General features: G+C 35.1%; 9 protein-coding genes, 2 long non-coding RNA genes and 1 pseudogene across 16 annotated transcripts; 6 read left to right on the top strand and 6 right to left on the bottom strand.

The window, feature by feature from the left end:
- The first annotated feature begins 24304 nt into the window (after window positions 1-24304).
- LOC126699835 (small heat shock protein, chloroplastic-like) lies at window positions 24305-30161 on the top strand (annotated as a pseudogene).
- Window positions 30162-36318: 6157 nt separating this feature from the next.
- Window positions 36319-37125, bottom strand: LOC126699865 (uncharacterized). Its single transcript, XM_050397835.1, has one exon. It carries the CDS (start codon window positions 36970-36972, stop codon window positions 36490-36492), a length of 483 nt encoding a protein of 160 aa, XP_050253792.1. The 5' UTR covers window positions 36973-37125; the 3' UTR covers window positions 36319-36489.
- A 10057-nt stretch (window positions 37126-47182) lies between these two features.
- On the top strand, window positions 47183-49886 carry LOC126699495 (uncharacterized). The gene is made up of 6 exons (XM_050397349.1): window positions 47183-47930; window positions 48076-48208; window positions 48450-48564; window positions 48838-48871; window positions 49176-49419; window positions 49503-49886. Exons 1-6 carry the CDS (start codon window positions 47724-47726, stop codon window positions 49574-49576), a joined length of 807 nt encoding a protein of 268 aa, XP_050253306.1. The 5' UTR covers window positions 47183-47723; the 3' UTR covers window positions 49577-49886.
- Window positions 49887-52734: 2848 nt separating this feature from the next.
- LOC126699494 (polyadenylate-binding protein-interacting protein 12-like) lies at window positions 52735-63077 on the bottom strand. 2 transcript variants are annotated; one of them, XM_050397347.1, is made up of 11 exons: window positions 62727-63077; window positions 62027-62631; window positions 61533-61643; window positions 61365-61412; window positions 61201-61273; window positions 61005-61117; window positions 60805-60864; window positions 60647-60694; window positions 60486-60554; window positions 53232-53293; window positions 52735-53126 (listed from the first exon to the last, which is right to left on the bottom strand). In XM_050397347.1, exons 2-11 carry the CDS (start codon window positions 62552-62554, stop codon window positions 53069-53071), a joined length of 1170 nt encoding a protein of 389 aa, XP_050253304.1. In that variant the 5' UTR covers window positions 62555-62631; window positions 62727-63077; the 3' UTR covers window positions 52735-53068. The 2 variants fall into 2 exon arrangements, with proteins under 2 accessions (XP_050253304.1, XP_050253305.1); XM_050397348.1 differs by having other exon boundaries at window positions 61368-61412.
- Window positions 63078-77968: 14891 nt separating this feature from the next.
- Window positions 77969-88546, bottom strand: LOC126699406 (uncharacterized). 4 transcript variants are annotated; one of them, XM_050397178.1, is made up of 16 exons: window positions 88186-88546; window positions 87641-87725; window positions 87195-87297; window positions 86965-87049; window positions 86091-86177; window positions 85895-85965; window positions 85522-85633; window positions 84896-85350; window positions 83056-83137; window positions 82791-82967; window positions 82656-82709; window positions 81648-81740; window positions 81504-81569; window positions 79759-79805; window positions 78721-79431; window positions 77969-78547 (listed from the first exon to the last, which is right to left on the bottom strand). In XM_050397178.1, the coding sequence occupies exons 1-16, from the start codon at window positions 88300-88302 to the stop codon at window positions 78169-78171; spliced, it is 2724 nt and encodes a 907-aa protein (XP_050253135.1). In that variant the 5' UTR covers window positions 88303-88546; the 3' UTR covers window positions 77969-78168. The 4 variants fall into 4 exon arrangements, with proteins under 4 accessions (XP_050253135.1, XP_050253136.1, XP_050253137.1 ...); XM_050397179.1 differs by lacking the exon at window positions 88186-88546 and having other exon boundaries at window positions 86965-87063; window positions 87641-87660; XM_050397180.1 differs by lacking the exons at window positions 85895-85965; window positions 88186-88546 and having other exon boundaries at window positions 86965-87063; window positions 87641-87660.
- Window positions 88547-89764: 1218 nt separating this feature from the next.
- LOC126698285 (serine/arginine-rich splicing factor SR34A) lies at window positions 89765-97378 on the top strand. 2 transcript variants are annotated; one of them, XM_050395409.1, is made up of 14 exons: window positions 89765-90014; window positions 91904-92177; window positions 92335-92458; window positions 93072-93137; window positions 93230-93304; window positions 93385-93541; window positions 93707-93753; window positions 93848-93905; window positions 94621-94670; window positions 94751-94807; window positions 95279-95430; window positions 95524-95595; window positions 95694-95730; window positions 97094-97378. In XM_050395409.1, the coding sequence occupies exons 3-14, from the start codon at window positions 92372-92374 to the stop codon at window positions 97112-97114; spliced, it is 879 nt and encodes a 292-aa protein (XP_050251366.1). In that variant the 5' UTR covers window positions 89765-90014; window positions 91904-92177; window positions 92335-92371; the 3' UTR covers window positions 97115-97378. The 2 variants fall into 2 exon arrangements, with proteins under 2 accessions (XP_050251366.1, XP_050251365.1); XM_050395408.1 differs by lacking the exon at window positions 91904-92177 and having other exon boundaries at window positions 89768-90014.
- A 9931-nt stretch (window positions 97379-107309) lies between these two features.
- Window positions 107310-108865, bottom strand: LOC126699820 (uncharacterized). Its single transcript, XR_007646882.1, has 3 exons — window positions 108794-108865; window positions 108448-108502; window positions 107310-107595 (listed from the first exon to the last, which is right to left on the bottom strand). It is a non-coding gene; the product is annotated as an uncharacterized LOC126699820 (long non-coding RNA).
- Window positions 108866-117183: 8318 nt separating this feature from the next.
- On the bottom strand, window positions 117184-118295 carry LOC126700077 (uncharacterized). Its single transcript, XR_007646990.1, has 2 exons — window positions 118178-118295; window positions 117184-117771 (listed from the first exon to the last, which is right to left on the bottom strand). It is a non-coding gene; the product is annotated as an uncharacterized LOC126700077 (long non-coding RNA).
- A 1113-nt stretch (window positions 118296-119408) lies between these two features.
- On the top strand, window positions 119409-122092 carry LOC126699323 (probable ribosomal protein S11, mitochondrial). Its single transcript, XM_050397070.1, has 2 exons — window positions 119409-119671; window positions 121089-122092. The coding sequence occupies exons 1-2, from the start codon at window positions 119539-119541 to the stop codon at window positions 121745-121747; spliced, it is 792 nt and encodes a 263-aa protein (XP_050253027.1). The 5' UTR covers window positions 119409-119538; the 3' UTR covers window positions 121748-122092.
- A 2484-nt stretch (window positions 122093-124576) lies between these two features.
- LOC126699665 (60S acidic ribosomal protein P1) lies at window positions 124577-126194 on the top strand. The gene is made up of 4 exons (XM_050397618.1): window positions 124577-124708; window positions 124813-124910; window positions 125525-125740; window positions 125961-126194. The coding sequence occupies exons 2-4, from the start codon at window positions 124842-124844 to the stop codon at window positions 126015-126017; spliced, it is 342 nt and encodes a 113-aa protein (XP_050253575.1). The 5' UTR covers window positions 124577-124708; window positions 124813-124841; the 3' UTR covers window positions 126018-126194.
- A 10637-nt stretch (window positions 126195-136831) lies between these two features.
- On the top strand, window positions 136832-137621 carry LOC126699982 (uncharacterized). The gene is made up of 2 exons (XM_050397964.1): window positions 136832-137124; window positions 137225-137621. The coding sequence occupies exons 1-2, from the start codon at window positions 137035-137037 to the stop codon at window positions 137366-137368; spliced, it is 234 nt and encodes a 77-aa protein (XP_050253921.1). The 5' UTR covers window positions 136832-137034; the 3' UTR covers window positions 137369-137621.
- Window positions 137622-138761: 1140 nt separating this feature from the next.
- LOC126698716 (uncharacterized) lies at window positions 138762-143682 on the bottom strand. Its single transcript, XM_050396113.1, has 6 exons — window positions 142767-143682; window positions 142023-142185; window positions 140728-140904; window positions 140540-140623; window positions 139840-139921; window positions 138762-139614 (listed from the first exon to the last, which is right to left on the bottom strand). The coding sequence occupies exons 1-6, from the start codon at window positions 143051-143053 to the stop codon at window positions 139172-139174; spliced, it is 1236 nt and encodes a 411-aa protein (XP_050252070.1). The 5' UTR covers window positions 143054-143682; the 3' UTR covers window positions 138762-139171.
- Window positions 143683-144179: the final 497 nt, after the last annotated feature.

Genomic DNA, 144179 nt, shown 5'->3' with positions numbered 1-144179 from the left:
TTTCCCGCGCTAAGATTGTGCCAACCGATTTTCCATCCATGTCTTCCTTCTTTGTTATTGTTTCTACAAAGGGTTCAGCGATTTCTGCAACTAGGTCCACGAGGACTTGACCTTGAAAGAGGACCTAGGCATGTATTTAATGTTGAAGGCCCCCAAAAGTGCACTCCACATGGCGATTCTCCCTGTGTAATCGGCGCTTCGGAGCATCGATCGAAGGGGAAGTTGGGTTAGAACAATAACCGTGTGTGCCTGAAAGTAATGGGGGAGTTTTCGCGTGGCATGCACTACTGCCAGAATTGCTTTCTATAATGGTAAGTAGCGCACTTCAGCCTCATGTAATGATTTACTTACGTAATACACCGGTCGCTGTATTCCATTATCATCCCGTTTCAGTACCAGGCTTACAGCATGAGGGGCTAGACATGATGGGCTAAACATGATGGGCTAAACATGATGGGCGATCGCGACAAGTATTCTTTGAGTTGCTGGAAAGCCAGGACACAATCCTCCGACCACTCAAACCGTTTCCACTTATTTATCAAGAGGTAGAAAGGTCGACATCGGTCTGCAAATCGTGATATGAACCGATTCAACGCTACGATCATGCCAGTGAGCTTTTGCACTTCTTTTGGATTCCGAGGAGCCTGTAGGCTATTAATTGCTTTGATTTGATCTGGGCTTACCTCTATTCCTCTGTGAGTTACCATATAGCCTAGGAATTTCCCAGATCCGACCCCAAATGAACACTTGGAAGTATTGAGCCGCAACTTGTGCTCCCTTAAGATGCCAAAGATGATCTCCAGATCTTTTACGTGCTCGGACACCATTTTTCTTTTTACCACCATATCGTCTATGTAGACTTCAATAACTTTGCCTAGCTGTGGTTCGAATATTCTAGTCATCATCCTTTGGTAGGTTGACCCTACATTCTTTAGTCCGAAAGGCATTACCTTATAGTGGTAGTTTCCGACGGGTGTCATGAACGTCGTTTTCTCCTGATCCTCTAGTGCCAGTGGTATCTAATGATAGCCCTGGAAGACGTCCAAGAAACTCATTCGAGAGTGGCCTACAGTCGCATCCACCAATCGGTCAATTCGAGGTAACGGGAATGGGTCTTTCGAGCATGCCTTGTTCAAGTCTGTGAAGTCCATGCAAACTCGCCACTTCCCCGTTTTCTTTCTTACCACCACCGTATTTGCCAGCCATTCAGGGTAAAAAACTTCTTTGATAGCTCCTGTCTTTTTCAGCTTCGTCACTTCATCTCTAATGGCACTGGCATGTTCCTTCGAAGGGCATCGGGGTGGCTGCTTCTTTGGAATAGAAGATGGATTAACATTCAAGTAGTGACAAATGAGACTAGGGTCAACCCCCCGGGCATCGTAAGCGTCCCGTGCAAATATGTCAACATTTTTCCTCAGAAATCCGACCAATTCCTCTTTTTCTTGAGGAGGTAATTCTGAGCCGACCTGAAAAAATCTCTCTGGATCATTTTCAACGGTAAACTTTTCCAAACTTTCACACCTTATCTCCTTGGCTAGCCCACTGATTTGCCCTGCCGAGGTGGTTGATTGCTATAAGTTTTCAGAAGCTGAGGACTCTACATTTGACTGACGTGAGATGGTGGCCACCATACATTGCCTAGCCATGGCTTGATCTCCACGAATCTCTTCCACTCGGCCTCCGGATGGGTATTTTACCTTTTGATGAAGTGTAGAAAATACAGCCTTCAGGGCATGGATCCATGGCCTGGCTACTATCGCTGTGTAGGGCGAGTAAGCATCGACCACGATAAAGTCCACTTCCACTACCTCTGATCCGGTTTGTATGGGTAATCTGATCTGCCCTTTTGGTACCACAGTTTTCCCTTCGAAGCTGATAAGGGGGGAGTCATAAGCCATCAAATCCTCCGGCCTTAAGTTCAGCCCCTTGTATAGATCAGGGTAAATTACCTCTACTGCATTGCCCGAGTCTACCAGTACCCTCCTCACATCGAAGCCTCCGATTCTCAACGTAACCACTAAGGTATCGTCGTGAGGTTGGATAGTTCCCCTCTTATCTTCGTCCGAGAATCCTAATATCAAAGAGCTTCCCTTTTTAGACCTTTTAGATTCTTTTTCCCTGTTCTCGGCGAAGAGCTGAGCCACGGACAGCACCCTGGAAGGAAATGAGCCGGTTCTTCCTAGAGCAACGAGGATGACGTGTATCGTTCCCGTGGGAGATCTTAATGATACATCTTTTCGAGGCTCTTGCAATGCCTGGCCCAGATGACCGCTTGAGGGGTGTAAAAGGTGACGTAACTTTCCTTTTCGGACCAGCTGATTTAGGTGATTCCATAAGTTCCGGCAATCCTCAGTGGTATGCCCATGGTCCTGATGATAGTGACAATATAGATTCTGGTTGCGTCTCGAAGGGTCCCCTACCATTTTTCCTGGCCATCTGAAGAAAGGTTCGTTCTTGACTTTCTCCAGAATTTGCTGTACTGGCTCCCTGAACACGACATTAACAGTTTGCATGCTATTTTGTCCAGCCTGTCTCGGAAAATCTCTCCTCGGCTGGTTATGGTTATATCGTTCCAACCTGTAATCATTCCCTTTGGAGGGAATGATCTTCTCCTTTCCTTTTCCCTGTAGCTGATCTTCCTTCACCCTTTTGTACTTATCAATCCTATCCATCAACTGATGAACATTGGCAATGGGTTTACCGGTTAAAGATTTCCTTAAGCTGTGCTCGGTGGGGAGACCACTTTTGAATGTGCTGATGGCAACATCATCGTGGTTCTCATCCAACTCGTTATACATCTCCCAATATCTATCCGAATACGCCTTTAGGGTCTCCTCTTCGCACATGCACAGGGACAATAACAAACTTAGGGGTTTAGGGACTCTGCTATTTGTAATAAAGCGAGAATAAAAAGCCTGAGTAAGCTGCTTATAGGAGCCTATGGAATTTGTTTTCAGACTGTTGAACCATCTCATCGCCATTGGCCCCAAGCTGGATGGGAAGACTTTGCACATTAGGGCCTCATTTTGGGAGTAAATGGTCATTCTTTGGTTAAACTGGCTCACGTGCTCCACCAGGTCTGCTCAGCCGTTGTAGATGGCAAACGTAGGTTGGTTGAAACGTCAAGATAATTTAGTCCCTTCTATCCTGTGCACGAAGGGTGATCTAGAGATCTGGTCTAATGCCCTGTTCATAGCGTCATTTCCCAAACCTTTGCTGGATGGGCTCTCATACTTTAGCACAGGGTACGACTCCTTCTCTTAAGAAAATGTTTCACTTGGGGGTGTTCTCGACCTCCGTCGATAACTCACGTCCTCCTCGTTAGAGGATACATCTGAGCTGGAGGGAGATCGCTTTCGCTGCGCACGTCGCAACTTTCTTTTCAGGTCATCTATCTCTCACTGCATAGCCTGATAGTTGTTTCGCCTTTGAGATACGTGACTACCTATTTGGGTATGACTTTGGCTCGTCTGGGTAGTATGTACGCTTTCCTCATGATTCCTTCTGTTGCTTGGGTTGGAAGGATTATTTTGCCGCTGAGACTCAATAGGTTCTGTCTGTTGAGGGTTAGCTTGGTAGGGATTCTCCTGGTGTGGACCTAGTCCTGCCGTGTTTAACCGTTATGCTTACTGATACTTAAGTTCTTCCCACAAACGGCGCCAATTGTAAGAGAACAATTTAGTGGCCCAATCCCTGTCGGTCAAGTCTTGGCCCAAAAAGTCTTACACAATGAATTTTTTGTAGAGTATGGGCTAAAGAACTTGGTTTCAGTTAGTTTACACGGTTTGTTGCATGGGTTAAGGGAATACTGAAACAAGAACGAAAATGCAACCTTGAAGAGAGGTCCCTCTCAAATGACAAAAAACTTGATTAATAGACACAAATCAATGCAGTAAGACTTCTCTACAGTATTCTCTCATCTTTTTTCTCCGTCCCCCTCTCTTGGGGGACTTTTACATATTATATAGGCTCTTTCCAATCATCTGGGCTTTACACTTGTTAATCATCCAAACCCCTACTTGAGCACCTGTCCCATCAGACACCCCTATCAATTCTTTGTGAGTTGCAGTAGCCAAGGTAGCACTATTCAAGGGTCTTCTCTTCATTAATGCGACCAGGAGAGTAGTTGTAATGCATTTAATGTGGTGGTGGCAGCCTTTACTGAGATATTTCGGGTTTCCTTCCTTTTTACGTATTTGGAAGATGGACTATAGTGACTTAGATGCACCTTTGATCCAGATTTTGCAGTATCCAAGAAGAAATTACTCCTCGAACATGTTCTCTTTGTCCCATTGAGCCTGAATAAAGATTGCTTGGGCCACGATGTCTCCTCGGACGGGCTGTGTCCTCGGACGGGCCTAGGGCCTAACCAGCCTATTATTTTGGACCGGTCACCACAATGCATATCCTAAAAGTACTCGTTTTGTTTGTCGAACTCAAAAATTAATATATCAATTAGGCATATATGTACACGTATTGTGTGAAACAGTGAAAGTGTGTAGAGAACTGCGGCATTGTAGGAGGACCAGTCAAATATGGCTTTATTGCTAAGCAATGCCAACTGTGTATAGAGATAGGTGGATAGATAGGACTACCAGTCTACCACTACCGGATGCTCCATCAGGACTCTGTATAGTGTGATTTAGATTGGTAATTAGCTCATCTTTTATTCTTATTGAGAAGGACGTAAAAGATGATTTAAATTAAAAGTTTTTATTTTTATTCTTTCTTCTTCAATGAAAATAGGGAGGAAACTTCCTCGTAGATAATAGAAAATCTCTCGTGCGCGGTATGTTCCAACCACGGCTGACTGAAAAAAAAGGAAATTTAAACCGACATAGGCTCATAGCTGGATACTACGAAAATGTTGTCTCTGTACTACTATTCCCTCTTTTATCGATTTAAAAAATAATAATAAAAATAAAAAAGCAATAAAGTGAAGGACTAAGAAAGCAGTGTAATACTTTAGTCAATGACTTTTGTGCCACGCTATAAAAAAAAACTTTTTTTTTTAAAAGTAATGTAAAAGGCTTTGATACTAACAGACTCTCTCTAAAAGAAAAATCTTTAAACTGATTGTATATTTTTTTTAGGTGTAAATTTTAAAAATCTAACGATAGAATTTTATGTTTTTTATATTATTAATATACATATTAAATTTGGTATAAATTGGAAATTATTTACTTTTTAATTAATAATTTTTTTTTACACATAATTTTAGATCACAAAAAATTAAAATTTTAACATTTGTCTAATGATATAATAATTAATCTTTGATTTTTTTAAAATTTTACAAACATAATTAATATAATAAAAATATATAATTCAATAGTTAAAATTTTAAAATTCATAGTCAATATAAAAATATGTAAGAAATTTGAAGGGGTTCTTGTTCCTATGAGACTGCCCAGAAAGAGAAGTTGACTTGACTTGAAACAGGAGATATTGAAGTTGTGGACGCAAACTCATGGACTAGAAGAAATAAATAACAGAATCCATTCCTTTATTAAACAGGCAATAGATATCTAATACCAATTGGATCCGGCTTTGTTTCAACTGGGTTTCGACAATCAATCACTACTACTCTACTCTAATTTCATTTTCTTGCCATTCTTTGTTCTTTCAAGTAAAATTGTTTTAAATTTGTAGTCTCTTTGGCAATTCTAATCAAACATATGGTGGGCAATCCATTAACTAATAATTAATTAATTGCACTTGTCTTCTTGTCTCCTAGCCATGTGACAGTTTTGTCTTGCGAACTGGTACAATAATCTTCCATTATGGGAGCAACCAGCACAAATAAGTAACACAAATCACTGAACCAAAATGACCCTAGTCACTGTTTATTTTATACAAATCACAAGTTTTTAAATTTTTTTTTTTTTTTTGGGGGATTAAATGAGTAGCTTAAGAAAGAGAGATGATTCTCAAATAATTAAAACATTGAACATGATTTTTTTTTTTTTTTTTTTTGGATGTAATATAGTCTAGGTGAAGACTGTATTGGCAATTTTTTGATCTAACTCAAATTGTTTTTTTACGTTGTCAGTAACTATTTTTACACAGTTTATCATATCTAAAGATTTTTTAACCCTACTGGACATGTATCACTATTAACCTGCCAACATCAGAGGCTCTGTAGTTCAAGCTGCGTTATGGCCTTTAATATTTCTTTGGCAGGACCCCTAAACTTAGAAAAGATTATTCATTCCCTCACTAAGAGAGATGGGATCCTTATTCGAGTTTTGTTATTATTTCATTAATATACTATTTCCATACATTAATTATGGGATGCATATATATCATTAAGGCCTTGTACTTCAATCTGCATTGTGGCCTCTAGAAAGTTGGGGCTTGGGGGTGGGAAGTGCATGACTAAACTAAACAAGTAAAAGTGTGGTTGACTTGACTGAAAGATAGATGTAAAATTGAGAAAATACACACGAATAGGAAAAATAAATTCCAATTGAGCATGGAATATGATAGAAAGTACACCATTTAATTTAAAAACCTAAGTTTACAAGTTTGGATCAAATTATATTATTATAATCATTCACTATTTCATTATCATTTAATGTGAAATTTCCATGAGATGATCATCTTTGACCCTTTGGGCGATCTTTTTGTCCATGGATGCTTGTAGAAAAATCACTTGAAAAGATAGTTTACATACAAAACTTTTGTAACATCAAAATTAAGTTTTAAGAATTTTTTTTTTTTTAAATGATGATAAAAAAATTCACTTTCCTGAAAATGTTAGAACTCTAATCAATTACACTGCTTCTTATGAATAGGATAAAGTCTTCCTCCAATCGGTGTTAAAGGATTCTCTTCTAAAAACATTATAGTAAAATAATTTTTAAACATGTAAATAGTACCGTGGAACTCATTTTTAATAAAAAAGTTGCTAAAAAGTGGAGTTTGTGCACTGTTCACGGGACTAACTGATGTGCTTTGTACACTTAAGAAAAGTCAAAAACTATAGCTAAAAAAAAAAAAAAAAAGAGAAAACGCACAAATTGAAAACACAAACGTAAATAAGCTGAATCCAAACCAGGCTTAAATAACATAATTCATTAAATATTTATTTATTTAAACAATCTCCCGATTACCTAAGTATTTGTGTAATTATATCATTCAACACTTTTTTCTTTTAAATTAGGAAGATAAAAAAATGTAGACCTAAAGGGATTATTTTCCTTCTTATTTTTTATCTCTCTTATCTTCTTTCTTGATCTAAACAATAAAAAATGTTATTTTCCACCATACTCTCCTATTCTTATTTTTCACCGTACTGTTTTCACGGCAACCAAACACACCCTCAGGAAAAGAACCACACATCATTAAAAATAGTTGAGATAAGCTTACATACCACGTCACTTCAACACAGCTACACTTCCGTTACCTGCAACGTTAACCCACCGTGCAAATTCAAATTTTAATTTGGAAATTGGCTTTTCATTTTCAATCTTCATCATTTTTGGAACTCTCTCTGTCTGTTCATCATCTCCACCGTTTGGCTGCCACTTCCTTTCATCGCAACGTTGGCAGCATCTTTGCACTTGCAAGGTACCAATTTTGTTCCAACTTTTAGTGGCACAGAAAGTGCTTGTTGAAATGCTTCATAGAGATTCTTTTTTTCCAAACTTCTTGTGGCTTTGTGTTCTGATTATTAGGGGTTTTGGGTTCATGATAGTGTGGTTTTGGGTAAAAAAGAGGTTGGTTTCAAAGATAATATGTTACCTTTTTACTGGTATATAAAAAATTGGTCAAGTTAAAATTGGTTTCAAAGCTATCTATTTTTAGAATAATTTTCTCAAAAATTGAAAAAATTGTCAATACTTTTTCAATTCTCGAGAAAATTTTTTGCAAAAATGAAAATTATTGTATGACTTTAAGACACACATCGGTAAAATCCATAAAAAATATCTTGGCTATAGACCACCACTTTTTAGTTTAGTTTTCTTATGTTTGTACTTTCATCATCCTTAATGTTTTGGTGGTGTCCAAGAAGCATAACTGCAATTTGTTTAGGTTCCTTTCTGTGATGAAAGGGTATAGAAAAATATGATAAGCTTAAAGTGGGGCTTAATCCACTGAGACTATTGTGCATGACCCTCCATGTTTTAACTCTTTCCACCAAGTCTAATTTGCTTCCTACTGCATATTTATATCATTGGATGCACTGAAAGAAAGCTGATTGATTTGTGCTGACTGATATAAGTTTTTGCGTTTGATTTGTTATAGTAGTGAGGTGCAGTTGACACAACATAGTTTAGGCCTCCTTATGATTATAGAATATGGTTTAGGTTTTTAATATCGGCTTATTGGTTGAGCGGTGCCTCTAGTAAATAGTTAGATGAGAAGTTAGCATATCTTCTATATAGAACATAATGTACACTTAATGATCAAGAATCGAACATCGAATTAATGATCAAGAATTATCTCAGCCAAAGCCTTGAATTTCAACTGATATCTCTCCCCTCTCCTCTCTTGGAACTATCAAATTATGAAACAATTATCCCATGCATCCAATGTATAATGTATGGGTAAACCAAGATATTTTTTATATTCCAGTAAACTAATTCAAATTGGCACCAACAATCTTATAGAAACGAATATTAAAGCAGTCATTACCAGGTATCCTCTGAAGGCAGTCTGAACGGAATGGCAGCATAGTGAGACGAACAACCTCTACAGCTGCCGGTGCTGTTGCTGCTGCTGCTCAGCCATGGCTACTGCAATGGCATGTCTTTTCTCATCATCTGCAGCCTCAGAAACAGGATTGGTTGCTATAGTCACAGCACCAGCACTAGTGGTTGGAGTGATAGTAGCTGTGGTGGTGGTTACTGTCCTTGCTTGGCAGTGTTCTGAAAATCCATCTTTGTTTCCCTCTCTTCTGCGCAAAACACAAACAAAATTTTCATCTTTGGTCATCAACATATTTTTACATGCACATGCCACAATTCAAAAAAAGAAAACAAATCTCTTTCACAATGGTTGTTTCAAGTGGAAATGCGTTATGGGGGTACATCTTTTGAAGTAAAATTTCAAACTTTAAATGCAATATGTTTCTCTATGACCAATTTATGTGATAATGAACAAAGCATTGGAAATTGAAATTTTGTACCTTTTCTTCTTCTTCTTGTTCATTTTCTTCTCTCCTTCTACTGCTTCTCTTCCCATTCTCCTTATTAGGAGACCTAAAAGCCCTTTTAACAACAGTCAGCCACAAGCTTCCTCCAATTTTCCCCATGAAAAATATCCAGTACAGTAAACTCTTGCTGCATCTAAGGCAAACCCATCTTCAAACAAAAACGTGGTGCTTTTCTTTGCTTGATAGGAACTTCACTAGTTGAGTAGTTGGTAACTATAAATGCAGGCACAGGGATGTGAATGAGAGGGAAAAAAACAAACTATGTAGTCTCCAGGTTGGTGTTGCTACGAACCCATGCATGTGGGAACAAATCCCTGCATCATATAATAATGTAAGCATGTAACGTTAATATTTGCAGTACACTAATATATCTACTTTGTGTAGTTTTATCACTTTTATGTCAGGCAGTTGTAAACAACATGGAAGAGTGAGTAGCCTCGAGACTGATGAAAACTGAGAAAAGGGCTAGAGGGAAGGGTGAAGCTTTTGCCTTTTTTCATGTTTCTGTAAAAAAGAAAAAAAAAGCATGTAATTATCATAGATTCACGCTTAGAGTTAGAGAGGGTTACAACTATTACATTAGATAATGGTGTTCTTTTGAGATTTGGATTTTTGGGAAATAGATAGGGATAATGCTAGTTTTTTTGGGATCTACCTATGGTAAAGGAACATGTAACTGTGTAAGAGCTCTCAGGGTTATTTTATTAGTATCCAATGCAATTTGAGAGGTGTTCTTGAGAGGTGACATGTTCGTATTGGACTGTCAAACTTGAAAGGAATTTGAACTTGAGAAAGACTTGCACCAACTTATGATTCTAGGGGTGGGTTTGGATTCAGCGTTTGCTGAATCCTGCATCAACATTTTTCCCTTCTTCTTCTTCTTTTTTTTTTTTTTTTTTTTTTTTTTTCACTTTCACGCTTTTAAGGAGAGACAGATTTTACTGTTCAGAGAAATTTTCACTGTTCATGCACTGTTTTGTCACTGTTTATGTACTGTAGTAGTACTATTCACGCATTTAAAAATATTAAAAATGGGTCCTACGGTACTTTTCACACATTTAAAAATTATTTTGCTACACTGTTTTCAGTTTTCAGTTTCAGCAACAATAAGTTCAATCCAAACAAATCCCAGATAGCATCTTATTAATTTGTTGAAAGATACAGCTTGTTGATTTGGTAGACCAGTCAAAACTAGTGTTGGATAGGTCTGGGATAATTGGTTTGAGAATCCAGTGAACATTTCAATCATTAACAATGATATCTTAGATGTTGCTATGAGATTTGTGGCTGAAGGAACAACCCAAGATCTTGAAAATTTCTTTCTGACTACTTGGTCCATCTGGTATAATAGAAACCAGAAAGTTTTTGAAGACAACTGAAACCCTCCCACCCAAGTATGGAACCTTGCTAGAAGGCTCTCTCGCGACTTCAAGGAGGCTTCTAATACTTTTTTTGATAAGCAATCTTCTTTGAAAGAGGGATGGAGCCCCCCACCCTTGGGTATGTATAAAGTTAATGTGGATGGCGCTATCTCAAATGATGGTCGACCCTCTAGCATTGGAGTGATCATCAGAAACAGCAAAGGAGAAACCGTTGCTGCCCTTTGTATGCCCCTCCCTGGTGAGTACTCTATCTTGGAGACCGAAGCCATTGCAGTTGAGAAAGGTGCTCTTTTAGCCAAGGAAATGGAGCTGCAGCAAGTCATCTTTGAATCCGATGCCCTATCAGTTGTTAATAGTGTAAATGCTGGTGACAAAAGTGGCTGCAATGGCCATTTGTTCCAAGGTATTAGGAGCATTCTTAACTCCTTCAATTCCTAGCAGTTCAAGCATCAGAAAAGGGCCTACAACAAGGCTGCCCATGAGTTAGCTCAACATGCTAAATGTTATGGCACCAATCAAGTTTCGAAAGGTGTTTCACCACCTATGGTGCAACACATTGTCCAATCTGATTGTAGTTAGCTTGATTTCTTTTGTACTCATGAACTAGTTGTATGCCAATCTCAGTTGAATGAAGCCTTTTTTCTCATAAAAAAAAAAAACTAGTGCTGGATTCTCTTACTCTTTTTTTTTTTTGTCTTTCTTTTTTGGGCTTTTGTGAATAAGTGCTTGATTAGATAGATGCATTTAGTATCTAGTAAATTATGTTTTTAAAAAAAATAAAATCAAACTATTTCAAAAACACACACATACACATCAATTTGGGCATCTAACCCATTGCAGTTGCAGCTAACAGGGCCATTCTTCTGTTATGAAGGGTAAAGAATAAAGAGGTTTTTAAATTAAATGAGTTTTTAAAATTGTTGTACGTTTGCTTAAGTGGTCCTATAGTCTTCAAAACAACTTTAATTGTAATAACTCATTCTTTTTCTTTTTCTTTTTGAGAAGGAGCAATAACTCATTATTGATACTCAATAAAGACATCTTATGCATTTCAGACTGTAAGCTTGTAATCTAGCGAACCAAGTATTAAATGATAAAACTAAAAGATTAACATGGTTTTCAAGCCTGGTCCGAGCTTGTCTTGAGCTCACTTATGAAAAAATAGATTATTGCAAAGCCACCAACTCACTGCCCCAAAGCGAACTCATGTAGTACACATGCACTATGAGACAACACAGCCCATTGCTACCTTCTTGCACTGTCCATAGCATGCCTCCTATCTAGTTGAAAATAGCTTATTTTTGCAAGCCAAAAAAAAAAAAAAAAAAAAAATCCTTGATACCTAAACAAAATGGACAAAATTTAACTTCAAAATTAATTGTAACTTTAGACTATAAACTTACTTAATATCTTTTTATTGAAAGTAAATTTTAACAAATCCACTATTGAATTACATATTTTTCTTATATCCTTCATACTTGCAAAATTTCTGGAAAATTAAAAATATTGGCTATGTCATCAATAAATTGTTTAAATTGCAAGTTTTTGTAGTTTAAAATTATCTATAAAATGTAAGCTTATAGATCGTATAGTAAATAATACCTGATTGAAACAAAATTTGACATGTGTATTAAAAGCATAAAGAACATGCAATTCAACGATTAGATTTTCAAAATATGTAATTATGGGGTCAAAGAATTTGACAACCTTGGCCCACCTCATACTAAGCCCAAGGCCCACGCCGAAGAAGAAGAAATGGTCGAGGACGAATAAAGAAGGCCCAAGTGGTCCAGAAACATCGCCGAGGACAGGATTGTCCTCGGCCAACCTAGATCCCAGCAGGGAAGAATGGCCCACCATCAACGGCAACCTCCCAGAGCGTCCCAACAAAAAGGACAAGTACTGTAGGACAGCCACGGGAGCATAGTGTAGAAACAGTTCAAGGAGAAACTGCCACCTCCGCATTAAATGCCCATAACTAACATTCTGGCCGCATTAATGAGGAAATGATCCCTGAACAGTGCAGTCTTAGTTGCTGCAACTCACTGGAGGTGTGGGAAGGTGACTGATGGGACAAGCACTTAAGTAGTGACCTGCATGATCAACAGATGAAGGGCCAAAATCGACTGGAGGGGGATATATAATGTGAGAAATCCTCCAGGAAAGGGGGTGGAGAAAAAATGAGAATACAGGAACAATTCATAGGATCTTGTAGACCTTTGTAACCTAGCACTGAAGAAAGAAGAAGAACACTAAGTCCCTCGGATAAAATGCCTGAGGACAGACTTTCATACTTTAATCCATGTCCTTGCTGTTCAATCCATTCATAATCATGTCTAGTTGTTGTAATCCTCACTAAAACCTAGTTTTTAAACACGTTCTCTATAAATTTATTATATTGGGCTAGTTGGGCTTAAGTCCACTCATCTAATAGAAGAAGTGCTGATCCGCGAAGGAAAGTTGAAACACAATCTGCATCATCTCCGTAGTCACCAAGGCCAAACCCATCAGGAACCCCAGAGAGATATTGCCCTAAGGCTATTCGTAGGGACAATCAATATAATCTTGGCCGCGCCAAGAAGAACAGGCACACGCCCTTCATGAGTGTTATCTATGGATTGGCGGCCCGCCGAGGAGTCCCAACCAGAGCCGAAGAGGGCCAGAATGAATTTTCATCCAATCTTGAGTTTTTCAGAAGAGGACAAGATCAGAACCATCCAACCCCACAACGATGCGCTGTTAATCACTCTCAGAATCGGGGACTACGATGTGAAAAGAGTGATGGTGGATGGTGGCAGTGGGGTTGAAGTTATGTACCTCGACCTCTACAAGGGGCTGGGGTTAAAACCGGAAGATTTGATACCCTATAACTCTCCTCTGATGAGCTTCGACGGGAAGCTTGTCATTCCAAAGGGTATGATTAGGCTGCCTATCCAGACCGACCTAGAGATAGTAGAGGTGAACTTTATCCAGGTGGACACCTACTCTCCCGACACAGCCATCGTCGCTAGGTCCTAACTTCATACCTTAGGGGCTATTGCTCCCTCATTGCATCATAAGGTGAAATTCCTGTCAAGGGACCAAGTTCTCGAAATCCGTGGTTGCCAATCCACGGCAAGGCAGTGTGTGGTGGCTGCCATCTCACATTGGCTCGATGTAGAGTCCTTGGCCTCTGCTGAAAAGAATTTATAGCAATCAAGGGCCCCGGTTTCGCCTCCTGATACAGTTGCCAAGGAGGCGAAATGCGAAGATCTGAAGGAGATGGCTATTGGTGGTGATCCGAAGAAGTTCTTTCGCGTAGAGGCTTAACTGCCTCTTCAGGAGAAAGAGGAGTCGATTGAGTTTCTCAAAAGAAATATTGATGTATTTGCATGGGATGCCTGCGATGCTCTCGGGATTGATCCAGCCTTCATCTGTCACCATCTCAATGTCAACCTGTCCATCACTCCCAAGAAGCAGCCACCCCGTCGCCCATCAAGAGAGCACGCCGATGTGATTAGGGATGAAGTGGCAAAGCTTAAGCGTGCAGGGGCTATCAAAGAGGTTTTTTACTCCAAATGGTTGGCCAACACCGTGGTGGTCAAGAATAAAAGTGGGAAGTGGCGGGTTTGTGTAGACTTCATGGACCTAGAAAAAGCTTGCCCAAAATACCCGTTCCCCATGCCTCGGATAGACCAGCTGGTGGATGCAATGGCAGGCCATCCTCTGATGAGCTTCTTAGATGTCTTTCAAGGCTATCATCAAATACCATTAGCCCTGGAGGATCAGGAGAAGACAACCTTCGTGACACCTACTGGGAACTATCACTACAAAGTAATGTCGTTCAGTCTGAAGAACACAGGGTCCACTTATCAAAGGATGATGACAAGAATGTTTGAACAACAGTTGGGCGAAAGCATCGAAATCTATGTTGATGATATGGTTGTGAAGAGTAAAGTGATGTTCAAGCATTTAGGGGACCTCAGCAGGACCTTTGATGTTTTAAGGAAGCACAAGCTACGCCTAAATGCTTCCAAATGCTCATTTGGCGTGGGATCAGGCAAATTTTTAGGCTACATGGTTACTCATAGGGGAATTGAGGTTAACCCTGACCAGATTAAAGCTATTAATAATTTAAAACCACCGCGAAATGCCAAGGAGGTTCAAAAGCTTACTGGAATGATCGCAGCCCTGAATCGATTCATTTCTAGGCCGGCAGATAGATGCAGACCGTTCTATCTTTTGATCAATAAGTGGAAAGGATTTGAGTGGTCCGAGGACTGTATTGTGGCCTTCCAGCAACTCAAGAAATACCTATCACAACCACCTATCATGTCCAGTTCTGAGGCCGATGAAGTGATGAAGTCCTGTACGCATATATTGCTGTGGCCCTTCATGTTGTGAGCTTGGTGCTAATACGGGATGACAATGGCCTTCAAAAGCCAGTCTATTACGTGAGCAAGTCGTTGCATGAAACTGAGATCAGATACTTACCCCTGGAGAAAGCCATACTGGCTGTGGTCCATGCTACTCGAAAGCTTCCCCATTATTTCCAAGCCCACACAGTGGTTGTTCTAACCCAAGTACCCTTGAAGTCCGTACTTCGGACCGCTGATTACACTGGAAGGATTGCCATATGGAGCACAATCCTGGGAGCTTTTGACTTCAAGTACATGCCTCGAACCTTCATAAAGGGCCAGGTCCTAACTGACTTGGTGGTCGAATTTGCTGAACCACCAGTAGAAACAGCAACAGAGGAGTACAACATGGATGAAAAATCGGTTGGCGTAATCTCTATGCCAAGACCCCTATGTTGGAAGGTGTACGTTGATGGCGCAGCAAATCAAAGGGAGTTCGGAGTAGGGCTAGTCCTGATATCTCCTGAAAAGACTACCATAGAGAAATTCCTGAGACTGGGGTTCTCGGCCACGAATAACGAAGCCGAATATGAGGCCTTGTTACAAAGAATAACCATGGTGCAGAAAATGGGAGGAAAAACAATAGAGATGTTCTCGGACTCTAGACTAGTAGTGGGCCAGGTAAAGTGAGAATTGGAGGCCAGAGATGCGAGGATGCAAGAGTACTTAAGCCAGGTCAAACACTTGCAGCACTTCGATCTTTTCAGCCTGTCACACGTCCCCAGAAGTGAAAACACTCATGCAGATTCATTGGCCATGCTTGCTACCTCTTCGGCAGGGGATCTGCCTCGAATTATTCTTGTCAAGCATCTGGATAAAGCAAATGAGGTTACAAAATGCATGGTCCATATCCATGAAGTTAAAGTGGGTTCTAGCTGGATGGACCTTATAGTGAAGTTCCTCAAGGATGATGTCCTACCCGAGGAGAAGTCAGAGGCTGAAAGAATACGAAGAAACGCACCCCGGTTCTGGTTGTCCATATAAGCGCTCCTATTTTGGGCCATACTTACTATGCGTTCACCCTGAAGCATCAAAATTACTGCTTGAAGTGCTGCACGAAGGAATCTATAGGAGTCACACAGGAGGAAGATCTCTGTCACACCGAGCCATTACCCAGGGATATTGGTGGTCGGGGATGCAGAAGGAAACCATAGAATATGCCAAGAAATGTGACCAGTGCCAAAGGTTTGCCCCAAATATTCATCAGCCAGGAGGGGTCCTCAACCCTTTATCCAGTCCATGGCCATTCGCACAATGGGGCCTAGATATTGTAGGCTCTTTCCCCAAGGCAGTAGGAAATGAGAGATATATGTTGGTCGGCACAGATTACTTCACTAAATAGGTCGAAACTGAGCCATTAGCAAACATCAAAGATGTGGATGCTAAGAAATTCATCTAGAGAAACATTGTTACACGATTCGAGGTCCTTCATACCCTCATTTTAGATAATGGACTCCAATTTGACAGCAAGGCCTTCAGAAGATATTGCTGCGAGTTGGGGATCACTAACAGGTACTCAACTCCAACTTACCCCCAAGGAAATGGGCAAGCCGAGGCTGTCAATAAGGTCATAGTCAATGGGCTTAAGAAGAGACTGGATGACGCCAAGGGAAGATGGGTAGAAAAGCTGCCGCACGTCTTATGGACTTACCAGACTACACCACGATGGTCAACTTAGGAGACACCTTTTGCCATGACCTATGGGGCTGAGGCTATTATCCCTCTAGAGGCCAACTTCCCAACGCTGAGGACAAGCTCCTTCACTCCAACCAGTAATGACGAGCTACTAAGGGAGAGCCTAGATCTGATCGATGAATGGAGAAAAAAGGCAGTGATCCAGTTGGCCTATTACCACCAAAAACTCAAGCAGGGATATGATGTCAATGTGAAGCTGAGACCACTAGCACCAGGGAACCTAGTGTTGAGGAAAGTTGTGGGTGCTGCCAAGAACCCATCTTGAGGAAAGTTAGGACCCAATTGGAAAGAACCATACCGAATTATTTCAGTAGCAGGAATAGGTGCATACTACTTAGAAGACTTAGATGAAAAAGCTATACCTCGTCCATGAAATGTAAATAACCTCAGAAGGTATTATTATTAACAAAATCATTTCTCTAGTTCAAATTTTAAGTCTATCATGATTGTATGTCTTGCATTTTGGCAACCGTCTTAGTGCTAGACAGAACCAAGGTCTTGCATGGTCTTCGGACTCAAACCTATGGGGAAACTAGCTACTTCAAGAAAAATCTAAGTACTAGACAAAACTAAGGCCTTGCATGGTCCTCGGACTCAAACCTATGGAGAAACTAGCTATTTCAAGAAAAATCTAAGTACTAGACAGAACCAAGGTCTTGCATGGTCTTCAGACTCAAACCTATAGAGAAACTAGCTACTTCAAGAAAAATCTAAGTACTAAACAAAACCAAGGTCTTGCATGGTCCTCGAACTAAAACCTATGGGGAAACTAACTACTTCAAGAAAAATCTAAGTACTAGACAGAACCAAGGTCTTGCATGGTCCTCGGACTCAAACCTATAGGGAAACTAGCTATTTCAAGAAAAATCTAAGTACTAGACAGAACCAAGGTCTTGCATGGTCCTCGGACTCAAACCTATGGGGAAACTAACTACTTCAAGATTCGTAAAATTGCGAATATGGCCTAAGTACACGCTCGGTACCTCAGATCATCTACTTGGCCCCCATCCCCTAAAGGTGTAAGCAAATGCAAACTAAGCGTCCCCTTAGTGCTAGCGAGGTAGAATTTAAAGGTCTAATTTCAAATATAACATAGCCATTTTTACCTATTAGGATAACCAATTCATGAGACACAAGGTTCATAGTAATAACAATAGCATAATAATAACAACCACATAATGTAAAAAAAAGGGAGAAGGAATTTCATACATTTAATCTAAAAGTTTAATTACAATGATTCCAATACATTTAGCCGGGTTGCCTATTTCTTCAACTTTATTTTGACCCCTTCCTTGGGGAGCTGAGTAGGAATGACCTCAGGACCCTTGGAGCCCTCACTCAGGGGAACAGTTTGAAGGGGCTGAATTGAGAGAGCTGGCTCTTCGGCATGAGGGGCCTGAGCATCAGCCGTAGACTCTGCGATCTTCTGGAGTGCTTCAGGGTTCAGGTTTTCGTGTGCTTTTGTCGCCCCAAAAAGCTCAGCTGGCTCATTATGAGCGGTTATGGCTAGAGCAGCTTCAGACCGAACAGCCTCAGCCTCCTCAGGAGCAACCTTAGCCTCGGAGCTGGCAAGGGCAGTTTCGCGGATGGCTGGAGGGTAGTACACATTCTCCACCTTCCACAGATTGAATGAAGCCTCAACCCCAGCTTGTTTAAGGGCTTCATTCCAAACCTGAGAATAGTAGAGCTTGCATACTCTAGGTACTTGAGCCTTGAAAGTGGTCTGGGTCTCAGCCACTCCCAAGTCATAAGCCTCCTCCTTGGCTTTCTCCTTGGAGCTCTCAGCCTCCATCCTGGCAAACTCTGCCTCTGCCTTAGCCCTCAAAGCTTCATCCCTGGCCCATTCTGTAACGTTCTTGGCTCCCTCAACCTCAACCAGCTTCTTCTTTAGATCAATGATTTGCTTCTTGGCAATTTTCAGCTAATCTTCAGTTTCAAGTAGGTGCTTCGTCTGGCTTTCAGCCTGTCTCTAAGTGCTGGCTAGGCCTAACTCGGCGCTGTCCCTGGCCCTAGTCATCTCCTTCAGCTCCTCCCTTGCCTTGGAGAGATCAGCCTCGGAGTTTTTGAGGGTTCTCTTAGCATCCAAGCGCTTGTCACGCTCGAGCTCCAAGGACCTGCTCTGCTCCTTAGCATCCTCTTCTAGCCTATAAGTGGCCTGGACGGCCTGCCAATTGGAACAAACACATGGTAAGTTAAAAACCAACGAACAAAAATCACTTGAGTCACAAGTGTTGGAAATCTTAACATACCCAAGTATCTCTTAATGTTGAGGAAGACCTCCTACCTCCTCAAATTCCCCAACTCAGCCATATCAGTAGGGAGCAACTGGGATCTCTCTAACGCGTCGGCCACATAAGTGCCTTCACCCCCTTGAAAGTCCCTAAGGGAGGCGTTGTCCATCAATGGCTTCCCGTGGAGCATTGGGGCAGGAAGCCAAGCCTAGGGCGTGGATTGAGTGTCAACCTCTTTTTCTTGGCCATGGTGCCCAATCTTTAATTACTTTGAAGCTCGTGGGGCTTCATCTTCCTCCCAATAGGAGCGAGATTTCCCCTGATTGGATCGATGGGCTCGGGCCGAAGAGGTAGAGTCAATTGGGGGGGAGGAGGAAGTCTGGATCGAGGAGATGATGGCTGCGATTGTGTGGAAGATGACCTGGTTTAAGCAGGCTGAGGCTGGGGTGGAGGAGGAGGAAGCTTGGATTGTGACTTCCCCAGCGCGTCCTTCCCCGGTTGGCCCTCAATTAGGTCGAACAAGCTAGTTGGGGGTTTTCTCTTAAAACCCATTTCAACCTGAGAAGATGTCTCTACTAATAGAAGCTCCGCTTCTGTCAAATGGGGGTCGCCCAAGTCACCAGAGGGATCCTTGGATTGATCAACCTAGTTGAATGCACTAAATTCGTCCTCGGATGGACCCAAATCACCCTCAGCATCCGCTACTTGATAAGATGAAGAGGGGCCTACCAACGGGATGCCTTCTGGAATAGGAGATCCTTCAGGGAGCAAAAATCCATGCTCTACTACAGTGATCTTCTGAAACCAAGGATCGTTAGTTCTGACCACACATTTCGGGACGGGAAATGATTTCTGGATGGGATCGTATCCTAAGATCTTGTGAGCGGCCTTGACTTGGTTGTCGACTTCGTTTACAAAAACCTTCACCTTGAGAATAGTTTCTAAATCACCCTGGTTGACCAGGTGAAAGTGTCGTTCAAAGGCGTGTGGATCTACAAGAAAAGGGCATACTCACGTTAGCAACCAAACAATGCAAGTTACAATAGAACAAAAGATTAACCCTCTCCTACTCTCAATACCCACCTGGTTCCCCCTCCTCTGTTAGGCAATGAAGGTCGTCGTGCCATTCCCCAGACACAATAAGAAAGTCCTTATTTAACCATTTGCTGGTCTTGGGGAGGCATTGAATAAGCTGAACCTTATCGTCCCTCGTCTTCATGTAGTAGGATTTACCCCTCAAGTGTTGTAGGTTGTAGCACCAATTACATCATGATGGGTTAACCTCTACCCCATTTTCTCGTTTAAAGCATCCACACAACCCAGAATCCTAAACACGTTGGTAGCGCACTGGGTGGGACCTAATCGGAAATGCCTAAAGTAGTCTATCATCGCTGGCCCCATAGGGATTCTCATACCACCTTCTATGAAGGTGATTACGGGAATCACTACTTCACCTTCTTGCCTCCTAAAATGTCACTATCCTTCTTCACAATACCTCAAGCCTATATTAGGGGGTATCCTATAATCGGTGATAAATTTTTCCATCACCTCTTCAGACTCAACCAACTTTTTTAATTTACCCATCCCTGGAAACGGCTAAAAAGACTCAGGGAAGGATGAAAGAAGGAGAGGAGTAAGAGGAAAAGAAACTTAGAAGAGAGAAAACGTGAGTTAGAGAGAGAAGAAAACTTACAGAAATAAGGAAAAGCTCCTCGGACAGGCTTTTTATGCTGGAAAGAGACGTGAGTTTGGCTGGAGATTTGACTAAACTCAGGATATGTACGCAAGAACTCTTAAGTGCAAAAGTAAATAGACAAATCGATTCAAATAGGTATTTATACCTCCAATTAAAAATAACCATGCGGGTTTTCCTGCCCATAAAGTTAAAGAAATCCCCATTGCCAAATTACCATCACACCATTGAACGTGGGGAGCACAGAGCTGCCAGAATTTAATGAGGGCGCACTCTGTATACCAAAGCACCAGGAATAAGCCTTGGAGAAGCGAAAAGACTCTAACATTGACGGAGGACAAGACTTGACAAGCCATGATAAAGGCCCGATGACACCAAAATCCCCCTCTCTGTCCGAGGAGCTGGACAGCAGGATTTTGAGGGGCTATTATGGGGTCAAAGAATTTGACAACCCCGGCCCACCTCATACTAAGCCTAAGGCCCACGCCGAGAAGGAAGAAATGGTCGAGGACGAATAAAGAAGGCCCAAGTGGCCCAGAAACATCACCGAAGACAATCTTGTCCTCGACCAACCCAAATCCCAGCAAGAAAGAACGGCCCGCCATCAACGACAGCCTCCTAGAGCGTCCCAAGAAAAAGAACAAGTACTGTAGAACAGCCACGGGAGCATGGTGTAGGAACAGTTCAAGGAGAAACTGTCACCTCTGCATTAAATACACATAACTAATATTCTGGCCGCATTAATAAGGAAATGACCCCTGAACAGTGCGGTCTTAGTTGCTGCACTCACTAGAGGTGTGGGAAAGTGGCTGATGGGACAAACACTCGAGTAGTGACCTACATGATCAAGAGATGGAGGGCCTAAATCGACTGGAGGGGGATATATAATGTGAGAAATCCTTTAGAAAAGGGGGCGGAGAAAAAAGGAGAATACGGGAACAATTCGTAGGATCTTGTAGACCTTTGTAACCTAGCACTAAAGAAAGAAGAAGAACACTAAGTCCCTCAGATGAAATGCCCGAGGACAAACTTTCATACTTTAATCATGTCCTTGTTGTTCAATCCATTCATAATCGTGTTTAGTTGTTGTAATTCTCACTAAAACCTAGTTCTTAAACATATTCTCTATAAATTTATTGTATTGAGCTAGTTGGGCTTGAGTCCACTCATCCAATAGAAGAAGTGCTCGAATCCAGTCCCTACAGTAATAATGTTTATTTTATTGAGTAGAGTTCTATAACAAATTTTGTAGTTAAATTTTGTCCAAATAAAATACAATTAATTAATATAATATTGTTATATGAATTTTCTTATATTAAAATAGTACTAGCTTGTAACCACATGCATATGCATTGATACACTTAAAGATATACAATAAGATGCATAATATAATTCATATATATATAATTTAAATACTATTGATAATCATTTTTATATTTTGTTAGCTCTTTAAAAAAATTTATAAGAATATTATTGGTATAAAATATAAATTGTACTACCTTCGTCCCATTTTTTTGTCCTCTATTCCATTCTGGGATGTCCCAAAATATTGTCTTGTTTCTAAAAATGAAGATTATTATTTTACTAATGTTTCTATTATACCCTTGCTTTATTTTCAAAACTATTTGAAAAGAAAACTAACTAATATTTTAAAAAAAATCAATTTAATTGGGGCACGTTTTTAGTTGCCTCATTAAGAATAACTCTTTTTTAAAAACCGATAAATTTATTTAAGGGTAATTTTGTAAATTTATACATTTTTATAAAACAAACAAAACAATAAATGATATTTCCTTAAAAAGTTTGACTTTTCAAACAGGACAAACAAATTAGGACAAAGAGAATACATGTTTTATTATTATTATTATTGTGAAGCACCTTTTTTTTTTTTTTTAACGATTCATTCATTCTAGACTTTTTAGTTTTTGTACTTAATAACTCACTTGGATAAATATTTATGATGCGGTCCTACATTTGATTCTAAAATTAAGAAATAAAATTCTTTAAGAATAAATAATTTAAGATACAGCGCAAAATTGAAACTCTAATTTAAAATTTTAATTTGAGTTTCTCTCAGATTCACCGATGATTATATATATATATATATATATAATATACACGTGAACCACACCACTAACAAAAAGGGACAAATTGATGATATTGAAATAGTCTCAAATATGGACAATAATTTATTTTTTTTTAAGTTGAATACCAAAATAAAAATAGCTAAATTTAGAATGTGCAATTGTATTTTAATAATTTAGTTTTTGTTATAAAAGGCGTAGAGATATACATGAAAATTCTAAAATGTGGGTTCATTTGTTTGGATTACTTTGGTAAATACGTACTAAAAGGTAGATTTTTTTTTTTTTTTTTTGGAGAAACAAAGGTAGAGATGAATCATCTATGATTCTTTTTTTTTTTTCTTTTTTGGTAGATAATATTCATTATTTTGCAGCCAAACGGAAAAACATGTCGGTATTTTTTGTTGGTTTCAAAAAATTTATGGTTTATTAACAAAAAAAAGCATAATTTCTATTAAGGTTTATTAATAATTGTCCTAAGAGCATTCGTTAACATAACCTTCTCATTATGAGAAATTTAACCGTTGGTTTAGGAACCATTTTTAGAAACATTTTATTGAGAGAAATGATAAAACAATAAATGTTGTTGACAACCTTTTATATTTCCCATAAAAATAATACCAAAACTTTCCTATTATAATTTATTAACAACTATTCTAAAGGCATTTCTTAACATGACAATTTTTTTAAAAGAATACTAATATTATATTGATATCATTGAAATACTCAATACAATAAAAACTTTATATTTGAAGAATAATAGACCAATGTTAATACAACCCAAAAAAAGTGTGTAAAGTATAATTCATATCACTGGATCCAAATTAAGTCCATTTATAATAGGGGAAATGGTCAAAATATGCACACACAAAAAGTGATTTAAAGTCATGGGTTTTAGCGTATTTGGGCTGCTTTATATAACCTTTATAATACTCCCTCCGTCTCAATTTGTTTGTTCTGTTTGAAAAGTCAAACTTTTTAAAGGAACATCATTTATTATCTTGTCTACCTTATAAAAATGTATAAATTTACAAAACTACTCTTAAATAAATTTATTAGCTTTTTTTTAAAGAGTTATTCTTAATGAGGCAACTAAAAAGGTGCTCCAATTAGATTGATTTTTTAAATATATGTTAGTTTATTTTTAAAAATAGGACAATATTTTAGAACATCTTAAAATGGAATAGAAAACAAACAAACTGAGACAGAGGGAGTATCATAGTAGATCCGAAGTTTGTAACTTAACAACTCAGTTGGGTTAACGTACACAATCAACACAGCAAAGATTAAAAATCTGTTTCGTTCCATATTATCATGGACCTTTCCCGAGAGACTTTGTCCACCTATAACATGCATACCATATTAGTAATTTTACAACCATAGATCTTTCCAGAAAGATCGAGAGATTCTTCATTTACAGAAAAACGTCAATGTAATGTAAATTGACCTTTTTGGGTGGTGACAATAATGCAACTATTTCACATTCTCAAACATTCAAGACCCCTCTACAAACTTATCCCCTAGTTTTTGTTTTGCCTATATTATTTCAAATCCCATCTGTTTCCTAAGCAAAAACGAATATACCTCTTCCCAAAGCAAGAACTTAAATTGTATACTTTGCATTTCTTCTTGTACACAGTCTCTCTTTAGAGAAAGAAACACACTATGGCTTCAACACTATCTTGGTCATGTTCACCTATGCTACCATCATCACACAAAGCCATGCCTTCAATTAAAGCCAACAGTACTGTGCCTTGATGCCATGTTGCCTTTCCAATACCAAAGAATTTTGGTAGCAAAAGGGGGTCAAGGTTGTCAATGGTGAGAGCTCAGGCTGCGGCTGGTGAAGAAAATAAGGACATGTCTCAGTCTGTGGATGTTCATGTCAGTGAGGGAAACCGAGGGACCTCAATGGAGAGGAGGCCTAGACGCGCGGGTGGTGGATATTTCAAACCTTGGTGAGCCTTTCTTTTTTACTACACTTGTTTTTAGTTTTGTAAATTGACACATTTATTTTGCTTGTTTTATGTTGGGTCCATCTCTTTCCAACTCAGAAACTGGTGAATTCTAGTGGGTTCTGATAGATACAGACACTGTGTCACAATTTGATCAAGCTGCCTTACAAGGAAAAGGAGGAAAAACTAAATAAACTTGATAAAAGTAAAAGTAATTGGAATTTTTCTGATGATATGTAAATCTTAGTCAATCTGTTATGTTCTCAACATGAGTGACTATGATCCTTGATTAAACCTTTCAAGTATAACAATTAGTTTGCTGATCAATATATAACACAGAAGCACCGATTGTAAATGACATGTATTCTACCCCCCTAGCACCTTGCCGGTTTAACAACAACAATCTATATATATATATATATATATATATAGGGATAAAGGCCAAGAATAATATGTTGGGACTTGGGCTTTTGTCCGAGGACGCTGAATGGTCCGAGGAGGGGCAAATAGTCATTTAGGGTCCCAATTTAAACTCTCAGGAGTTAGGGTCCCAATATATAACACAGAAGCACCGATTGTAAATGACATGTATTCTACCCCGCTAGCACCTTGCCGGTTTAACAACAACAATATATATATATATATATATATATACATGTATGTAGGGATAAAGGCCAAGAATAATATGTTGGAACTTGGGCTTTTGTCCGAGAACGCTGAATGGTTCGAGGAGGGGCAAATAGTCATTTAGGGTCCCAATTTAAAGTCTCAGGAGTAAGGAATGAATGGAAAGTAGTCCGAGGAGAAATTACTCCTCGGATGTGGCGTGTGCAACTCAAATATGTATTCCAGCAATTAGAAATGACCCTCCAAGAAGCTATAATAATAGGGACATGCCTCATGAATATACAAAAAAGAAGAAAGCCCAAAAATATTTAGGGAAAAGTTGATACCACCGCATTAAATGCATTGTAACTACTTTTCTGGCCGCATTTATGTGGAGAAGACCTCTGAACAATTTTACCTTGGCTACCACAACTCACAAAAAGCCAGAGAGGGTGTCTGATGGGATAGGTACTCAAGTGGAGGCTCAGATGATCAACAAGTGTAGAATCAAGATGTTGCAAAGGGAGCTATATAATGTGAGAGACCCTCCATGAGAAAATGATCGGAAAAATAGAGAAACAAGACTGTAGCAATCTAAATTGTTTTTGTATTCAATTGTGATCAATATATACAAGTGTGACTTCCTCGGACTGAAAGTCTATTGATATCAGAATCTCTTATTTTGTATTTAATTGTCATTCAATTCAATACTAGCCGTTGTTTAACTCATTAGGGCCTAATTCTTCGACCCACTCTCTACAAAGTTATTGTATTGAGCTCATTAGGCCAATATCTCATACGTTTTAGGTTTGGACTGTAAATTGAGACCCTACAATATATATAATTAAAGTGAATTAGAATTTAAATTAGATTTCAATTGGAATCCAATTTTGTGTTACGTGTCCCAATTTGTTTGTCCTATTTGAAAAGTCAAACTTTTTAAGGGAACATTATTTATTGTCTTGTCTACTTTTATAAAAATGTATAAATTTACAAAACTACCTTTAAATAAATTTATTAGTTTTTTTTTTAAAAAAGAGTTATTCTTAATGAGGTAACTAAAAAGACACCTCAATTAGATTGATTTTTTAAATATTTGTTAGTTTTCTTTTTAAATAGTTTTGAAAATAAAGTAGGGATATAATAGGAATATTAGTAAATTAATAAATTAATAAATTTTATTTTTAAAAATAGGACAATATTTTGGGACATCTCAAATTGGAATAGAGGACAAATAAACTAGGACAGAGGGAGTATTTTTTAAAATTTTGTGTAAAATGTTATTAAGTATAAAAATCGAAGAGTTTAAATTTAATTAAATTCTAAATTAGATTTCAATTGAAATTTAATTTTACACCACATCTCTCATTTAATTTTTTAATTTTTGTGAAAAGTAAATTATTTAACGCAAAAACAAAAGAGTCCAAATTCAATTATATTCTAATTTATATATATATATATATATATATATATATATATATTTATTTATATATATAAACAAGAAACCATTACACATTTTTAAAATCTATGACTTAAAAAATGTCTAAGTTGTAACTCTTATATTATGTATAATTTGAACTTATATGTATGTGTAATTATGATTGTTTTTAATTATTATCATGTATATGCACGTGGTTATACATGAGTAATAATAATTAATGATGATGATTATGATAATAACACAACTGTAAGGACTAAAATTGGATTGGTCCCAAAACAAGATTGGGTTCAAACCCAAGCGGCCCAAACAATAAATTTGTAAAGCATGGATGGAAGAACTAGATCCATTCCAGGAGAAAAGTGATTAAATTTGATAGTTTAAGACTATTAGACACAAGTAAGATCAGAAAATTTTTCCTCGGAATAGCTCAAGGAGTTTGTATTATGTTATCTTGTTGAACAATAAAATTATACAAGAGTCACAGTCCTGTTCTTAGATAATCCCTTTATTTTTTCTTCGCCCCCCCCCCCCCCCTTTTAGTACATCTTTCCATGTTATATATTTCAGTCTTGGTGTCGCCTCTACCACACACATGTAGGTTAGATTTGGGGAACTCCTTCCTGTCCCATCCAGCACTTCCTAGAACCATCAACTAGTAGCTGTAAGGCTACTTGATCACTGTTCAGGCATCACTTCCACATTAATGCGGCCAGAGAGTTGGTTGGGAGTCATTTGATGTGGAGATAGCAGCTTTTTAAAGATATTTGTTGCCCTTCTCCTTTCTTATCCCTTGTCCGACATCTAACTCTTAGTGATGATGTAACTCCGAAGTAAGTCTATGACAATATGGCACTCGAACTGACCTCAAACACATGTTGCCGAGATGGCTTTTATCCTCGAATGCTTGTTGGACTTATCTCATATTGTTTCTACTCCTCTCTTCACTCCATTCTCTTTATAATCTTATTTGGACCTCCTCGGATGGTCTAACATCCTCGAATTGGGCCATAGGCCCAGTTAATACTGCCTTAATAGTACTTCCTAATTAACTGGCCCCTACAACAACCATTGCTAAGTAAAGTAACAATATGGTTTATTTCAGTTGTGCAAAATAAGTATTCAAATTAGCTCTTTTTTTCCTTTTGTTTTAGTTTTTAAGCTTATTTGTTTTGTATAATAATTTTTTCCTTACATTTTGTCGTGCAATTATATTTTTGTCAACTTAAAACATATTATCGTACCTTTGGGAACACCTAGGAGGTGAAAAAAATTCAATATATTTGAAGGGTATATGTCGTAAACCCTGAAGAATCCAAGTTCTATCCACCACAATTGATTCACAGGAGTTTTGGGATGTTTCATAGGTAAAGAATGGAATGGTTAGAACTCAGATTTATTTCAATGTAAAATGTTTTTTAGTTGAAAATGTTTTATTTTCTTGTTTTTAGTTGCATTCTTGAAAATACTCCAAAAATGTATTTTTAAAAGTTTGCACATATTTTTATGTGTTTGTTACGATGTAAAATGAAAATATCTTCTTATCTTACAAATCAATTCCAATACCCCCACACAACCCACTAGATTGGTGCGACCAGTTCCACCTACAAAACAACATAGTTTGCTCAAAGCTAACTGCATCCACCCACAAAACAACACAATTGGTGCACAAAACCACCATTCGCCCAACCACAGTCATGAATTGTCAAAACCTTGTCGCAAATTGCCACCTCTCAACGCTGATGATCATTGCTTGCATAGCATTGTTGATTCTTGTGTGTGAGAAAGAAAGAACGAGGGTTTGGGGGGGGGGGGGGGGGGGGGGGGTGTCATGCGAGCCCAAGCTGGGAGAGGGGTTTGTGTAAGTCGGAAAATGATTTAACTAATATTTTTTGGTCAAGCATTTTACTAGTTTTACACTTTTTTTCATGAAAAAAAAAATATTTTTAGGTTTTATAAAGATTTTACAACAAAACAATGACTGAAAAATGTTGAAAATATTTTTCCCGAAAAAATATTTTTCAACAAAACAAACGGAATATTAAGCAAAAAGTTAATTCAAACACATACTTGTTTGGTATTCACAAAAGCATCACTTAGGAACATGAAATGACTTAGGTCATAATTAAAGACTGAATAGAGAGACATCTCCATGAAATTTGCTTCTTTTTTCCTGTTCATTCTTTTCAGTTAAGAACTTGGGAACTTTTGTTTTTACTTGGTTGAATAAAGAATATGCCAAGAGCATGGAAATTTACACTTTGCTTAAGTCGTTTTCTTTGTTCCAGGTTAATTAGTTATGAGAACCAAAAATACAGGTAAATTAGTTATAGATAGGAAGAGTTCTGCTTCTTCAGATTACATGAACTAGAAAGAATCACATAAAACAGATTAGGATAGGATCTGAATCTGAGGAGAAAAGAATCAAAAGATAAAGCAAAAAACAAAATCACGGGAAACAAATTAAAGGCTCGTTTGATGATTGTGACATACCAATTATATTATTCCATTGGAAACTAAAGACACAGCATCAGGTTGTACTTTATAATTTAATTTTAGTGGGTGGGCTACTTTTTCAGATTTTGTGTCTCCTATGTCTTAAAAAAGTGATATACTATCATTGTGTAGGGTAGCTGGTCAGTATCAAGAAATGTAAAGAGGGAAATTATACAAGGGATTGTAAAGAAAACTTAATACTCAAGTATGTTCTTTAGTATGTTCCCAAGCTCAAGTAGCAAATTTTGTAACATCTCTCTCATCCAATTATTTGGATGGCTAACTTTAAAATTTAAATTCAGATGTTCTAAAATATATGATCCAAAGAATTAAACATGTTGTATGCAATTATTACACAGGTCTCTGGGATCCATTCTCCCCAATTAGGGCATTGCGGCCAATGCTAGACACAATGGACCGTCTCTTTGATCAGACCACGACATTCCCTGGAGCACACCGGTCAGCATGGGATTGGCAAGCCCGTGCCAATTGGGACGTGGTAGAGGAGGAGAACGAGTTTAAGATGAGGTTTGACATGCCTGGACTTGATAAGGAGGATGTTAAGGTGTCAGTTGAGGACGATGTGCTTGTTATAAAAGGAGAGCACAAGAAGAAAGGTAAAGATAATGACTCTTGGTCTTGGAGAAGCTTCAATTCTTATGACACACGTATGCAGCTTCCTGATAACTCGGAGAAGGATAAGATCAAGGCTGAGCTGAAGAATGGTGTTCTTTACATTTCCATTCCTAAGACCAAGGCAGAACGCAAGGTCATTGACGTGCAAATTCAGTGAAAGCAGAACATATATGAGATTATAGTACTAGTATAAAATAAAGAAGATTTCGTGGGGTTTTTTTTTTTTGGTTTTGTTGTTAGTCATAATTGTTGTGAATAGAGTAATCTTAAATCCTACTTCTTTTTTTTAAATCATAAGCTTCTTATTCTATTTCAGGTAATAATTGTATTCCCCCCTGAAATGTTCAGACAATTATTAATTAGTACATAACATGAGTGTATATTTGATACATATCTTGGGGTGCCCCCGTAAAGTCGTTATGACTTGGTTAGAATAAGAATGAGATATATGAGATATTTTGATACCGATTAAAAATAAGTTATTATGAGTTGGTTAGAATAAGAATGAAATATTTTGATACTGATTAAAAATTGGAGTAATATTTCAGGTTTGGTCTCCATTAAAATATTGGAGTTGGTGTCCAATAGCCAAGCTGAGAAAGCCTTAGGCAATGTTGTGGGCATGGTGGTCCTGGAAGAATTTTCTTCAAGGTTTGGTGTTTTCTTTAATAATCAAATGATAGTTTCCTCTTGAGACTTTGAAGAGAGAAATTTTGGACAGACTGAATGAAAGGCAATGTGGGCTGGTGTGTGTATAAACTATAAACTAATATTGGTTTGGAGTTTGGACCATTTGGTTTTGTTTGTTTCGTGGCTAGCTAGGATTAAGATGATGCGTTGGTTTTAGTTGTGATTGGTAAAGTGTAATAAGCGAACATTAAACTTTGCATTGTTGCAAGCCCAGAGGAAAGGGAAGCCTCCTTTGTTTCAAGAAAATATCAAACTTGAAGATTTGGCTTGAACATCTATGCCCAAGGCGTCTTCGAAGGGTTTTTCAGACTATGTGGTACATTATCATTTGAAAGTGTAAATGAAATCTTGGCCTTTTACACCAGGTCCTTATTGAATTTAATCTCAATATGAATGTGTAATCTACATCAAGTATTAACACTATGGTACTCCACGTCCTGACCCCTCTTTTCTAGCCAGGTCTGTTGCAGCTCATACTATAGAATATTTGGAAGCTAATTATGGAAGTTTGTCTTGAGTTTGTAAGATAGTATTGTTTTCTTTGGCTTTTCTTGTTGTAATCTTACATTTAGCTGCTGTCTTTGTTACGTGTAGGGAAAGCTCTGTAGCTAGTTCAGGTTTCTTTGGCTCTCCCTGTTGCTGCCTTGTTATTGTACAATTTTATTCTTTCTTTGAATAAATTTCTGCCGTTTATTCTCCAAAAAAAAAAAAAAAAAAAAAAAAAAAAAAAAAAAAAAAAAACACATTGAAAGTCGTTGTCTTGGGTCACTTCCTTGATTTAGCCCTTCCTTCGCAGTCGGCAACACAAGTTAAGAGGAAAAACCTAAATCAAGACTAAAACCACCCAACCAGTGACTTAGAAGTGGCTTGGAATCTTGGTCACAGATAAGACCCCCTACCCCAAAAGGTTGTTTTCGGAGCAATCATCAAAGTTACTTTTTAACAATCAATTGTGACTTTAGTGGAGAAGCCTAGATCAAGACTAAAACCACCTAACCATCAACTCGATTGTCCATGTTATGAGGATAAGACAAGGGCAGTGCTACCTTATAGCCAGGGTGGTTATACATAATAATTTAAAATTTTATATTTATCTACCTTTAAAAAAAAAAATTGGGAACACCTTGAATTTTTTTTATGCTAATAAAATTAAATTTTGGTCCATAATTTGAGCAACTTAACAATATATTAGGGTCTTTCAAGAAAAAATAACCACATGCTTTTATATTCTTTTAAGTTTATACTACGGTTTTATTTTTAGTTTTTGCTTTACCTGACACACTGTCATTGTACGACTACTTTTCCTCAAAAACATGTGAGGAAAGCGTCACTAAATATTATGTTTTTACATTTTGCTATCATATTATTAGTAATAAACTTATTATATTTTTATTTATACAATTTAAAATTTTATTAATTATATTATTTATGACGTCACCGGTTCAACCATCAGTCAGATCTCGGTTCGCCCAAAAAACCAGTAACCAATCCCTTTTTTGGTTCTTTCACTATACTGGTTTATAAAACCATGAAAAAAAAAAAAAAAAACACTTGAACGAAAATCTGGAAAAAAAAATTATAATAAAACCACTAACAAAACCTAAACCAAATGCCAATAGAAAAGCCCAGTACAAGATCAATCTCATCTCATACTTAGACTATCACTACTCCAACACCAACACGATTACGTTTTTAATTCAACAATTATTAAAAAAAAAAAATCCTCAATGCCTCGCGGATTCACAAGTCATTAAACAATTTAAACTAAAACTAAATCAAACCTAAAGGCTAAAAGGAAATAAGAAACTCACTTACTCTCCCCAGCCATCGTTGTTCATCCCTGTTCAGCAACACTAATAACAACTACAACTGAACTCCACAAGCTTTATGTTGTAAAACTTTATGTATTTGCATGGTTTTTTTATTGTTGTTGTTGTTGTCAATATATAAAAATTTCTTTTTATTAGATTGTGTAATTTATGCTTGTTGAGGAACACTCTAGAAAAAATTCCCGGAGCCGCCACTGGGATAAGATGTGATAACTTGTGTGGATAAGAAGGGATGGTGAGAGGTCTAAGTTGATTAAAAATATACTTGTTGCCAATAACATCAAAATGACATTCTTTGTTCTCATTCATAAGGATAACTAGGACTCGACTCCCTCCTCCCTCATCTATATATTTCTAAAAACTGAAGCATAGCATTTATTGTTGCTACACTTCAGTTGAGCCACATCAGCGTCCACGTCATTATCTCTTTCTTTTTTCTTTTTCTGTTTCCAATTTTCCTATAATTGTATTATTTACACTTCTCCAACCTTTCTCCCTCCCTTACCTTTTCATTTCCCACTATTTCTCCAACCTTTCTTCCTTCCTTACCTTTTCATCTCCCCACTACCCTTTAAATTAATATCATTCTTCCTCTTTCCCTTCCTCTTCCTTTATTTTTATCTTTTCTTATCCAAACCACCCTTTTACTATAAATTTGTCGCTATCTCTTCCATTCTATGCATAGTTTCCCTCACAACAAAAAGGTTGTTTCTCTCTCTCTCTCTCAAATTTTTGGTGGATTTTTTTTTTCTTGCATATCTGCTTTAGGTTGATAATTTTTTATATTCTTTAAAAATCTACTTTGGGTTAATGCGATTTAGTTTTGTTTTTAAATTTTTTTTTTGTTCTCTTTAATTGTTAAATGTTATCTTATTGCGTTATAAAAAATTAAATATAGCATATAAAAATATAATATTATTCTATTATATAGCATGATTTGGATAATTTAGTATTTATTGTTGTAAAGACTTGCTTTGAGTTCCTTGCCCAGAAGATGGGTGGACTTAGGCCCAAAAAGCTCAAAACAATGAATTTATAGAGAGTGAGTTGGAAAAACTGGGTTTTAATGAATCAAACAAGTGCTAAAGTGGATTCAGATCACAAGGGAATAAAAATAGACAAGTTTATACTAAAGAAAAATTGTCATTGGCACAGTCCGAGGAGATCAATTCTTATATATTCCTTTTAGGTTTGATTACAAAGTTAATTCTTAATGCTACAATGTTTTTCTCCCAGTTTTTCGATCCCATCTTCATTAAGGGTCTCTTCGATTATATAGCTCTCTTTAGTCAATCTTAACCCTCCACTTGTTGACCATCCAAGCTTCTACTTAAGTGTTTGTCCCATCGAACACCCTCTCAGGCCCTCTGTGCATTGGGGTAGCCAATGTAGCACTGTTCAGGGGTCTTTTCCATATTAATGAAGCCAAAAAATTAGCTGCAGAGCATTCAATGCGGTGGTAACAGCTTTCTTCTTAGATATTTATGGATTCCTCTCTATCCTGCGTTCTTGTAATTCATATCTGTATCAACAGAACTTTCCTGGAGTGCTCTCCTAATGCCAGACCAACTCTTCTAACTTCAGCTTTGATTAGCCGATGAGGTATTCATCCTCAGCCTACCCTCCCAGGCCTTTATGACCAAAACTGACTTCTTCAATTACTAACACGGACTCCCCTGACCACGTCTACTCCTCCTCAGTCAATGTTACGTCCTCGAATTGGGCCCCATGCCTAGTGTATACATAGATAGTGAGCTCCTGGGCCCAATATCCCTACAATTGTAAATTGATATTTCTTCTATTACATAGCATGATTTTTTATAGTGCTCAATTTAAATGTTAAACTATGAGACTTTACTAATTTTTGTTTATTCTTTAATTCTTTGTGGTGGCAAAGTACTCTTAATAGTTGTATTAGAAGTACACTATAATGTATTTTATTTAGAGAAAAACAAAGGTTAACCAAATGAAAATAATTGGATGGGTGAAAAATTTTAGGTTTTTCAATTTTATTTATTTTTAATTATTATTATTATTTTATAACAATGCATATATAAAAATTTAATTCTTAGATTTTGCTAATAATTTTTTATTTCATAATATGTTTTGGGTGGATGAAATTACAACAAATTGTTTTCCTAATTGGTCCAATTAATCATTGTTAAGTTTTATTAATTTTCTTAGTTACATTTTTTGGTGTTTTGGATTGTGGCAGAAAAAATAAGGTTTGAGAAAGGTTTTTTAAACCTAAAAGAATAATTTCCAAATTTTATATTCTTTTTAATGATTCACAAAATATTATAAATAACTTTTATTAAAAAATGAATATTTTCATTAACTTGCCTTTTGAATTTCTGAGAAAAATTGTATTGTTTTCATTTTGGTACAACAAAATTTATATTTATGATTTATGATTATTCCTATATTACATTTATGATTGTTCTTATAATAAATAAAAATATAATTACGAAATACATTACCCTTTATTAAATTAGTTTACATTGTAAAAAAAAATTAATAAAACCACCATAAAATAATTATCACGCACAATACACGGATTCGTGATTAGTTATTATAATTATTGAATTATCAAAGAAAAAAAACGTGGATAATGAACACGTACTAGGGTAGATTAATTGCGAAAGGGAAAGTTATAGCACAATGCAAAAGGATTGTGTGCATTTCCACATGAAAAGCAATAATTTTTTAGGGGCTTTAAGGTGCCATAACCAATTCCAAACTTTGAGTGATGCGGCAGGTTACCTAAATTTATTCTTCTTATATCAAAAGGAATAAAATGTTTATAAACAATGAAATCATGAGGTTATAGGGATAGCTGATAAGTGATAACTCAACAGACCTTGTTAAATAGGAAAGTTTCCCCATAGAAAATTTATAATTTATAAATTAATGGGTTAATCTGGGTGTGCATTGCAAATTAAGAGGGAGTATATGTTAATTTTGATATTTTAATGCATTCTATCATCCAATCAATCTATTAACTTTTTAACTTTAATATTAGTTTTGGGTGCTAGGGTAGCTAGCATAGATTAATTTAGAATTTAGGTGTTGTTAAAAGGTGTTAATTACAAAACCTTATGCTTTGAAGTAAGTGGAATAACCCCAAAATTTAAAGTGATGGCTGCAATTAATTAACCCTGAAGGTTGTGTGTGTGTGGAGAATCAACCAGAAGGTTTTTTTTTTTTTTTTAGATAGTTACAATATATTGTTAACCCTATAATTCAAACCCTTTTTCCTAATTCAAACCCTTTCTCCCCTAGACTCCCGAGCATTTTGTGCAAGCTAAATTGCTAACCTCTAATCAATATTGTTTGCTGTGAGTGTGAGAGTATTCAGACCTATGCCTAACAATGTTTCAGCAGAGTATTCTGTTTCTCAATTATGGTATAATTTAATCCATTTAGTGCATTTGAGGGGTAAACTATATAGATGTTGATTTTTTCTTTTTTTATAAATAAATAAAAGATTACACAGGTTTCCAAAGCCAACACAGCTGTTTCAGTATGATTGGCATGGATTACTTCTAAATCTTACAAAAGGCCTTGCCATTCATCTTCTTCATATGCCCTAACATTTTCTTTTGAAACATACAAGTTTGTAGTCCATTATATAAATTGTGCCACATCATTCTCATTATTTTATGTAAATGGTCTGATTGCTATAGAAAATTTGGGTTTTAAATTCCAGATGATATCATTCTCTATAGCTAGTCTAGCCTGAGCAACTTGTTTCTATATCCTCTTATCTATAGTGTATTTAAACATTTCTTTCGGCCATATCCATTATAAATTACAAGATTTGTGACATGAGAGGGCCCAATTGACCTGAAGTTGATGCCCTTCATGAGCATTCTTCAATAACCATATATACCTTCCTTTACCATATAAAATGAAAAGTTATGTTAATGACAACACTTTCAGGATGAAGCTGTAATTTGATTCTTTTTTTTACTACCTAAATGTTTTCATATAAGTGAAGTAATAAGTGCATGGCAACAACTTGTATAGTAGGAGAAGTTGTTAATTATCAACTCGTCCCTTGCTGATTACTAAACATGAACCTAACACAACAACTTCAGAGATATCAATACAACTATGCCTATTTTTTATACAAGAGTTTCAACATAAAAAAACATATTCAACCAAAATTACTAGGATCATCTAATCACTACAGCAAAATTACTCGCTTCCCTCGGAGATGGATTCAAGCTTTGGCTTCCAACTCGTCCTAGAATCAAAAGCATTATTACACGTTTTTCTCTCGAGCCCCGACAGAACATCTTCCACTGATGCTTGCTTTGCCAATAGCTCTTGCAGCTGCTTCTTTGTTATAACAATCTTAATCCTCCTTACACCATGGTCTTTTTCTTTTTCAGCTAAAGAGGACATATTTTCTGCAGGACTAGTAGTACCAACAGAACTCAAACAAGGAAGCAAGTAGTAAACTTTGCCTAACTTCAATTCATAATTAGGTGGGAGATGCTCTGAAGCTTCCTTGGATAAACCAATACCTGAGCTTGAAAAATTCACCAACATATCCTTAACAAGAATTGGTGAACTGAACTGTAAAATCTTTCCATCCATCTTCACAATCTTTAGAACTTTCCCATGCTTTGTTGTAACATCTGTACTGGGTTTACAAAGAGCATAGCAATTACCCATGTTGCTTCAAAGAAACAGGAAAAGAGAAAAAAGAGAGAGAGAGAGAGAGTTTGTAGTTGAGGTTTATGAGTGTAGTGCAAAGGGAACAAGGTATTTATTTATAGAGAGGTATTGTCTGTACTCTAGTCTCTATAGTGTCTAAGAAATAGTGAATATTTTACATGTGGAAAGGAATAGTAGAATAGTATCTTTCTGTTGATATATACTGATAGAAAGTCATTGTGAATTTGAGGGAAAAGGAAAGAGGCAGTGAGGTTTAAATTTTGTGTAAAGAAAAGGAAAAGATAAAATTGTCAACACGCATGCAAAAGAGGTCGGTTAGTGGAAGGTAGCGCATTGCATCGCTCACCTATGGGTGGCCTGGCTTCAGCCCAATTTGCAATTTTGTACAGCAAAAAGGCCTAATGTTGTCTGTGTCAATGAGACCCTTTTGCTATAAAATGAACTTCACGACTGTACAAGTGTCATGGCATAACAGGGTAGGCACTACTTTAGACTAAACTAAAGCGTGTCACTATGGGGGGTCGTGGGCCAAGAGTATCTTTATGTTCAGATTTGGGGTAAAAAAGAGGCTGGTCTCAGAGATAATATGTACCTTATTTTTATTGGTATATATATATAAATAAAATGAGATATACTCGCATATACTCTTAGGGCATACATTAGTAAATTATTTTAGAAATTTTTTTATGAAAAAACGTAAAAGTAATTAACTGTTTGGACAGTTTTTTCAATTCTCCATAAAAACTTTCTCAAAATAAATGGTTAATACTCGTATAAAATATCTTGGTTATAGGCCACCACTTTTAATTTTAGTATTCTTATATTTGTCTATAGTTGCATCATCCTTGTTTTGGTGATGTCACAGAAGCATAACTACTATTTGTTTAGGTTCCTTTCTGTGATGAAAGGGTATAGAAAAATATGATAGGCTTTTAAAGTGGGGCTTAATCCACTGGAAGTATTGTGCATGACCCTCCATGTTTTAACTCTTTCCACTGTTCCAAGTCGCTTCCAACTACATATTTATATAATTGGATGCACTTAAAGAAAGCTGATTGATTTGTGTTGACTAATAGAAGTCTTTTTGTTTGATTTGTTATAGTACTGATGAGGTGCAGTTGACACTACATGGTTTAGGTCACCTTAGGATTATAGAATATGGTTTAGGTTTTTAATATCGGGTGATTGGTTGAGCGGTGCCTCTAGTAAATTGTTAGATGGGAAGTTAGCATATGTTTTACATAGAACATGTTGATAATCAAAGTCTCCCAAGATTTGTGTTGTTAAGATTCAACGGGCGTTGTTTGTTATGAGAACAAAACATATATCATCCACAACCTAAGTGTTTTGATAAAATTAATGAGAAATAGGAAGAGATGTTTTTGTGTGTTGTTCTTTATAATACCACACATAAGTGAAAAATTCTATCAGTTGCATAAACGAGCCATCACCCCTTTTATATAGACAACCAAATGGTACGAAGCCAAAAGATACAACTCTTTGGAAATGGGCACAATTCATTGGCAATGAGCTAAATTGGGCCCACTATGGGGCGTATTCTATTTGGGTTTTGACTTGGTCCAATATTTCAAGCAGAACAAAATGTACACTTAGGCTGTGTTTGGTTCGTGTAAAAGCATTTCCGGAAAATATTCCATTTTCCGGAAATGCTATTTTCTGGAAAGGAAAATGTTTTCATGTGTTTGGTTGCATTTCAAAAAAATTTCCGAAAAATATTTTCTGGTGTTTGGAAAAGAAGAAGGAAGAGACAAACCCAGAAAAACACGGACAAAACCCAGAAAAAAAAAATTCATCAACGATCAATGCTCGACTGGCTAGTTAGACGAGGGGCGAGATCGCGATCGACGCTCGACTGGGTTCGACGGACAAAACCCAGAAGAACACGGCGCGATCTCGCGATCGACAGCACGATCTCGCGAAGCACCGTTCGCGTCGATCGCGATCTCGCGAAGCATCGATCGATGCTTCGCGAGATCGCGATTGGCGCGGTGCTTTGCGAGATCGCGATCAACGGCATGATCTCGTGAAGCGTCAATCGCGATCTAGCGAAGCACCGTTCGCGTCGATCGCGATCGATGGCGCGATCTACAGCGCGATCGGTGCTTCGCGATCGACGGCGCGATCTGGGCTCTTCTTCCTCTCTCTCTCTCTCTCTCTCTCTCTCTCTCTCTCTCTCTCTCTCTCTCTCTCTCTCTCTCTCTCTCTCTCTCTCTCTCTCTCTCTCTCTCTCTCTCTCTCTCTCTCTCTCTCTCTCTCTCTCTCTGTGTGGAAATACTTTGAAGTGAAAATGAAAGTGTAAAATGATTTCCGTAGTCAAAGCCTTTTTTTTTTGGGTCAACGGAAATCAATTTCCGGAAAATTCTATTTTCCGGACCAATCAAACACCCGCATTTCCGGAAAAGCATTTCCAGAAGTGATTTTCACCCAAAACAAACACACCCTTAAATGGATCTGCATTTTTACAAAAATTTAAAAAAAAAAAAAAATCTGGGTAAAAGAGCTTGATAATGGAAATACAATCAAACATTGAATTAATGATCAATAACAGCCAAGAGCATTGTAGCTTAATTCTCAACTGACATCTCTCCCCTCTCCTCTTTTGAAACTATCAAATTATGAAAATATTTATCTCATGCATCCGATTTGTAATGTATAGATAAGACATCTCACAATATTTAGATCTCATAGCTGTGTAAATCTCACTAAATATCCAATACATAAATTAGAATCAGAATACATAATATATATATATATATATATATATATTAAACCTCTTGATATCTCCGATATTTGCGACCCCCTCTCCTCCCCACCCCCCCCCCCCCCCCCCTAATAGTTTTGCTATGGACCAATTAAACGAGTTCAAATGGGCACTAACAATCTTATAGAACGAATATTAAAGCAATCAATAGTCAATACGCAATATAAACATAGAAAATGCAAAGCACCATCATTTGCGGTAAAGATTATTATACAAAATATAGTAATTTATATTTGTGACCCACTACTAAACCTAATATCAATATTCAATAATAAACTATAAGCAAATCTTCTTGCTTTTAGTGCTCGTGGGTACTGTGGGGCTTTCCACTAAAGAGAAATGTCATCATCACATCTAGGAAAAATAAGGAGAAAATCGAAAGACAAAGATTACACCTATAATTGCTATTGTTGACTTCCCTAAGTATGTTGCAGTCAAAACGCATCCAAATACGACAGACCACAAAGGCTACCACTCATTCTAGCCTTCCTATATATCTTCTTATTTTAACCCCTTGATATCAAGTAAAATTTGAATGAAAAAGTTTACTTTCAATCCATGGCAATTTATAGTATCACATATGTGTATACACATGATGTATTAAATTATTTAAATTAATTACATGACTTAATAAATAGGTTATGTGATGAAAAGTATACATAGGTTGTCCTTGAAATCAGTTTGGAGGATAAACTCAACTAGAAAATTAAAATTGCAAAATTAAATCTAAACCGTGAAAATAATTATCTCTATTTTGAAACAAATAGAGAAGATGTTGATTGGGATGAACTCTTCTTTGATACCATTACAAAATAAATTTATAATTGGTTAAATTTATAGTGGGTTTCTTTTTCTTTCTTTTTTTTCTCAAAAAAAAGAAACCCACCATAAAAGTTTCTAAAAATATAACAAATGTGTACTCTCTCATCTTATATAAAAAATGAGCTCTACTATTATGCAAGAGAAGGAAATGTGCATTTATTATACTTTTGGAGTATTCTACAGTTACTCGACAATTATATCTTGGTCAACCATGTGGTGCATTCACATTCAAATAAGACAATTACATTGGCTGGCCGGTGAAGGTAGGAATTGATCTGTAGGAAATTTCCCAGAAAATGGAGAATCCAAAGTGAGGAAAGCAATTACGTTTTCGTTTTCACCATGCTATAGTCAAAAAAAAGAATTCCTTTTGTTAGATTGGTGGGCTTCGTAAGTCAATAAGGCCACTGTTTTCAATCTTGCTACACAAGGAGAGATAGTATGGGACCCTTATGTTTGTACAAAAGCCATTGTTGTGCACCTAACCTATCATCTTCATCTAGAGGCATCTAATCTTTTCTCTATTCTCCCTCCACTACTAGCCCATGCATTCACAATAGTGAAGTTCATTGAATGACCCATTTTTCTCACCTGAAATTATTGATTTCACAACTTGGAACCCTTTTTCTCTTTTTTGGTGTGTGTGTGTGACCGTTTCCTATATCTTTTTTTCTCTTTTTTGAGTCAAAAGTGACAGTATTTTTCTATTTCATTCTTTTAAGAGCGACACCCCTACACGTTTAGTTTTCTTTCCGTTTTTTTCTTTTTGACGGTCTCCTTGAGTAAGATTTGTGGTTGATTTCGAATGGGTTGTTAAGGAATACTACTTCTAGTAGTTTGTGTCTGCAACTTTAGCTAGCTAGCCATCATGGCATCATCTTGAAGGGCAAGTTATTAAAAGTCTGCAATACACCCATGGAAATTTTTGACATAAAGTGGTGAATCCCTCAAAAACAATCAAATTCAGTGAGGCCTAAATTCATAAAGATTGTGTGTGTGTGTATGGCATAGGTTTCCTCCAAATCAGATTAGATGATTCCTTTATCCTATTATTTGACAATTCAAATAATCATTCATGTGTATCTCTTTTAAATGACTCATCTAAACAAGTTGCATGTGATATATATGAGTCGAGTTTAAATTACTAAAAGAAAATATACTTCAGTCAATTTGAGGTGACAGGTCTCCTAAACATTAGTGGAAAAAGGAATTTGATAACTAATTCTTCTGCTTGGCTCTTATTATTCATTCATCTCTTAAATATCACATGTATAAGTAATACATCAGGAAAGTTCAAAATACAGCGAATCACTTATCCTAACATAAAGTCTGTTCTAATAACATGACTTTTAAATAAGTCATGTGATTAAATGTATACATTGATAGTAACAAGTCGGAGGAACTTTTGAAGTAAAATTCTGTCTATTTACTTAAATCTATAGACTATAGTGTAGAATTCTCATAATTAATTTTCTCTTGCCTAGAGTAAGCTATGGGGTATCTCCTATCAAAACCCAGAACCTAGAGTGAGCTGTGATTCGAGTGGGTTGGTAGAGAAATTCTGTACCTACTATGTATGGCTATGTGTTATTCTGTACCAACTATGTATGGCTATGTGTTGAGAAGTCTACCCTCAACTTGAAGGACATGGCAAGGGAACTTTAACAGACGTGAAAAATATTAGACAGTAAAATTGAGAACCCCTCGAAGACAAACATGATTCATGGGCGTCTAAAATCATGAAGAATTGAGGTTTATAAATTATATATTCAATTGCATTCTCACATGTCCCCAAAAAAAAAAAAATATATATATATATATATATATAACCCATATATTTGTGTATGTTTTATGATTGCAAGCTTCTAATTGGGTTTAATAATGGTCAAAATCTCTCTCTCTCTCTCTCTCTCTCTCTCTCAATTTGAAGCTTGCAATCATAAAACATACACATATAAAATTTGCATTGGCATTATGATGAGAAAATTAGTGAACACAACTTTTGTACTCCGACTTTGATATGACTAACTGCAAGAGACGGAGAAAAAATAGTAGGTTCATATAACTAATTGTCTAGTTACCAAATAATGAACAGATAAAGGACTTTGTTTCAAAAACACAAATCTTCTCCAAAAAAAAAAAATAATAATAATAATAAAGACTGTTTTGAAGGCTTTGGTTTTCCATAAAATCATTTATTTTTATGTGGGTGTGTTGCCATTATTTCCTCTTTCCATCACCATAGCACCACAAGGTAAGCAAGGCTGAGGCCATGGTCGAGGTGGCCATAGCAGAATTCTTGGAATGGGACAACCAAAAAAAGTTCATTCAGTGCTCACCCAGTTACCACCACATACAGAGGGAGATAGAAATTTAAATTCTGAGTATAAAATCTTATAAGTTTGACCATCAACATCAATGAAATTGAAAGAATAGAAATAGTTAATAAATTTGGTTGGTGGGAGTCTTATAATTGTACCAAATCTATTTGTTGCTTATACAAAATTTTGCTATATTCTTATTGGGCTTGCAAAGTCGTAGACAAAAGACTGGTTTGCTCTCACTGCACAGTAATTTGGAAGAAAAAAAAAGGGGAGAAATAACAACCAAAAAAATTTTAAATAATAAATTTCACTATTCAACATTGATAGATTTTGTCTTTTTAGTTTCATTTTTTTTTCCTATCAATCATTTAAATTTAATTTGGTTTCAATTTAGTCTTTTCATTGAGTTTCATCCAATCTTACTGTTAATTTTAGTATTTTTCACTTTCTAAAATGAAGTTGTTTTGATAGATTTAACAGTGAGGATTAGATAAAGCCTACATTGAAAACGAATGGAAGCCAAAGAATTGAAACAATAAAAAGATGAAACTTAAAAGACTGAAATAAGTAGAGAAACTAAAATTCATATGATGTATAGGAGAAAATTGCCTAATCTAACCATTTGACCATTATCTTATGATCCTCAATTCTCCAGCATCATCTGCATGTAACAGGTAATTGCCACACGCAGTCAAACTGCAAATGAGTGACTAAAGAAATTAAGCTAGGATAAATAGAATACAAAAATTTATGTAGGGAATATCATTCTAGGAACTTAATTAATAGAATCAAATACAGAATTTGTAAAATCAAGGTAATAATTTTATTATAGGTTCTAATTAGATCAACTGATAAAGTCTTTAATAGTTAAATAAGATATTTGGGTTCAATTTTCATCTATACTAAAAATTAATTAGTGTTTTAGTCTAATAATAACGAAGTATTATCAAAAGCGGATGTTATAGGTTAAAATTCTTTACTTAAAAAAAAAAAAAAAAAAAAAAGTAATAATTCTATTGTTTTGCAAGAAAATAAAATAGAGGGACTTAAAACATTTATTTCTCATCGTCCACTACAAGCACTTTATTTTTTTTCTTTTATAGTCTCTGATATGCATTTGAAGCTGGAATGAAGTCATAGTCCACTATGGCCTTGTTCTCTGCAATCTCACAACTAAGCCCATATAATTGGCCATACAAAGCCCATGGAATGTTTAGAATTCATTCAAATCTTTGTCACTGTAGTGTTTTTATGCGGGCCATTGTTACATGGGCAGCCCATTTTTGAATCTCTATATGATTTGATCAATTCATAAACTGGCTATGGACCAACAAGATATTCATAACTGACCTACCAGTGTATGATACTTTTTACATTACACTTTATATTTCACTAATTATAAATGTGAGGAATTCTTAAGTACTCTCAAAGCACGACAAATTGTGCTCCCTCTTTTCACATTCAAGGTGGGGTCTAGTTATTAAATTCATGATAGAGTTTACCGTGAATGTGAGAGAAATGAGCACCATTTTTTCATGCTTCGAGGGTACCTAAGAATTTTCCTACAAATTGTCATGTGTTTATTTTTTTTCCATTTTAAACTTTGGCTATTTCATAAGGAAAATTAAATAAATACATGACAAGTTGTGATTGATGGAACATAAAGTGAAACGCAAAAAAATGGTACAAAAGATTTGTATTCTTTTTTCTTCTCCCCTCTCTTTAACTAAAAAAGGTTAAGAGTCTCCTAATACAGTAACATTGTTTGGCCTCCCTTATAAGGAAAACTAAGCTAAGTTTAGAATCCTAATCTCTCTCTCTCACTCGTTTAAGAAAAAAAAAGAGGTTAAAACTTTTGGAGCTTGGGTGGCTAGGAAGTCAAGGTTCAGTTAAAGGCTCTGTCCCACAAGAGCATGTGATATGGGCTCAAATGCTATCTAACCCGATAAGTTAGAGATAGTCCAATCATTTCAATCAACTCTGCCATGCTCATCTTTCATTTAAACTAACTTAGTATTTTTAATGAAAATGTTCATGATTGAAATTTCTCATCTCCTATTATATCCATCAAATTATTTATTAAAAAAAATTAGTTTTAAAAAAAAATAAAGAAAAGAAGAAGAAGAAGAAGAATCTCCTCCCCATTCATACTAAGGTAATAATAAAAAAATAAAAAAGACTGCAATTTAGCAGGTTAAGGAAACAATTTCTTCTTACCTAAGAAAACAAGTACTGTAGAAGATTTTTAAGCTTGCTCCTGTGTGCATTTTCGATTTTCTTCTAGTGGAAGCATATTTCAGGACATTAAATCTTCGCCACGATTGAACCATGATAGTGCCATATGGTGTGACAAAGAAATCACGGGGAAAAAAAAACCATTGTAGATATAGAAAGAGATAAATATCAAACATTTTTTCAAAAGAAAAATATACATCAACATTTTGATTTGTCTATTGTGCAAGGATGTCATGTCAGTGACAATCTTGATTGGGCATTAGAGTTTGCATCAAGTTAGAGAGAATTGATGGATAAAATAAAAATGTCAGTATTGTCCAGTTCTCTCATGAGAAAAAAAAATGTGAGTTCAACCCCCCCCCCCCCCCCCTCTCTATTGTAAGGAAAAACAAAAACAAAAAAAAAACACAATGAGACAAATATATTAGAATATACTTATGCTCCGTTTTTTCCCCATGTTTCATGGTGTTTGATACAGCACAAAATGTAGATCAAAGAAAACATTTTCTCTTATCACCATAAAAAAAATAAAATAAAATAAAAACAAATAAAATGAAAAAAAAAAAAAAAAATTGCTTTTTGATGGGGAAAAATGTTTTTCGTAAGGTTGCATACTTGATAGGCTACTACAAATAAATTCCACGTCAAAGTTACTCTTACAAGTGTAATTAACACCTCTCTCTCTCTCTCTCTCTCTCTCTCTCCTACCATTGATCGTCATTGAGTAGTGGTTGATTGACCATCAACTAGTGTTAACCAATTGTTGACTTTTTCCATATGAAATTTTTTATACATATCATTCACTTTCTCACTTAATTTTTTTTCTTTATTCTCTCTATTTTTTATATAGAGTCCAAGTTTGGGTTTTGTTTTCCCATTTAAGACTCTAAAAGGTCTTTCTCAATAAACAAAACAAAACAAAACAAAACAAAAACTCTAAAAAGGCCCAAATAACAGAAAATGGCTTCCCATTTGGGATTACTTTTTGCTAATGAAAGCTTTTATTAATATAATTAATTAGAATCACATGAAATATTAATGATTTTCTTTGTGAACCAAACAACATTTATCAGGATTGCAGTCAAACATAAGAAAAAGATCTTGTTATTTAGAAAATGCATCAGATAGAGCATGAGCATTTTCTTCATTAATTTTAATTTTTTTTCTTTGTAAAATGTTAGTGATTTTTAAATACATTTTACCAGGAGCCTTGTAAGCATTACCTAATTCTCTCTGTGTAGAGATCGAACCAAGGTTTGAATCTCTCTCTCGGACTTGGGAGTCATACTCGTCACTTTCTTCCTTAAAAGGGTTTAACAACTCTTGCATCTCCATCATAAGGCTAAATTAACTTTTCATGTTCCCACAAACTAAAATATCTCATATGCAAAGCTGTCTTCATTCAATGCTATGCTAATAATTAGACTTAATTGTAATGACTCCAACTCATGATGACACTTATATGATAAACAGTACTAGCCAAAACACTAAAAATGATTTTTTAAATTAAAAACAAAGATACTGTTAGTATTTTAGCTACTAAATGTTTGTTAAATATTTCTATTCATATATAGTGTACTGTGTATGTACTAGAACTAGAGCAATGTTTTGAAGGTAAAAGAACAAGGAGAGACGTGCTTCACATAGCACAACCAAATCAGCAGCAAGTTCTTAGTATATGCAGCTGTTCAATCATAATAGAAGAAGACTGTCAATGAATCTTCCCTCTCTCTCCTAATGGTCCAAACCCCACAAATGGCACCACATCAAACATTATATTCTACGCGTAGTAATAAATTACTTTATTACTCACAATAATTTATGTGCTACACTAACAGAAACTATATTATACTAACATGGAAAACGAATATATGAATAATAAACTCTAAGTAATGGAACAGATAGGAAAAGAATGAACATGGAGAAAGTTGAATACAGCGAGGCACGTATCTCTGGACCCATTTAAAGTATAGAAAGCAATGATATGGCAAAAGATAATTATGGAAACCAAAGCTCTATGAAATTTTATTGGAAATTTCTTGCACAGTTGCACCTTTTGTCTTTTGCCCACTTGCTTTCTTTCTTGTTGTTTCCTTTTCTTTTTTTTCTTTTTCTTTTCATTTTCTACAGCTACTTGATATTGGATTTCACATAATAAGTCCTTAATATACACGTAACTTTTATCCTATATTTTTCATTCTTTGAGGTTTTTCCCTTTATTTCTTTTGGATTTTGTTTTCTTTACCTCCTATATTTTCCAGCCTTTCTAAATAGCATGATTAGTATTTCTTGTTAAGGGTATCTTTCTTGTGGAATCTAAAGGGACGTGATGATGGAAGTCTTAGTATGTTTTTAACTAGAAAGAGAAGAAGAACAAGAAGCACCAGGAGTACATCATCAAGATCACATATTTGTAGAAAAAGTTTTCCTTGAATTAATTGTGATCATCTAGTGGTTTCTTTTCTTTCTGTCTTCTTATACCTTGTTGGCTTTGTTTTGGCTTCTGGGGTTTGGTTGTTATCAAAGTTCTCACTTGTTTTAGTGTCAGAAGTGGTTGTCTGAGCCCTTAGTATCTCTTGGTATTCATGTCTCAACAAAGGCAAAGTAAGATGGTTGGTGCAAACAATGTCTCACAGTTTGGTGACACAACCTACACCAAGATCTTTGTTGGAGGATTGGCTTGGGAGACTCAAAGGGATGGTGTGAAGCGTTATTTTGAGCAGTTTGGAGAGATTCTAGAGGCTGTTGTGATCATTGACAAAAATACAGGAAGATCAAAAGGCTACGGTTTTGTAAGCCAACCTTGTTTAATAGCCTTTATATATTATTACATATATATATATATATAAATATATATATATATAGCATGATTTTAAAATTTTCATGCTTGGATTTTAATCTCTGATTTGATTTTTTTTCTTTTCTTTTCTTATTTAGGTAACATTTAAGGATCCAGATTCAGCCATGAGAGCTTGTCAAAACCCCTATCCTGTAATTGACGGAAGAAGAACTAATTGTAACCTAGCAGCCTTTGGTGCACAAGCGAATTATCCAAACACTCCTCAACGAGGTTGGCAATTTTCTGGTTTTTATCAACAATTTGTTCTAAGTTCTGATGTTAATCTCAGTCTAAATCTATAGCCAGTTGGTTAATAACCGTATGTTTGATAATGTCAATAATCAGGGAAAGTTTCGTAATCTTGTATCTAAAAGTTTGACCTATATATATATATATATATGATATTATATTATGTACATATATATTCTATATAGTATTTATTTGTTATTATTATATCCCATAAAATTTGCAGGAATGGAGAAATTCAGGCCACCTTTGAGAACCATGGCACCAGCTCCTTTTCAAGGGACCTCCACATATTTCCACCAACACATCCCCCAATACTCATTTCCATATTCAGCATACGGGTAAACAGAATATTCAAGGAAAAGAAATTATAATCTAATTTACTATATGATAAGTAATGTTAGTCGTAATTCAAATTTTACTAGATAAGCCTTACAAATGTGTCATCAATAATTTAGATATTTATCTGTTATGTTGTTGAAGTGACACCAATCACATTCATTGTCGCATTAATTTGTAATCTTTTTATAGTAAAATTGATAAGAAGTTTTAAAATTTACCATACTCATTTTTAGCAACTTCTGAGTTCTGAATGTTTTCCCTTAAAAATTCAGGTATCCTGGTTACCCACAAGACATGTTAGCAATGGTTAGTTTTTCCTTCTTTTCTTTTCTCACCACCTTCTTCCACCCCCCTCCCCCCCCCCCCCCCCCCCTCAAAAAAAAATTACTGATAAGTTCGTGCTTGCTTGTATAGACATAGTCATTGCAAGTTTTAATTCAAAATCAGTGTGTGGGTGCAAATCATTACAATGTGTAGGGCAGGCAACAGTTTGCATCTTAGTTCTTATACACAAAACAACAAAGTTATCATATCAACTTTTGATGTAAAGACTGAATCATTGCAATGCACTTTAACGACTTCAATTTTGAATTTACTTGTGTTTGTGCAGAACTATTACAATGTATATGGTGGCCAACAACAGTTACCATCTTATTACGCCTATGTAGGATCTGGGTCTCCTGGAGTCTATAATTATTATCCATTCCAAGCTCAACATGGACACAGTACTAGTACTCCACTGCAGCACAGCCCCAAGAGGATCATACAACATCCTTACTTGCCTCAGCAGCGCCGTGCAATTGGGGGCCTACAATTTACTACTTCGGTTTCCCCATCATCAACCTCTACCACTGGTTGAGTCTCTAACCAATGCTTCAATTTATGATTGTATACAAAACAAGTACATCTTGTAAACCACTCTTATATATGAATGCAGAAAATTCAGGCACAGCAACAATTGCCACAGCTGGAGTGCCAGGAAGTGCCTCTGAACAGAATTCATCAGCATAAATTTGATGACAAATATTTCCATACATGAAAAGAGTAGAAGGGTCAATAGAAACAGCAGAAAGGATTACAAAGAGTCACAGATACCAGACAAAAGAAAGGAACAGGATTTCATTTTTCAATTCCAACATCAACATGCCTAAGAAGAAGTAACTAAGCATAGGGAGACACTAGGTAGTTCATTCATTGGACAGGTGATTGGGACCTTAGAGATTGCTCCACTAATCAAACTAGGCATATCCAATCGTTCATTATCCTCTCATTTTTTTATTAAACAGATATTTTCAATACCAAAGCCTTTAGCTTTCTTTTTCTTCTTGACTTGCAATTTACTACTATAGTTATCCATCTATGAATTGATTTTGATACACCATTTTTTTATCTGTCATTTTATATTGGTTCAGGAGACTGCTTTTATATAGTAATAAGCTGTCACTTTAATGGCATGCTCAGATTAGCTTCAGTATTTGCTTTTTTAATATTTTAACAGTTGCTTATGATAATAATTGTACGTTAAGAAGTTGGTTGAAGGCCAACAAAGGGTGTCTTTGTACCTCTTGTTCCTTAGAGCTCTCCATGTGCCAAAGTGTCTTTACAGTCACTTTCCTTTGACCTCATATTCTGCATCATCCAACTTTTTGGAAATTTCCTTTTGGGATTGGTATGTGTATCTCAATCCAAGGGGTTTCACTCTGTGTTTGTGGTCAATTAAATTTGGGTGAAAGCCTGCTGAAAATCTTTGGGGGCATATAAAAATGTGGTAAAGCAATCTCTATGGAAAATGATTCCAAACTTTTCCCATAAGTTGTAGCTAGCTGCCAATATTGGGAATCTTGGTGTAATATGTAGTCTTTGAAAGCATCTATAGTTTCCTCATAATTGTCAAAATAATAAAAAGGAACATCAACCCCCATTGAGGTAACACAAGAAAGCTCTTCTTAAAAGGCCAATCTTTTTTCATAGATATATATAGCTTGTCTAGGAAAAAAAGATTTCTATAAATGTTCACTCCCCATATCAGCTTTTTCTTGAGCTTAGCCTCACTGTTTTTTTGAAGTACAACTGTACTTTTACCTGTTTTCATCAAATAAACAAATCAATAGTATTTTTTAGATTCTAAAGTCTAAACCTACTTAGAAACTAGTAATTCTAGTTGCAACAGTCAGACAATAATATTCAAGAATCAAAAGAGTGAGTGAATGGAATCGACGTTAACTTGGGTGGTAAAAACTTAACTTTTGCTAAATAATAGTAGCCAGAGGAAAATCATAGGTGCTTTGTCAAGGAACTTGCCCAGCTGACTTCTGATTAACTACTAAAACTTTGCAGTTGACCAGCTATATTTTCAGAAAAAATTATTCCTCCCAATTAGTCAACTACTTCATGCCAGAAGAATAATATAAGATGAAAACAATCACATGCTTCTCTAAGGAGTAATATAGATATTTAAAAGTTGGAGACAGAAATTTTCATTTATTAAGTTTGCAAGTTGTAATTGAAGCAACATCACTTATATACCGTCTATAAAAAATAAATAAAAAACATTACTTATATACCAAGCACAATATCTCATATTAACTATTATGAAAAAAATTCTAATAAATTTATGAAACTAAATTTATTGTATTTGAGATCAATAATTTGCATCAAATTTAAAGTTATAGGCAAGACTAAATTACACTTTTAAGTTTAGAGTTGTTTTCATTTTGATCCCTTCTTAGTCTACCAATTCATAATTGATATAGTAGTTAAATGCCAACAAAATAACATCATATCTCTCTCTGTCTCTCTCTCTTAATGGCCTTTTTTTTTGCAGAACTTTTAATGGCTAAATTAGCTAGTTATGGATATAAACGAAAATACTGTTTTAAAAGACACCACCAATAAAATAATCTCAAACTTTAGAAGTGAAAAACATATTTTAGTCTAAAAACAATAAAAGACGCCACCAATAAAATACAAAAGAAATTACTATTCCCATACGACTGCCCTCTCTCTCTCTCTCAAAGTGGGGGTGCAAATACAACCATTATGAGTGTAGTAATAATAAGTTAATAACCAAAGTATTTGGTTCGCCACTAACGTAGGAAAAAGAAAAGAAAATTTTTAAAGATCTCTTATTTTCCCTTTGGCTAATAAATGAAAAAAAGGAAAAAGAAAAGAAAAGAAAGATGAAAAGACAAAATTCCCTTCACAAATCTCAAGTACCAAAATGCCCTCTCCCAAAAAAGTGAGCTCCTTTTTCCCCTTTATTTTTTCTTAGTTTCTCTACATATAAATTATATAATACCCAAATGACCAAAAAACATATAAACTATATAATTTTCTGTCATTCTCTCTCTCTTCTTTCTTTCCTTTTTTTTTGTAATACCTATATTTTCTCTCAATCCAAATACCAAAAGGAAACTTTGGCATCTAGATGATTCCTAAAAATCACCTCCACATTTGCCTTGTATTGACTGCCAAATCCACTCTCTTACTTGAAAGAACAAACCAAGTATGCATTGAATTGACTTCATGCAAATATGACCATGCCCTGCCCATTCTGAATAACACGCTTTACATGTCAAGCCAAAGGGACAAACTTAACCAGTCTAGTAATCTGTTATAGTTCCTTGAATTGAAAATCATGCTGACTGATCAAAACAAATTTGACTTCAGCATGTCGTACCAACTAAGATCAGTAATGTATTGAGAAAAGACTATAAACAAAGGAAGTTTGAAAGATAATAAACATAGACCCTCTTAGCAATTAGCAATTGGATTAGAATTTGGACATGCATAGTTTGGATACACTGCACAATAGTTTGGTACAAGCTTTCCTAACAAAAGATTTTCAGGAAGTTGGTGCTATTGGGAGCAAAGATAAGTAGTGGTGATGTTGCCTAAGGTAGCAGTGGCACAGTGTGATGGTGATTCAGTGGGGTGGCTAAAAAAGGTGGTCATGGTGCTACTAGTGGTAAGGGGTGATGGAGCTGCAGTACTGGTGATGATGGTGTGAATAGCGGTTTGGACTGTGACAGTCGTATAAACACATTCAAACCAATCGACTGGATGTTTTTGTAGAAGACAACGTAGGGCCAGCCAGCAAGTATTAAGGAAGAATAGAGCAAGGCAGGGACCTAAGTAAACTTCCACACCACCAAAAGAACACAATGAAAGATCATGAAGAACAGGATGTAAATAGTTTCTACCAAGAATTTCCAGTTAGAACATCCGACCAGCATTAGTTTTTTCTGGGAACATGCTTACAGAATTCATCACCTTGTGCAACATAAAGTTAAGCCATCAAGAGCCTCAAAATCCCATCCAACTCTACAAGCTAGACAAATAACCCATAACCCCTCTAGGTAACAAAGATACCCGATTGCAATGCAAAGAACAAAAGGATAGATATAAACTCCACAAGTCCCTTAAAAAGTAATTCTGTAACTATGTATATATGTAGATATAAACTATCAGCGGTAAATGAGTCCGGAAACATGGAAAGATGATTCAGTGCATCTGGGGGCGAGGAACACGAGGCCGCACAGGCGTCTTTGACGGGCTTACCCTGCATACACATGACATAAGAATAATTTCAGAAACTTCGGAAGAAGAAGCTGAAATGAGAAAAACATAAAGTCAGTTATTAAAAAAAGCAGTCTGCCAAACCAACCTTATTGGCAACGATCCCAAAACCACACCACTACAGTTAAGAGCTGCAATTGCACTTTCAGCCTGCAAGAGTTAAAAAACACAAAAAGAACAATTACTCTTATGCATAGGAATGATCCATATGAAAATCAGGCCAAAAGTAAGACAAGAGAAGACTTCTGGCACACTGAGTTGTAGCAAAACTGCAAAAACATCCAATATCAATCACTAATATAATCTACAAGTTCAATTCTTAGAAGCAAAATTTCAACATTTATAAGACAAAACGTAAAAATCTTTTGAGGTTCCACAGCCAAAGGAATGTTCACCATTTGCATATCAACTTATTTCACTAGGAAAACAAAAGCAAGGGGCCAGGCAAAGGTTAAATGGAAATAAAGAGGCCAGAAACTGGCTCGCAGCACAATGAAGGTGATGTATATGGTCTGATAACTCTTGAGAATACTCACAATCCATAAAACAACATCCTTTTGGAAAAGCCACAATTATTTTAATCATGACCAAATGTAGAAGACAGAAGATAGACTTTCGAGTCTCAAGGCATGGTAATGTGGAAAGGGGAATCAAGCAAAGATTGTGTTGGTAGCAACATAACAATTAAGGGCATTGAAGGAGAGGGAGGTGTGGGGGGGAGGGGGGAGACCATACACTTGAGAATGTCTCAATCAGATTCTAATTTGGATCACTTCAAGGACTCTTTTCACTCATAAGCCAAGTTAAAGATGGCAATGCTATATAAATAAATATTTATTAGTAAATAGCACACATCTAATGGATCTAGAACACTTGACCTTAAACTCCATTATTGAGGGAGTAGGAAATACCATATGAGCTAAAGCTGTTGGCTATACTATATTTAATAATGTCTCAAGAATATCCGTGTAGGGAATAGTTACAAGAGGCCACTTGTGACAATAGAAACCATGGGTAATTTTAAAGGAATCAGTAATCTAATATCATCTTTCAGTCTAGTTAAAACATTAAAAAAAAATTAAAAACAAAAAAGATTTTGATTATTGAGGGTAAAGTTGCCTACCAACCACCTAACCTAAACCCCGCAAAGGCAGTGGATACAAACTTTTATAACATAGTCAATTAGAAAAAAATTTCAAAAACTAGAGAAAAATAAAACATTGTCTGCAATTATATATATCCATTCAGAAATTAACTCATAGCCATGCTGATCCAAGTCAAACGACTCAAACCCATGGAGAGATGCTATAAACCCAATGTCTAGGACCGGGCAACAATTTAAACCAAGAAAACCCATATGCAGGGTATATTCAACAGGACAATCGAAAAGTTTTCCCTATGAGAGCAAAGAGTAACTCTATTCATCTCTTTTTAATAAGCAGGGAGGAATAAAAGCAAGTTTTGCCATGAAATTGCAGGGTGAATAAAGCACAAAGCATCCAAAGATTGTATACTGACAAACCTTTTTCTTCTTTCAAGCTTTTCAGAGTTCCATCCCATGAAAGGTGTAAAGATTTTTTTTTTTTTTAAATAAATAATTAAATAATAATAAATATATATATATATATATATATATTTTTTTTTTTTTTTTTTAATATGGAAACAGCTAGGCAAACAAGAAAAGAGCATCCACAAATTTTTTTCTCCCTCACTTGTTCCCAAGTAATATATCTATTGGGAAAGATGTTATAGAAAACAATAAAGCCAGTTAGTTACAACACATTGCAAAGATGAAAATGATGAACTAAGTGACTTAACAAATGAATGTTTTAGGAAGTTAATGGTGACACCAACCATAGAAAAATAAGTAAAACATAAGATAAGTGATTGCAGTAAATACAGCACTTTTGCTCCATGTGCATGCAAAGAAGTAGGCACAGCCCTGTTATCCCTGTTTACATCCTCTAATTAGCCCAACTATTATCACATGATTTATCACTACAGATTGTATACTTTTTAAGAGGTTCAAGTGCCAAACTCCTATTTTTGCCCAAAACTCCTACTTTTACACAAAGTAGATACCAAAGAGCTAGATGCCTCTACAGCTGCTCAGACCCCAAGACATCCAGCTACAATTAACTAAATCCCGATGCTCCTCAGCTGGGAAGCAAGGACCAGGATGCATTTGTTGAGCATGGTGCTTACTAACGGTAAGTTCCCACAACTCAGCTACCAGACAATAGGATGAATTCAAAGTCTTCCATTGGTGAAGAAAAGGCTCACTCTGCCAGGTGTATGCTGAAGAAACTTTAAAAGGGATAGGTCTGCTTGCTCTTCGGACTTGCAGAGAAGGAAAGAGCCTTTTCAGTGCCCTTGGTATGGCAATTTACAGATGCAAACTGCAATGACTCTGAAAAGCAATGGCATCTAGTCTATGGCTCAAGGGATCAGCAACTCCACAGGCCAACATACCATGCCATAAGCAATAGCTTTATCAATTCCACATTAGCAGCTCCACAGGCCTTTCATTACCTCTAGGACTGAAAATCTGCCACTGATAAGCCACATCCTACAACAAGCCTCTACTAATGCCATTTACATTCAAGAGATGCACTGTACCACATTCTAAAGGGGAACAGAAGTCAATTTCAAATCCCCTTTCCTATGGCAAATCACTGGATCTCCATTCCTCTCATTTATCCAAAGTTGTTCAAATTCCACCTAAAGTTACTTCCTACAGTAACAGTCCATAAGATCCTAGCAATGATTTCCCGCAACACCAACAAGCAGGGAGTTATCCAAAAAATGTGATGATGGAGTCAAGGCAAGCAATTAAGTGAGGTCTAGGAGCAGCAAGGATATGCAATGCGGTTGCTTTAGGGCCCGACCTCAGAACAAGTGTAATAAATGCAGAACTACCCAAATAATGTCTAGGGCCAAAAATACATTATGTTAAGGCTGTGATGATTGAAACAACATAAGATTACCAATGACTTATTGGGGAAAAAACGATATTACTGTGATTAAAGGTCAAGAACTGTTCGGTACCATCCCAACTATTGATGACTCATCTCATTTTCTTGTTACAACAGCATTGCTCAAAAAAAAAACAAACAAACGAACGAACAAACAAACAAACAAACAAACTTATAAATCATCTATTAAGTGCAACACTTCCAATTAAAAAAGTCAAGATTTGAAACCATGAGAGAGAATCAATCCTCTACCTTCTCTATCCCTCCCACCATCTCCAGATTTTTTTATTTTTTTTAATAGGTCCAATTGCCACTCAATTTGCCATTTTAGCATGGGAAAATGCCATTTTCTCCAATGACTTCCCATTAGCAGCATATCTTATTAGTGCAGACAGCAACTACAAGTGAAAAGCATGTATTCTTCTAGTCCAAAATAGTTAAAACATATTTTCTTGACTTCAGTATTTTCCAATGTCGAATCACTAATAACAATAACCATGCTGATTTCATAATCTTATGGTTCGAATCCAAAAAACTCCCATTCTCCATGCCTAATAGCTCAGCAACAAAACTTGTAGTGTAAAAAACTACCATTCGCAATTAACAGAGTCCAAAATTTGTCTTCCACCAACAAAGGAATTTTGGGTCTCCAAGATCAAACTGTCTAAAACCACCCTCAGCCTATTCGCCAACACCTTAGACAGCAACTTGTAAACACTGCCCACCAAACTAATAGGCTGAAAATCCTTAATATTGACAACATCAGATTTCTTAGGAAAAAGAGTGAGGAAAGAAGCATTAAGAGACCTTTCAAAAACTGAATACCTATGAAAATGCTTGAAAACAGCCATCACATCATCCTCCACCACCCTCCAACATTTATGAAAAAATGCCATGGTGAACCCGTCCGGGCCAGGGGCTTTATCCCCCTCCATCTCTGCCAGCGCCTGGGAGACTTCTTCTTTCGAGAACTCCCTCTCAAGAGACAACCTATCATCCTCCCCAATACTAGCAAAATCCAGCCCATCCACAGTTGGACGCCACATGTCCCTTTCTGCATAAAGTTCCTAATAAAATTGGACCACCTAAGGATCCTCCCAATCAGCAGGTGGGTTGGGGATTTCACTCTTAAAATGCTCTATCCTCAGTTATTTGCGTGTTCTAGTGACAAGGAAGCTTGTATTTCTGACTTGTTGGATCATCAGGAGAATGGGAGTAGTAGATGTTGGAATGTGAAATTTTATAGGAATTTTCATGAGAGGGAATTTGAGGCTGCCTTCTCTTTCCTAGAACTCATTCAGTCTCGGATCCCACAAGGTATTGGGTGGGATAGACCCCTTTGGTGTTTTAATAAGAATGGTAAGTTTGATACTCGGTCCTTCTCTCTTAAGATCAGGGGTACAGCTCCTTCTTACTTCCCATGGAAGGGGATTTGGAAAGTCAAGGTGCCTAAGAGGGTGGCTTTCTTCTTGTGGACCGCAGCACATGGCCGGATCCTTACCTTGGATAATCTCCGGGGCCTCCATTTGGTGAATAGGTGCTGTATGTGCTGCTGTTCTGCGGAATCTGTGGACCATCTTCTCATTCATTGTCCGGTAGCTTATGCTTTGTGGGTGCAAATGTTACAAGCTTTTGGGATTCAATGGGTCATGCCAGGTTCAGTGGTGAGTTTGGTGTCTTGTTGGAGTAATTGGTTGGGAAAATATGCTTCGGACATATGAAATATGGTTCCTGGTTGTTTGATGTGGGTTCTTTGGTTGGAAAGAAACCGGCGCTCTTTTGAGGTTCTAGAGAGAACGCTTGATCAGTTACAAGCGCTCAGCCGAAATACTCTCTTTGAATGGGGTAAGTGCTGGGGTTATTCAAACTGTTCTTCTGCTTTGGAGTTCTTTTCTACCCTTAATTGTGCCTCTTAAGTTGCTTCTCTTATTCTGTTTTCAGTTGTTTTTGTTTGCTGTTTTTTGTGTTCACCATCATGAACACCTGTAATGGCTGTTTGCGTTTTTATTGTTGAATAAAAGTCTTATTACTTATCAAAAAAAAAAAAAAAATCCGTCCATCCACAACTTAATAAGATGTGCTTTGTGGTGTTAATCTATATATTACTAAAAGTTGAAGCGTAGCATTTAATGTTGCTACGCTCACATTGAGTCATATCAACAACCATGTCATTTCCATCATCCATTCTAAATTTGTCCTACAATTTTAAATTAGTTTTTATCAATTTTAAAATACTGATAAATATAAAATATTTTCCAGCCCTATCTCCACCATAAAGCCCATTTCTTATAAATTTAATTCCACCATAAAGCCCAAACCCAAAGCCTTTTCAACCGAAACCCTTTTAAAACCATTTGTTTTCACGGTTTCAACTTTTTGATTTCCTTTTCTTTTGTTGCATGGTTTCAATTTCCTCTCCCCACATTTTAGTTCTTTCCCCTTCCCCACTTTTTGTTCTACGGTTTCACATTTAATTCGTGCCAGTCTATCTTCCTTCTAACGGCAGCCTCTCTGTCTTCCTTCCTTCCTTCCTATCTTCCTCTCCTCACAATACTATATAAATACTGACAAAAGTTGGATGATTCAGTTGAGGTATCTCTAAATCCCAATTTCTTTTGTGGTCCATTTTTTGCTTGTTACATTCTAAATTACATTCTAAAGATGGGAGCACATATGAAAAAAAATGATTATAATCCCATAAATCAGGTATAAAAAGTTTGAATAGGATTCTTACAATGCATAACAGATGCCTATTGTCGGGTCATCTACAATTTTGTGGGAACTACTAGAATATCCCCAGCCCCAACTTTTAAGACTATTGAAACAAAATTGTGCATCTATAATTCTATATAACATTAAAAAAAAAACTATAAAATTGTACCACACCATTTGGGCAAGTTGGTACCTCCCCAAGCACCAAATGCGTGGGGAACAGGGGGAGTGCACGGTTACAAACTGTAGGGACAACATATTTAGTATGTAAATATTTCTAACCATCTAAAAACCTATAAAATTGTATATCTATATGACCAAACAACATTTCCATAGGCCATCCACATATGGCCACATTTAACAAGCTCTTTTTTAAATTCAATATCATATCTTTGTCACATGAACTCATTCAAATAGAATCCTACATAAATCAACTAAAGAAACATATCCAGGGTAGTTAAAAATTAAATAGCTAAGGCTTTCTAATTTTAAGGAAACTCTTACTAAATGCAACAAAATTCTCTTAAGAGTGCATTGGTAAGCTTTTTTGGTAGCTTATTTAATTTATTTGCTCATATACAGCTATTAAAGCCTAACTTTTGCCAACTTTCCACAAATAAGCAAAAAGCTAATCTTAACACACATTTACTGGTGAAAATTAAAATTGTTTAACCATCTATATCAAAACTTCAAATGTTGAGCAATGAGATTGAGAACTCATAAAAGCCTATTTGGAACCATCGAAAAATTAGAAACTCCTTTCCCTTGCCACTTAAGTGTTACACATTTTTATGTCTCGTAGGCTTCAAATAAAAATTTGACCAAAATACATGGTTGGTCCCTAAAGTTTACCTATTGAACACTTAATAGTCCCTAAAGTTTCAAAAACGATGCTATTGGCCCTTTGTCTACTTCCATTAGTTTTCTTGTCTGTGTCTAACGGAGAAATGAGGTGGCATTTTTTAATGACATAACAGCTTGAGTAACTTGTTGGCTGGGGTAAGAGAATCAGCTCTAGTCTAAAAGTGTGCGTGTTTAATTTTTTAATAAAAAATTAGTTGTCATGTCATTAAAAAATACCACCTCATTGCTCCATTAGACATAGAAATAAGAAATCTAACAAAGTAGACAGACCAATAGCACTCATTTTTTAAACTTCAAAGACCAACAATGCATTTCAGCCTAAAAATTTTGAAGATTCACATTCCACAGTAGCATTGGCTGTTGCTTTTTGCAAAGACAAATGGATACACCCAAGACTTTTCTATATTTTTCTTCACAATACATACTAATTTCCATTGTGAAGAAAGTTGTGCATGCTTCTTTTGCAGTACTAGAAAGTTGTGCATACTGAATGAATATTCACAATGTATTTAAGGGTTCTCCAAACATGTAATATATAAAAAGCACTCTAACAAAGAGATGTGAATTCAAGTTACTAAAGGACTTTTTCCCCCCCCCCCAAAAAAAAAAAAAAAAACCAAAAAGTTCATGGATAAACTTTGGATCAGAAATGCTGCAAAATGTCAAGCTAGGACTGCTAACACAACTTCAAAAAATATGAGAGTATCATGTCTATTTGCTCTCAAACAGTTAGAATGCACACAAGTGCAAAATATTTGGCATACAAAGATCAAGAGCTTAGAGGCAATTACCACTGTGAACTCAACAAAAGCAATTCGAGTTGAATGATGATAGTCTCCCAGGAGCCTCAAGCGTTGAACCTATGCAAGGAAATAATGTCCAATAAGACATAGATAAGAGTTCAAGAACAAAAAACAGTTTTGAGGTTCATGACACAAGGAACTCTACAAACCTCTCCACAAAGTGACTCAAAGAAGAGTTTAACATCTGCTTGGGTGACCTGCATCGAACGAAGAAAGAAATAAGAAACATATGTTATTTGAGGCCAAGAAACAGGTGCATAATGGCCCTTAATTACATCAGAATTACAATAGATATTTCCAAAACTACCTTCTTGTCAATATTTGTACAATAAATAGTTCTTGAGCACATCTCCCGTTCATCCTCGGACTAACAATCATAATAACAGCAGGAAGCCACAAAACAGAAAAGAAATATATAATTAGAACTAGAAATGGTCGGTTTCTAAAACTGAGAATAATTCATCATCTGAAGAGAGGCACTACAACCAACATTATATGTAGTCTCACCCTTGGCAAAAATGTTGGGTTGACTGGTGAAATTGCTGTTTTAGAAGGCAGAACTCTTACTGGGTAGTATCCTAGCACAGTACCCGACAGACTCAATGCAGCCCTTGCACCCTCTGCAAGCACATTACAGTTAATCTGATATAACAAGACATATCCATGAATGTATAAGAAGTACAGAATGTTATAACAATAATACCTTCATCAGTAAACTCGATAAAGGCAAAACGGAGAATGGAGTTAGGATCACCACAAACACGACAATCAACAACCTTTGGCCAAGAAAGATAGAAGACAATCATAACCTTAATCCATCATTATATAATCAAAAAATGATACACATGATCAAAATGAAACACTTACTACCTGGCCGCAACCAAGAAAGAGAGCTGCAAGCTGTTCTTCAGTAACCTATATGAAAAACAAGAGAATCATATTTCAAAGATGAACAAAGCAAAACATAGATACAAATGAACATGAGGCCATATTTTAGACAATACAAAAGACAGTTATAAGTATATAACTCCTTACCTGTTGATCAATGTCAGAAACATAAACAGTTCTCCTAATCATTGCCTCTCTCTGTGCCGGAGTCATTCTACCATTCATCCTTCGCTTCCCCTGAATATAGCCATTCTTCCTCTACAGTAAATCAATGAAGCAAAACCATCAGCTAAAAGCAAAGTGCTACATAACCAAAGTATGATGATAAAAGAATTAACCAAGAACCATAACACACACTGCAAACAAACTTGTATCCTACTTGGTTCCTGAGAAAATGTCTAAAAGAAAAAAATATTTAATTTTTTACAGCTCTATGTGTTACACTAACACAACACCACACCCTCAAAATTCCACTGCCACATAATTGAGTTTTTTCATATTTCAGAAACCAAAACGTATGAAAATAAAAGACACATACTTTTGGTAAAATAATAGTCAAAACGTTATTATCACTACTTATCATCCATTTTCTCAGCAACCAAACAGCCTCTAAAAAAGACAGCAAAAACAAAAAAACATACCCTTCTACTCATGAGTCCGTTGGCATTGCCAAAATTAGTCAGAACAAAATTGTTAGCATATCCAAACCCACCAGCACCAAAGTATCCATGATTGTTAGCAAGAGAAGGAGGCACAAATTCCTCAGCCAAAGGATTCAACTTAGACAACAATTCCTCCAAATCCCTCATATCACTCATCTCCCTCTTAAAATTCTCGCTCTCATCCTCTCCATTCCTCACCACCAACCCATTAGCCATCTCATACCCACCATCAGAACCAACACCAGTAGACTTCACCAACCCCATCTGCTGGCTCTTGACCCCATTGGAGTCAAACCCATTTGCCATCTGACCCATCTGAGCCTTGTAATTCCCTGTGTCCACTGAAAAATTCGTTGCCGCTGGTTTTTCCTTCTGATCACTCTTGTTCTCCACAAAATCATTCCTGGGTTTTGATTTTTCAAGATCATTCTCCGCATTTGAGCCCTCCGATGATACTACAGTAGTAGTATTCTCAAAATTTTGACTAGCATTCTCCGCAACCGCCATGATCACCCCCCACACTTTGTATCAAAATCTGTTCTTTTTATCTTTTTCAGATTTCTCCGTAATATTTATGTATGTAACTGATCAGAGGACATAACCCAAAAAAAAAAAACGTCAAAGATACAATTTTTATCAAAAACCATCAGAATATATAGCTCATGAAAATAACACATACCTGGCTTATCTAAAGCATTTCCATTGAAATAAGACCAAACCCACCTCAGGATCGTTTAGCACAAAAAGATTAGAAACCCAGAAACCAAAAAAAAAAAAGAGTAAAATAAACAACAAAAAAATTATATTGTCTCTGTAGATTGATAAGAAAGTGGCTGAAATGAAACAGAGCACAACTTTTCTCCTTTTCTTTTTCTTCTTTATATATATTATATATACATATAAATCTTTGTTTTACTGAGGATGTTTCTACAGAGAGAGATGAAATGGGTGTTTCTTTATTATTCTTCGGATCGTCCGTTTGAGCTGCACTGCCTTTTTGGACCTTCTTTCTTTCACAATGTCCCAAAAATTGATGATGCATATAGGGGAGGAAGACCCATAATATAAAAATAATAAATAAAATAAAATTCCAATATTTATTTAGACAGATGCCCCAATTAACACACAGCATGTTTCATGTCATGCATGACATAGTGCATGCACCATAAATGAGCCACACGCTTGAATTGGTAACATAACTCAGATATTTGGTGCCTACTGTTGGATCAAGAGGTATATTCCATTAGTCAAATATTAGGTAAAAACAATTACTGTACTCTGTAATTGTATCAAAATTTTATCCATTTTTTTCGTTTTTTTTTAGAAAGTCAATGGTTGTTTCTCCGCAAAAAAAATTAAAAAATAGTAAATTAATGCTTATAACAATGGAACAGAGAAATTTAAACAATAGATTTTTTTTTTTATAACAATTGTTGCTTATTTAATTTTACTATTTATCATCAAATTAAGACACTAATCTATTTTTTATGTAAGAGAAAATTGAACATTAGATCTATTATTCAACTATCAAAGATTTTACCAATTAATTTAACTAAAACACATCATTAGATTTTTTATTGATAACACTATGAGGTGTCATCTCAATTACAATGTTTTTGAATTATCTAAGTTTTATCTTATATTTAAGTTTTACCCTATTTCATTGTCCCCATTGAATGGTAGTCATTTTATTAAAGTTGTTTTTTCATTTTTTAAAGATGTTTTTATTGATAACACTATGAGGTGTCATCTCAATTACAAGGTTTTTGAAGTATATAAGGGTACGTTTGGTACACTGAATGTAAATTACATTAGGAATAGTAATCTTTATTACTGGGAATAGAAGACATTGTAATAGAATAACTATTACTATTCATAAGTTTGGTTATTACATATGGAAAGCTTGTAAAATATGATATATATATATAAGGAAATTTTATATTTTTTGAAATATATTAATTTTAAAACCTATTATATATACTAAGGAATAGCTACTACATCCATTTTAAAGGGGAATAGCTATTCTTCAATTTAAAGAATAGTCATTCCAATGTAATAACTAATCCACGTAATAAAGATGCAACAAAATGACCGAATTGCTATTACACATGAATAACTATTCCATTACAAAAACTATTATAGCATACCAAACATACCCTAAGTTTTATCTTATATTCTTTTCCAAAAAAAGTTTTATCTTATATTTAAGTTTTACCTTATTTATGAGTTTCAGTTAACTCAATTGATAAAGTATTTAATGGTTGAATAAAAGATCGTAGAAACTCTCTCAAAAAAAAAATTACCCTATTTCATTGACCCCACTTAATAAATGATAGTTATTTTATTAAAGTTTTCTTCTTCTTTTTTTAAGTAAAAAAATGCTTTTGGAGAGCCAATTAAAATGCTTTCCAAATAATTTCAATAGTTGGAAATGAGGCACTACTTTTTCTTGAGTATCGAAATGTAGTTGATTTAAGCAATTTTATTTTTCTTCTCAACAAAAAAAAAAAAAAAAATGTAAATTTATTTGATATGCCAAATTGCTCTTATAGATTAGTGCTTCAAATTTTTTATGCTATTATTACCTTTACAATTTTTTATGACATTTATTACCCTTACTTGCATGTTATCATGAGGAAACACTCTCAAAGGTGAAATAAAGTACAAAAATCCCCCAAGAGAAGAAAAAAGTTCCATGAAAAATTTTAAAAAATATTTTATAAATTATTGTCTTCAAAACATCCGTTAATTTTTTTCATAAAACAATATTTCTCTATAAAAGCAATCTAAATCATGGTCAAAACCTCTGTTTTTTTTATAGAAGAATCATGGTGAAAACTATTTTGCTAGAGTAAGTAGTACAACATCGTGCACATATATGATTACGGGCCTAAACTAATTGAAATCATTATAGAATATAAAGGAAATTGCAATAGCAAGTATTACAACGCCATGCACATTGACCATTACTAAAGGTAATTTGCTATAGTAAGTGCCACAACATCATGCACAAAAATATTATGATTATCCTAAATTAATTGAAATCACAATAGAATCTAAAAGAAATCACCATGGCAAGTATTACAACGTCACGCACATTGAAAGCATGATTATTGTCCTAAATTTATTTTTATTTGGGATAGTCATTTTATTATAAGATCCACATTTTCAGAATCCATTGCTTCTTACTAAATATGCTCTAAGTTAATTCCTCCCCGTGCTTAAAGATAATTGTTTATTATCATGAAACAAGAAGCTTGTCATATGTATTTAATTTATTTATATCTATTTATATCTTCTTCTATATGTATTTGGATTAGGAGTTTTGATTTCCACCTTTTTGTTATTTTCAAAAGTCTAATCAATGTTGTAATACTTGTTGTATCTCAACCGGCATCTCTTTGTATTCCTAACGAAGACATTTATGGTATAAATCCCTCTCTAAGCTTTCTCCCCCATTGTTATTATTGAAATATATATATTTATATATAAGGGTTTTTTTTTTTTTTTTTGAGAAAAATATATATATAAGGGTTTGATTTAGGTTCATGCACGATTCAACACATGTGTCTAAAATTGGTCATGTATTTGTATCATGTCTCATTTATCAAAATTCTGTCATTCTAAATATAACTTTAATTTTTTTTTTTTAACAAGTAAAAATGGGAACCATAAATTAAATCGGTGGGATCCACTATGGATTTAATTAGTGAGACTCACCATTCATGTCAGGGAAGGAAGTACAAATTTATGGTACTCCGGAGTACACAATAATTTTCCATTAAATCAAAGGTTGTTATGGGATATATATACAAAAATAAATAAATAAAACTAAAAAGGAGAGAAAATGAAGCTGCCTAACTAATCAACACTGTGTACTTCATGAACATGTGCATCGCTTTATGGCATTAGTGCAATGACATTGTCTCTAATTCATTAGTTGTTTTGTTATACAAAACGACATTGTTTGCAGCAAGTCTTCATCCTTCTTCTGTCTAACATTATCTAGTGCATTGAAACACTCGACAGAAGCTTTGCCATAATTCAAGTTAATTTTCTCAAACAAATAAATTAAGGACAAAAAAGTATTTTTTGACAAATGGATGAAAGACAGAATAAAATAAAATGTAAGGAGTAAAAGAGTCAAATTGGGAAAAAAGAAGAAGAATAAATGAAGAAATCTCTTAGAGTGTGTTTGGATACCGCTTATTTTATTGAAAACTAAAAACACTGTAGTAAAATAATTTTTAAATGTGTGAATAGTATCGTGAGACCCATTTTTTATGAAAGTTTGTGTGAAAAAAGAGGTTTGTGGGTCCCGTGAATAGTACATGAGGCCCACTGGTAAGCACTATCTATCGCTTATTTTGCTGGTCAAGAGGTAATGGGTCCCGTGCACAGTGTATAGGATCCACTGACAGACGTGATGGTGCGGTCTCAGTGTAAAAAAAAAAAAAAAAAAAAAAAAAAAAAAAAAAAAAAAAAGAGCTGAAAACGCAGCCGCTATCAAAACACTGCTTTAAAAACGCAGCCGCTATCCAAACGCTACTTTAAAAACACAACCACTATCCAAACACTGCTTTAAACTACACCTACTTCGATTTTTGAAACTCTTTTACATCCATATGGTAGTGGAGATTATAATAATAATAATACTAATAGGAAGAAGGGACTAATCAACAACATAGTGCAATGAGGCTAATTACGAATTATTAAGAAGATGATTAAGAAATTTATTATGGGGAATTTTTTCACAGTTATTTCGAGATTTTTATTTAAGACAACAAAATTATATTTTTAATATTAGAAAACAAATTAGGTAACTTTTTATAGACTTGGGTTGAGTCCAGTGCACTAGATCCTTTAAGACGATAATTTGTGGTCAAAAATTGACAAGTATTATCATCTCAACAAGTCCAGTACAACTAAACACTAAACCAATGTCCCAAACTTTATCACTTTTTATTATCCTTCCATCCCTATATTCAATATCACCTTTTACCACTTTTTATTATCCTTCTATCCCTATATTCAATATCACCTTTTACCACTTTTTATTATCCTTCCATCCCTATATTCAAGAACACAATTTAAAAATCTAAGAGATTATTGGATAATCATGCTTACTGTACTAGAGATATTGGGGGATTGTTTTGGATTTAATCTAAATGAGAAAATAGAGATAAAAGTTCAAGAAAATTCTTTACATTGTTGACAATTAAATTTGTTACCATCATATGGTATTGAATGACATGCATGCATGCATGTATGTTAACATTGGTTGACAATTCAATACATGAATAATGAATTGTTGTTAAATGTAACAATGTGTTAACATGTGCGCGCGTGTATTAGACGCACGGTGGTTAATGTCAACATTGCGACGCCACGTGGGAATTGGGCTTGGTTACACAAAATTGATAGAGTTACAAAGGTTGTCATTATCTGCTTCAGTCACAGACATCTATCTAAATATCGCTTTTATCATGTTACTGACCCAAAAAAAAAAAAAAACTAGGCCCACTTTTACTTTCTCTAGTTCCTTATATGTGTAAACAAAATGCTTCAACTCGCCAAGGTTGAGCTCCACGTACGTTTTTGGGTTGGTGGGCAAGACTAAAACTAGCTTTCTAGAGACAATTTTTACTACAACTTCTTATGTATCGAGTCGTGAGTAATAAAAAAAAAGGGTTTATAGGCATTTTTTTTACTATTTTTTTAAATTCTGTTCGTGATGAATTGTGGTAAAAATTATGCACGATTTAACTTTAGTTTGGAGAGATATACCAATCTCAAAATTCAAACGTCATCCGTATGGGACTTCTCAGATTTTAAGATATGAAAAAAAAAAAAAAAAAAAAAAAGAAGAAGAAGGAGAGAGAAAAAGAGATTTGGATAAACTTTTTTTTTTTTTGTTAAAAGATTTGGATAAACTTTAAAAGACTTAGACAAATCCAAGTTGATCTTATCAAACAAAAAAGGACTTAGAGAAATAGTGATCTATTTGATTTTGAGTACATTATTATCAATTTTTTGGACTGTATAGTAGGAAAAGTCTAAATATAGAGAGGCTTCACATCTTTCTCAACTATTTATTGATGATAATAATAATAATAATAATGATATTTTTAGTTATTGCACGTAAGAATCCAAATTCAAACTATATTTAGATGATAATAATCATGACATTTTTTGGTTATTACTAATCAAATATCGGAATAAGAATACAAAATTTTTTTTTGAAAGGAATAAGAATCCAAATTTAAAAGTGTTGGATTTGGTTCTTAATTAATATAATTTTGATAAAACTTTAATATTTGAACTCAGGTTGTTCTGGAAGTAATTCAACTTATTATCACCTACAATCTGTCATTAATTGTTTTTGTTTTTTTTTTTTTTTTGGTCAAACTATGGGTGTAGCATTAACTTATAGTTAATTTGTTAATACACATTCTCAAACTTCTATCTTTAATGTTATCAATTAAAGCAAAACCCTAACTATCAATGAATTTATGATGCTCAAACGTTTGTTATTGTGTCATTAAAATAATAATCAATTTTTTGTTAACTACAAATCGGAAATATATGTTGTTATGAGCATTAAAACAATTCTAAAAACGTACATCATATGGTGATTTTACTATTAGTTTCAATATTTTATTTAGATCACAATTCACAAAAGAATGGAATGTGGTCATTAGGAGCATTAGACAAACTGCAACCTCTCACTAGAACAAATAAGAAATGTTCTACTCTTTTCAATAGAGACCGTTTGCAAGCCATTTACACTTTCTTTAAATGGTTCATTATTTCAACAAACAGAGTTGCCCAATTTGTATATTGAAAAATTTGTTTCCAAACAAAATTTTCATGCATTCAATCGTTCATCCAACCAAACTTAGTGGTTGTATCTGTATGATTTTTCTATCATGGTAAGCTTTTTTTTGGTTAATGTATAATCAAAATAAGTAATTAGAATTCTCTTAAAAAAAAAGTAGGCGAAACTACACCATTGGCCCCTGAAGTATACTCTGTGAGTGCAATTAGTTCCTTAAGTTTCAAGTAAGTACTATTGGTCCATCAAGTTTAAAAAATAAGTTGTATTGGTCATCCAATTAACTTAAGTTAGTTTTATTACTTATATGTCTAATAGAACAACGACATGTCAATTTTTAAGTGACATGACATATTTATTATTATTTAAAAATTTCACATAAGCAAATCTAAATTGACTAACTCTTTTTACCAATTAAACTTATCACAATCCCCAAACAACCCAAATCTTTTTTAACCAGAACCTCCATAGCAATTCCAAATATCAAGCCACAACCGTCGCAGACTTCGTAGTTCGTAGCAAAATCCAAATCTTATTACTGAATTCCACAACTCCTGACAAAAGCCACAACGACCACATAACGATCCTCTACAAGCAACATAATAGATCTAGATCAATAATGGACTAGCTTCAAAAAGCCTAATATTCTTCTTAGCTTCGTCATTACCAAAGAATGGGTTGACTTCATTGTTCAGACCCATATCTAACTACATAAAAGATCCAAATTTATATAAAAGAAACCATTTTTTTTTTTCGGTTTTAATATTTGATTTGAACCAAATGTATATAATAGAAAGAAAAAAAATGTTTCAAGATTCCATAGGCATGCATAGTCGAAAGAGTCTAACACCTAGATCTTTACAAATAGCTAGTAAGAATATATAAATAAAAGAACAAAACTTAGGTGCAATACCTTATGTGCTATTTTTTAGATTTCCCTCTTAAGATTCAGTCAAATGGTTACTTAAGTAAAACATATACTTCCATCTCATAAGAAAAAAATCTACATGACAGAATTTTAAGAAGGGAACCTAAGGAATAGCACCTAAGTACTGTACCTAAATCTCGTTCTAAATAAAATAACTAAATCAATTTTCTTCTTGAAACGTCTAAGATTTGGAGTAAAACACCTATATATATTTTTGAATCAGTTGATTTGTCAATATTTGTTGTCTTTGTGGAGACCAACGTGAGCTTTTATTTCACGATGAGATCTATGGCAGTTGTGGCTTGGTTGTTGCTATTGCAATGGAGCCCGACATTAAGGTTTAGGTGAAGGGATTTGGGTTATTTTGGGATTGGGGTAAGTCTAATTTGTTAAAACTTTTTTTTGACAACTCGGATTGTGAGTTGGTGTCATGAGTAATTTTTCAATGATAAAAAATAGGTCATGTCACTTAAAAGTTGACACGTCATTGTTTCGTTAGATACATGGACAATAAACTTAGCCAAAGTTAATCAGAGGACTGATAATGCTCATTTTTTAAACTTAAGAGACCAATAATTTTCACTTGAAACTTGAGAGATTAATTGCTCTCACAAGGTAAATTTTAGGAACCAACGTTGTAGTTTCGCCAAAAAAGTAATTAGAAATAACAAATTCAAAGGGTTGTTCTAATAATTTTTAAACTTATTTTAAATGAATTACAATATATCATTTCAATAAATCATTCCAAGGATTTTTTTTTTTTTTTGGGGTATTAGTTGATGTGTGCGGATATTTTGTTAAGAATATTTTGAAATCCAGCTGATAAATCAGTGGATTTGAACTAGTTCTAAATAATTTGTAGCTTAACCCTATCATGTACTAAGCTACACATCGTCCCCCATCAAAAAAAAAAAAAAAAAAGCTACACATCGTCCATTATTTTATTTTATTTTTTGAATTTTTCGTCCATGATTAATTGAAGATGTGTAAAAAAAAAAAAAAAAAAAAAAATTGAAGATGTGTTTCTACACATACACGTCACTTGGTTCATCGAAGTTTCTAAAGCCCAACATATGTCATCTCCTAATTGGATTGTCCTTTCATTGTGGTCTTACTTATTCACGTGGTTCATTAAAGTTCCTAAAGTGTCATGTGTCATCTCATAATTGGATTGTTCTATTCTTTGTGGTCTTGCTTATTCTATTATTATTGTGTAATAGTCATTAAGTTTTTTTTTTTTAAATAATTATAATATATTGCTAAATCGTTTGAACTTTTTTTTCTTTAGAATTCCAAGTACTTTTGTACATGAAGAGGTACCATTAATTTACTTTTCCTTTTTAATTAATTAGTTTTAGTGATATGTTTTCAGTGTATATAACCAAAGCACTCTCTTGTAATCATCTTTTCCTTTTAATCAATGAAACTTGCTTAACACTTTTTTGCAAGCATTTTTAACCTCTGGATTTGAAAAAAAAAATTGAAGTTCATTGAACTGATTCTAAACAACATGTAGCTCAATTATGTTATGTACTAAGCTGCAAGTCATCCAAGATGAATTGAAGATTTGTTTCTACATGTGCACATTGCATATTTCATTAAAGTTCCTAAAGGCTTGAATATGTCGTTTTCTAACTGTATTTCCCTTTCATTATTGGTGTTAGTTATTCTATTAATACTGTGTAACAGCTAACAGTTAGTTTTGATACTTTTTATTTTCTATTATTTAGTTTAATGCTTTGTTATTGGTGTATATAACTAGAGTATTCTCTTGTAATCATCTTTCCTTCTAATTAATGAAATTTGCATAGCACTTTCTTACCAATGGATTTGAAGAATATTTGAAGTTTGTTGAAATTATCCTAAACAATGTGTAGCTCAAACTTGTTATGTACTAAGTTATGAGTCATCCAAAATGAATTGAAAATTTGTTTCTATATGTGCACATCGTCTGGTTCATTAAAGTTCTTAAAAAACCAACAAGTACTATCTCTTAATTGGATTTTCATTTCTTTAGTGGTGTTAGTAATTCCGTTATTACCATGTAACGGTTATTGAGTTAGTTTTTCTTTTCAATTAATTAGTTTTAGTGCTATGTTATCAATGTATATAACCAAAGCATTTTCTTTTAATCATTTTTCCTTCTAATATATGAAATTTCTTAGCACTTTCTTGCTAATAGCATTTGTAACCAATGGATTTGAAGAAGACTTGAATTTTGTTGAAATGATTCTAAGCTATGTGAAGCTCAAGCCTATTGTGTACTAAGTTATGAGTTGTTTAGTACGAATTGAAGATTTGTTTCTATATATGCACACCGCGTGGTTCATTAAAGTTCTCAAAAGCCAACACATGCCATCTCCTAATTGAATTCTACTTTTATTAGCGGTGTTAGCTATTCCGTTATTACTATGTAATTGTCATTAAGTTAGTTTTATTAGTTGCCCTAGTGCAATGATATTGGTGTACATAATAGAGCATTATCTTGTAATCAATTTTCCTTCTATAATCAAGGAAATTTTGCTTAGCACTTTCTGGCTCATAGCATCTTTACACATGAACTAATCAGTAATCACTTTGAAAATTTTGGTGATAGTAGATTTATTCCTTGCAAAATGAGTATTTGGATTCTTATTATACGTGCGTGAATGGAAGACAATGGACTTTTCCTCCGTGGACCCACCAGTCATGATGCCCCAAATATTTCATCTCAGCCATTGGTTCTGGTGGACCACATATTTTTGATGGTGCACTTTCAAGATTTTTTGGGCCAAGCTTTGTCAATGGTCATGTTCTTGCCACATAAACAATGCCTTTTCATTCTGATTTCTCTCTTTATTCCATGGTCCTTCAAAGACAGCCTAGTATTTCAATTGGGACAATTGAAAGGGACTACTGTAACTCTTTTATGCCAAGGCTAATACAGTAAGTTAGGTGGGTTAATGCACTAATCAGAAGCTAAGAGAGTGGCTAATACAAAAAGTTAGATGTAAAAATGAACTAATTAAAGAGCTAAGAGTTGCCTCTATCACTGAGAAGAGTGTGGGACCTGTGGGTCCATTTTCTGTAATGTGGGCCCTCAAAAAAATTATAAAAAAAACAATAAAGAAATAAATAAGAGCTAAGAGCATTCTTTTAAGGTAGATAAAACTAAGGAAAAGATAGGGTAATTGTCATATTAAAGTTACTATGATGACCTTCTTATAATACTAGATGAGAGTCTTTGATCTCTGATACACATAGTAGTACTTATCCCACTTTAGTCCAATCATGCATTATATTCCATAAAAAATAAAATAAATCATGCATTGTGTGTGTGTGTTAACTTGGGATTTTTTTTTTTTTTTTAAATTAAAAAAAATCAATAGATTCACCATAAAGGGGTGTTAGGTGGTACTTTTTTTAAAAAAATAATGTTAGGTGATAGTATTGGAATTGAATTGAAGCATGCGAAAAATATTGCCAAAAACATTTTGTAAAGAGTGAAAAAGCACTGAAAGGTGAACTACACAAGATTTATCTCATTAAATTCATATAATATTGTGGCATACTAAAAATGTAGAGCTTCTTTTTCTCTTTTTACTTTATTTATTTAATTTTTTTCCCTGTATTGATAACAAATAAATTCTATATAATTCGATAAAGGTAAGCCCAACTCTTATGGAATTATGGTTTATATTTTGTATTGTATGTGTTTCTTTTCTAACCTTAATCTAGTTAGTAAAATCACAACTCAAAAGAGTCTCAATTTGTTTCAGAAATGACTGTTTGGATTGAAGAAGTCCCTTCCTTCATCCAAAACCTAGTGATATTAGATAAATCTTATTGATTTTATTAATGAGAGTTGGTGAATTTTCCTTTAAAAAAAAAGTCTAGCTTGCACATGTTTTTAGCATAACAGAGTTTCCAGAGTTTGTGGCTCAGTGCAATATTCAGTAAGGGACATTGTCATTAAATCAAAGACCTAATCAGTAGTTTTCTTGCTTTTTTTTTTTTTAAGTAAGTAGGCTGCTACAAGAGCAGTTCCAATAAGCACAATTTGCCTAAAATGATTAAAAGAAAGAGAGAGCTGTAGTATTTTTTTTTTTTTATGTTGTATTTAACAGGAAAAGGACATGTAATGGTCTCCCCACCCCCAAAACTTTATGTACATAGGACTCTTTAGTCCTCACAGTCATGCTATTTGTTACCTAAATTTCTAATTATGGAAAATTATTTTTTTTTTAAAAGGAAAAAAAAAAAAAAGCACTCCACTAGATCAAAAGCTTCATAGTTTTCTTTAATATGATTAAAAAGAAAGAGGGATTCCATTAATCAGGAAAAGAACAAAAATAAAGATGTAATGGTCCAACAGCCCCTTAAATTTCACTTACCTAAACTCTCAAAATTTTTGCAATTTGTCTGATTGTGTATCTCATAGTTTCTATTACTAACTTATATGCTTTTTTTTTTAATCATGAAAACTTATATGCTAAATATGATAAAAAAAAAAGAAAAAAAAATTAGATATAGTTTTTTTTTATATAGCTTTTATGTCACTTGTGATAAAAAGCTAAAAATAACTTTTTTTTTTTAAATTAAAAATAAAAATTATGACAAAAACAAAAAACTAAAAGCTTTTGTCAAACCTGACTGGCTTTATTTGGCTGAATAAAGTTTTATTAAAACTTTACTTTTTCTCGTTTAACAATTTATTTTAATTTATCTTTTTTTTAAGCCAATGAATATAAATTAAAAAGACACATAACCTGCCCCAACCTCCAAAAGTACTTGTTCTCTAGTGTCTACCTAGTGAAAACCCAAAAAAAAAATCACATTTATTCATAATGGATCCATCCAAAAGAGAAAAACTATTTTATGGGGTAAAATATTTAATTTAAATACTCATTCCGTAAAACCCAAGATTTCTTAAACATTTTTCTTGGTATTCCCTCCATTAATTATGATTACCAAGGAACCCATGAGAAGACTTTTTTACATTCTTGCCCAAATTAGCTAATGTTACTGTTTTGGGTAGCATAAAATCGATACCCCAAGAAGTTTGGACGAGTTTACTTTAAATTCTTTGAGGAACATGGGCTCTAATAATAATAGATAGTTATTTTTATTTTTCGAGTAAACTAACTTCTACTTATAAAACTTAAAAGTCCATTCATTAAATTTAAATTCTTCATGTTTTGAAAATTTGATTGTGACAATACAAAAATGGAACTGAAGGTTTATTAGAAAGCTTTAGAAATTAACATGACCGTCCATGTCTTTCATTTAAGAAATAAAATTAATATAATTTTAGTAGTCAAGGGATTGCCAGTAGTATAGGAATTCAATTAAATATTGCATGTGTTTACAAAGTTTGTACGCATTTACAGACTTTTAAATGGACAGAAATTTTGAAGCTCCTAGAATATGATAAGATAAGATTTAGATTTAAAAAAACAAATTGTGGTCGAATTTTTAGAACATTAAAAGTCCGTTTGGTTAGGCGTTTTAGAAATTTGAAAGAGTGTTTTTAAGACCCCTTTCACTAGTTTATACAAACGCACCCTAAAATATTCCTTAATTTCTTTCTTAAGCAGTAATCAAGGTAACTTTGGCTTTAAAAACAAGAAAATTATTCTCGACCTCTTTAACTTTCATTTCTCTTCCTATTTGAGTGATTGTGTTTTACAAATATGAAAGCTTTGCAAATATATGAAATTGAAAAAATTTCAAGGAATGGACATAGCCACATTGGTGCGTGGCCCCATATATTGAAAGCTTTGTTAAAGTAAATTAAAAGATGATCCTGACTATTGGATTTAATGCAATTTATAATTAACTCTCTGTGCCTGAGATTTAAATAGTTTAATTTTGAAATTATAATTCAATTTTAAATTTTCTTCTATCCAGCTAAACAGAATTTTTTTTCAAAAGGTACATGTGGTTTGGACAATATTTGACATAACAAAGTCAGCATCAGATGTAAAACACTCCAACTACTGGGTGATAGATTCAAAATAAATTAGGACACGTCATAATTGTTTATCTAAACCATTTGATTTTTGCACAATTTTTACTTTTATATTAATGGCTTGTTACACGGCTGCTATGATATCACTTTTATAAAATATATTTTCTCTAGTCATGAGTTTTGTAGTTCAATTGACAATGATTCTAATGGAGATATATGTTTAAATTTCTCATCTCTCAGCTGTCAAATTATATATATTTATACACACTATCTCCTTGGACAATTAGTCTATAACTATAATCTTTTACATGCTAACAAACTTAATATAAACTATTTGACCAGTTAAATTAAATTATATGTACTTAGATCATCATGAAACTGATAAATAATCTGACCTTAAACATAGGGCAGAGGAGATTAAGTGCTTAACATGAAACTATAATTGACTAATTAAACATTCACAACCAAATGATAATTATTATTTTTTAAATCATAATCTATTATGATTGTACTTAGAAATGGGTAATCCACTAAGGGCCAAAAGTCACTATTAATAGGGACTAGAAAGAGTTCAAAGGGCCACGTATTTCCCCAATAGATTTTTTTTTTTTTTTTTTTTGGTAAATTAAATATGTGTGGGACATGAATTGTCTTGGACTGGACTGGTTGTTTTAGCATTATGGCCATTAAAACTTGTTCAACTTTATGCAACGGTGGGTCAAAACTCAAAACCCTTTTCCCCAACTAAACCAAAACCAAAACCAAATGCAAATGCAAAGATAGTGTTTGAATATGTTGACCAAAACACACAAACAAAGCTTTAGAGAGAGAGCCATTCATGTGTAAACAAAAAAATGTCAAACGAAAGACCAGGAGAAACGTAAGCTAGAAATTTGGGTTATAGAAAGAAAAAGTCTTTCATGGAAAATAGAGGATAAATGCAATTTTTCTTTGCATTACAGCACGGTAAACATTAGCAAAGCAATCAATTGTTATTGTTTTAGTCGTGATTGATATGAGATTGATTATGGTCCGCACCAATTCTTCCTAGAATTTCAAGACTTGTTCAAGTAGGCAGCCCTGTTGTTGTCACTAGTACTATATTACAAAAAAGTATGAATCTCAATACTTTTATTTCCACAAAAATACTTGATTTAATCTTTGTCAAATGTGACAACCTTATGGAGGTCTTGTAATCCAAGATTCCAACTGTGAATTCAATAAAATATCGATCCAATTAAAGTTTACTTGAGTCTAACATATTATCATGTTATTGGAAACTACTTATTTTTCACAATATTCCAGTCTTTTATTTGAATGAGTCTTGGTATATGGGTCTATAACTATTGGTTAAGTTGTTTATGTCTTTGGTATATTGGCCAAGCATGCATATATATATATATATATATATGTATGTATGTACAGAAGATATTGGTTAAGCATATAGATGTACGAGTTGTTTTTTCCCATTATCACATTACTGCAGGCCGGCCCAGATTCAGCTGAAAGACCAAAGCAAAATTAGCCGAGCTTGAGCTTCTAAAACCAAAACTTTTAATTTGGGCCAGAAAGCTATCCATCCAGACCATTTGGTTAGAGCTTTTTGGGCCAAAATCATGTTAGTAATTTGAAAACGTGATCATAAGGCTTCTAATAAAATTTTGAAATCGTGCCTTTCAGCCTTAGAGCATCTGTAACAGACATTCCAAAAATTATGTCATTTTACCACATCAAATGCCTACTTTATTATTTTACCACATCATTTTACAACATTCAATTTATCAGATGTTTTATAATTCAATTCTATACATTAAAATAATATTTACTACACATTAAAATAATATTTACTACTCATCAACACAATAAACAAACAAAAAAATAATATACCACATATCTTCCATACCGTGGCAAATTTGTCACGGTACTGTTCAATGTTGCAAAAAAAAAAAAACAATATCTCACATCTACTAAATGGGCTAAAATTGAGTTTGGTGTGGGATATGTACCAAATATTTAGCATTTGGCACATATCCCACATCTAGTGTGGGTGCTCTTATAAACTTGAAAAGTGTGCATTTTCACATTGCATCCCCTAAGCAGCAATTGCAAATCTCCACTTTTTCAAAATGCTCAAAAGCAAAAAAACTGAACCAAACTCACCTTTAGGCTAAAGGGTTGGAGATGTGCAGCTTATATATTTCGTTCACAGGTTTCAAGTCCAGATTTCTTCCCATTTTCATGTATAATCAAATGCCACTTTGCTTCCAGTATGTTTATCCCTATGCTACATACTAATTCATTCTGCCTAGCTCTATGCATGCAGTTGGGGCCATTGCCTTGGAAAAGACAGAATTAAACAGCTTTTATAATAACTAATACAGCAATGTAAATAGAGGTGAACGTTCTTTTTACACAGGTGATGCAGAAAGTAGAAAGTCTGGCTGTCGTCTCTGAAGTAGTAACCCACAAAAGGGACACAAAGGTTTTGAGAGTACTTCTAGAACAGAAGATTCGGTTGAAGATTTGAAATCCGAAGGATATTCGGACATTGAAAAAAGAGTCTCGGGTGCCAATCTGGAACCCCATCTATTACAACATATGCAAAACCATAATGGAGTGGTAGGGCAAACCTGCATAGAAACTGCACACCTTGGTAGTCTGTGGCTCTGACCAGTGCCACTATCACTCTCTACACCTCGACAAAAGCCAACTTCTGGTGATTCAAATGGAACTGATGCTGAACAATAGCTACATTGCTCTGCCGCTTCATATTCACTGTATTCAAGTCTGTTGTTTGAGGAAAAGCACATGATAAGATGATAAGCATGATACATAGAACAAGGACTTCAATCATTCACTTGAAGTCATTTGTTTATCAGAGCAACTAAACTAACAAAAATAACCTTATAAATCAGAGAACACCAAGAAATATGCAACATATAGACTAGGAGCAGGTGTACCTCTTCTCATGCCTTCCAACTTCTGATGACAAGACTTTTAGTTGATCCTGTACACGTTCATGATTAAGAGCAACCCAATGCTCCAGTTGTGCCAATCCAACAGGATACCAATATCCAGGTCGAGAAGCAGTTATGGTTGAATGGGACTTAAGACTTAGAAAAGCAGAAAAACCAAATCCCACAAGCCTCTCACGGAGTTCTCTTTCACTGCAGCGAAGTAGCTCTGTCCACATAGTCACTTGTTCCCCTTCAGCACCGTGTGATACTTCCAAGTTCTGCACTTCACTGTTTACTTGATCGGCCTTCAGCTCAGATAGCATTACACGTCTACAGATTATATTTAGGAGGTGCAGCTTGCGAGAATTGATCTTTGATAATCTTATAGAGACAAGTGGCAAAATCTTTTCAGCAGAAAGATCCATGTTGTATCCAATATATGAAGATAAGAGCCACTTAAGCAGTATATGTTCTACAAACTTTGATGTAGTCTGCTTGAAAGCCAATAATGCTGCTATGATGTCCCAGAGAACCAAAGGCTTATCCAAATGTTCATATTGTTTCAATGACCAAAGAATATTAGACTCCCAATAAGCCAATTCCTTCTCAGGAAAAGCAGGGAATTCCACAACATCAACTAGGGGGGAAGCCTTTGACAAGAGATCCTGTTGTTGTCCTCCAATCCAGAAAAACTCAACAACTGCCTTCTGAGCCCTGTGAACATTTGTAAAACATGTCAATTTCCTAACGTGCTATTTTTTCTTTTCATTTTCTAAAGGAACATCAGTGAGCTTCTTCCTTTTCACATTTTATTGCTACTTGAAGTAGGGAATAAGGATTTATTATGTTGAGTTGAGTTTCATTCCTTTGCATCTTTTCTGATATATTTTGTATTCACCAATCTTCCACAATCCTATTGTTAAAATTCAACAAATCTCAAACTTACACACACACACACACACACATCACATGTGTGTGATTGCACCCACAAAAACACAATAAATGTAGCTCAGAAAGAAAATTCAACACAAAAGGTCTTACTTTTTCTGGTACATTGAATCCAATAGTTCAAGATCCAAATTGCGTACCTGAAAGATTAGGAATATTTTTTTTTTTTTTAATTAGTAATAAATTTTATTGAAGAAGAGGAACTAATTAACATACCCAGAAAGTATACACGAGGGAAAAGATTAATTATAAATGTTTGCTCTTTAGAATATAGTGCTCAATACATATGTTTCTATCATCGTATCTTCATCAATGTAGACATTAATATCAAGTATTAATAGATGAAAAACAAAAAGCTACAGATACAAGTGATGGTTATATAACTGCCCAACCAACAGGGCAAGTATTGTAACCTCCATCATGCCTTCCATCATCCTCCCATATTAAAGATGGTCGATGTCAGCTCTTTAAACCATGCAACTAACACGATTAACAAATAGTCCCTCCTAGAAGAGTAAGCAACAAGAAAGGAGTCTGTGATCTCTCTTAATAAGAAGACAACATTCTGATTTGTGAGATTTATAGTCAATCTCAATAATGATTAAAAACTTACGATGGCTACATTTTCAAGTTACCATACAAATTTACTCATTCCAATGCTAAGTGCATGTCAAAGGCATCATGCTATTTATTAATATCAAAATTAGAAAGATAGTGATGATTACGACATAAAAAAAGGAATGACAACTATTTTCATAGCATTATTAAGGGCAGGCAGGCTAGAAATTCTATTAACTGTCTTCTTAATGCAGGTGATAAAAGGGTGGAGGCTCCTGATGACATCAAAAACTTGGTGGTCGGGTGAAATCAAGCATTCTTAGGTTCTCCTACTTCTGTAAATGAAGGTGAAATGATAGAGGTTGTTGCTGGTTTGTTAATGATCAAATTCCTGGTACTACAAAGAGCAGATAGGTTAGAGATGTAACAGAACAAGAAATCCAGCAAACAATTTTCAGCATGGGGAGTGATAGAAGTCCTTCAGCATGGGGAGTGATAGAAGTCCTGGCCCAGATGGTTTCACTGCTAATTTTTTCAAGGTTTCCTGGCCTATAGTGAGCATTTCAGCAAATACTTCCTTCTTCACATCTGAAAGGAATATCTCTGAAAATATTCTTCTAGCTCATGAGCCAGTGAAACACTATAATAGGAAAAATGGCATAGCCAGATGTGCCATCAAGGCTGATTTGAGGAAAGCCTATGATTTTCTAGATTGGAACTTTATTCTTATGTGTCTGCTATCAGCTGGTTTCCCTCCCAAATTTGTGCACTGGATCAGGGTTTGTATTATTTCTCCCAGCTTTTCTATTAGCCTAATTGGTTCTTGGCGGGATATCATATTTCCAAGGAGGATAAGGTTTTGAGACAGGGAGATCCCTTGTCCCCTTATCTCTTTGTGATTGCTATGGAGGCTTTATCAAGGTTGGTCCACAACAATTTCTGATCAACAACAATTGAGGCTCCCAACGTAATGGAGGCTCCCTTGTTGATCAACAATTACACAACAATTTCTGGCCCATATCACATCACATGTCAAGATCAACTTTTAAAATCAGATCATGTCAAGAGGCAAGCAAGAACAATTAGGGGACAAAGAATATATCATGTTAAAAAAATCCATGTGATACAAGTCATTATACTCACAGCATTTACCCAACATTTTAAGAATACACACAGATAACTTTGTGCAACAATGACTATTTTCCCAGAACATGCAAAAGGTGGAACTGGGGTTTATAAGAGGCAATTAATGATATACATATGGGGGAAAGAGATCATACCATAACAAGCACAAGATTTCCAGGGGACACTGCCAAACCCATGCATGAAATAAATACATCTGGAACCTGAAAAGAGTTTTTCACTTTTTATAAGAACTGAAAGAAAACATTTGGAAGAAAAGGAGACCAAAAAAGGTAACATACATCAGTTGAGCTCCTAAGACGGGGAGTATTTGAAGGGAAGGGAACTTCATGGAGAGAACTACCACGTAAAATCCAGCAGCGCACAAAATTATCCTACCATTATTTAAAACAAAATGGTGTCAAATTATTTGATGAAAGACTAGAAACCAATCTGCAGCTGTAAAAACTAAAAAGTGCATATAAATGAAGTTTGCAATGCCATTGCCAAAAAGAAAAGGAAGAGAAATAGCAGCATGCATTGTTATATTCACGGTCCATATATGATTGAAAATACTTTGAAATCAAATTGAGCTTACATATCCATTAAGTTACACGCTCAATTTAGTCCAATCATGTAAAGCCTCCTAACATCTACATTGGTAGATGACATATCATCTCATGTTTTGAAGTGGAAAAATAATCTTGGTAAATATTGATTTTCATTTCTGCTAACAGCAAAGGTTAACCCCCTGAACATCCTGAAGATGATATGAGGTACTAAGGACCTGTTCAAGTAGAAAAAGACAAGCATATTTCTCTTCCTTTACAAGTTCACATAAATACTGTGTCTATTTTTTTTTTTTTTCTGTTTAGCCTATTAGGAAATCTTTCTCAAACGTGAGAACACATTTCAATGTAATCTGATTGATTATCCCATTTGGAATATTTGAAGACAATAAAGTAACTTTTCAGTTTTACTTGGTACAGATCAAACTACTACAATCTGACTTCCCCAAACAACTAATTTCTTGTTGCAAACCTTGTAAGCAAGGATTATAGACTAATAATCTGCTAGAGATATTAATTACTTCACCAATCTATATAGATTGAGCACAGCATAATAAGGATTTATAACAGGCAGAAGATTGCAGATAAGACTACTAGGTAGAATGAGATGGGTAACTTCTACCAAAAACTGATTCCATACTACAACATAGGAAAAATCAGGCATGTGGAATATCAAATAAACTAGTTAGTTCACTAACAGTAATATATTATAATGCAACTTAACTTTATGAAATAAAATACCTGGCTGCAGCTGTACAAAGAACATCCATCAAATGCCCAAGCTAAGTCTGTGACCTGAGGAAATTTATAAACAAATAAAATTAAGTAATTAACATCATAATGTATCTAAAGATTAATCAAGAAGAAGGCACTTACAGCATGGTAATGAGCATCAAATGAGCCAATTTTATCAAATTTTCTGCCAGATATGTCACAATTCCAAAGTTCAAAAGATCCAGATCCTTTGCCAACTGCCAAGAGCATTTTATGTATGGACTTAGCAGGCATACTAAGTGAAAGAACCGAAACTGGGATACTATCAGCAGTTATAACCTATTTAGAAGTTTAAAAAAATCAGCATATTTTATTCAGTAATATAAAATATATGCAGAAAAAAGGTACTTCCAAAAATAAGAGCTACCTCTTTCAATAGGAAAAAGGGAGTGCGATCAACTTCTGATGTGTTCAACAATTCCTCAGTATTGCCCAGCCAGATCCTCATACTGAGAGCAGTGATGGAAAAATTGGAAATTAATTTCCATTTTTTACTCTTACTTCTTCCACAGAAATAATTTGAAGTTCATGTTAAAATTTCAAATGGTGTAAAGAGATGAAAATAACTATTGAACACAAGAATGGATCTTTGAACGTCCAGGTCATAACATTTATGAATAGCTTTATTTCATATGAGAATGTCATCATAACATTCTTTAGCAAACCCAGCAATTGCAATAAAGAATCCAAAAATCCTTGATTTAACCAAGTCAAGGCAAAAATATGCTTTGACAAACGTAAGATGGAAGTTAACAGAGTTATAAACTTATACATTACTTTTTTTTTTTTTTTTTTTGAGAAGTAACATATTATAAATATACTTATACAATGTACTTTTTTTATAGCCCCAGTTGTAGCAAATTTTTGGTACTTGGTTCATAAAATTGCCATCAAGAAAACAGTGCATGGTCAACAATTCAATGCACCCACCTCCACACCTCTAATATCTTGCTTTTGGAGAGAATAGTGTTCACAATGAAACCTTAAAATGTTGATGGACTCCCCATGGCTTTAGCCCATAAAACCCACCTACTCAATGCATTATGCATCCCAACAGTCATAAGCAGAGAAGTGGAGGCACACACACGTGTCTAACACCTCTGGAGTGCAAATCAAACTATTCAATTGATTAATGTAAAAAGAATTGGTTACAAATTGATAAGATTCAGAATTTCATGGCAATGAACAAAATTTATGATAAATGTTCCATGTTTCCATGGCGCAGAATGTCCATCATTTAAATTGAACAGCTACAGCTAACATCATAGAGGTAACACCAAGGGGTAACACAATCTGTTGGGGACCACAACTAATGAAGCAAAAGTTACTAGTTCAAATCTCCCCTTTCCCTTCCCTTCTGATGCCAGGCAAAACCAAAATGAGAAAATAAATGATAGATAACCTAGGTGTCAACAGCTACTCTTGCTTGGAATCAGCACCAATCAAGAGAAAACCTCTAGGAGCCAGCATCTAAGGTTGCCTCAACACTAGATCAATGGGAGAATTCCAAGAGAAATTTTATTCATCATCAAAATAATCCGTCTCCATAGGAGTACAATATTGTGCTTTTGTAGATTACTAGGACTACACCCCTATTCTAACTGAGTTAGGAAACCTAATTCTAAATAACTTGGGAAATCCCAATTATTGAATTACAAAATTAACCTTGACCCTTGGAAATAAAATACTAATAATATAATTAACTACTAACACCTAAAATAAAATACAAATGATTTTTCAAAAATAAATAAACTAAATTAAAATAATTCTTTTTTGGCCCTACCGGCATCATTCCCCTTCGGGCCAAAACTCACTTAAAAAAAAAAAAAAATCCTAGCATTGTACGTGTAACAAGACAAATTTAGAGAATCATATCAAGTAATCAGATAATCAGAGAGACAACTTTTCTCACAAGTCTACACAGAATCTAAATCAAACAGATAATACCAACAAATCTAAAGCACCACCTATATCTCATAAGGCTCAAAATACAAAATCATAAGGGAGGGAGAGAGGAGCAGAAATTTTGCTTAAAACCACTCAAATCGCTTCACTTAACTTGAAGAGATGAATCAGATAAAGAATCATCTCTGGTGCAAATTCACCCACAAAAAAAAAAAAAACAGAAAAACTAAATCAAATATAAAAAATGCATAGCACTTACAAACTAGTGAAACTGAAAAATGATAATTGCATACCTAACTCACCTCCCATCAGAACTCCCAGTTGCCAATAAAACCTGAGGGTTTGAAGAATCAGAAGTTAGAAAAGCCCAACTGATTGATGTAATCCACGAATTGTGTGCCTCAAGGAGCCCAACAATGTTTGCAGTTGGGACCCTGCTGTGCTCAATAGAGTAACATTCTGGTACATATATTCTCCATAATGAAATTTTACCAGACTTCCCACCAACTGCAAGTAGAGAAACAGATGAGCCAATTTGAGGAATTGAACAGAGTTTAGATGACAACTGCAGCAATGGTGACCATGCAACTGCAAGTGACCATAGCATCGCATTGCGAGAAGCATACTGCGCCGCAGTTATTTGTGGGTGCGTGCGATTTTCTTGCATCTTATTGAGAGACTTTGCTTTACATTTAGACAGAGGACCAATATGATGTAACTTTCCTTCTTCCAGCTTGTCAGAACTAAGCTTATACACCTGGAAATTGAGTAATAATGAATAAAAATAACGCTTCAAAAGGAACTTAATATTTGTGTAAATTAGGACAAACCAATGTTTCAAGCTAGGAAAGGCAAAATACTAGAATAACAATAAATACCAGAAAAAAAACAAGGGGAGGGGGGGGGGGGGGGATAAGAAAAGCCATACCGCTTTTAATCCTTGTCCCTCCCTCTCAATATAAGGGCCAGAGCTAGAATTGGAATTCTCACTGTTTCCTTGACATGGTAATTGGTCCCCAGTAGTTTGAGAGCCCTTATTGCTGCACCAAATTCATCAAAACAAAGATAAGCTTGAGTAAACTGCTTACAAGGAGAAACAGCTGAAAATGAAACACATTTAAACATGTAGGTTTCAAATATTAAGACAGACATATATGTGACTTTGCTACCTGCTCAAAAGAGTCCAAGCAAAGAAAACAAATGTTCTTCATTTACTAGAAAAACATCCAGTTGGATTTTCTCTTTATTTCTTTATTTTTTTTAATATTTAAAAAGCTATTTATATTATAAAGAATACATACATTTTTCTTCGCTTGCACTCTTTTTTGGAAACAAAACTAGCTGGATCTTCTGCATGTATGTCTTTTGTTGCCTGCTTTTAGTCACAGATAAGTGATTGAACTATAAATATAACTCAGGAAACATATCAACTAACATCATTTTGCAAAAGTTAGAAGGAAAATGGCATCCCTTGAATTGGTACATGAAAGTACTTACGTCAGAATTATTTGGGCAAGAAACATCTGACTCCCCGAAGCTGATACTTGTGAGATATTCATAAAGCCTGTCTGATATATCCATAACCTGAGGAAACTCAGCAGGAAAGAAAATTATTTATGCAAATAATTTCACATATATAACAGGAAAACAATTGTAAAAATATTTTTGGTACTGTTATTCAATAATGAAGGGAAAATGGAGAGAAAACAACTTAGTTTCAAAGTTAAATTTCTATATGGTGATCAGAAAAGCATGAGAAACTTTCATATATATATATATATATGTAGGTTCATATGTTAATGAATTGCTTTACACAAGAGTCAATGAGCACAAGCAACAGATAAATATACAGAGAGAGGGAGTGGAAGGGGGGGGGGGGGGGAATATAGTAAGAAAATCAAATTGTTATTAAGTGTCATGGAATAATAATGTAATAATAGAGTATGTTGCATACGATATATGTATCATATTCATATAATACTACAGGTGATGAATGAGTGCACTGCAATTAGCCATCAAATAGTGACTTAAAATAACCAGAAAACTTCAATATAAAAGGAAGCATTCAAAAACATTGTGAAAACACCTTGTTTCTCTTGAAACTTATATAGGATTGTTTTCTTTTCACATATTCATTTGGAATGGGACAATTTCCCTAGAATCTGGAGCCAAGAGTAAAAATTATTGTTCCATTTCAGCGGTTTAAGATAATGACAACATTCGAGATTGTAATGGGGAATATCTACATTTGAATTTGAAACATTTCAATTCTCTATGGCTCTAGAAGCCAAGAATCTTCCAGTCTCAGATCATATGCACATTTACTATCATTTCCAATGTCAGCATCAAGAAGTGATTCACTAATTCATACCTCTATCCATTCAGCACCAAAGTCGCAAAATGGTGGACGATAAAGCTTCACACATCCTTCTGTTGTACAAACAGCCAGCAAGCATCTGTACCAAGTTAACTTGAAAACGCAATTAGTTTTTACAAGATGTTGTCATCCAATAATATACATAATATAAGTTAAACAGTATACAAGAGAAGTACACACAAGGGAAATGCCATCAAACAGTTAGCAGAAACTGAAGTTCTTACCCTGAGTTAGGAGCCATTCCTAGTGGTGACCATGATACTGATCGAACACAAGGTTGACGATCCCGAGATAAACAGTTGGGCAACAAGCACCCAGAGAATAAATCTGCAAATATTTCAATATATAAAATGTAAATGAAGCTTTAACAATGAAAATACTGAATCTGTTTGACAAAATATACCGATACCATTACACATTGAGAAAGTTTGTGAGTTGTACAGGCCTATCAAAACTTCCATAAGGCGTTAATTATCCACATCTTAAACCGTAACAATTACAAAATTCACCAGGTGATCAAGAATGTTAAAAAAAAAAGTCCCACAAATGGTCTAGATTCCCCCAATGAGTGATCAAGAAGAAGTACATTGAAAAATGCTTGTTTGTAACTACTGGTTCACCAACAAGTCACAAAATTGTAATAAGAATTCACAATTTAAATGATACATACCTTTTCTATCAATAACTCCAATTGGAAAAGGTTCACTATTGGGAACTGTGATAAGGCCTCGTGGTCCAAAAGGTGATGCTGGATTCTGAGCACAAACAAACATACATAATCAAACAGAGAGAATTCAATGCTTATTTACAATAAAAGTAGTTCCTTGAAACAATTTTCCAGTGTAATCTTAATTACGAACCCATTAATCAGCTTTAAGTGAATATATGTATATCCACACAAATATCAATTGGTATATGATTTATACACAATTCTGAAGAATGCTAATTTTCTCATAATGAGTAAAAAAACAAGAAAACGATTAGTTTTTTAGATTTATGAAGCAGAAACAGCAAAATATACATGCAACACTTAGCTAACATTGAACAAAAAGTAGTCCCTTTTGCCTTAAAGAACCAAAATTTGCAACTTTAGAAACAAACCCAGAAGTGGAATAACGTTCAATTATGGTTTTTACTGCGTTTCATAGCCAAAGCATCAAGCTTTTTAATTAACACCAAAAAAAGAAAAAGCAAAGTAGTGAGAAAAAGTGGTACCAGAATGGTGACGAGGTGACCGGAAGCGACGGCGATGAGGTTCTCGTCGGACCAGGCAACGGCGTTGGGGTAGGACGGCGACGCCACCAGTGGAATGGCCTGGAAGCGCGAGGCCATCGCTGTTGTTGTGAACTTTTGAACTGTGAACTGTGAACTGTGAATTGTGAGTGAGAAGAGTGTGTGGGTTTGTGAGTTTGGAGGGAAATTTGACTGTAGCCGGGAGCTGAGAAAAAAAGACGAAGCAGAGGGAGTTGGAGATCTATGGATCGAATCGGGAAGAGAGTGTGTTTTTTGAGTTTTGGAGAAGATGAAGCGCCAAAAACCCTAGTTCGAATCCTCTAAGCTCAAATAAAACTTTGGTTTTAAAAATTTTCCCCTTTATTTTGTTTATTTAGGGTTCATTTGGTAGAAAAGTTTGAGTAATTTTGTTTGTAGTTTTTTGAAATACATGTGTGTGAAAAAGTGTGTGGAAATGTGTGTAATATTGTTTAAAAACTGAAAATATATTATTTAGATAGTCTACCAAACATAGCCTAAATTTATCCAAAATATAAGTTGATTTTTGAAAATTACTAAGAATAACAAAAAATAAAATAGTAGGTTTTTTATTTTATTTTTTTATTAAAAGATATAAATTCTACTCTAATATAATCTGAAATGTATATGTGTGTGAAGTTTATTTTTAGAGACTTGAACCCGACCTTTTCTTTTTGCACCTCACAAACACTTATACTTGTGGATGATTATCAATTTCCCTCCACACCTCTTAAACACTTATACTTATGAAATAGTCAATGCACCAAGGGTGTGCGTTGGTAATAATAGAGTTAATATGAAGAATAATGTTAGTATTGCAAAACAAAATTTTATAACTTTTGTCACAACTTTTCATATGAAATTGCGAGTGTCCACATTTAAGTATCATGATTTAAAGCCGAATAAATCTAAGGTCCAGTCCAAATTGTGCAATTAAACTAGATTTATAAGTTTTTAAATGAGTTAGCACAGCACAATCCCCCCCACCCCCTCCACACAAAAAACAAAAAATCTTGGCCCTTAAGCGTGCATTTGCCTAACGCTTATTTTGCATTTGCATTTTAAGTGCGGGGTCCCACAATACTATTCATGACCCTGCCAACAAATGAAAAACAAAGGAAATAGGCCCATGGCAGTACTAATACGTTTTAAAAATTAGTTTTCAGTAAAATAAGCAGTATTTAAATAGACTTTAAATAGCAAAACTTTCATATGTGCCTGTCTCATGCTATATAATATGCATGTAAGACTGACATATGAATTCTACATTGTTCGTCCCAGGTCTGGCTTCTGTCTAGTGGCCAATGATCACTAGACCCGTTAAGAATTAGGATACGAACATGTGTCCAGTCTTGGATACGTGTTCGCATCGCACGTGTCTAGTGATCATTGGCACTAGACACAAGCTGCTGATCACTAGACACAAGCTGCTCCCGTTCGTCTCATACCTTCACCTTAACCCAAATTCGGCCCAAAGACAAAAGGGCCCCAATTCCCAAAATAAGCAGCAGATCCAGATCCAGATCCAGCAGTATCAATCAAGAGCCTCACACACCTTCAAAACTCAAGAGCCCAATTCAATTCAGGCGCATATATATCTCAAAATTCCATCGATTTCCTCTAGCTCAAAACCTAAAGCAAAACGAAAAGAAGATCAGACTTCGGAGCTACAAAACCCATCGCTCTTTCTCTCCACTCTCAGTCACAGGAGCTCGCTACGCGGAGGGAGGGAGAGACACGTGCCACTTGCTCGTAGCCGTTGCAGCTCAGCTCAGCTCAAATCAAAATCTTCGGTATTGTGCTCCTCCAATTTTTTTTTTTTTTTTGGTGTTAAGTGTGTGCTAATTTTGATGATTAAGCTTGAAAGTTGAGATTTTTTTAAAATAAAAAAGTGGAATTCCTAAGTGGGTCTAGCTTCAATTGCTCGGATCATTGGTATATTGTGCTCAGCGAAGTCTTTCTTATGTATATTGGGTTTTGAGTGGTAGATTTTGTGAAAAAAATTGATGTTATTGGATAAATGAGGTATTGGTATGTTAAAAGATTTGCAAGACTGAAATGGGTTTTGAAGGCACAGACAAAGTGGTGATTTATTAAACAAATATCACTCTTTTATAGTCTGCCTCATGGAAAGTGAGATTTTTGTGAATGCTTTGTTGAAAGTTGAAACATACTAAAACTCCATCTGGTTAGACTGTTTTGAGAGCCTAAAAGCATGTTTTTAAAACCCGAAACTCTGTTTTGCAACAGCAACTCCTTATAGCTTTTTTACAAAACAGCTTATCCAAATGCACCCTAAAACTCCGTCTGTTTGTTTCGATGGAGTACATGAAACCCAAAATTCTCTGTTCTCTGTGTACATCTAAACCCAAAATGGGGCTAAGAATATCAATTAATTCTAAAATAGTTTACCAATCAGTATAGCTGCGACCACCTTTCCTAGCCTCCAGTCTCTCTCTCCCTTTCTTTTCAAGCCCAAGGGTAATGTTGATGAGGGATTGGAAAGCTAGTGAAGATGGTGGCTCTATGCTCGTTGATGAGGCTGTTGTTGTTTGGTTGCATTTTTCCTATCATAAATTGGGGTGGGTCATGGGGAAGAGAGATGCAAGGGGTGGCATTGGTCCTCATGTCAGAGAGGAAATGGGTTGTCAGTTATGGTTGTTGAAGACAATTAATGGGCTTTTTTTTTTCTTTTCTTTCTCTGTGGTATTTGGACTGCAATGAGTCTGAAGAGTAAAGTTTCTGTGTTGCTAATGTTATGGTTCAATTGACGACAGCTAGTGTATTCATAACGAGGTTCTTGATGTCAGTGGAACATATAAGATTCCTCATGTGGTGGGTCGGTTTGTATGTTAAATTTGGCATCACTTCCTTTTTGGTGTTGATCATACTTTGTTTTTCCCATTTCGTTAGTGGTGAATTCAAATTTTTGTGATAATTTATTTTAGAGGAGAAATTTGTGACACCAAAGAATGTACGAGTGTGAAACAAAATGGCCCTGTTTCTATTCTAATCTAACTCATATATGGAATTTTATCAAATTTTTAATTTTAATTTGCTTTTTGATTGTACTTGTAATTGGTTAAGTGTACTATTAGAATGGAGGTTAGAGGACTTATCTTCAATGTAGTTAGTTTTCTTGTCAAATAGTATCTGTTTATATTTATTTGTGTCTGCATTAAAAGCAAATGGCTTCAAGACTGGTTTTGCCTGATTTGTTATAAAAAATTGGAACTTGGGAGGAGTATCAATGAGGATTCCCTCCATGAATAGCCTCCTCCTCCCACCAACACCCCCCCCCCCCCTTTTTTTTTTCCAAATTGTTGCTATAAATTTTTGCCTTCTCCTTTTCCTGGATGAAACTTCATGAAAAGATATTTTAACTAACAAGAGGTAAGAAAACTGAAACATGGGTATCGATCATGATTCTTGCCATGAAAGATTTAAGTATATAAATACATATATTATTAAACGTTCCATGAGAGAGGCTGAAGACATCTATGCCCACTCCTTTTCCCTGGACATGAAGTTGCACTAAACGATGATTAGTGAACTAGGGGCTATATTAAGTATTTTCCAGGGTTGTTTTTTCAATGCTGTTAAAGCGAGCTGAGTAAGGTAAATACCTAAATATATGTCAATCTTACTTGATCTCATGACACCAATGCTTTCTTTATGATAGATGGCAAGCGCTTGGACAAATATGAGCATTGCAATCATACATAGGGATATAGAGAGGGAGTGGGAGAATCAGGGTGGAGTTATGGGTATTATTTTTTATAATTGGACTATTGGAGATTCTTGCTCACTCTCAGAAGATCTCTACATGTGCTAAAATTCTGGAGAGGATGAGGAGATCAAATTTTATTTCAATATTATTATAGCATTGGAGCATCTTGGAGCAAATGAGCAATGGAGCTTGTGGAGCACGGCTCACCTCGAGGATTGCTCTCTTGGTTTGCTTCATTGTTTTGGTTTTGGATTTCCTTTCCTTTTGATATCGTCAACATAGTACATGCTGATGATAATTGGACATCGCAATATATAGGAAGACTTTATTTTAGAAATTGAGAGAATTTTCTTTAATTATGACATGTCATCTTCTTTATGCAGTGTATAATCTTCTCTATACAATCTTCGAGTGCCAAATATGAGTGGTCGTTTTTCTCGCACAATCTATGTAGGCAACCTGCCCTCAGATATAAGAGAATGGGAAGTTGAAGATCTATTTCACAAGGTTTGGTTGGATTTTTCTATGCTATGATTTTTTGCTGGTACTCAAAGTTTCATTAGTTTTGGGGTGAATTGTCTGTGTTCTCCTATGTCTCATTTTAATCCTAAGAAGTTCCCATTTAAATGTGTCTGGTTAATTAAATTCCCATAAAATCAGTGTTATTTGAAAAATTGTTCAATATCTGAATTTCTGCACGGGATTATGCACATTTGTTCATGTGCTTATATGTTAACATTAATACTATCTTAGGATTTGAATATTGGGAGACAACATAATGCTTATGCTGTTCATCTGATGCCCTCACTTGAAAGATGTTAATAGTTGTAAAAGTATATGGGATTTGGCTGTAGGAGGCTCATGTAGTTAAGGTCTTCCCTTCAGTTGTGTTTGCATTCTCTAGCCTTTGGACCAAAAAAAGGATTTCTTTTCTTGGAACACGTTAAATTTATCATATTAAACATGGTTCTACATGACTTATTAAAGATAGATATATATATATATATATATTTTGAGAATCAACTTATTAAAGACATGGTTCTACATGATCGTATGTTAAAATATGGCTGTTTAATAGTTGGACTGACATAGCTCTATGATGTTGATTTTACCTTTGCAGTATGGCCGTATATTAGACATTGAATTGAAGATTCCACCCCGCCCTCCATGTTATTGTTTCGTGGAGGTACTCTTTGCATCTTGGATTTTGACTGGATATATTCAAAACGTAATTTATTTCTGTCTTCAATTAATTATTTTATTTTTTTGTTTTGTTAGTTTGATAATGCCCGGGATGCAGAAGATGCAATCAAGGGTCGTGATGGCTATAACTTTGATGGTTGTCGTTTAAGGGTAATAAGATCACCGATTAGTTTTATTGGGGTACTTTGCTTTCTTATTTCTTGACTAATTTGTCATTTGCCTTTATGCAGGTTGAACTTGCCCATGGTGGTAGGGGTCCATCTTCAAGCGATCGTCGAGGTAGCTATGGTGGTGGTGGTGGTGGTGGTGGTGGTGGTGGTAGGAGTGGTGATGGGGGAGGGGGCGGTGGGAGCCGATTTGGTATCTCACGCCATTCTGAATATCGAGGTGTATAATTTGGGAGAATATTTCTTTTGTGACTAAAAGGGTTTAGGAGAATGTGATGGGAAAGTTTTGTGCATGAAACTGTGCTAGAATTTTTTATATCTTTTGATTTGGTTTATTTTAGGCACACTTTAATGGTTCTGATGCATGTTTATTTTTGTTTTACAGTTGTTGTTCGTGGGCTCCCTTCTTCTGCTTCCTGGCAAGATTTGAAGGTGTGGAATTTTTATATTAAAAAGTAATTTGCAGATTATTTATTTATTTTTTCATGCTGCTGTGTTGGTAACCTTATTGGTCAATCGGTTTCAGGATCATATGCGAAAAGCTGGTGATGTATGTTTTGCTGAGGTGTCCCGTGATGGTGAAGGTATGCCTTTTATCTAAAATATGTATCTATTAATTTGTTGGTATTATAATTAGCTAAAATTGCTATTCGATTTATATGGTTCTTATGAGTTTGATGGTCAATTTTCATTTCCTCTGGCAAATGAGCTCTAGCTTAAATTACACCTCTTTTTCTTTTAAAGAGTAAGTTGGAGGATGAGGTTGTGGGTTAAAGATCCACTGGCTGCCTGTGTAGTTACCAATTTTAAGAAAAAATCATTTCCTCTTTTTATGTGGAAATACAAATATGCTTCAGATATGTAAATAGCCATGAGACTAACTCATTATGTTTGTTGAAAATGCAAATTTTCTTATGGCAAAAAATTAGCATGTCTCATAATTTATTTTGAACAAAAGTTTACATGGCCTATGCTTGACATCTATGATTTGCATTTTGTGGGTTGATGCCATGTTCTTCTGTTTTGTCTGTATAGCTGCTATAAGGGGGTGAAACAGGACATTGGAGATTGCCAATGCATGTTTAGTGATTATAGCTTATTAAGATGTCTGTTGCTTTAGCATATAATATTCATTATGAAATTTTCTTAATAATATGCTTAAACGACTCATTTAACTTCTTGATAGTTTTTAGTGCACTGGTTAGGATTACCATTTGTCTTCCCACTGAATTGACATGATTAATGATATCCTTATACTTTGGATTGATTACTAATGATATTGAATTGATCTCTCTCCAGGGACTTTTGGCGTTGTGGATTACACAAATTATGATGACATGAAATATGCTGTAAGTTGTTGGGAGAAATCATTTGATTTGTTGCATATGTGCTTTGGTCTAATATGATAGGTGATGTGTCTGCTTTTCAGATTCGGAAACTCGATGACACTGAATTCAGAAATCCTTGGGCAAGAGCCTATATTCGGGTAACCTTTCCTTTCTGCCATTTTAATAATCTTGTGGGATTGTTATTAGGCTAAACTATGTTTTGGGTCCTTGTAGGTATGTTTCAAGTCTCTCCCAAATTGGTGACGTATCAATTTGGATGGGAAGGACTAAATTGCTCAAAATTAGAATGTTTAGGGATGTAAATGAAACTTTTTTAAATTTAGAGGCCAAAATTTCAGTAGCAGTCTCTATTTGATACTATGGATGCTTGTGAGTTGTTTAATGATCTTTAATGAATTGCTTGGTTATATCTTATTATCTTTGAAAAATGCTCCTTTCTCACTTTAAGTTGATTAATAAATCCTACACTTTTGTTTCCCCAGTTTTTGATGTAAAACAGTGTTCGATTAAGCTTTATTGAGAGGTGTAGGGCAGATTAGATGTATATACCTTGGAGTAAAATGCTTACTTTTTTGCTGTTGTTTGTTTCTATTTTTCAACTGGTGCAGGTGAAGAAATATGAGGGCAGTCCCCCAAGAAGTCGTAGTAGAAGTCGAAGTCGAAGTCGCAGTCGCAGTCGCAGTCGCAGCCACAGTCGAAATCGCAGCCGCAGCCGCAGCCGTAGCCGAAGCCGTAGCAGAAGTGTAAGAAGGGACCGGAGGTACTGACTTTTGTCCTCTTCTTTCCTTTTTATTTTTTTTGTGCATCTTGAATATTCTTATTATCTGGGAATCTGTCCTTTTTTTCCCTACAGTGTATCATTGGAGCGGTCTATTTCTAGGTCGGTATCAAGATCCAGATCTGCATCTCCTGTCAAACCTTCCAGGTATCTGGCATTTGGTTACACTAGTTCTCTTATATTATGGCCTTTTCTGCTCCTCTTATCTTACCTCTAATGATGATATTGATTGTTAAAATATGCAGGCCAAGATCAAGATCTAGGTCAGGATCTCCCCGCCAGGTAATTAAACTTCAGGATTAAGTGATGAAATTATAGTGCTTGTGTGCCTCACATACCTTTTTTGTAGATCACCGTTTTGAGATACATCTGTGTATGTGTATATAAGATATTGCAGTGTGATCTCTGGATGTGCTTATAAAAGTCAATGAAATTGGTATTATATTTGAACTTCTTTAAACTGGATAGCATACAAATCATGTGGTCTAGGATATAACTCTGCACTAAGAATTTTCCAGTATGTTTTAGTTATGTACGCTATGGTAGGAGGTTGAGAGATGGGAGGGGGAGAAGGGGAAGGACCTCGAACCTATCCAACTTTCGACAGATTGAAAGTCTTGTGGGGATTAACTCCTTCCATTTTTCCCTGCAAGTGGGGGAGTTGTCCTCCCACACCTTTCCATTCTCTCCCTCCAGACAAAGCAGTACCCCATGTATAGGAGCCTCATTTTATGAAAAACCTATCTTTTCTATGTTTCTCATGTTTCATAAGTTCCTTTTTCAGTCATTTTTGGTGCTGTTCCCTTAAAAAGAATTATCATGTAGCAGAATTCAGAAAACCCTTTTCTTGTTTTCTTTTGTTTGAAGTTGTTCCTATTTTAATGAGTAATGTTATGTATTTAGATTTGTTTACCACCATGTTTGGATAGAAGAAGATGGAACAGACAATTTCTCAGTTCCCATTTCAGGCTTTTTTGGTGCTGTTCCCTTTTGTTTTTTTAAACAATTATGATGTATCAGAAATCTTATTATTTGTTAGCATTTCTTTTTCCTTGTTGAATTAGGATTTTAATTGTTTTTCTTTTCCTAGTTAAATTGTTTTTCCTTTCTCAAGTAGAAGTAGGTTTATTATTTCTTTTCCTAAAAGGAGTAGGAAAAATTCTATTCCTATAAATACTCTTTATAGAGGGGTTGATTATTGATGTTATGTGTGTTTTGAATAAAAGTTTGCTAGAGAGGTTTTCTCTATTATTTTGCCTATTAGCCTAGTGTTCTTGTAGAACTTAGGTATAGTGGAAGAGTTGTAGTAATTGTGTGTTACAGATTCTGTTTCTACATGCCTACGCTGCATCACATTTTTTTTGGGTTCAAAGTTGTTCCTATTTCAATGAGTAATTGCAATGGTTTTTATGTTTGTTTTTCGCTATGTTTTTGTTTGAACAAAATAAATAGACAGTTTCTCTGTGCTTCACGTGTCTTTGTTAACCTCCAAGACCAGTCTTCATGCTTAAAATTTGAAATAATTAAGCTTCCCAGTGATTGGAAAGGGGAGGAAGGATGGACTCTACATTTTTGAAACTTTTTTAGTATAAAATTACTTGTTAAAATATTCTGGAAATCTTATTTAAGCTTAATCTCTTTTCAGGCACGGTCTGGTAGTGGCTGATTTCTATGCAAGTAATGTCCAAAGTACTCCAGAAACTGGTAGAGTTTGAGGGGAAAGCTTTAAATCGATTTTTGAGTGCACTTATTTGATGGCTTGTCTTGATCTAAATTAGCTATGGTTTGCATGGCTTGATACTTATCTAAGTATGTAGTATTGTAGTATTGCAAACCAGTTATTTTGCGGTTTTCTTTTTATTTGAGCTACAATCTGCAAGATATGTGTACGTTTTGTTTTTTAAGTAATAATTGAGGCTACTATCATGGAGATCTGTGACTTATTATTTATGGCACTTACTATGGTTAGTAAGTCTAAGTTTCTTGGTATTTTAAGTATATTCTGGATTTGGTAATAATAAATATGTGATTAAGATGGCTTGAATTGCAGTCGAGACCCCTCACCTCCGTTGTGGGAGAATCTTTTTTTTTTTTTTTAAATGGATCTTGAATGGCTTTTCCGTCTTCAGTTCAACTGCACTTATTACCGGGGCTTGTACCATTGAGGATTAAGATCTTGTATTTTTAAAAGAATAATTCTATCAGAGTAATGAATGCTTTAGATTTTATCATATCTTTAACATTTAAGAAAATGAACACACTAACCGGTATCTATTTAAAATATTAATGATGTTTCAAAAATCTGAAGCATCTTTCTTTATTTGTCTGTGAATGGCTCTGGTTTTCAAAATCAGGTCTGAAAAGGCAGACCATGATCTAGTTTCCTTATCCTTGTCTAAGGGATTCTCTGATTTTGAAGTCTATTCTATCTCGTGATATTGGTTCGTTGTTAAATGGTATCAGGTCAGGGTGTGCAGGGACAATTTTTGTGGACAATCAAACATGGTGTGAAATGTGTTACAATTAAGTGGATAGTTGTAGGCATGGGAAACTTTTTGAAGTCGTCTTCAAATTTTTTATTTTTTATTTTTAAAGATAAAATTACTAATTAGGTCCTGCAAATTATTGATAAAATTCATTTTGGTCATTGTGTTAATTTTGTCTCTTGTATAGTTATATTGATTAATTGTTTGTGCCAATTTCGGTTCTGAACTTGTAGAATTTTTAGAACCAAGTCGATTTCTTCTTTAGGCCTCTTCTCCATTAAAATTTGCAATATAATTGATCTAGTAAAGGGGGTATACGTTAGATGTACAATATATTTTATCTAGTAAAGGGGGGTACTCGTTAGATGTGCAATTTATTTTTTAATAGTTTGATAGTCATGACTATAGAGAACTAGTATGTAACCCGTACTACCGCACGGGAATGGTTAATTGTAGTTATAATGTAGGTCAACTTTTTTTGTTTTTTTGGGTTTATCACATGGAGGATAGAATTAGATAAAACAATGAAAAAAAAAATATATTGCATTTTATTATTTAAGTGATGCAATTGGTCTTCTTCTTCTTCTTCTTCCTTTTTTTTTTTTTTTTTTTTTTTTTTTTTTTGTTTATTATATGGAGAATAGCATTAGATAAAACAGTGAAAAAAAAAAGCGAATATTGCATTTTATTATTTAAGTGATGCTACAATGAAAAAAAGAAGAAGAGAATATTGCATTTTATTATTAAAAATATATAAAGGGACATTAATATATATATATATATATATTTTTTTTTGGTCAAACTTAAATAAACCTATTCACCAACTTAAACATTTCAAGGTCGATCAAGCATCTCTTGCACGTAATTACAAATTCTTCATAACCATAAGGATACGGTTCATCATGGTTCCAATGTTCCATTTTAGATTTTTGGCAAGCTTGAAAGTTTGGACTTTGATACATGGCAGTTCTTGCAGCAAGTAGTCGAAGTATTCTTTGGCATTTTAGAAGCCTATGATTTCCATGTTCATCATTCAAAACTTTCAAAAGGTTACTTATGCCTTTAGGATTCGATTCACATAGCAGCATGACTCCATGAATATATGTTGCAATAAAATCACCACATGCAACAGCTTCTTCAATCAATATTTTTCCTTCAACGACTTCTTCATTCAGGAAGTATTTTTTTTTGTACCCATTATGAGTAATGCATGGGGATTCTTTGCTTCATAACATGAAAAATATCAATTTTTTTGCTTTGTTATCTAGTAGGGTTGGGTGACTGAAATATGGAGTGAGTCCAATTCTTTGGAGTACTAATCTGTTTTTTGTTAATTTGTTGAAGCTTTTGCATCTGATTAAGAAAAAGGAAAGAATTGAAATAATAGATTTCATAACTTATATAGAGGGAAATAATTAGTATATATACACTGAAAAATTTGTTTTGTTATACCTTAACTTGATATTTCCCAATTATAGTGTTGCTGAATCATTTCCCACCTCTGAAAATATTTCCACCAACACGTCATTTGGAAGATTTTGTAAAGTATTCATATTTTTCTTTTTGGTTTGAAATAGTGTTCTAATATTTCATTCACTATTTATAATAAAATGATTTTTAAAGATTCATAGGATCATATTAAATTACAATAAATGATAATAATGTGTTTTTAGACTTTTTAATTGAATATACATGAATTTTGATAGGCAAAGGGATAATTATATTTTATAATAAAATATGAGAATGTACTTAAAAAGATTAAAAAATATTTTCACATTACATATGTACACAACGAAAGTAATTTCATTATCTTGTTTCTTTGATAATTCTTCTCAATCCTTCAAAAGATTAAATCCGTACATAAAATTTAATTATTATTATTTTACCTTTTTTTAGCTATTAATCGGTTGACATCCTAAACATTCTCTAAAATTTCATAATCCATTGACTAAGACCATTTTCATCCAATAATATGTAGACAACTAAATTACGTAAATGTTGAAGGGATAGGGTAAAAAAAAAAAATACTTTAAAAAATAAGTGGTTATTAGTTATGTAGGGGCACGATTATTTAGCGGCCCAAGAATGACATTGGGCTCGTAAGTAAAGGGCCCTTACAATATGATTTGTAGAGAGTGGGCTTGAAAGGCAGGACCTTAGTCACAGGTTAGCCGTTTAATCGGGGTTTCTATGGAAGCTTATATATGGTTGGACTTGGCTTGACTAACTAAGCCTTCCATTAATGCGGGTTGTAGGATTTAAGTCCTCGGACAGTGTCTGAGGAGCATTGTATCATTCCTTTTCTCCCTTTTCCAGGATTTTTTCTCCTCCTGGGGATCCCCTTCTCCTTCGCTTTCTTTCCCTTTTATACTAGTGTTCATTTCCCCTTTTAGTGTCCATGTGTAAGTTTTACTTTCTGGGGTGCAGACCTGTCCCGTCAATCCATACCTAGAGTGGTTGGGGGTCGTTGGAAAAGTAAAATGGCATGGTTTGGAGCATGGGCTTGTCAGATGCAGGATTCTGTATTACGATGTTGGCAGCTTTCTCCCTTGTCCTGCCCCTGTACTGAGTTTGCCCTTTTCTTCAGGCGTTTTGTGAGGTGCTAAGCATAAGATCGTCCTTGACAATGTCCTCGTGCCCTTCTTGGGCTTTCATTATGCGTCCTCGGCAATAGCTCTCCTCGGCTTAGGCCTTGGGCCCTAATGTAGAATGGGCCTGGGCCACGAATTCTTTGGCCCCACAATAGCCCCTCAAAATCCTGCTGCCCGACTTTTAGTTGGGGAGGAGGGTTTTGGTGATGTTGGGCCCACATCATGACTCACTCAAATTTTGTATTTTACTGATATTTGCGTTTTTCCATTTGCGTGTGAGACGTGCCGAACTAAGAGGCGTCCCTTTAGTTTTTACTCACACGGTGCCCTCTGACGTTTCAGTGTTCAAGGCGCGCCTTCACGAGGATCTTCAAATCTTATGGTTGCAGATGGTGTTGGAAATTGATCCAAAACCATCTTGTCCGTAGCGTTCCTTGGAAACCCGCATAAATTAAATGCCACCATCTTGCCCTTTCTATAAGTAGGATAGGAGGTTATTCCCCTTACACATAAACCCTTCGGCTCCCTTCAAAATCATAATCCTTTAGCCATAATCACAGTCTCCATATCCAGCGCTATCCACCTTTAGTGCAATATGTTTGAGGCACGGGTGGGGGTGAAGGGACTACACCCGCCACAGAGGCACTGGACCCCTCCGAGACTCAAGGTGGTGCGGTCTGGACAAGGGAGACACAGACTCAAGATGATCTTCCATCTTGATAAGGTGGGGATGGTATCTCCACCTCTTTCAGTCAAAATCCGAAGCAGGTACTGGTCGCATCAGATTCTTGGTGCGTCAGAAGTAAGGTTTTCCGCCATCAGCGCCGTCTGCTCTATCGCAGGTGTGGTTAACATGGAGGCTCATCATCTTCCGGCTCCCTGCACCTTTTCTTCAACGGTGCTAGCCCCAAGTTGGGTTCTTTTGCTGCCCGAATTATGGGCATGTAAAAGTATTGAAGAATGGTTTTCGTGGACACCGTTTTAGAACTGCTGCATCTCTCTTTTGTGTTTTGTCCACTCCCTTGTATCTTTTCTTTTTGCTTAGGTAGTTAGTTTCTAGCATAAGCTTATTCAAGCTCTTTCATTGTACGTTGTACTCTTTCTTTATCTTAATAAAGGATGAATCTGTTTCCTTCTATATATTTTTCTATTCTGCAGCAATTACTTTGTGAATGGGTGTACTACATGTGTATTTTCCTTTGATGATACTTAGGGCAGGAATCCTTGAAACAAACAGCTATTAACTTGAACCTATCGACATTATCGAATATAATAATGCTAACCTACAGTATATTAAACTTATAAGACTAACCGAGATAACAGCTGAGTGCTCCGCGATGCGTGTGAGGCAGCCGTCCGAGAATGATAAACTCAAAACAAACCATCCGAGAGGGTTGCCGAATAGTGAGGGACCTTGGCTGTGTTTTTGACAACACCTGGCCCTATCAAAACCGCATCAGTTCTCCTAGTATTGAGGATCCGAGGGTAGACTGGTGATTCCATTCAGTCTAGGCACTAACCCAACTATTAATGGGTAACTCCTCTACGGGGTAGAGTCTAAGGATCATACAACGCCCAGGTTGTGTCCAAAGCTTGTACTTTTTTCTCTTAAGTAGTCGGTTTCCCATAGGCTTGAGTTCGAGGACCATACAAGGTCTTGGTTCTGTCCAAAACTTGTAGTTTGTCTTCTAAGTAGTTGGTTTCCCCAGAGGCTTGGGTCCGAGGACCATACAAGGCCTTGGTCCTGTCCAAAACTTGTAGTTTTTCTTCTAAGTAGTTGGTTTCCCCAGAGGCTTGAGTCCGAGGACCATACAAGGCCTTGGTTCTGTCCAAAACTTGTAGTTTTTCTTCTAAGTAGTTGGTTTCCCCAGAGGCTTGGGTCCGAGGACCATACAAGGCCTTGGTTTTGTCCAAAACTTGTAGTTTGTCTTCTAAGTAGTTGGTTTCCCCAGAGGCTTGAATCCGAGGACCATACAAGGTCTTGGTTCTGTCCAAAACTTGTAGTTTGTCTTCTAAGTAGTTGGTTTCTTCAGAGGCTTGAGTCCGAGGACCATACAAGGTCTTGGTTCTGTCCAAAACTTATAGTTTGTCTTCTAAGTAGTTGGTTTCCCCAGAGGCTTGAGTCCGAGGACCATACAATGCCTTAGTTCTGTCCAAAACTTGTAGTTTTTCTTCTAAGTAGTTGGTTTCCCCAGAGGCTTGGGTCTGAGGACCATACAAGGCCTTGGTTCTGTCCAAAACTTGTAGTTTGTCTTCTAAGTAGTTGATTTCCCCAGAGGCTTGGGTCCGAGGACCATACAAGGCCTTAGTTCTGTCCAAAACTTGTAGTTTCTCTTCTAAGTAGTTGGTTTCCCCAGAGGCTTGGGTCTGAGGACCATACAAGGCCTTGGTTCTGTCCAAAACTTGTAGTTTGTCTTCTAAGTAGTTGGTTTCCCCAGAGGCTTGAGTCCGAGGACCATACAAGGCCTTGGTTCTGTCCAAAACTTGTAGTTTTTCTTCTAAGTAGTTGGTTTCCCCAGAGGCTTGAGTCCGAGGACCATACAAGGCCTTGGTTCTGTCCAAAACCTGTAGTTTGTCTTCTAAGTAGTTGGTTTCCCCAGAGGCTTGGGTCCGAGGACCATACAAGGCCTTGGTTCTGTCCAAAACTTGTAGTTTCTCTTCTAAGTAGTTGGTTTCCCTAGAGGCTTGAGTCCGAGGATCATACAAGGCCTTGGTTCTGTCCAAAAATTGTAGTTTTTTTTCTAAGTAGTTGGTTTCCCCAGAGGCTTGGGTCCGAGGACCATATAAGGCCTTGGTTCTGTCCAAAACTTGTAATTTTTCTTCTAAGTAGTTGGTTTCTCCAGAGGCTTGAGTCCGAGGACCATACAAGGCCTTGGTTCTGTCCAAAACTTGTAGTTTGCCTTCTAAGTAGTTGGTTTCCCCAGAGGCTTGAGTCCAAGGACCATACAAGGCCTTGGTTCTGTCCAAAACTTGTAGTTTGTCTTCTAAGTAGTTGGTTTCCCCAGAGGCTTGAGTCCGAGGACTATACAAGGCCTTGGTTCTGTCCAAAACTTGTAGTTTTTCTTCTAAGTAGTTGGTTTCCCCAGAGGCTTGGGTTCGAGGACCATACAAGGCCTTGGTTCTGTCCAAAACTTGTAGTTTCTCTTCTAAGTACTTGGTTTCCCCAGAGGCTTGGGTCTGAGGACCATACAAGGCCTTGGTTCTGTCCAAAACTTGTAGTTTTTCTTCTAAGTAGTTGGTTTCCCTAGAGGCTTGGGTCCGAGGACCATACAAGGCCTTGGTTCTGTCCAAAACTTGTAGTTTTTCTTCTAAGTAGTTGGTTTCCTCAGAGGCTTGGGTCCGAGGACCATACAAGGCCTTGGTTCTGTCCAAAACTTGTAGTTTTTCTTCTAAGTAGTTGGTTTCCCCAGAGGCTTGGGTCCCAGGACCATACAAGGCCTTGATTCTGTCCAAAACTTGTAGTTTGTCTTCTAAGTAGTTGGTTTCCCCAGAGGCTTGGGTCCGAGGACCATACAAGGCCTTGGTTCTGTCCAAAACTTGTAGTTTTTCTTCTAAGTAGTTGGTTTCCCCAGAGGCTTGGGTCCGAGGACCATACAAGAGTAGTTGGTTTCCCCAGAGGCTTGAGTCCGAGGACCATACAAGGCCTTGGTTCTGTCCAAAACTTGTAGTTTTTCTTCTAAGTAGTTGGTTTCCCCAGAGGCTTGGGTTCGAGGACCATACAAGGCCTTGGTTCTGTCCAAAACTTGTAGTCGTTTATTTATTTATTTATTTTTTCGAAGGTTAGTCCCTCGACCAAGGTGGGGAGAGTTAGCTTGATGTTGGAAACCCCTAGAGCTGCCCATGCCATTGGCACTGCAAGGTGTAGCCCCTAGCGGAAATTTATGTCGGAGCAACAACGGCATGTCGCTGGAGATGAAGGAACCTTCGCAGACCTTTGCTTGACAGAGGCTCAACTCCACCGCCACCTGTGCCAACGCGCAAGCCTCCCCACAGACGGCGCCAATTGTAGGGGCACGATTATTTAGCGGCCCAAGAATGACATTGGGCTTGTAAGTAAAGGGCCCTTACAATATGATTTGTAGAGAGTGGGCTTGAAAGGCAGGACCTTAGTCACAGGTTAGCGGTTTAATCAGGGTTTCTATGGAAGCTTATATATGGGTGGACTTGGCTTGACTAGCTAAGCCTTCCATTAGTGCGGGTTGTAGGATTTAAGTCCTCGAACAATGTCCGAGGAGAATTTTATCCTTCCTTTTCTCCCTTTTGCAGGATTTTTTCTCCTCCTGGGGATCCCCTTCTCCTTCGCTTTCTTTCCCTTTTATACTAGTGTTCATTTCCCCTTTTAGTGTTCACGTGTAAGTTTTACTTTTTGGGGTGCAGACTTGTCCCGTCAATCCATACCTAGAGTGGTTGGGGGTCGTTGGAAAAGTTAAATGGCATGGTTTGGAGCATGGGCTTGTCAGATGCAGGATTCTGTATTATGATGTTGGCAGCTTTCTCCCTTGTCCTGCCCCTGTACTTAGTTTGCCATTTTCTTCAGGTGTTTTGTGAGGTGCTAAGCATAAGATCGTCCTCGGCCATGTCCTCGTGCCCTTCTTGGGCTTTCATTATGCGTCCTCAGCAATAGCTCTCCTCGGCTTAGGCCTTTGGCCCTAATGTAGAATGGACCTGGGCCACGAATTCTTTGGCCCCACAAGTTGGTTCAACTAATTGAGATCCAACTGAATTTCAATCATTTTTTGTATGCAATGAAAAATATTTTGAACACATGTCATGCAATTTAAGCAAGTAAAAAAATATACAAAAGGTTAGGAAAATGAAATTATCAAAATTAGTTGACTATATCTAAGCCCTCTGGTGAGCAAAATTAAGCTTTAATAATCACCCATAAAAAAAAAAAATTCAATAATCATCAATTTTTTTCAAGCATATAATAGTGAACCTTTGTTGTGCTGCATAACCTAAGTCTTTTTGTTTCAGCCAAAGTTTAGTATACCAAAACCAGTAATAAAGGATGCACACGCTATCAAATATTACACAAGCTTGTTAGTGAACTTACTAAAACCTTGCTCATAGGTCATGTGATCCATTAAACTAATATGATTATATTGAATTTTCATATTACCTTTTCAATATTCAGAAATCATAAAATACATAAAATAGTTCTTGACAATGTAATAAACCACATAAAATAGTTATAGACAATGTCATAAACCAAATAATTTAAACTAAAAATTTCCAATAATGTTTTCTTTTTTCCTGGATGCCATGAGCTTTCTCTTTATCCCATCCTTAGCAACTTTTAGGCATTTGGGATACCTTCTGGATCTACAATGCGCCAATTCACGTTAAATTATATTACTGATAAAAAATTGGCTATCCAAATTGCAATTATCAATACAATAATGGAAGGTTAAATTGTCAAAACTAAGGTGGAGTACAATTGAAAATTTTATTACTGGCCTCCTTTTAGTGCAATTAGACCTTCCTAGTGTGCTGCCTAAACAGTCCATTGTGAATTTTTTTTTAACTTATTTTCATAATTTAATTTCCTAGGCTTATCATCAGAATTTTTATTCTTAAGTTGATAGTTAAAGAACATAAAGATGTTTTATGGTCAGTGTTATCTGGTTTGTTAGTTTTGTGACTCTAGATGGTATTTGGGTTGTTCGTTAGTTTTCATAACAAAAAACTCAAGCCTTTCAATTGCCTTTTTGACAATATCTAAATCACCCAAGCTCCACAATTGAGCAAAGCATTTTCTATCTCATACATGGTTCATGTAATAGTTATTAAAATTTAGATAAAAAAGGAAGAATGTGTAAATGAAGTCTTGACATACCAAATTGGCAGATCTGTGTAGAAATTTAGACCAAAAAGAGTTCTAGGAGCACCTAGATTAGAGGGAAAAAAAAAAGGAGCAATAATTAATTCATTGCAAGGACATTGAAGAAAATGAGAAATAAGTATAACATTCAAACTGGGGTGAATAGTGCTTAATAGAAAGATAAATTTGAAAGTGTAGATTTAATATTCTAATAAATGCAAAATCATTATCTTTTGCCAATTGAGAAGATGAGGGAACCACGGAAGACAAAGGCAAACTCATGTAATTTTTCAATTCACTATAATAGAGGAAATGGCAAATGATGAAAATGATAATATTAGATATTACACGGCCTAAGGCATTACCTGGTGGCCATGTTGTCAAATTGTGCCTAGGTTGTTTCACACTTAGTGCAATAGCAACAACCTATTAAGGATTATTAAAAAAAAAATCAGGAATTAAATGCTCAAACAACAAAAATTAGACAATGGAATAAGAGGAAATTGTGATTTTCATAACTATTCTATCTAATTAGTTAATTAAGTGGATGCAAAGAGAAAATGATTGTACCCAAGATCCAAGTTGTTTTCACGCTTGTGTGCAAATCACACTGTCATCCAACACCTGAAGTGATTGAACATGAGTTTAGTTATTCACATTATTTTTATTTAAGATTAGGCACTTAACGGAGCTATTTGTAAGAAAAAAAAAGTACATACATACATACATATACATATACATATACATATATACATATATATACAATACATACATACATACATACATATATATATATATATATATAATATCATGCCGAAGTAGATTCAAGTATGTGGCCTTTTAAATGCATGAAAAAACAAAAAGACAAACATTTAATTTTATTATCTAGATAACATAAAAGAAAGACTAAGACCGAATCATACCTTTATCACTTTCGACTATGAACACCACTGTTGCAGATAATGTTTTATGTAGGTATCCTCTTATTATATCTACGGTTACCAGATACTATCAAAAGTGTTGTTAATCATCCACTGTCACTTAAATGTATAAGAAAAACAATGCCTAAATAAGGGAGAAAAAAGAGAGAAACACAAATGGTACTTTCAACACAAAGGTGAACCTGCAGAGATTCTATCAAGACAAACACACTCACCTGAGCACTGATATTGGCTCCATGGAAGGTCTCATAAAATCTTTTTAGGTTGTCTTTTCCTGGCTGTCTCAAAAACATGGAAAATGGTATCTGCCACAATACATGAACAATTATAAATTACAGAGGATACAACAGGAATTTGCATTTCACAAATCTGTAACAAATAACCAACTAAACCAAAGATCAAAACCAAAATGCATTTAGCATGACTTTGAAAGAGAGTGGAAAAGATAAGGCTACTAAAGACGTAAACCAGACAGGGGAAGAAAAGTAACTCAACCCTTTAATTATTATTTTTTGTATGAGAGGCTGACAGAACATTTAAGCTAGAAAATATGTTACCCAAGTAAATTTTAGAATTATACAGAAGCATTCAAAATTCATGATGGGAGTAAAAAGGGAAGTTCGCACCACACATGAGGAGGAGAGAGCTTCCATAGCAGAACCTAGGAGACTTATAACTAATACTTGAGTCCCAATACCCAAGGATACAACATTGCACATTTCTAGAGAAAAACTATAGAAAAGGCCAATTAAAGAAGACCTTAAAGTTAAACTCTTTCATCAGTAGTGCTGCTCCTGCACCATTTTTGAAATCATAATATTGTGTCTGGTAGAATATTAATCAGACGACTAAATTCACAATGTCCTAATAACTTAAGTTTTTGGGATAATCAATAATTCATCATGGTCTTAAGTTCGAACCCTGTCTCCACTCTACCACTCGTTTAAAAAATTTTAAAAATCTCGTGTTGGACCCCAATTATCAAGAGAGAATATGGTTCATATGTAAGAGAGTGTGAAAATAATGGTCAAGTAATTAAATTTTCCATTTCCTAACCGTTTAAACTTTTGTGACAATTGGTAATTTATCAATTTCAAAGTAAAGAATTGTTAAAAAAAAAAGAAAAAAAAAAGAATAGTTCTCCGGAGATGTAGTACCTCTGTTGTACCCGAACCAATCTTCCCGGAAGGTCTAACCTCTGTACTCTTGTTTCTGTTTCGAAGTACGAGAAAACAAATTATCTGTACAAATCTCCATATGAGGCAAACATAAAAGTTAACTATCATGAAAGAAACAATCAACTAAGTAGCTCAATGGAATAGCTATTAATATTAATAGTTTATTACATCACAAACACAATTGACTTAGACCAAAAACAAACACAGAAACCGCAATTACACATTATATAGGAACCAGAAGTCACATAAACTGAAAGGTATAATTGAGTTATGCTTTCAAAATATGAACTTTGCAAAATTAGGGCTTCTCAAAGATTGAACTTACAAAATGGAGATAGGCTTGACAACACCATATAAGGACTCAATAATTCCAGCCGATCCTCCACGAATCTTCAAACAAACAAAAGCATTCCAGTTGAGATTTTACTATGATAGAGAAACGAAAAGAGAAATAGCTCTGTTTGGTTGCTGAGAAATAAGGGAAAAAAATACGAATCTAGTTTAAAAACAATATTTTTCGTCATTTTTTCTGGGAAACCAAACGGAGGAATGATTCAAACCCACCTGCAAATTAACAGATCCATTGACAGTGAGACGAACACCATAGTGAGAAATGGAAGAAGAAGATTTCACTATGATTTTTCCTTCCAGAGGTTCCTGAAATTCCAATACTCATCTTTTTAGAGAGAGAGAGAGAGAGAGATGAGTTACTGAAGGGTGATAGATACGACTTGCACGGGAAAGTTTGAGCTCTATTGACATTCAAATACCTAAATTAATAAAAATCAACCCAAAATAACAAAACCTAAATCATATTTGATACCAATTTTTATTGTTTAAAGATACCTGTATCAGTAGTGGTTTAGGCAATATATATCGGTGGCAAGAGGCTGGGTTGAAGGTGGGAGATGGTCTGACATGGTGGTGGCCCTCAATCTCTCCTTTACAGTGTCTTATGACTCTCTCCCTCCCCCTGTCTCTTGTGAAATAAGTGATTTCATCGGGTATAAAAATAGGCTCTTTGGTTTTCACGTTTGACAGCAAAATCAAGAAGAAAAAAAAGCTTGACTCGATATAGAAGTGGTTTTAATGAGAATGGCCCACATACATTCAGCCAAATGAAACAAAATTAAACTTCAATTTCAGATTTTAATTGAACAATTAGAAAGATAATTATGATGACATAATTTGTAGACACATGGCACAAAATTAGAGTTTTAATTTGGATCTCTCTGCTTCACCTATTATTTTATATATAGATGAGAGATTTGAACCTTGGTCCTTTTCAATAAGGACATCGTGTTAAGATTTTAACATGGGGAAAGTCTAAGAAAGAAATTGACTTAATTTTTTATAGTTGAGGGAGAATGGTAACAAAATTAATAGATTAGGGCAAAATATTTTCTAGTCATAGCAATTAGGGCAACAATTTTACTAGTGATTATAAAATATGGCCTCTTTTTCTTCTTCATTATATGTTTTTATGATTAAAATCAAGTCAATCTAACTTTTGCTTAAATTCTAAGGACAATATTAAGGGATATGTAGGCAATTTTCAAAAGCAATTCAAGTGAGATTAAATTAAATTACTTATTACTACATGAATTAATTATTCATTCAATCAAGCATGAGACGCACTACTGACCGTAAAATTATAGAAAGTCTTATAAAAGCGGTTTTGATGATTGTTTCGAACTTATTAACTTGAAAAAAATATTTTGGTATAATGAATTTTGGAGTATTAAATGATTGCTCTAAACACTCAAAATAATTTCATCTAATCTCTTTTTTAAAGGCAATCATCGTAGCAACATTGTAAGTATGAAAAACTCTCAAAAATAGTATAAGAATTGACACCCATGGGAAGGAGTGCTTATTAGTAATAGTTGAAAACGAGACATTGCTTTGTTTTGAAGTTTAGGAAAAATGTGACTTGCAACCACTACATAATTAAAGGGAAATTGTAACTAAAGCCCCTCATAAAGGAAAATTATAATTTTACTTCCATGTTGTTTGGTTTTATCACATTTTAGTTCATAAACTTCCAATTCCTTACATTTGACTCCCTCATGATTTGAACTAAAATAAAATTGTAAAGATTTTGTCTAATAAAACACTTAAAAATATTTTAGGTTTAATTGCATATTTAGTCCTCAACCTTTGCCCCCTGTTCAAAATGGTCCTCATATTTTGAAATATTTCATGGACAAAATGGGCAAATGTCCTTTTCTCGCAAATTAAACATCCTTTTGCCCTCTTTCCCAAACTAATTAGAAAAATGCCCCTCTTTTGTAACTCGACAATACAAGAGTCAAGTTTTTATGAAGAACTCGATATTTCTATGATCGAGTTAGTCTGACCGTTGTGCCACGCTGGCGCTGCAGACGTGGGTTTTTCCCAATAATAAAATGTTTGTGTAGACATTCATAACTCGGGAAGTGTAAAATCGAGTTTTCTTCAGCGGTTTGAATCAATAGGACCCCAACGTCTCACAACGCCTATTCACTCACTCTCTCTCCCTGTACACTCTCTTTCCCTCGCTCTCTGCCATCACTCTCTCTTGCTCGCTCTGCGATCAGGCTTCCCCACTCTTCCTCACTCTCCATCAGTCTCACTCTCCCTATCCAGTCTCCATCAGTCGTCGTTGGTTCCTGTCGTCGTTGGTTCCCATCGTCGTTGATTACAGGTACGGTTCTCTCCTCTGATATCTTTTCTGATCTTGGTTAATATTAGGTTGTGTTTTATGTGGGATTTTGATTATTTTGTTGAAACTTACTTAAAAAGTAGTAAATTTACTAATCCAGATGAGAATTTTGTTGTCTTTTATATGCTGCAATGATGATGATCTAAAGTATTTCTTGCTATATGGTTATGTCTGTGTGATTTTCTCATTAATGAGAATTTTGTTGTCTTTTACATGTTGCAATGATTATTTTCTCATTAATGAGTTTAAATGTGCTTGGGGTTTCGATGGGGGGTTTTGGCAAATCGAGTGGTGGTGTTACAGTGAAGTCTCTGGGTTTGTGTAAAATGTATCTTATCCGATTGTAGGCATGATTTTGTTATAGTTGTTGTAAATGGTGTCAAACTAATTACGTTTGAGTGTAAATAGTTGTTGTAAATGATGTAAAATGCGTCTCATGCCTCTAGCAGCAACTATTAGCTCTGAAGCAGAACCCATCTCGTAAAGATTGGTTCTATTGGGTACACAGGTTAAGAAAAAAATGATGAAAACTTTGAGACTCTGGTTGTTTGAAGCAGTCTTCCGTAAATCCAAGATGTTCTGCCCATAATGACATCCTATTTACATAAATCTATGAAATATAATACACGTTCACATGAAACAGAAAGTCAGTTACTGTAAGTCCAGTTAAAAACCAGTAAGAGTGATGAAATTGTAGTGTTTAGTACAACAACAAAGAAATTAAGTTCTTTCATATCCCTTAAAAGTTTTAGTACTCATTGTTTTTGGTATATCTAAGTTTTTATAAATTTCATTATTTCTTAGAATTGACACTACTTTTGTTTTGCATATCAGTCCAATCTAGAAAATTTTAAGTAACTTTACTGGAAAAAAAAAAAAATCATTCCCTAGTACCCTCAACTTATATGTGCAAATGTATGGCTGGAGAAGCTGATATAGCAAGCATAGAAGTTCTTTTGCTTGCAATACAACTCCTCTTTGTTTAAAATTGACCATATGGAGGGAGAGAGGAATAATTGAACATTCAATGGTCCTGCACCCTTTGGTGAATTTGAGATTTTTGTTTGATCCGTGAAATATTATAATATTCTTTACTCTAATTTTTTATTTAAAGAATTTGGAGAGTGAGTGCCTGCTTTTTAAGGTTTTTCTAAATCAATTTGGTACTCTTCTATAGGAGCACAAATATTTGAACTTTTTTTTGCTCCCTTTTATTTTGAGTTGGCTGGTTACTATGGATTAAGAAATTTAAAATCTTTGTGTAAATGAAAATGGTGCTTCTATTGTGGGTATTTCTATTGTGGGTATTTTAGGCCCCATTTGTGCGATTCTAACTCATTCCAACACTCAACATGTTTCTCTGGTTTCTTTTTCTACTGTCATCCATTTGCACTCATCACAAGTTTTTAGAACTTAAGATTTGCAAAGATGAATTTGTCATTTGCTCTACTGCCTCATATGATATTTTGCATTAGTCGATGGTGAGCAAATAGAAATGATTGGCATGCTTTATACATGGTTTTTCTCCAAAATACAGAAGTTTAAGTCTGTGCTTCCTTATTTTTACTCTTTTATTTTTGGGTCATGCTTTGGGATACGAGGGTTTTTATGAATTTTTTTACACCTAAATCAATCTGTTTAATATGTTTAAGTAAGGTATGTCTACTTGGGATGGTGTTTGACGAGGACCTAAGGAATAATCTTTCTTTATCAATTGATTTATTTATTTTCTTCATAATAGTTGAATAATAATGTTTCAGCTTGTGTGTTTTTTCTTAGTCAGACTGCAACTTCGTTTTTGTTAATTGAAGTCTAGCTATTTGTTGTCTATATCATCATTGATATCATTTTCTGTCAAGATGGAGACCACTGGAGTTTTATAGTTTTATAATTTTATTTATGTCTTGCTATTTGTTAGTTAGAAGTTTTGAATCTTGATGTGTCTACAGAAGGGGAAATTGTGATTCACAATCTTGATTTGTGATGATGTGTCTACACTCTATAGGGAGGGGAAATGTTGATTTTCTTATGCAACAGAGTGTGTAGAATTCTTGAATCTTTATATATGAGGACATAAGGCAATAATCTGTTTTTATCAATTGAAATCATTATTCTTTCCCCAACATGCGAGTGCCTTGGTTATAAAAAAAAAAAAAATGAGTGTCTTTAGTTTGTCGGCTTGCAACTTCTTTTATGCTAAACACTGATTTTTCATTATGTCTTGCTATTTATTGTTAGTGAAAAGACTTTAACTCATGGTTTGTCTACGTGAGGAAAAATTGTGATTTACTTTTGCAGCAAGGGTATGGTGTAGAAGTGTTGAATCTTTATTGTTCTTGGGCAATATGAAAGCCCTTGAAATATTCTTTTGATTTCACATTTTTTACCGTTAAATGTTTGAATGTTATCTTGTCACTTGTTCAATTTATTTTATGGATTTTGTTTCTTGACAGTTTTTTTAAGGCATATATGTTTGATCCGTATTTCTTGATCAATTTGATCCTCTTTATTAGGTGCACAAATATTTTAGGTGGTGCACAAAAATAATAAGGAAAAAGTTAACATAGCAAAGAAAAGGGTGTTGTTCTCACATTCATTAAGGAGTCCATTTTTTAAATTCATGGTGGGGTTCATAATAAATTTGAGAGGAGGGGGTATCATTTCTTCGTATTTTAGGAGTACTTAAAAATTTTATTAGATTTTGGATACATTTTTAGGAACTTTGTAGAGGACAAGAAAAAAGCATTTAGTTTTTATGACGGTTGATTATATTTCTTATAAAAGTGGTGTTATAACTTAATTTTTTTTAAATAGTTTATGAATAATTACCCTAAGGGCATGTATCAATATAAAAATACTTTTAACCTTATGTTGACCAAGGATTGAAAGTTAAATGTATGAAATATCTGTAAAAGATTTTGTCATTGGCAGGGTCCGGGACATGTTATCTCATTTTTAATTAAATAAATTCCTAAACGGGCAAGCTAAATAGAATTAGCATTTACTGATTTTATAATTTTTTAAAAATAATTTTTTTAAAACATATATCTCCAAATCATGATAATTGGTTTGAATTTTCCCTTTTGAGAAAGTGCTAAAAAGAAGCTGAGGTTTGTAAGGGAAGCATAGTTTTCTTCATGTAATTTTACATTGATGTTAAGAAAATGTAACTACATTTTGTACCTGCAAAGATTCCCTGAAAAGTTTGTAAGGGAATATGGGGATAAAACTCTCTAGTGTTGCTACACTCGTTGCTCGTAATACTAGCATTTGGCAAGTGAGGTTGGAGAAGGCTAACACAGCTCGGCACTGTTCAGCCAAGTCATGTTCGCAGTTCTGCATGTGCTGCTCAACAGCTCGGCATTGTTGAACCCTGTTCAGTCATATCGTCCATGCTCACGTGAATAAACAGATATGCAACATTTTGCAATGCACTATTTTCAAGGATGCAAAGGATCCCTCAAAAGTGTATGCAAAATTTTGGGGGTGAGCTATCTATCATTGCTACACTTGATTGATGCAGTTCTGCATGTGAAGCTCAACAGCTCGGCACTGTTGAACCTTGACCACATGTACCCATCCCTACTCACGTGAATACAAAGATGTGAAACCCTTTACAATGCACCATTTTCGAAAAGGTAGAGCATCCCTGAATTGGTTATGCATCAATTTTGGGGGTGAGCTGTCCACTGTTGCTACACTGATGTTCGCAGTGCTACATGTGCTGCTCAATAGCTTCACATTGTTGAACCCTGTCCAGTCAATACACAGATATGCCTTATTTTGCAATGCACCATTTTCAAGGATGCAAAGCATGGCTGGAAAGTTTATGATACATTTAACACAGCTCAGCACTGTCTCGTCAAGTCATGTCAGATGAAGCACAGGAATGCTGAGTAGTCTTCAACAAGACATACCAAACTGGTTAGAGAAAAGTCTTAAAACCACATCCATCAGATATAAACCATACTAGTGATCAAAGTCCCTAATTAAATATAAGCATAAACATCACTAGTTTAAATTTTAAACAGGTTATCCTAGTCCAAACTCTGATGGTCAACCATGTGAAATATTGAGACACTAAGCACAACAGGCTTTCTTTTGATCACCTCGAAGACACAGACATCTCCTTCTTCTAAATTATTGTCTTTAAAAATGCAACCCATCATTTCCCGAATCTCATTGCTTAATATGTTTTGATGGAGGGTAATAGCATAAGACATTGAAGTGTGACAAATTGCTTCCCAATAATATACTTGCTTCCCATATATGTTTCAAGGCCATATTTAAAAAAACATCATGATCACATTATGTATAAAGGCTCACCATATTATGCGACCGCAAGATACCCATGAAATAAGGATTTTTAGGCTTGAACTTTTTGGCTGCTTGGATTGCTCTCTCTCTTGCTCTGGATATAATCGGTAATTTTTTCAGAACAAACTTTTCTTTGATTTCATGTTTTATGGGTCTGTACATTGAGGAAGAAATGTTTGTATCATCTTCATCTAAGTCTATTATTTCTACCTGATGATCTTCCAATTTACAATTCTTCCTGGGTGGATATTGAATCTCAATGGCAGTCTTATCAAATATAAGAATATGAAAGCTTGAATTTCCTTCATATCTGAAGACTAAAAAATAACCATAACAGATAGAATGGTATTCAGCGAAATCCTGCCAATTATTACAAAACCAAATGTTGTTATCAGCTTTCTTCAATCCCACTTGCCAAATACCACCATAGGGAGCAATGAGTGTAGCTATGGTGGATAGCTCAGCACTGTTGAACCCTGACCAAAAGTACCCATCCACACTCACATGAATACACAGAGCATCCCAGAAAAGTTTATGCATCAATTTTGGGGGTGAGCTGTCCACCCTTGCTACACTGATGTTCGCAGTGCTGCTCAACAGTTTTGCACTGTTGAACTCTGTCCAGTCATATCACCTACACGCACGTCAATATACAACTATGCATCCTTTTGCAATGCACCGTTTTCAAGGATGCAAAGCATCCCTGAAAAGTTTATGATACATTTAACACAGTTCAGCACTGTCTCGTCAAGTCATGTCAGATGAAGCACATCAATGCTGAATAGTCTTCACGTGAATAAATACGCAACCTCTTTTGAAGTACACATCACCAGCCCGCTGCTGTAGCACAAGCTATAGCCATATCAAACAGTTACCTTAGCGAATCACATGCACCAATAGACACCACTGCATAACCAAGTCATGTTCGCAGCTTTGTATGTGCTCCTCAATACCTTGCCACTGAACAATATACTGTCAAGTCATATCATCTTTATTCACGTGAATACTTATAGTCACATCCACGTAAATACTTGCCCTTGCAAAACCCCTATATAAAGTCCCATTTACATCTACCTTTGCAAAACATCTACACATACCGAAGTCTCATTTACATCTACCCTTGCAAAACATCTACATATACCGATCTAAAGTCACATTTTCTAATGTCAATGCGCAATTGGATGCTACCTCGTTTTCCAGATAACTATAGAAGGAAAAGAGATTATGACGAGAGAGAATACTATTCCGGACTGCAGCAGGAGTGGGACTTTCGCGTGACGAGTCCAACGCTCTGCATGATGATCTCCTGCGACTCGGAGCGTCTCTTGTCGATTGTAGCTCGCTCACACTGCCACGGCGAAACATGCACCAATATGAGCGTGCAGTGACTAAAATAAAAAAAGAGAACAATCTTATGATACTTCGCAGGTCCAGGTATCACATGCTACAATTGGCGGAGGAGCTGGCCGCCGCAACGAATAGGCAACTCACTTCGGCGGAACGTAACAATGTCCTTAACTACGAGGACTACCTGTCAGAATGAATGCCTATGTGGTGTGTGTGTGTTATGTCTAGGGTTAAGTTAATAATGTTAGTGTAAGTTATTTTAAGTTTTCTATGTTATGTCGTAGGTGCTTATTGAAAAACATCATGTGTGAGAATATTTAACTTTTACGCGTTATATGAGAATAATCTAGATTACGAATAACGTGCATGCTTCTCACAATCAATAATAAGGTTTACATAATACAAATGCAACCATACATATAAAACATAATTAAGCAAAATAGTTCTTCAACAAAATCTAATTACACCACGACACGACATGATTACTCTTCATCTGACATCTCTACGTCTGACTAATAAATTGGATCAGCAAGAAGTGATTGCATGAATTGTGCGCTCGTACCACCCTTCCTCCACTGACTCTCGAATCTCGACTTGGGTCCGATATCGATTAAGACGTATCTTCATTCGATTATTTTCTTCTCTTATGCGGTTCAATGCTTTACAAAGTTCGTCGATGGTGTCTCTGGGCAACTGCGATGCAAGTCGTCGAGGCACTGGCAACTTAAAACCAACCAACTCATCAGAAAACATTTGTTGTTCACAAAATAACTAAGCCCACTCCTGTCTCATGGTATTGTGAATGTAAGCACTATTTCGCAGATTCGGATTGATTGGATAGTTGAACTCATCTTCCAATACCCAACAACGACCTATAGCAGTGAACACATCATGAGGCCTATAGAGTTATGGGTTGCCAGAACTAGACATTGATGCTGAATACAATAACACCAAATGATCAAGTTAACAGTGTGCATCAACTGTTGGTAAATAATGTAATGTTGCATAAGATGATACACAACAAAGACATTCATAAAATTGTGTACTATTGCATGCTAAAAATGAAATACTAACACTAACACTAACACTTGACCATAAACATAGACATTGTTGGTAATGTCTACACATTGTGTTCAATACTAAATGTTGTTGTAAATGCCTGACCAATGATGATTATGTACAATACAAAATGTTGCTATAGTAAAGATTTCATTCTCTTGTGACCAACGTTTACTACAACAAACAACTAAAATCACACCAATGTACTTACTTCACACTCATTCAACCAAAAAAATAAAATGAAAATACGATTGCCCTAAAATTGTGGTGTGAGTTTTTTACCTGAGGTGATACAAATTTTAATTGAGTCTGAAAGCAACTGTTGATCTGTGGAGCAGAGTGGAACTTAGTTTAGCAGAAAGCAAGACACTCTGAATGGGAGAAGGTGTGGAGAAATTATACGAGAATAACTCGATTTTACGGAGTTTGAGTATACTTTATAACTCGATATTAAAGGAATCGAGTTATATTGAAAAACTACGCCTAACACAAAGACAGTCTGAAATCAGGTTTAATAAGAGCATAACTCGATATCTAAATAGTCGGTTACATAACTCGATTAATTTAAAATCGAGTTATTTAGGGATTCAAAAAGAAAATGCCACGCTGGACAACCAGCGTGAGAAAAAGTTGAAGCTAACTCGATCATACGAATATCAAGTATTTCACATAACCCGATTCTCATATTGTCGAGTTACAAACGAGGGGCATTTCCCTAATTAGTTTGAGAAAGGAGGCAAAAGGATGTTTAATTTCCAAGAAAAGGGCATTTGCCCATTTTATTTTAGTCGTTATACTTTAAATTTTGTATAAAAAAGATAATTATCATTATTTCTTACTTTGATTCTCTTTATCTCCAAACAAATATAAAAGAAGTAAACAAAGTATTTGAATAATCAATATCTTTCCTCCTTTGATGCTATTATAATCCATAAGATTTCAGTAAACAATCTCAATTTAAGATGGTACATGTCCTTTGAATTGTTTTATTTTAATCCTTATACTTTTTAAGTTATGTTCAAAATGTATGTAGAAAAGTGCTATGTTCATAATATTTTCACTACAAATCATAGTGGTAAGTTGTTAAAAACATGTCACTTATAATTTGTTGTGAAAATATTATAGATATAGCATTTCTAAAAAAAATGTAATTAAACCAATATTTTTTTCCTTCTTTTAATCAAAATTTGAAAGTATCAAACATCGCAATTAAATTTGAAAGTTGTAAATAACCAAGCTTCAAAAAAAAAAAAAAAAAGTTGAAAGGTAAAAGTAAAGTTAGTATCAATGGGAGGTGGTTCAGTTGATAAGATTCGAGCGTTTCATCTAACCCACCTAGGTTCAAGTGTCGCTGCCAACAATCCTTTGTAGGTGGGCATCCATAAAGGTTGGTCTACAGGTCTTAATGTGAGAGCCCTTACTGGGAGTAGCTTAGCTAACCCCCAATTTTTTTTTTTTTACCTCCAAAAAAAGAAAAGAAAAAAGAAAAAGTAAAGTAAAGTTAGTAGACGGTAAAATAGTATTTGGGGGAAAGCCCGGAGAAGAATCGGATCGGGTTGAGTCGAAGTAGTTTCCTTTCCTTTCCTTCCTAAAACCCTAGAACAGAACAGAGTCAGACCAGAACGGAAAGAGAAGTGAGAGAAATGTATTGTTCCAATCTTCTTCGCCGAGCCACTGCTCCTTCTTCGTCTTTCTTTGCATCCAAACCCATTTCACTTCTTCCATTCTATGCTGCTAGATTTTCCCACCTCACTGCTCCCACATCACTCTCTCCAGGTATTTGTTTTTCTGGGTTTATAGGAAATTGTCGATTTCGTCTGGGTTTATTCTCTGTTTGGTTACTAATATATATATATATATATATATATTTTTTTTTTGGGAATCAAATGAGACACTTTTGCTTGAATTTAATTTAACTTTCTGGGTCATCTCAAAATTGGGTTTTTTTTTTTGGTTTATTTCAAAAAGCTTCATAGCATTGATAAAATTGTCAATTTCATCTGGGTTTATTCTCTGTTTGGTTACTAAGATTTTTTTTTTTTTTGAATCAAATGAGACCCTTTTGCTTTGAATTTAATTTAACTTCCTGGGTCATCTCAAGATTGGGTTTTTTTGTTTGTTTCAAAAGGCTTCATAGCATTGATATAGATTGGAGATTTTGAATCTGATTATGATTTAGTTCAATGTCGTATACTGTAAGAGTTATAGAATTCATTGCAGTTTTCTTTATGGCCCAGTTAAAGAATAAGAGATTTATTAGGATCAAGCACAATACATCGGTATATACCTGCTCATTTACTCTAGGAAAAAATTTAAACATTAATAAGAGAAGCAACCTGGTCCAAAACACGGCAAACAAACTAAACAGTTATACAATCTTTGACAAACATAGTATGAGCTTGATGATGTATTTTCCTCTGTTTTGAGCACTTACTGTGAATAATGGCATTCCTTTGTTTTGAGCACAGCCCTTTAAGACTTTCCAGTGATTTGAATTGCACCCCATTCAATTATGTGATCCAAGTCAAATACTGGAGTTGTGATTTGTGAAGAAACACCAGAACATCAATTCCTCCAGATTCTTTTAGTAAAGGAACACTCAAAAAATTGATGGCCTCTGCATTCACAAAACACAATTTGAGTCTCCCTTATATCCCCCTATAGAAGCATTCTATCTCTGGTACTTAAGCAATTCTTGATTACCAGCCAGCATATGAATGCATGTTGTGGAACAGCTTGAGCAAATGTAGGTAGGGATTGACATTTGGTCATATGTGAGGCTTTTTGTCCTCTTGTTGAGTATTACATGGACTAGTTATTGTGCTCCAGAAAATGTTAGCTTAGTTGAGGTGTATAGTTATGTATATGTTACTTATTGTTTATGTGAAAAAAAAAACTCCCTGATCTGGGTTTGTTTGAATCCGCCCTTCTAGTCTGTTAAAAAAATTGCACACAGAAGTAGATACTATGATGCAGTTGCTGTGGCTGATCTCAATAAGAAAGGATGGATTTTTTGGGTTTTATTTTATTTTATTTTTTAAAATTTTAACCCAAATGGTTGTCTGACTAGATAATGGAAGAAAACCAACCTGTAACTGGTGTGGAAATTGAAAATTGCCGACTTTGTCATTTGCAGGTTGAATAACTATGTTAAATACCTTTGTTAGTGATGGATGCATTTTGGATTTTGTAGGTTGTGTTGAGAGTATTCATGGTGGTTCCCATTCTTCTGAAAATTTTGCAAGAGGGGGATTGTCAGGAACTTCAGGGCTGAATTTTGGTTTGAGGAACATAAAAGAAAATGTCTCTGTCTCTCCTCCATTTGCTTTAATCTTTCGGAGTTATATACATTCTTCCAGTCAGAAAGATTTTGAGACTCAGAGGAATTCTAGGTCTATGAACTTTGTTAGGGGAATTATTGAAGAAGATGGTAGGGACATCATGGGGACTTCTCAATTTCCTCGATATAATGTTGAGCAAAATGCTGATATTGTTCACATAAAGATGCTGCGTAACAACACATTTGTTACAGTGACAGATTCTAAAGGGAACACAAAATGTAGGGCCTCGGTAGGATGTGTGCCAGAAATGAAAGGTGGGGCAAAAATGTCTCGATATGCTGCTGAGGCAACTGCTGAACATGTGGGACGCATGTCACGAAATTTGGGGTTGAAGTCAGTTGTGATGAAGGTGAGGGGGTTTACTTATTTTAAAAAGAAGAGGCAGGCAATCATGAGCTGGAGAGAGGGCTTCACCAACTCTCGAGGGGATCGGAATCCAGTTGTATACATTGAAGATACAACACGACGTCCCCATAATGGCTGCCGGCTCCCGAAAAAACGTCGTATTTAAATAGTAGCAATTTGGGTGGTGGATGATAACAGAGCGTAGGATGAGGAATTGTCCAGTTGCAGCTCAACTTCATGGTGCTAATAAAATTATGCAAGAAGTCTTGGATGTACTTTTGTTTGAAGATTGGCCCCATTATGATATTAGGTGCAAAATTGATGAAGGGTATCTTAGACTATTAGTCATTTATCTTGCTTATTAAGATCATGTGAATGAGAATTTTCTGACTATATTAGTGCTGGAGGATTGTTGTTCATTATAGATAATGTTTGGAGCTTCATTTGGAGCATCTCTGGCTGACTCCTGTGTATTGAAATGTTGAACAAGAACTCGTAGCACATTTTATTATTGGTCCTATTTAATAATTCAGGCATAAACATAAAAGGAAAAAAAAAAAAAAATCTAAGCTTGGTCCTCTATAGTCTATATGATGATCTTACTGTGGCCTCCATCAGTAGTAACTCCAGATTTATAATGTTCTGCTTCAGGTGCCACAGCTTTCTAATTTCCAGTTTAGATTGGGTTCAACAATCTTTTTTAAAATGAACCAATCCCATATACAGAGGGTCAAGCTTAGATTGTTTCAATTGTCAAGAGTTCTATGTTCTCTTGACCTATTCAAATAAATAAGGTTCTTGGGCCATTATGTTTCCTTATGTTCCCTTGTCATGCTGTAGTTATTTCCTTGTATAAAAAGTTAGTGCTGCAAAGCTTGTACCATTGTGAATATGATCTTCACCAGACAGATGTGCTTATAGTCTTTTGGTATTTTCGTTTCTGGAAATAGAAATGTCTTTTTCGTTGTGTGTTATTGTTCTTATGGTCTTTTGGTACTTTGGGTATGCTTACTGCACAGCAATTTGTGGCTTCATTAAACAAAATTGATTCTAGAATATTCAGGAGCCAGAATATTCGAGTCAATTTTATGAAGAGATGGCAAGTTTATTTTGTTTCTTCTGTAGTAATGGAGCTCCTAAATAGTCTGCAATTAAATTGTTGAGTTAGGTTGATCCAAGGATGGATGATACATGGGTGGTGTTCATGATATGGGATGTCTTAACAGGTTTCTTCAAAAAGAAAGAAAGGGATAGAGAGACAAATTCTATATGGAGTATTTTAGCATGGAAGTTGTTAATTTATTTTGGCTTATTTGCAGTTCTGCCTGTTATATATAGACTAAACTGCTTTCACTATTCGAAGTTTCCTAGCAACAGAGGCTAAAAATTTCCAGATTCAGATTGACCTTTTAAGTTAGTTTGATCATCTTGCTGCCTAGAATGCAGTTGATAGGCATAGGGTACCAAATTTTTTATGATGATCTCACTGTGGCATCCATCAGTAGTGACTCCAGATTTATGCTGTTCTGCTTCAGGTGCCATAGCAGCCTAATTTCCAGTTAAGATTGGGTTCAACAATCTTTCTTAAAAATAAACTAATCATATAGAGGGCCAAGCTTTGATTGTTTCAATTGTCAAGAGTTATATGTTCTCATGATCTGATGTCTTTTTGAGAATCATCTATGGAGTATTAATGCTGCAAAGTTAATGTACCATTGTGTTTCCTTATGTTCCCCTTTTTTTTTTTTAATGTTTCCTTATGTTCCCTTGTCATTCTTTAGTTGTGTACCTGTATAAAAAAGTTAATGCTGCAAAACTTTTACCAGTTGTTCACAATGCTCTTCACTGGATAGATCATAGATGTAAGATGCAACGCTTTAACTAATATACAATTTGGAAAATAAATTATGGGCAAAATGCAGTTCACAAATCCCGAAATACCAACCAAACATGTTTTTTTATTTTTTTTTGGGTGCAAAATACATTCAGTGCCTGGAAAGTTGTGAGACATTTTCAATTACAATGCCTAACGCAGCCTTATTGTTCTTCAACTTCGTTGACCCTTTAAAAAAAAAAAAAAAAATTACATGGAATTTGATCCTTCACAGGTTTGTGTTTACGGGTTTCAATATAAGATTTTATTTTGACTCCATATAAAATTTTACCTCATTTTGTAAATTGCATAACTGGTCTAAAAATTAACATTATTTCAATGGTCTTTTCCCTATGATGACAATGAATGGAATTAATTTGCTGCTGCTTTAGCAAACTTTGCAAAAGAATGTTTTGACAGTGTTGTTTGGCTTGAAGATTTGTCTACATCTTTTTCTATCTCATTGACAAATGATATATGTCCTACGAGATTAGTTTAGTGGTTTTTAAAACCTCATGATATCCCTGAGATCTTAAATTCAAAACCTCTAACTAGCTTCTTGGAGCTATTATAAGGGATTCTTCCCGATCATAACCCAACGTGCATGGGACAAGAAGATTACACATATTTGAAGGAATAGTTAGGTTCTTAAAGAGTTTTGAATACTTTTGTTATTCAATTTTTGTTTTTATTTTTTTATTATAAATCTATAAAGCTTTCTATTAAAAATATTGTAATGATTATGTAATAGCCTTTCATATATATATATATATAAATTTTTTTGTAAGATAGAAAAACCGACTAAAAATTATATTTATAACTAAAATTTGCAGAATTAATTAATTAAAGAAAGAACAGATTAGAAAACCCATTAAACTATTCATACTTAACCCAAATTTGTAGCATATCCAAGTAATATGACACGGATCATAAACATGATAAAAAATAGACACATATCATAATCTTTACCGAAGCAATCTTTGCCCCTAGTCTCATGCCCCCCCCCCCCCCCCCAAAAAAAAAAAAAAAAGAAAAAAAAGAAAAAAAGAAAGAGGAAACGTGGGCCTGTCCATAATAGTCAAACTGACAATATTTTCAAAACTATGGCCCATACAAAAAAGAAAAGAAAAAAGAAACAGGTAACGCTAAAATAAAAACCCTAGCACCCTTAAATCTCAACCTATATAAATGTACACAGTGCACAAAACCCTAACCCCTCCCAAAGCTTCATTTCAGCGCTGCCTCTTCTTCAAGGTTTTTCCTCTCTCTCTCTCTCTTTCTGACTTTATTTTCTTAATAGTTTTTAGTTTTTGAAATAGTAGTTTTGAACTAGTTTTTTTTGTTTGAAAAATTTTAAGGTTTTAGAGTGATTCAGAGCGCTGTGACAATGTCTACCGGTGAGCTGGCTTGCACCTACGCCTCTTTGCTTCTCCATGACGATGGAATCGCAATCACTGTAAGTCCCACAATTTTTTTTTTTTTTTTTGGGTTTATTTGTTTTGTGCAATTTTATGTTAAATATTTTGATTCTATGTTCTTTTAAGTATAATGCGGATTATTGTTAATTTAGATTATAATAGACCCTTTATTATTCGATATTTGTGTATATAAATATATATTATACGGGTTTTTTTTTTTGAGACCCATTAGAGTTTATTGTATTTCCTCTAATTTGGTTTAATTTTTTTTGGACTTAATATTCATTTTTATTTGAAATACAATATTTTGATTTGAAAACCCAGAACGATGGTAGAAAACTCTAATGTGATTTTGAAGTTTATTGGGATTATATATATGTATATAATTATATGTGAGGTTGCTGCATTGTGACTCATTCTTCAAATTGATTTGAATTTTGTATCATATTTTATGGCTTTCTATCAATGGTTCTTTTGGGTGTTGGGTGGGTGGGTGGGTGGGTGGGTTGGAATTTGTTTTAATTTGAGGTTGAAAATGAAACGTTTTGTTAGAATTCAATGTGTGTCCTTGTATTTGATGTAGAGTTAATTGTTTTTTTTTTTTTTTTTTTGTTGTTGAAATTATTTAAATTGTAATATAATTCTTCAACAGTCCGAGAAGATTGCTACATTGGTGAAAGCGGCTGGAGTTTCAGTGGAGTCATACTGGCCTAGCCTGTTTGCAAAGCTTGCAGAGAAGAGGAGCATTGATGACCTTATTCTGAATGCTGGTTCTGGTGGTGCTGCTGCTCCAGTCGCTGTTTCTGCCCCTGCTGGCGGTGCCGGTGGTGCTGTTGCTGCAGCTGCCCCTGCTGTTGAGGAAAAGAAGGTATAAATTACTCTAAACCTAGTTGATATCATACTTGGTTTGTATAAGTTTTGGTTGAACCACTGGACCTAGTGATTGACTTGAGCCATTGTCCCAAATAAGAATAGAAAGTGACCATGGAATAGCAGAAAAGATTGATACTTTAGGTGCTTTTTGCCTTTTCTTATTTTGAGTAGAAATCTTAGCTTCTGATGCTTCTCTTTTTTGGTTATGTAAACAGGAAGAGGTACAGGAAGAGAGTGATGATGGTGACTTGGGATTCGGTTTATTTGATTAGGTTTTCCTACCAGTTTGTCTTCTTTTATTGCTAGGCAGGTTAGGACTGAGAGTGGTCACAGAGTTTAATTTTTGCCTGGTTTTTTATAAATTATATGAAATCGCTCTATGTTGACATGGCTATTTAATACGTTAAAGTTATAATTCACAGCTAGCTGGAATATATCTATTTTGTTAAGTGTTGGGTTTGTTCCTTTGAATGTTATTAGCAGCGCAATCATCTCATTTACTTGGAATTTCTGATTTTCTTATGATGAACATCTGAGTAAGAAAAAATGGAGGGTAGTGGGTTGGAATCCACTTTACAATGGCTGACCATTTTGTTCTGTTTGTCCTGTAAAAGCACTATAATGGGCTTTGCAATATTGGGTTGCTTCTTTGTTTTTCTTGAATTTTGATCTTTTAAATGAGCACTACTGCCATTTGGTGATTATTATGACATGAACTTTGTTTGTGAGACGAGGTTGTCAGGGCCTAGAGGCCAAAACTCCACATCTTTTAGCGCCTAACATATCTACAATCCTTTGGATCTAATGTTAATTTCATCTCTCTTTTTACATTTCACCAAATTCCTTCATTTCTCTTCTGTTCTTTTCTGCTTGAACAATGGGTCAGTTGCTAGCCTATAAGTTGAACAAGACAACTGAGCTCCAATCTGCTTGTTGAATTTAAAATCTCAAATTCCTTAAAATAAGCATGGGCTATCATCATATTATCTCTGGCAGATTATTCACCTAAATTTTCTGTGTTGTGATGGTCCTCCTTAGTAGCTTGAGGCTTGAGCGATTCAACAGTGCATAGCACAATAATCTGTGAAAAAAAATTGAGACTCTAGATTTATCAAAAAAAAGTTCTGCTCAAAGCTTTTTTCTACTTGATTGTTGTAGTCCTGACATTGAGGTTGGTTTCACGTTTATTGAGTAGAAATGGTTAGTTTTTGGAATTTAAAGATGATAACAACTTACAGAAAGGAGTGAAAATTGTAGGGATTTTTTTATTTCACTAAATAAAAATGAATCCTATTAACTGACAGCTTCACTTTTTGGTTTTTCTAAATAAAGATATTTAGAGTTGAAATCTTTATCTCCTATTGTAATTATTAAAAAAAACAAAAATAAAAAAGGATTCCATGAAATATCTTAACAAAAATCAAGCCTACTAAAAATTTTGCTGGGAGGGAGACAATTTGTTTTGAGACAAAAGATTAAAGACTCAAATTTCTTAAAGGGGTGGAGAGAATTACCCCCTCTATTCTCCAATGCTATTGTTTTGTGGAGATAAAAAAACTTCAATCTAATTGCCCCAACCAAACAATTTAGATATCTAGAGATATTTCTCTTTTCTCACCCTCCCTTGTCTCTATTCTGAGATCTCCATCATACTCCCAAAACATGTGTTTTTCATGGGTTTATTTTGCTCAATTAAGATCTGGGATTCTCCCTGAAAATGAAAACTCCATCATCCTCCCAAGACATGTGTTTTTATGGGTTTATTTTGGCCAATTAAGATCTGGGATTCCCCCATGAAAATGAAAACGTGTTACCAAAATCAGTTATCGCGTGTGAGAAAAATGAGAAATGGTTTTCCACTTTCCTTCTTTCCACCCTGGTCCACAACACTTGCCGACAGGTACATACCCAAAAACTACCTTCTCTTACGCGTCATTACTCTTCTTCAACCAATAAACAAAAATTCTAGATAACTCAAGCTAGATCAACGTAAAATTGACTGAAAATCAATTACCATCTGCCATATAGGATAATTGTAGTTAAATTTGTGACTTAGTATATGATACTATAATTACTCCCCAATAAAATTAGTCATAACGTGTGAAACAAACACTCTCAATTCTTCCTTAACCTTCTCCGTTTTCTTTTTGAAAAATGTTAAGACCACAACAATTTACATAAATTTTGTCACAATTCGCTACAATTTTTTTTTTATCACTTTTTTTCACCACTTAAAACTCGCCATGTGACTAATTATAGTAAAAATTGTGTCAATTATTGTAGTCTTAAAATTTTTCCTTTATAATAATCCAATAGGTCGTCCAACTAATTGTGACAAAAGTTTGGTAAGTTTTTGTGGTAATACATTTTTTTTTTGTGTCAAACAATTTTTTTTCCTTTCTAATCCGTTGGGCCGGCCAACCAATCCCATCTAAGCCGTCCACGTTTCCATCACTGAGGGTCAAGATTCAAACGACGAATCTACATTATCCTAGTAGTTACTGGTTAGTTTCCTTCCAGCTCTTTCTAGTTTCCAGAGAAACCAAATCCTATCTCAAATTCTAAAAGTCTCAACCTTTAAATACCTCCTCCTACCACAATCTTTTCCACACAAAAATTACTACAAACAAAGCAATACACTCTTCGTTTTGCATATCATAAAAACCTTCACAAACTTCTTTGAATTGCAATTGCATTCCTTGTTTCTTTTCATCAAAATCATCAATGATGTCTATGTTCAGCTCCTTTGATGCTCTCTGCCAGAAATTGAGTTTCTCGATGGGTCATAGCTCAAAGCCTTTGGGTTCAATGAAGAACAATGATGGAGAAGGGAATTCTAATTCTACTACACCACCGAGTCAAGTTAGCAAAGCCCCCCTCCAACAACCTCGGAGTCAGCAGAGGAATCCGAGGTTCGCACTTGAGCTTGATGGTGTCCACTGTTTTGAAACCATTGTACCTTATTAGAGATTTTTTGAGTTAGTCACCGTAATGTCTTGTAAAAGTTAGTCAAAATTAATTCAATACAATCTCATATTCTATTCCTTAATTTTCGATTTTTTTTTTTTTTTTTCATGTTCATGCACAAGAAATTCTGATATATTATTATATATTGGAATGATTGAGATTTGGGGTTAAGAGAACATTTGCAGAGACAACAAGATACTAAAATAATTAGGCAAAACTTAGGACCCGACGGGCTTCATGCAGGTTTTTACCAACACTTCTGGACAGAAGTTAAGAATTCTGTATGTATGGAGATTAGACAAATTTTTGCTTGAGGAGTTGTGCCGAGCTACCTAAATGAGACATTAATCTCCTTGATTCCCAAATGCCAAAATCCTGAATCATTGAGCAACTACAAGCCCATTAGCTTATGCAATTCCGTTTATAAAATTGTTTCGAAGATTATAGGTGGTCGTATCAGACCCCATCTTGGTAAGTTAATTTCGCCTGTGCAGACAGCTTTTGTTCCTGGCTGTAGGGGCACTGATAATGTGCTTCTCGCTCAAGAGTTGTTTTATGCTTTGGATAGAAAGAAAGGAAAAATAGGTTACATGGCTGTGAAGTTGGATTTGGAAAAAGCATATGACGGGTTGGAATGGAGTTTCATCCATATAGTGCTTCAAGCCTTCCACTTTCCCCTAAAATTATTGAGGATCATCATGGGTTGTGTCACATCTCCAAGCACTTCCATTTTGGTTAATTGGGTGCTTTGGAGTCCTTTGAACCTACGAGGGGTATAAGACAAGGGGATCCTTTGTCCCTTTATCTTTTTATCTTATTTATGGAATATTTGGGACACCTCATTGAACAAAAATGTGTGGATGGTGATTGGGTCCCTTTGAAGGCTTCAGAGGATAACTTGGGCTTCTCCCATCTTCTTTTTGTGGATGATCATCCTATTCAGCAAAGTGGACCCTCGTGCTTGTGATGCAATGATGGAAGTGCTTGAGAAATTTTGTTATGAATCTGGACAAAAAATCAGCCAGGACAAATCACTCGTATAATTTTCTCCGAATGTCAATGATGAGTTGAAGGAGGAAGTGTGTGAGAGATTGGGTATCTGAGAGACTCATAACATTGGGAAGTATCTTGGATTTCCCCTTAGGCATAGAGGGATCTCTAGAAATCCATATAATTTCATCGCAGAGAGGGTTATGAGTAAGCTTGGTAGGTGGAAAACAAAATTCCTCTCTTTCGTTGGTCGGGCTGTTCTCATTAAATCAGTCATGTCTGCCATCCCTAATTATGTGATGCAAGGGGCAATGTTGCTAGTACATGTTTGTGAGAAATTGGATAAAATTAATAGGGACTTTTTATGGGGCTCTACAAATGAAAAGAGGAGAATGCACATGGTGGGATGGAATAAAATTGTAAAATCCATGGAAGAAGAGGGTTTAGGGATACAAGAGGCTAGAGCTAAAAACATAGCCTTGTTATCAAAACTAAATTGGAGAATGTATCAAAAGCAAGAGGCTCCGTGGGCAAAAGTAATCCTCAACAAATATTGCTCCTCATCGAGAGTGAGGTCAAGAGATCCGGAGAAACTCCCTTCTTTTCCAAACTAGAAAGCTATCAATCTTGGATTTCCCACTTTTAAGAAAGGAATTTTCTGGGGAATAGGAAATGGTACAGGAGTTAGTGTGTGGTTAGATAATTGGATTAATGGTGACTCTCTTAGGGCCATGATCGAAGGTCCTCTGAGGCAGGAAGGGCAAATCATGAAGGTGGCTGATTTGAGATGTGGACATGATTGGAATTGGGGGATCATTTCTTTCGACCTCCCTGAGTGTATCAAAAATAGGATTAGAGCTATTCCAATCTGATTGTTTGGGGATGGGAAGGATACTATCACGTGGAAGTACTCAAAGGATGGGGAATTCTCCATCAAATCGGCTTATCAACTTGCTAACCAAGGAGAGATCTTAGACACTCAGTTTCATGGGCAGTGGATATGGAAATTGGATATTTTACCTAAGATTACTAACTTTCTTTGGTTATGCATGCATGGTAGCACTCCTGTGAGAGATGTCTTGGCATTAAGGGGTTTAAACTGTGATAGGGTCTGCCCAGTGTGCAAATGCCAAGATGAAACCATTGTGCACTTTCTTTGGGATTGTTGAATTGCTTGAGAGTTTTGGATAAAACTGGAGGTCCCTCCTCACTTGTAACTTGTAAGCTCCTTTACTGAAAATTTTGATATTTGGTTAAAAATGAATTGTTTGAGCACAGTGGGGCATAAATGTGTAGTCCCTTGGTCCACTTTGTTTCTGTTTGCTGTGGTCTTTATGGAAAAATTGAAACGATGTGGTTTTTGATAACACCATTCCAAGCCCGATACTTGATAGAGTCTGCACTAGCCAAGCTAAGGAATACTTCTATTGCGTGAGTAAAGTTAAGAAGTTAGCATCCAAAGTCCCCATCTTAGTCAGCTGGACTAAACCTTCATCGGGTTGGCATAAGTTAAATACTGATGGTGCATTCCTCGGTAACCCAGGTAAGGCTAGTGGTGGAGGCCTTATTAGGAATTGTTAGGGGAATTGGATTAAAGGTTTTTCAAGATCTATTGGGTTTACGACTAGTGTGATGGCTGAGTTGTGGGTGTTGAGAGATGGCCTATATTTAGCCATTCAGCTAGGAATAAACTTTCTTGAAGTGGAATTTGATGCCAAAGTAATAGTGGAGATGCTTAATAGCACTAATTGTTCTAACAGAAAACACTCCCCTATGTTACATTATTACAGGTCCCTCTTGTCAAGGCTCACGTAGACTCGAGTGGTCCATGTTTTTAGAGAGGCGAACAAATGCGCCGATTTTTTTGGCTAGGAGGGGTTGCTCTATGAGGGAAAATTTTGTTATTTTGATGCCCCACCCTTTGTTGATTTAGTTAATTTGCTTGTGTCAGATGTTAATGGTCGGTCTGACCTTAGGCTTGTAGCTAGGACATTGGCCTCTGTGGCCAGTTTGAAATATTGCTATGTTTTGTTCTGTTTATATTCAAGCCTGTTACCCCACCCCTCCCCCCCCCCCCCCAACAAAAAAAAAAACACTTAGGAATAGTACTTAGGTGTTGTTTCTTAGGTTCCTCTCTTAAAATTTCGATCTGTAGTTTTTTTTTTTTATAATTTTTAATTATTTTTAATTTTATGGATGGAAATGTATTTTTTTAGTTAAGTAGCTACATAATAAAATCTTAAAAGGATAACTTAAGGAACAACACCTAAGGTGCCGTTCATATATTTTTTTCTAAAATAATTAATCGAATGGTTCTTAATACTTCTTATTTAATATAAGTTGTTGGGGTTTTGAGATTATTGTAGCTAAGAATGAATGTTTTGAGTGGGTTAATTCAAAAATTTTAATTCAGTATTTTTACTCAAAACAATAATGTTTATACCATTCATTTATTTCGAAATTTAATTATTTAACTAATTATTCACTTGTAAATGTAACAAGAAATTCGAAAATCAATCCTACACACAGTTCAATTGCCAATTGGAGGGGATTGTCAAATGTTTTTTTTTAGATCATAACAACTTAAGAGGTGGGAATGAGAGGGATTAGATGAGATAATATCATCGAGTCATAAAGTTCTTGTCAGATTGGTAATAAATTTGTGCATTATATGTTTGCTAGGCTAGAACCCAATTTTTACTATTTTTGAGTAGATAAAGTTTCTGGCCCCCAAAAAAAAAAAAAAAAAACGGCTTCTCTATGTTTCTTTCTTATAATCGTCATCTCTCTCTCTCTCTCTCTTAAAGCAATTTTATAAGACTTCATTTTTTGTTATTTGCAAATTAGCCAACAAACTAAGGGAGCTTGAGTTTCTAACACATGCATAGAATCTTCAAAATAAAGTAGTGTTATATGAGTTTTCTAACACATATAAGTATATAACTAAATTGCCTAGTATTTTGGTATAAAATGAATTATATCATGATGCAGGGACAAACAAGAAGGAAAAATGTTTTGGCAATACTTTTACCCACATGTTTTTTGTTTATCTATTTCCCTAGTCATTATCCATTGATTCTAAAAATTGTTTTGCACAAGCTTATAAAAGGAGAAGGGATTAGTATGTCCATTAATTATTGTTTAGTTAATGAATTTATTTAACGAAAATTTTTAATATCACTTTTATAGAAAATATAAAATGCTGTAAAAAAAAATCAATATTTTTTTTCATCGCAAAAATAGTTTACCTTTTCTTTTTTATAAGGAGTATGAATGGATGACAGAGATTCCCAACTCATCAATTCTTTGGCTTCTATCCTATGCTCTATCCACCAAGTTACAAGAAGTAAGTCATTTGAGCCATTAGTGCAAGTGGTGCATCATATCAAAAATATGATAAATGAAAGTAAGATAACATAGAAAAATCAAGAATATGAATGCTTACTCTGTCACTTCATATGACGTGGCTTGCTTTAAATCAATAAAGTTTCTCCAGTAGTCTGGATAAGGTTATCTACTTCTTGTTGATGCCAAAGTTATCTTTGTGTTTTCTTGCCGTCCTCCAACTATTATTTTGAGATATTGTATTAAAAAGATATCTTTGAGTTATCAATGAAGTTATCTTTGAGTAAATCTCTGATTAAGAAATTAACAACATATTGTTTAGACATTGCATCTAAAAAATTCCATCATTTGTAGTTTGATTTAAATTATTTTGTTAAATCTTTCTTTTTCTCATTCTTAGGTAAGTGCACTGAAATGAAGCAAATTGACCAAAATAGATTGAAGTGGACCAAATTAGATCGAATTTGACCGAACTGGAATAAAATGGACCAAAGACCGAAGTAGACCAAAATGAATTGAACTGGACCAAATGGTTCCAATTCTTACTCTCTTTTAAATTTTTATTATCTTTATTAATTTCATTCATTAAACTAAAGTAAAGATGCAGGAAAGAATTATAAATCCACCAAAAGAGAGAGAGAGAGTAATCACCTTCTTGTGTAGGAAAAATATGGATTAAATGAGATAAAATAATATATTGTAAAGAAGATGGGGATAAGTAGAGCCAAAATAAAAGGAAGAAGAATGGATGGAGGAAGTGTAACAGTAGGGTAGAGAATGGTGGAGAGATAAAAAGGTAAAATAGAGGGGAAAATGTTGGAGGAAGTGAGAAATTAAGAAAAAGAAGAAGAGTTTAAATTGATAATAAGAGTTGGAAATTGGTGGATGATGTAGCACAATGAGAGAGTAGCAACATTAAATACTACGTTTCAACTTTTAGATATTACTAGCAGCAAACTCCCGTGTTGCGCGTGATAATTATTTTAATGGTAGTTTTATTAAAAAAATTTACAATTTAAACTAATCTAATAATGAGTAATGTATTTCGTAATTATATTTTTATTTATTATAGGAACAATTATAAATGTAATATAGGAACAATCCAAAACACCAAAAAAACGTAAACTAAAAAAAATTAATAAAACTTAACAATGATTAATTGAACCAATATTTGGATAAAATTTTGTTTTTAATAATCTATTAAGGTTATTTTCTTTTTAGAAATTATAATTTCGGCCACCCAAAACATATTATCAAATGAAAAATTATTAGCAAAATCTAAGAATTAAATTTCTATACAGGCATTGTTATAAAATAATAATAATAAAAATAAAATTGCAAAAGTTAAAATTTGTCACCTATCCGATTATTTTTGTTTGGCTAACCTTTGCTTTTCTTTAAATGAATGACATTATAGAGTACTTTTAATACAACTATTAAGAGTACTTTGTCCACCACAAAGGATTAGAAAATAAACAAAAAATTAGTAAAGTTTCATATTTTAATATATATCTAAATTGAGAACTATAAAAAATCATGCTATGTAACAGAATAAATACCAAATTATCCAAATCATGCTATGTAATAGAATAATATTATATTTTTATATGCTATATTTAATTCTTTAGAATGCAATAGGATAACATTTAACAATCAAAGAGAACAAAAAATAAAAAAAAACAACAACAATTAAAAAAAAAAAAAAACTAAATCGCATTAACTCAAAATAGAGTTTTAAAGAATATAAAAAATTATCAACCTAAAGTAGAGATGCAAGAAAAAAAAAAAAAAAAAATCCACCAAAAAATTTAGAGAGAGAGAGAGAGAGAACCATTTTTTTTGGTGAGGGAAAACTATGCATAGAATAGAAGAGATAATGACAAATTTATAGTAAGATGATGTGAATAAGAAGAGCCAAAAATAAAGGAAGATGAAGGGAAAGAGGAAGAATGATATTAATGTAGAGGGTAGTGGGGAGATGAAAAGGTAAGAGAGGGAGAAAGATTGAAGAAGTAGTGGGGAGATGAAATGGTAAGGGAGAGAGAAAAGTTGGAGAAGGGAAAATATTAAAAAATAAATGTTAAAAACAATAATAAGAAAATTGGAAAGAAACAAAAAAATTCCTTAAAGCTTGAAAGGCTTCAACGTTGTTGTTGTTTTTTAATTAAAATAAAATTGCAACAGTTAAAATTTGTTACCTATCCGATTATTTTTGTTTGGCTAACCTTTGCTTTTCTTTAAATGAATGGCATTATAGAGTACTTTTAATACAACTATTAAGAGTACTTTGTCCACCACAAAGGATTAGAAAATAAACAAAAATTAGTAAAGTTTCATATTCTAATATCTAAATTGAGCACTATAAAAAATCATGCTATGTAACATAATAAATACCAAATTATCCAAATTATGCTATGTAATAGAATAATATTATATTTTTATATGCTATATTTAATTCTTTAGAATGCGATAGGATAACATTTAACAATCAAAGAGAATAAAAAATAAAAAAAACAACAACAACAATTAAAAAAAAAAAAACTAAATCGCATTAACTCAAAATAGAGTTTTAAAGAATATAAAAAATTATCAACCTAAAGTAGAGATGCAAGAAAAATAAAAAAAATCCACCAAAAAATTTAGAGAGAGAGAGAGAGAGAGGGGGGGGGGGGGGAGAGAGAACCATTTTTTTGGTGAGGGAAAACTATGCATAGAATAGAAGAGATAGTGATAAATTTATAGTAAGATGATGTGAATAAGAAGAGACAAAAATAAAGGAAGATGAAGGGAAAGAGGAAGAATGATATTAATGTAGGGGTAGTGGGGAGATGAAAAGATAAGAGAGGGAGAAAGATTGAAGAAGTAGTGGGGAGATGAAATGGTAAGGGAGAGAGAAAGGTTGGAGAAGAGTAAATATTAAAAAAATAAATGTTAAAAACAATTATAGGAAAATTGGAAAGAAACAAAAAAAATCCTTAAAGCTTGAAAGGCTTCAACGTTGTTGTTGTTGTTGTTTTTGTTTTTTTGTTTTGTTTTGTTTTTTTTTTTTTTTTTTTCCTTTAAGCTAAAAGACTCGCATAAAACCCTAAAGATGAACTGAAAAGGTTTTGGGTTGAGCTTGATAGTGGAACTAAATAAATAAAAGGTAGGCTGGATTAGTGGGCTGGATTAAATAAAAGGTGACAGTGAAAGTAAATAAATAAGTAGTGGATTAGATTTATTATAGGGTGATAGTTGAAGTAAATAAATAAGTAGTGGACTGCATTTATAGGGCTGAAAATTGTAAAAACTATTTTAAAATTGTAGGACAAATTATATTTATATAAAAAAAATAACGTGACAGCTGATGTAGCGCAATGTGAGAGCAGCAATATTAAACACTATGTTTTAGCTTTTAGTAATAATATATAGATTATATAGATATAGATTAATTGATTCTCGATGAGGCATCTTTATATATGAATTATATACATGTAAAAAGGCAACGTGAATTTCGTTTTAGAATTCCAAACAATTTTGGCCTAACAAACTAAACGAAGGGACTAAAATAATTAACAAGCCTTTGTACTTATCTCTTTAGAAATGCACAAAATGGGGAGTGAGATTCGAACCCAAATTCTCAGCATAATAAGAATTAGATAATGTAAACTCAAAGATGTTAACTAATTGGTTGTATGCATGATACTTTAGTCCCACGAAATGTCCAAAATAATTTAGACGTTAAATCCACCACTTTTGCTTTCAATAAATTTGAATAAATACACACTCAAATCAGGTGCTCTTTTAAAAATTTGTTTTGTTCTGCTGCTTTTTCTTTTTCCCATTTCCTTCCTCTCACAACAATATTCGTTGCTTTTCTTCACCACCAAGGCATCTCGCATTCCTTTGCTTTACTTTCTTCATTCCTCTAAAGTCTCTGAAGATATATATCATCTAAAGGTCATATTGTCTCTTCTCTAAGAATCAAACAAAGCTCTCCAGGTTGCAATGGCTTCCGGAACTATTTACGTGACAGTGCCTGCGGTTGTTGTTGCTGCTGGGATTTATTTCTTTAATATAAACCACTATAGACCTAAGGTAACAGAGCCACTCTATGATTTTTCCTTCATCTTGTAACTTCAACTCTTATTTTTGTTGGTAAAGTTTATAAGCTAAGCTATTTTAGTGTTACATTCAGGAACATGAAGGTGGGGTTCAGGCATCTATGAAAAATATGGTGGCAAAAGCAAAGCAAGAAGTGAAGAAGATCGAGATGCCAAAGTTAGCACCACAGTTTGATGGGTTACACTGCTTTGAAACCTTGGTGGGTCATCATCGTTAATAGGTCTGCTTGGCTTGGCTAGTTAGCATGAATTATGAATATTATATCTTTCTGCCAGGTAATTGTGGCATGATATTGAAACATCCGTCCTTCAAGATAATTATTCAAAGGTATTTCAGTTCTTGATAGCAGATTAGCAGCTATGTGAATATTAGTGATTCCGATGGCAACATCATTATTTCTGTCACAATAGTTCGTCAAAGATAATTTGCTTAATCATCCAAAATTCTTTTGCCATATTAATTGTTAACTACTGGATGTTTTACAAGGAGAAATTAGTTAAGAAAGAAAGTGCAGAATATTATCCAACCAAAAGCAAGAAGTACAGAATATTCAATGTATGAATTTTCAAGCAAGGTTATAATGATTCGTGCATGGAGTATATTTCTAGTTTTCTACACAGTATTGGGTGACCCATTATCTTTGTTTAACAGAGAAGTAATAAATAGGAAGCATAGGAAAAGAATATTCAAATAGAGGTTTTTTCTTTCTTTAAAATAATATCATTTTAATAATTATTTGGCAAGATAACACTGTTTTGAGAGTGTTTTGCAACATAGTTGTGTAAAATTCCCGTATCAAGCAAGGTGTAGGGGGAAGATTTGAGGAAGATATTGATGCCTATAGAGAGCTTCTTAGAGAAGCAAGGCTTTCATAATCAGAACATAGGGTCTGTTTGGATTGAACTTATTTTTGCTGAAACTGAAAACTGAAAACACTGTAGCAAAATAAATTTTAAATTGGTGAATAGTGTCGTGGGACCCGTGAACAGTATCGGAACAGTGCATGAACAGTGACATTTGTCTCATGAACAGTAAATTTTCTGTCTTCCCTGAAACGCGTGAAAGCAAAAAAAAAAAAAAAAAAAAAAAAGAGAAAAACGCAAGTTCCGCTGAATCCAAACCCACACATGGTGTACTCACAAGGCTTAAATTGGATGTTTAAACACTCACTTTTGAGATATCAATACGAAAGCTTCTGAACCATATATGCAGATATAGTGAAGCATGGCCTGAGGAGGTATATGCAGTCATAGAGAAGCATGGCCTCAGGTTGCCTCCGCAATCATGACTGCATCAAATCAAATAATTTTTAAAAAGTCTTGTAGTTTGTACTTTGTAGCTCAATTGGCCCCTCTTGGTGTTTCCAATAGAGATGTTTAGGATTCAAATCCCCCCATCCCCATTTTAACAATCGAATTATCAAAATAAAGAAATAAATAAAGAAGTCTTTAAGTTTAAAGGAGGGATAAATCCAACTAAAAAAAAGTACAAGCATTCTATGCAATAAAGTATAATGTTTATTTAATTACTCTGATGTTCATGGAGAAAGTTCACACCAAGATGAAATTAGATGAACATAAGAAATGAAAAAACTGGAAGTAGCAAAGCTATAAACCCTGAACTAGTTGCACTTTGGCATCCTCTAATACAAAATTTCTGCTTTAAGTATTTACGGCGATACAATGTGTTTGTATTCTAGATGAGACTGTAGCAGGCACAATGTACCAAATAAATATAAAGAAAAGCAATAACCTTTCATCCTTCCTAATGGCCTGTTTGAATTGAGGGGAGTAGAGTAGAGTAGAGTTAGTTGGAAATTAGTCTAATATCCAGCTAACTCTACTCTACTCTACTCCACTCCCCTTGTTCCCCTTTCCTCCCTCCTCAATCCAAACAAGCCATAAAAGAGTTTGCATGACATAAAATATTGATAGAGTATCTCTCTCGAATAGGATGAAATAAAGCTAACTCATACAAGATATAAGTTACCATTTCACATTCTCGGATAGATTCTAGCACTTTACTTAAATCTATTTCCTATATTTCCAAACCTTCTGGCCACTCCGAATATCACTGCCTTAGTCAAGAGTCCCCGATCAAGACTACAAGCAAGTATGATAGCCCCACCAAAAAAAAGTAGCTTTGGTATGTTCCTCCCTGATGGTTTGTCAGATGTTGATGCTATTTGTGTCTCTGACAAATTTTCAGTGTCTCCCAAGAATCTCAGGTACTCTGGACCTATTTTAGAGTTGATCTGAGCCATAAAGGCTGGCCGAGAGAGTGGTGCACCTGATGCTCTTGCTTTTTGGTAGGCACGAAAACCAGGCTCAATCTTCTTGACAGCTCCCCACATTCCTTTCCGTATTCCAAGCTTCGCAAGTTCCCATGGGATGCCCATATCTTCATAATGGAAGAGAAGCACCTCACAAGCAGTCAGCTGGCCATTACCTCTTTTTGATTCCACTGGTTAAGTCAAATGGAAATGAAACTTTGTTAAAACAATCCATTAGTGAGTCTAGGACTACACAGAATGCAAATATACTTTTGGCAAACAAATTATCTATATGTTCGATAACAACTTTGGGATCAATTTCAAATTGGTTTTAATCCTACTGGATGAGTGAGTTAAATTACCAAGAAAAAGATACTAATTAATTTATTACAATAATGAAAAGTGGCATGATTTACCTGCTCGAATGCACCAACTTGAGTAATAAAGGTCAACACGCCTCGGCGTGTCACGCCTTGGGACAGAAGGACAAGGTACTCCCTAAAGGGGAAAAAACAGATGGCTGTTAACATTAGAGCTTCAAAAACTGAGCTGCAATAAAAATGTAAACACAAAGAGAAAATGACACAGGAGATCCCTCTTTTCCTTCCAAGTGCTTTCTAATATCCGATCATTCGTCTCTTTTCACTAGCATCATATCAGTTATTTCCACCCCTATTTTGTACCAAAACCATTTGACTGCTAATTTGAGAGTATTTATATGTTGTTCTAAAGTGCCCTTCCATCCATCCTTAGCTTCCTTCCAGGCCACAATTATCCCACGATCACGTGAGACTTGGTTGCTCAACATTATCCCCAAAAATACATCTCATATGAATTATTTTTACTTATGATGAAAAGGTTTCCCTGTATAAAACAATAAAAGCACATTCCAGCCACCCTACAATCCTATGGCAATGACTTCTTTAGTATATCAATCGGTGGTTGAACTCAAATACCAAAATTAATACCCTAATACAAAACACTTTAATTCACACAAGCAGTTCCTAAAAAAGCTAATCAAGTCCTACATAAGCACACACATGTTCCTGTTGTCACCATTATTACTTAATTCAATTAATGTAAAAAAAAAAAAAAAAAAAAGACTTCTCCTCATACCTTTGTGACACAGTAATATGATCTTCCGGATTCCCATATTCGACGACCAATTATGTACTCTCTATCTTTGCAGAAAAAGGGAAACTGTGCCACAAAGCATTGACAAAGATAAGCACATGTGACTAAGGTAATCTATCAGTAAAAAAATAAAGAAAATTGATGGGTCAAAATGGTTAGGGAAGTCTCACCTTCCGTATCCATTGCACTATCATGGTTCCCGTGGTGGGACACTCTTCTATAGTTGTAGAAGATGCAAGCATGTCATCCCAATTTGATCGGAACTCATCATCCCAAAAAAAGTCCCTAACTAACTCTGGTGTGGCATCCTCAAAGATAGTGCTGCTACGATATTGTGGAGGACCATGCTAACAACCCAAACAAGACAAAAACTATCACATACAGTTTTATTGACATGATTAAAGATTTCTATGGAAGAAAAGAGTTAATTTGAATGCAATCCTGTAACGACCCCGCCCCAACTATGTAGATATTGTCTGCTTTAGGGCTCATGTCCCTCACGGTTTTACGGTATTGTGGAGGACCATGCTAACAACCCAAACAAGACAAAAACTATCACATACAGTTTTATTGACATAATTAAAGATTTCTATGGAAGAAAAGAGTTAATTTGAATGCAATCCTGTAACGACCCCGTCCCAACTGTGTAGATATTGTCTGCTTTGGGGCTCATGTCTCTCATGTTTTTGTTTTCCCTCAAAGCACACAACAGTATGAGAAAAGGCCTCTACACATTAAAAGAAGGTCACTCCTTATAAGCACATCCCCATGTGCTTCTCTAGGCAATGTGGGATTCTATGGATTGCAAGACTTCCTTTTGGGTCATTACAATCTACCCCCTTTTGAGCACACGCGTCCTTGCGTGTGGGACCCACACTTCCGGGTAAGGCATAGCTTTGATACCATATGTAATGACCCAAGGAAAAGCGCGCCACATCTACGCTATATCTCAAAAGGACTAGTCACAATTGAGACTCTTTGTAGTTGTTAATAAAGCCTAGTTCAACCCAGTAAATACCCGATGCGAGACTCATCACACACCTACACACATCACACAATCAATCAAATTGGGGCATCACAATCTCCCCCACTTAAATCCCTAACGTTCTCATTAACGCCCACTTTGTGGGGTAGTGTCTCCGAGCCCACACAAGATTACCGGGCCGGCTCTGATACCATAAGTAATGATCTAAGGAAAAACGCTAATCACATCTGCGCTATACCTCAAAAGGATTAGCCACAATTGATACTCTTTGTAGTTGTTAATAAAACCCAGATCTGCCCAGTAAATACCCGATGTGAGACTTATCATACACCCACATACATCACACAATCAATCAAATTGGGGCATCACAAATCCGATGTAGCTCTAGCACAAGACCTAATATTATAGTTCAATTGATCGTTCAAATTACCACTTTATAGGTTTGAAGAAATTCTTCAACCAAAACAAAAGGTAACTTACCTTGGGATCTCTTTGCCATGCTTTGTAGCTCATATTTGGCGCAGAACGATCCATCATTTGTATCCAAGGAGGACCTCCATCTTTCATCTCTACAAGCTGGCATAAACGTTCTAAATCCTCCTTGTTCACCAAATTAGGCTTTTGTTCATTGGGCTGCAACATACTAAACAAGAAGAATCAACCAGTAAGATATTTGATTCAAATAATGTTTGGGTAGGAAGGTAATGGAGGCATTTAATCTCCAAGGATGCCAAAATGTGCCTTAAGTTCAAATTGTAATCTCTCTCTCTCTCTCTCTCTCTCACACACACACACACACACACACAACCAAACATGATTGTATAAATAGCATTATACGATTGAGAATTTGGGCATCCCTTGGAGAGTAAATGCCCCCATAATCATCTGCACATAAATATGCAGGTACAAATGTGTTATCTTCAGTTAGGCCATTTGAGTTATACGAGTCCTCACAATAATTCTTGGTAGAAAAATAGTCTTAGGATTTCATGATAAAAGTACAAATTGAATTACTCACTATCATTAATCAATATGACATTAGAGATCCTATGTTCATGATAAATTACATATAATGACAAATATTTAATATGCTCAAATAAGAACCTGAACAAAAAGTAGCAAACTCACAAATCAAATAGTAATAGAATAATACCAAAAAAAAGAAAAAAGAAAAAAAAAAAAAAAAGAGGAGAGAATAAAGAGAAGCCAATAAATCTCAAGTACCTGCAATCTTCATATTCATTAAGTGGTGCAGAAGATTGTGTCTTATCCTCCCCAGTATTCAAGGTCCAAGCTTCACTGCCTTTTGACCTCAACCCCTTTAATGGAGACATAACCGATGCTAAGGGTGATGAAGGAGAAGATAAGTCAATGGCTTTTGACACAAAACAGCTCAATTTGTCACTCCCCATGATTGCCCATTTGGGTTTCCAAGCCCATCCAGTGAGAATTCCAAAAACAAAGGCTACACATATTGGAACCAGAAATACCAAAACCTCAATTAAAGCCATAAAACATTTAGAACAAAGAGAAGAAGAAGTAAACAAAACCCAGTTAATGATGGAAAATAATTAGAATTTACAAAAGTTCAGATTTTGATAGTACTAAGTGTGAAAAAAATTGAAGGAGAGCAAGGTTATGGAAGATTTTTTTTTGAAAAAGCAAAAAAGAAGTCAAACCCAGGAAAAAAATATCACAAATATTTGGTGAAAAACCAGAAGATTGGAGAAAGTTTGCGCATATCGATTTGGGTATTGATTGAGACATGAGCGGTGGGAAGAGGCTTTGAAAGGAAAAGGTTAGGCTAGTTTATGATTCATCAAACTAATAATATATGTCGTTTAATGGCTTGGAGAAAGTTACAACACTAATAATATTGACGTTGAAATTGGTGGAGGAGAAGTTTTTGAGGTTTTGGGGTAACCAAATAAATGTGAGGAAGAATCAAAGGCCAAATAATAGTTGGATTGTGCAGAACAAAGGAGACAAAGATACGAAGATATTTAGCATACAGAAACATGGGGACAAATTAAAGTCAATAAATAATTTCTTGGTTTGCCTCTTGTGTGAATAGCAAGGAAAGGTGCATGGGTTTTGTGGGAGTTTGGTCTCTTGCTTTTAGCGTTGGCGAAATCCATGGGCGTTTGGTCTCTTTGTATTTACATCAGTAAATACAAGAGTGAGACAATACGAAGTACTCTTAAGTTTAAGAAACCTTCTCTCCCTTTTCGTGTGTGTTAATACTTGGTATTTAAATAAAAAAGAAAAAGTATTTACATCAGTACAACAACTGTACAACGGAGTAAAAGAAGGTTGAAGGTTGTTATTTCGGATAAGGATATGTTGATATTGAAAGTTGTTTGAGCAATACTAGGAACAGATAAAGTTACACAATATTTGTCATAATTTGCTAACATTAAGCCATGTAAGCAATGTTAGATAAGATAAGATTACACAATTTTTGTCACAATTCACCAACTTTCGGCAATGCTAGGACCAGATAAAGTCACACAAATGTTAAAACTAGATAAAGTTACACAATTCTTGTTACAACTAACCAAGAACAAATAAGATTACACAATTTTTGCCGTAATTCACCAACTTTCAGCAATGTTAGGACTAGATAAAGTCACATAA

The sequence above is a fragment of the Quercus robur genome, chromosome 9, assembly GCF_932294415.1.
Source record: "Quercus robur chromosome 9, dhQueRobu3.1, whole genome shotgun sequence".
Lineage (NCBI taxonomy): Eukaryota > Viridiplantae > Streptophyta > Magnoliopsida > Fagales > Fagaceae > Quercus > Quercus robur.
This window is presented reverse-complemented; position numbering and strand designations above follow the sequence as displayed.

Excerpts from the sequence above, each read along its gene's own strand:
- LOC126699865 (XM_050397835.1), bottom strand. The coding sequence starts at position 36,972 with ATGGGTAATTGCTATGCTCTTTGTAAACCCAGTACAGATGTTACAACA.
- LOC126699495 (XM_050397349.1), top strand. The coding sequence starts at position 47,724 with ATGTCTCAACAAAGGCAAAGTAAGATGGTTGGTGCAAACAATGTCTCA. Across the intron at positions 48,209-48,449 it reads TCCAAACACTCCTCAACGAG|GAATGGAGAAATTCAGGCCA; the intron begins GTTGGCAATTTT and ends TAAAATTTGCAG. Across the intron at positions 49,420-49,502 it reads ATCATCAACCTCTACCACTG|AAAATTCAGGCACAGCAACA; the intron begins GTTGAGTCTCTA and ends ATATGAATGCAG.
- LOC126699494 (XM_050397347.1), bottom strand. The coding sequence starts at position 62,554 with ATGGCGGTTGCGGAGAATGCTAGTCAAAATTTTGAGAATACTACTACT. Across the intron at positions 61,644-62,026 it reads ACGGACTCATGAGTAGAAGG|AGGAAGAATGGCTATATTCA; the intron begins GTATGTTTTTTT and ends GATTTACTGTAG. Across the intron at positions 60,865-61,004 it reads ACCCAACATTTTTGCCAAGG|TCCGAGGATGAACGGGAGAT; the intron begins GTGAGACTACAT and ends TATGATTGTTAG.
- LOC126699406 (XM_050397178.1), bottom strand. The coding sequence starts at position 88,302 with ATGGCCTCGCGCTTCCAGGCCATTCCACTGGTGGCGTCGCCGTCCTAC. Across the intron at positions 87,050-87,194 it reads GGAATGGCTCCTAACTCAGG|ATGCTTGCTGGCTGTTTGTA; the intron begins GTAAGAACTTCA and ends AACTTGGTACAG. Across the intron at positions 79,432-79,758 it reads GATTCAATGTACCAGAAAAA|GGCTCAGAAGGCAGTTGTTG; the intron begins GTAAGACCTTTT and ends AAATGTTCACAG.
- LOC126698285 (XM_050395409.1), top strand. The coding sequence starts at position 92,372 with ATGAGTGGTCGTTTTTCTCGCACAATCTATGTAGGCAACCTGCCCTCA. Across the intron at positions 93,138-93,229 it reads CATGTTATTGTTTCGTGGAG|TTTGATAATGCCCGGGATGC; the intron begins GTACTCTTTGCA and ends TTGTTTTGTTAG. Across the intron at positions 93,542-93,706 it reads ACGCCATTCTGAATATCGAG|TTGTTGTTCGTGGGCTCCCT; the intron begins GTGTATAATTTG and ends TTTGTTTTACAG.
- LOC126699323 (XM_050397070.1), top strand. The coding sequence starts at position 119,539 with ATGTATTGTTCCAATCTTCTTCGCCGAGCCACTGCTCCTTCTTCGTCT. Across the intron at positions 119,672-121,088 it reads TCCCACATCACTCTCTCCAG|GTTGTGTTGAGAGTATTCAT; the intron begins GTATTTGTTTTT and ends TGGATTTTGTAG.
- LOC126699665 (XM_050397618.1), top strand. The coding sequence starts at position 124,842 with ATGTCTACCGGTGAGCTGGCTTGCACCTACGCCTCTTTGCTTCTCCAT. Across the intron at positions 124,911-125,524 it reads ACGATGGAATCGCAATCACT|TCCGAGAAGATTGCTACATT; the intron begins GTAAGTCCCACA and ends ATTCTTCAACAG. Across the intron at positions 125,741-125,960 it reads CTGCTGTTGAGGAAAAGAAG|GAAGAGGTACAGGAAGAGAG; the intron begins GTATAAATTACT and ends TTATGTAAACAG.
- LOC126699982 (XM_050397964.1), top strand. The coding sequence starts at position 137,035 with ATGGCTTCCGGAACTATTTACGTGACAGTGCCTGCGGTTGTTGTTGCT. Across the intron at positions 137,125-137,224 it reads TAAACCACTATAGACCTAAG|GAACATGAAGGTGGGGTTCA; the intron begins GTAACAGAGCCA and ends TGTTACATTCAG.
- LOC126698716 (XM_050396113.1), bottom strand. The coding sequence starts at position 143,053 with ATGGCTTTAATTGAGGTTTTGGTATTTCTGGTTCCAATATGTGTAGCC. Across the intron at positions 140,624-140,727 it reads TAGTGCAATGGATACGGAAG|TTTCCCTTTTTCTGCAAAGA; the intron begins GTGAGACTTCCC and ends TTTGTGGCACAG. Across the intron at positions 139,615-139,839 it reads AAGTTGGTGCATTCGAGCAG|TGGAATCAAAAAGAGGTAAT; the intron begins GTAAATCATGCC and ends TGACTTAACCAG.